The following is a 121,485-nucleotide window of genomic DNA, read 5'->3' on the forward strand; positions in this document are numbered from 1 at the left end:
TGACTTGCTAAGTGTCTGAGGTGATTCCACTGAAGCGCTGTGTGCTTGGTGGGAATATACGACTTATCCACTGGAATGAAGTCTCTTGTGTATGCTTGCTGTAGTGGTATAGAACTTGCAGATTGTAGTCCTCTTACTTTAAGTCCGCAGACTCTCTTACTGGCAGTGATCGTGTCAGCAGCTGTCATGGTGCTGAGCCTCAATTGCACAGGTTGTGAGACAACATTCAAACTTTCAAGAAGATCTTCCAAGATGAAACTTGAGTCGCTCTGGGTGTCAAGTAGAGCATAAGTTAGTACTTCTCTTTGGGGTTCGTCCACTGTAGAGATGAAAACTGGCACAATGCTGGAAGTAGCAGGAGAACATTGAGTGAGTGCGTGGGTCATGACTTTATGAACTTCCTCATTTGCTTGAACATTTGTAGATGCCCCTTTAGAGTCCTTTGAAGGAGCTTTATCCCTTTCTTCATGTAAGCAGGTAGGATGACTTCGACCACACGTACCACATGTATGTCTTCTTCTACAGTCTTTACTCATGTGTCCCTTTCTGAGACATCCGAAACAGAGGTGGGTTTCATGAATGAAGGCTTTCTTTTCTTCAATAGTCTTTCCAGCAAATGTAGAGCATTGAGCAATGTGATGTTTTTCATCCTTGCAGTAAAGGCACGATGTCTTTGGCTTAGAGATGTACGTCTCTGGTCTTTTTGAGCTTAAGTCGTTCACCTGAACCTTTGTACTGAGAGCCTTAGTACGTTTGGGGAACCTTTCATCTGTGTTCCTTTGATTCACAAATAGCGCAGAGGTTATAGGGTTACAAGCTATTTTTGCTTCCTTTTGCAGAAATTCTGTGAAGCATTTGAAACTTGGATAGTCACCTGATGTGTCTAGCTCTTCCACCACGATTCGGTTCCACTTTCTCACAATCCATTCGGGGAGTTTCTTTAACAGCTTGTGGTTTTCTTCAGAATCATTCAGGATGGCTAATCCTTTTACGTGAGGAATTGCCTCGACACAACCCTGTAGGAAATCTGTGAAATCTCGTAATGCCAGTGGGTCATTTGCTCCAATTTTGGGCCATCTCATCAGCTTGTCTCTAAACGCTCTTTGGATGACGAACGAGTTCCCGTACCTTTCCTGTAACACTTTCCAGGCACCTTGATACGCATCCTCAGAATTTCTGTAGAAATATCCCTCCACCGCTTTGCGAGCTTCCCCAGCAAGGTAATTCTTCAGATAGAACATTTTTTCACCAGAAGGAAGAGGTTTTCGATCGATGAGGGCCATGAATGACATCTTCCAATCTATGAATTTTAAAGGGTCACCAACAAAGACAGTGGGTTCTGGAACTGGCAGCCGATGTGTGCTTAGTGAGTTTGCTATTGCTTGAGCTAGATCTGCAGTTTCCCGAGGTGATGTAACTTCATATCCTTCACATGATGCTTGCTGAGGTAGGAACAACTGTGCTTCCGGGTTCAGTTGAGATGTAAGCTCAGTCTTTTGGCAGCCAGTGTGAATGCTAGGGCCTTCGTCATCTTCACAGCAATGAAGGTTGCCTTCCAAATCGTTATACACTTTGACACGAGCTGCTGCTACTTTAACGTCTTTGTCAACTTGTAGCTGTTGTAGCCGCTTCTTTTCCTCCACTAGCCATAACTGCATTTCAGCCTCCTTCTGCTTTATCTCCGCTAACATTCTCGATTCACAAAGCTTCCAGTCATGCTCCATCTTATCAAGCTTAGCTTGTTGATTGTGAATTTCTTGTAAAGCTTTAGCTTGTTCTAGTTTCGCTGCAAATTCTGCCTGTGCATCAGCACGCTTACTTGAGACTTTAGAAGTCTTTGATTGGTTATCGGATCCCAGTGATGACTCTGAAACGACTGTGTTTGTTACTGTACATCCAAAGACGGATCCATATTCATCCTTATTCAGCACCTGCCTTACTCTTTCCTTCACAAGTTCTTCGTTGTAACTTTCATTAAATGTTTCCAGTCGTTTACTGACAAGATCAGTGATCTCTGCAGTTAGTGCAGCGCAGGCATCCATACGTTTAACAATGTCTGGAGTAGTAGTGTGGTTACGCAGAATCGGTTCATAACGCTGATAGACTGAATCATGTCTGCCTTGAATGTCCTGCTGTATTTGCTCCAGGTCTTCACGTGTACAGAATGTTTTCAAATTTGATCTAGCCTCTCTTGCAGCCTGCTTCCAGGACTCATATGTCTTATGGAAGGACCTTTCCTGTTTCTTTGCTTCGAGCTCATGCATCTCTCGACCTTTCTCTGTTAAGCTTCTTTCACGTGAGCTTGCTCTGATCTGTTGCACTGGTGGGTTACTTATTTCTTCAGCTGGAAGTGGCATCTCCTCAACTGATTCAACTTCCTTTTCAGGTGGGTTTTCCATGGCCTCTTTAATGTTGATTGCTTCTTTAAACTGGGCAACTTAAGCTATAAGTGATACCATTTCCATCAGACCTCTAAAATGTAAGCACTCAAAATATTAGAAACAAGAATCAACACAAATGCATAACTGTAAACACTTTTAACATTTAAATATTTCCCTTGTAATAGATCAGAAATTTCAGTGTTTACAAACAGTAATAAAGTTAACTATACTCTTTGTGTATGACTTTTTAAATGTCCAAGATAAAACTTCAACAATCAACGTTCAAATTTAACACACAAGTTTTTTATAGTCTTTAAATAATCAAGTAAACTTGAATATTTTCTTGTGATTTGACTTATTCAATTTAAATGTATTCTTGTAGTTTTATCCTTCAATTTAATAGTTCAAAAAAATTCTCCTTTCCATTTGAACATGTCAACTTACAGAGTTCCAATGAATGGATGCAGCTCACGTAGGAATACGATTTAACTCACAGTCTCAATCTCATCTGTAATGTTAAACGGTGCCTTGCTACCACCTTGCGATCTTTCTCTTTAAGCAGTTGTAATGACGTCACGATCCGCTGTGACTGCGCAGACGTCCGCAGCGCCGTGCTGATCCTCGTGCGGCGTTGTGATGAACTCTCTCGAACAGGCCGGCAGCGAAGCGATGCAGAGTCCCGATAAGCGTCGAGTTTCACTGTAGCAGCCCCTCGGCGTCGACAAACGAGACAGAGAGTTTCGACGGGTGCTTAATCTTCTTTATTCCGCTCGCTTTGAGCGCCATTAACCGTGACTTCGATAAACGTTGTGTTGTAGCACCGTGAAACTACATAAAGAAACAATACACTCATAAATAAAAACGTATGTACAAATGACAGATTACTTAAACAAATACACATTTACAGATACCCAGAAGGCAAATAAATTATTACATACATGAGAAATTAACCAAAAGAGCTCGATAAATAACACGTGCCATACGAAATTATATATTACTTTAAAATACAACATGCAAACACACAATAAAGACACATACCTCGCTCCGCTTGCCAAAGGGGTACTAAAAGAACCAAAACGTAAAGTGCATCCACCTTTTACAATATATATTTCAAAACTTTTGTAAACACCACGTGAGAACCACAATGTGCTCCTCGTCCGCACCTCTTTCTTCTCCCTGAATTACAGCTTACGTTACGTAGAGAGCGTGCGTGCGCGCACAACACGTTTAAAGGGGCACACACACATACATATTTTTGCGGTCATTTACAGCGTGAGAAACCTTGGGGTAATAATTGACTCATCTCTAAGCTTTGATAAACAGATAAACTCTGTTGTAAAGAACAGTTTTTATCAGCTTAGATTGATTTCTAAGATAAAACCCCTTCTCAGTTATAAAGATTTGGAGATTGTTATTCATGCTTTTATTACTTCCAGACTGGACTACTGCAATTCTCTTTATGCAGGGATCCCCCAACGTCAACTATGTCGTCTGCAGTTGGTACAAAATGCCGCAGCCAGATTTCTGACTGGCACTAAAAAAAGGGACCACATTACTCCAGTACTATCTTATCTTCACTGGCTGCCGGTTCAGTACAGGATTGAATATAAGATTTTATTAATGGTTTTTAAAGCATTGCACAACAGGTCCCCAAAATACATTGTGGATCTTTTAGACTCTTACACAACAGGCAGGACATTAAGATCCACGAACCAATCTTTGCTGGCGGTCCCCTATTCGAAATAGAAGTCAAAGGGTGACCGAGCTTTTTCAGTTGTGGCTCCTAAGTTGTGGAACAGCCTCCCCCTTCATATCCGGCTAGCTCAATCAATAGAAATGTTTAAGTCGCAGCTAAAAACTTACCTTTTTAATTTAGCCTTTAGTTAAGGGTGGTGTACACTGTAGGTATACACTTTTACTTAGTTTTATTTCTTCCTACACACTGATCTTATTATGCTGGTGGGTGAGGGAGATGTTTAAGAGTGTGAAATATGCCTTCATCCGCTAGGCTTGATATGTTCTGTTTTTATATATGTATGTCTTTTTACTGTAACTGTGAAGCACTTTGGGCAACATTGTTGCGGGTAAATGTGCTATATAAATAAATAAAAGTTGAAGTTGAAAGTAGTCTTGCATATTAGTTCACCCCAAAATGGGCAAATAGTATTTGCACATTATCACTTAACTTTTGCTGCTTGACTTCACGGAGAAAGGATCATTATGAAATTAATATTAGCCAAGGAAAAGGTGTAGTTTTTGAAATTAATACTGGCTTTTAATTATTTATTAATACTAAATAATTGTGAATTTTGAGTGACTATTCCTTAGTCCATCATCCACATGTGAAAATTGGACAACTATTTAAGGGATCACTGCATCACTGTCTTTACTGGGTGGGTGTTTTCACACGCACATCAGAGGGGATTTAGAAGTGGGTGTACCTGCGTATACCCTGCACTACACCAGTGGCTACTGTACATGAACTAAACCAGATGATCAAGTTCTCCAGTAGGATTTCAGATGTTCCAAAGAGCTTCATCTGACTGTCTGAACAAAGGAGTTGAATAGTGACCTAAAAATCTGACATATTTCTTCATTTTTATGTTATAAGTTATGTCATTTTTGTATTTTATTTTGAGGATTAATTGGAAAATGAAAACTAAAATTGCAGTGTTATCTAGACTTCTGGATCTCACTGTACATCACTGAACAGTCGATTGAAGACAAAGAAAGTGCTTACTTCAACTGTGTTTCCCTGAGCGTTTGGTTGTTCATCCAAACCCAGTGTCCCTCAACCTCCAGATCATTAAGACCAATCCAGTGTGTCTCGTTAATTTTAGACACCAGAAAATCCTAGTGGAGAACATTTACTTTTGTCTTATTGCAGTTGTTCAAACAGGATCAAGGTTGTTTAATCTTCTATTATATGTATTATTTCTATCTCACCTGAACTTCTGTGTTGTTTATGGTGACCAGATGAGCTTCTGATGCTACACATGAATCACGACTCTCAAACCACGTCTGCTTTACAGAGGAGAAGAAATAACACTTTCCACGACGTGGTGTCCAACCCTCCTCGCAGGGCTTACAAGATGGAGTTAGGAATTCTGAAGCAGTGAATTCTGAAAATCATGTTTAAACGAAGCAATCTCTGCCTTTAACAGTACAGGAAATAAATACAGAACACAGACCACTGACCAAAGAAAGCAGCAACCCCATGTAGAGAAAGAGTGAAACAGCTTGAAAGTAGGTTAACCCACTCACCAGTGCAAGAAGAGAGGCAGTTTTTAACTCTCTGGTACTTGTCTAAGAGCTCTCTCTCAGAGTCTGATGCAGAAGACACTAATAAACAAATGAGAGGTTGTTTTAGTCTATAAAAGCCCGCTGGTGCCTCTGGGTATTTTTTATTTTTTTTTAGCAGCTTTATATCTGTCGTGTTAACAATTGCAACCCACAGGAAATCAATCATTTAGCTGTACCATAACTCTTGTATAAGTGTATAACTGCCTTAAATGTGTCTGTTTTCATCAGAGCAAAGATCAAATAGAGCAAGAATTATACTCACACATGATCCCCAGAACACTCAGACCTCCAAGAGCCAAAACAAGAGAGACACCGAGGACGATCAGAAGAACTTTAGTCCGCTTTGAGGAAGTAACTTGATTCCCTGTGATTAGAAATCAAATGTGATGACTGAATTCCAGCGTGATTCAATTGTTCAACGTTGATTATTTAATTTAATTGGCAGAATAGTTTGGCTTGAAAACATTCACAGATCATTTTAATATACAGTTTGAAAACTTGAGGCTCACTCAGTGAAACCATTCACTCGTGTACTGAATCTTCAGTCCAAGTCTGCAAAACTACAAGCACATTATACGCTTTAAACTCAGTCTGCAATTGATTTGATCGAATCCATGATGCAATGTATCTGAACAAGATGTCCAGGACCTCGGCAGAAAATGAGGCCCACAGCATTTAAGATACAGCAGAGTCTTTAATTTTACACATGGGTACTTTTTTATCCCTGTATGAACCAACGGGACGGGTTCTATGGTCAGATGGGAATCTGCAGGATCTGGAGAGATTCTGTATGGAGGAATGGTTTCTGATCTCTTGTCAGGTGTTCTCCAAACTCATCAGGCATTATAGGAGAAGACTCAGAGCTGTTATCTTGGAAAAAGGAGGTTGCAAAAAGTATTTAATAAAAGGGGGCAAATAATTGTTCCCAATGTGTTTTGGAGAAAAACATTTATTTCATTTTTTATATCATTTATTTTCCTATCATGTGCGGAGCTCCATATGAATTTTTGAAGTAATTACAAAGATTTAAACACCAAAACGACATAATACTAGATGAGAGAGCGCGGTGTAAACAACCTTGTTGAACTGCATTATGCCAATAGAGCATGAATATATCTAGTAAAACAAATATCTGCAACTAAAAACACAGGTGTTTTATACTGATAATGAGAAAGCAGTGTGTGATAGGAACCAAACACAAATAGAAATTTGCAGGAAGTTACAAAAACCTCAGACTCAGTGATCTCAATCACAGTTTTTTTTCCCAAATTGCTTAGACACTAAAAGTGAAACTTGAGGCTCACTCAGTGAAAACATTCACTCATGTACCAAATCTTCAGTTCAAGTCTGCAAAACTACAAGTACATTATATGCTTTAAACTCAGTTTGCAATTGAAAAACAAACTTTTTGCAAAACTCTAAACAGCCCAGCTCGCCCTCCCCCTCCTCCTGTGAGAGCTCTTCGGCCTCTGCCACAACGCCGGGGCCCACACCTTCCTCCATCTGCTTGAGGTGAACCAAAAACAACTGATACCAGCTCTCAGTGATATGTGTCGGGTCCCCGTTCTGATAACAGTAACTTTCTCAAATGTTTACAGAACAAACGGGAACCCAGTGTGCCTGTATCTTCCTCTATTGCTGTTCTATTACAAGATAGAAAGTCTAAGGCCTTCAATAGCCGTACAGCAAACCCAACTAATCTGGTGCCTATTACACGTCAAACTAAGATTGATGTGGGGACAAAAAGTAAGACTGTTAAGTTAGCACTTTTAAACATTCGCTCACTTAAAAATAAATCACTTCTAGTCAACGACTTAATAACCACAAGAACTTGGATTTTATGTTTTTAAATGAAACCTAGCTAGAAGGTTTCCGCTGCAGTGCAACAATCCTCAATGAAACATCCCCTCCTAACTTTACTTGTATGAGTGTCTGCAGAGCTGTTAAGAGAGGTGGGGGTCTAGCTGATCTTTTTAAAGATATCTATCAATGTAAGCAAATATCATTTGGGAATTACTTGTCTTTTGAATATCTGGGTATTGTGTTAAAAGGTGCTCCACGCATTTTACTTTTCATTATTTACAGGCCTCCAAAATACTCTCCATCCTTTGCTGAGGAATTTACAGAACTGTTATCAACAATTACCTCAGAGTTTGACTGTTTTGTCATTGCTGGAGATTTTAACATCCACATAGATAGTGCAGGAAACAATATGGCAAAAGAAATCAAAACTGTTTTAAAAACTTTTGATCTGACTCAGCAAGTACATGGACCCACACACAATCGTGGACACTCTAGATTTACTAATCAGTAAGGGTCTAAACATTTCATCGATTGTTATTAAGGATGTAGCACTGTCTGATCATTTCTGTATTTTCTTTGATATATTGATCTCTCCTGCCACTGAAGCTAGATCTGTGTCTGTCAAGAAGAGATGCTTAAATGAGAACACTAGTGTACTATTTATGAAGGCTATATCCTTAACACCAAGCATATCTGCAGACTCTGTTGATTTTCTCCTTGATTCTTTTAACTCAAAAGTTAAAAGTGTAATTGATGATATTGCTCCTGTTAAAATCAGGAAGAAGAATGGCAGACAAAAAGCACCTTGGAGAAACTCAACAACAGTGCAAATATGAAAAGACAATGCAGAAAAGCAGAGCGCATGTGGCAGAAGACAAAACTTGTAGTCCATTATAACATCTACAAAGACTGCATCCATGCTTTCAATATGGGACTAGGCAAAGCTAGACAGACTTTCTTCTCAAATATTATAAACAGTCATTTAAACAACACACGCACTCTTTTTGCTACTGTAGAGAGACTGACAAACCCCCCAAGCCAGATTCCCAGTGAAATAATATCATATCAGAATAATATCAGAAAGGTGATCAGCACATCCTTGAGTTGCGCTGGGGTCAGACAGATCAGACCACCTGAGAAAGTAGTTACTATGTCTGATTTCAAAGAAATTGATGGCAAAATTTTGGAAGAAACCGTACAGCACCTTAAAACATCAACCTGCGCTCTTGACACACTTCCCACATCTTTTTTCAAAAGTGTGTTAAACAGTTTAGAGGCAGATCTTCTAGAAGTGGTAAATGCCTCACTTCTCTCTGGGAGTTTTCCAAACTCCCTGAAAACTGCAGTTGTCAAGCCCCTCCTGAAAAAGAGCAGTCTGGATAAGACCATAATAAGCAACTATAGACCGTTCTTAAATCTTCCTTTCATAGGCAAGATCATTGAAAAAGTTGTCTTCAATCAGCTGAACAAATTCTTATGCTCGAATGGATACTTTGACAATTTTCAATCTGGTTTCTGACCGCACCACAGCACAGAGACAGCGCTCATAAAGATAATAAACGATATTATAAACGAGCGCGGGATTTGAGTTTACGGTCGCTGCTGAGAATGGAGATGAAGATCGCTGGATAAAGGGCTGAATTTGGATCTCTTTCTTGCAAACTTATGGATTATAAAGATTTGGATTACATCAAGCTAATAAAATTGATGTCTTTTGTGAATTTATGTTGTGTTTTGGACCGGTGTATTATGGTTTATTAGGAGAAAACGCATTTTGTGTCTCATGGTAAATAAACTAAATATTACAAAATGGTTTAACGATTAAAGATGGCATTTTTAAGGTTTTATAGTGTAGTCTTGTTTAACATCATGTAGGCTAATCCGACGAAACGAGTTTGCAGCAGAAAGCAGGAACAGAGCGAAATGTTATTATTTCTTAAAGGGATAGTTCACTTTGAAATTAAATTTTGGTATGTTTTAGCTTACCTGAAGGGCATCCAAGATGTAGGTGTCTTTTTTTCCTCAGTAGTTTCAATTTTGATATTTTAGGTCAAACCGTTCTTGTCTGTCAGTCATATAATGCAGGTCTGCGGTCACTGTCGCAAAACAGCATGCACAAGTCCAAATTAAAACAATTCCCCACCATCCAAATTAAACAATTCCCCATCGTAAGTACACTTTGATGGCCTAAGACACGAAACGAGCGGTTTGTTTGAGAAAACGAACCGTATTTATATAGTTTTTGCCTCTTGAACAAAGCCGCGTCCAACTGATCTGACGGCGCGGGCGGGTATAGATATATACACTGATGTCGCCTTGGCTAATGAACTGCAATAGCGAAGGCGACATCTAGTGTTTCTATATCTATATCCGCCCGCGTGCGGGTATAGAAACACTAGCACTAGATGTCGCCTTCGCTATTGCAGTTCATTAGCCAAGGCGACATCAGTGTATATATCTATACCCGCCCGCGCCGTCAGATCAGTTGGACGCGGCTTTGTTCAAGAGGCAAAAACTATATAAATACGGTTCGTTTTCTCACACAAACCGCTCGTTTCGTGTCTTAGGCCATCAAAGTGTACTTACGATGGGGAATTGTTTAATTTGGATGGTGGGGAATTGTTTTAATTTGGACTTGTGCATGCTCTTTGAGACAATGACCATAGACCTGCATTATATGACTGACAGACAAGAACGGTTTGACCTAAAAATATCAAAATTGAAACTACTGCGGAAAAAAAGACACCTACATCTTGGATGCCCTTGAGGTAAGCTAAAACATAGCAAAATTTAATTTCAAAGTGAACTATCCCTTTAAATGAGTAAACTGCATTTAATAAATGCAACTGAAAACGTAGGCCTACACAATTGAATGCAATAGAGTCGAAACATTAATGCCACGATTTTAATATTCATAAATAGGAATACATACAAATTTGTATGTCGGTAGAGTTGGTCATTCGTAAATAATTTACGTTTTTGTGCTGTCAATACGTCAGTATTATACGTTTCTGTGTGTATAAAACGTAAGTAAATGTACATGTGATAGAACTACACTTTACGTAAAAATACACACGTATTCTCATGAGATCACGTTGCAGCAAGCAAAAGTTTTACAGTTTTCACATCTGTGTGTAGTCTGGTGTGTATGTGGCTAATCATTTGTAAAACACAATTTTTGAAAGAGTTAAAATAGTTTTGAATTATTTGTTTGCTTTTGCAAGAGATGTCTGATGTTTTTCATGTTGTGTGCATGTTTTGTGGTTTTGTGTGTAGAGTTTCAAGAAATGGAGCCATAGTTTCAGAAACTGTGTAAGCAATCTGAAAAAAACAAACAAAAAAAAAACTGCAATGCTTTTTTGAATATTCAACTTGCTGAATGCTTAAACCCTAACCGTGATTCTTATAACACAATTTCTAAAACTTTTAATACTTATAGTAAAACCACTCACTGAGTTTGCACTCAGTTTGCAATTTTGTAACACACACTTTGCAAAACTGTAGGTACAATCCACTGCACAGCACTTCTTTTGCGGAACTGTAAACACAACTCGCTGCTTTACACTCAATTTCCAAATGATCAACACATTCCTAGCAAAACTATACACATGTATGGCTATTATTTATTATTTTGCCAACTGTCTGGCACACTATCACAGGTGAAAACTGTTTTAGATAATTAGTTCACTTTGCAATCAGCCTAAGCACTATAAATAAGCCACAGGTAAGCTGTCCGTGTGGAGTACAATGGAGGAAGCAAGATAAGTGAGAATTAGAGGAGGCCGAGGAAGAGGGCGTGGAGGTGAAGAAGCAAGAGGGAGAGGACGACAAGGACAAGGACAAGGACAAGGACAAGGAGGTGAAGCTAGAGGAAGAGGACAAGGAAGAGCAAGAGGAGGACGAGGAGAGGGAAGAGGAAGGGTAAGAAGAGTAAGAAATAGAATTACTGATGACATCAGAGCTACAATAGTGGACCATGTAATCAACCAATGACCCTGAGGGAAGCTGGACAACGGGTTCAGCGCTTGAGCCGCTACACTGTAACAAGCATCATAAGGACAATTTCGAAATGAGAATCGTTAGTACAGTCACTTTGCAAGTGTTGCAAGTTTTGTAGCACTGCCATACTCTAATGAGAAACACAACAATACCATACATGTAAAAATACTAAAATTGTTACTTTACAGAATTAGACGTCCAGATGCTGGGGGCAGAGGAAGAATGTTCACTGCAGAACAAGAGACCCATATAGTCAATATGGTTATTGCAAATAATTCCATAAGGCTACGAGAAATACAGCAGCGCATAATTAAGGATGACACCACCTTCCAAAACATTGTAAGCATCTCTGTATTATGTCGTGTACTTGCCCACAACAGAATCCAAATGAAACAAATCTACAGAGTCCCTTTTGAAAGAAACGGTGAACGTGTAAAACAACTGCGATATGACTATGTGCATGTAAGCTGTAGTATCATTGGTACTGAATCTGGAAGTGCATACTGTAGTGCTGTGCATGGGCCTGCTGTGCTGCATTTGTTTAGTCTTGTCCAGAGAGTGATGGAGCTAGAGGCAGATGCCATGGGTCATGAGCTGCTTTTTGTGGATGAGGCAGGTTTTAACCTCACTAAAACAAGGAGACGTGGCAGGAACATTATTGGACACCGTGCCATAATCAATGTCCCAGGACAACGTGGTGGTAACATAACTATGTGTGCTGCTTTTAGTCAAAATGGAGTTGTTCACCATCATGCAACCCTAGGCCCATATAACACTGCACATATTATTACATTCCTTACATGACATGCTCACTAATGTTCAGAGATCAGAGCAGACCAGAAACGTCATCATATGGGACAATGTTAGTTTCCATAGGGCTGCTTTGGTGCGCAACTTACAGATCACTCACTCTTCACTGTACTCAACCTCCCCCCATACTCTCCATTCTTGCATCCAATTGAAGAGTTCTTCTCTGCCTGGCGCTGGAAGGTCTATGACCATCATCCCCATCAACACATAGCCCTTTTACAGACAATGGAGGAGGTATGTGGGGATATTGACCAGGCATCATGTCAGGCCTGGATACGGCATTCCAGAAGATATTTTCCCCAGTGCCTTGGACTAGAGAACATTGCATGTGATGTAGAGGACATTTTGTGGCCGGACCCAGAGAGACGACACGATGTAGACTGAATTTTTTTTTTTTTTTTTTTTCAGTGAAATTACTATTTTGTGTTTTGACTTGGAAAAAAAAAACACTTTTGTTTGTTTTGATGTGTGTAAATAAACACCAATACTTGAAGTATGGATCCCTGTACGTTTACAGAACTATGACAAAAGTATGACCTCAAACTGACATAGCCTACCTTGTGCACAGAGAAAGCAAAAGCCAGATGTGTTTTTTATTCATACCATCAGTGTGTAGTTGGCGCATTGTGTGCTTATTAATGTGATGGCTTGTGTTTTCTTATTTGTGTGTAGAGATTTTTGCAAAAAGCCAATAGTTACAAAAAAAATGTGGTTAAGCCATCAGAAAAAACTGTGACATCTATATTTAGTTACATTAAATCAAAATACATTATTTTACAATGTGGCATTCGTTGAACAACCCCGTACTCAGGAACTATATCATTCTAATTATAAATTATTTAAAAGTGAACTGAATGAAAACAATAGCTGTTGATTATTCAAAATTATACATGCAAACGTTTAGAAAAAGACACCCATCTCATGTCTCTTTTAATGTGTTCTCTTTTGGTATATTATAGTGGAGAAAACTTTAAAATTATATATATATATATATATATATATATATATTTCAAATATTTTATTTAAATTTAACAGGCTTGAAGGAATCATATTATTCTAATTATTCACCAGTTAGGTACGAACAGAATGAAAACAATAGCTGATGTTCAGAAAAATCATAAATGCATTCTTACCCATGTAATGAGAACTTTTGTTGTTTGGATAATTAACATAAATCATTTCCATTTTACTAACCCGGCACGACAGCAAACTCTGAGCCCTGTGTGTTATATTCAGGAAGGAAGAACCAATTTGGCATCAACCTAAGTTATAATAAACAGGAAGTAATGACTGTGAAAAGTTATTCATCTAAATATGGCATTGCAAAAGGCTAATTGTGTTGTTTGATATTAATTACTTTGACATGAATCATGCAAATACATGGTGTTTCTGATGTGGCTTAAAACCTCATTCCAAAATGGATTAAATTCATTATTTTCCTCAAAATTCTACAAACAATACCCCATAATGACAATGTGAAAGAAATTTGTTTGAAATCTCTGCAAATTTATTAAAAAATAATGTACATAAATATTCACAGCCTTTGCCATGACACTCAAAATTGAGCTCAGGTGCATCCTGTTTCACTGATCATCCTTGAGATGTTTCTACAACTTGATTGGAGTCCACCTATGGTAAATTCAGTTGATTGGACATGATTTGGAAAGTCACACACCTGTCTATATAAGGTCCCACAGTTAACAGTGCATGTCACCCATTGCTGTGTCTCAATTCACCTCACAAGTATGTACTCTTTTTGTGAAGAAAAAGTAGATACTTTTGAGTGTGTAGCAAAAGAGTACACAAGCTTTGGGACATACTTTCACGTCATACAATTGCGTCTTTAACTGTTGCTCTCTGTCGCATCCTGTCACAGTAAACTGACCTGTCAATCATCTTGTCACAGTTAAAATCCTCCACATTTCATTTAATTTCATTTCCTACCATATCGGAGAGATGCAGTAGCACATTGATCTGCTGTCGTGGGTCTTTCATGCAGAGAACTCTCATATTAATGCATAATGATGCATTTAAAAGTTAATGGCCAAATGGATCTTTATAAAAAAGTCCACATTGTTATTGCAGATGAAATATAAATAACACGGATAACATGAACAACATTTTTTTTATCAGGTTAAACTTTGATTAGTCACTCAAACCTTTATCTAATCCTCTCACAGTCGGTCGCGCATATCCGCCATGTTTTGTAGTTAACACTTTTTACTCGTGTTTGTAGTTCCTCCTCCAAAGCACAATGGGTTGTGGGCAATATTAGCTTTTAGAGTGTGCACGGATCCACACTTCGAAAATCGACAGCAAATAGTAGACCATCTGAGGACTTCTGGCATGCTCTTTTCAACATACTATGCTTTGGGACACACTTATTTGATGGATAATGGACATTGAGACGCAGGGCAAGCCATGAAGACCAAGAAATTTTCTGTAGACCTTCGAGACAGGATTGTAAAAAATGTCTGCAGCATTGAAGGTCCCAATGAGCACAGTGGCCTCCATTATCCGTAAATGGAAGAAGTTTGGAACCACCAGGACTCTTCCTAGAGCTGAGCGAGGGGGGGAGAAGGGCCTTAGTCAGGAAGGAGGCCAAGAACCCGATGGTCACTCTGACAAAGCTCCAGTGTTTCTCTGTGGAGAGAGGAGAACCTTCCTGAAGAACAACCATCTCTGCAGCACTCCACCAATCAGGCCTGTGTGGTAGAGTGGCCAGACGGAAGCCACTCCTCAGTAAAAGGCACATGACAGCCCGCCTGGAGTTTGCCAAAAGGCACCTGAAGGACTCTCAGTCCATAAGTAACAAAGTCTCTCTGGTCTGATGAAACAAAGATTGAACTCTTTGGCCTGAATTTGCCATTCATCATGCGTCATGTCTGGAGGAAACAAGGCACCGCTCACCACCTGGCCAATACCATCTCTACAGTGAAGCATGGTGGCGGCAGGATCATGCTGTGGGGATGTTTTTTTGTTTTTTTTTTTCAAAGATTTTAAACAAACTTCTTTCACATTGTCATTATGGGGTATGGTTTGTAGATTTTTAAGGAAAATAATGAATTTAATAAATTTTTGTATAAGGCTGTAACATAACAAAATTGGAAAAAGTGAAGTGCTGTGAATACTTTCCGGATGCACTAAGACCATGTTTATTTTATTATTATACTACAGGGCCGTTGAATGCTTGAATCTGATTGGTTGACGAACGTTCTAAGGTGTGCATTATTTTCAGGGAAACGCACAGCTAAAGTAGTTCCAGGCAGGTCTTGACCGCATTACAGTTCCATATCACTTCGCGTAGTCAACTGTAATAACGGAAGATAGGATACAATTCATAACAAGAAAAAACATTTAGCCCCATGCGCTTGATCTGCAATTTTCAATGTCTAGCTTCACAATCAATGGAAACATGCAGTTTAATTTTAATAAATTAAGTATATAGTCCTATATAATCAATAGAAAATTAAACTGAATATAGGCTAAATAAATGGATAGTCCTGCAGCACGGATTTTTATTGCAGATAATTTAACAAATAAATAATTATTGATTGGCCTACTTGTTAAAAGGGCTTTGTGTTTCATTTATTTGGCTAGTCTAGGCTACTGTCATCTGTCAATAATAGAAACAAAAGAATAAATAAACGAATTAATTAAAACGAATTGAATTAATAAATAAATAATAATATTGACGCACATGCTTTTCTGTCTCATTATTGCAACATCTCTCTCTAATAACTGCATTAATAACTGCATAAAGCCGGGGACACACTTTAAGGCCGGTTATGAATGTTATTTGTTTCTTATGACTTATCATGTCCAAACGCGTGTTCAGCGCATTCAGTCTGTGTTTAAAGTCGGTTTTTAAAATATGCTGCGATGAAAACAGTCAGAGAATGTGTCAGCTAGTCGTGTGTCCCCAGCATTAGTCTGCTATCAGTGGCTCAAACCTCCGTTACTAACTCTAAAATGACGTTTTGGAATTAGCAACGGAGGCAGGGGATTAGATGCGTAAGAAATTAGTCCTACATACAAGAGCGTTTTAATGACAAAAAACTTTACAAACGTCTTGAAATACATAATCTGAACAATGTTTCGAGGTGTGGTAACTGTAGTATAAGCGGAATAATTGACTTCAGGCCGTTGAATTATTAGAAAAATAATGCACACCCGAGGTGAACGGCCACTCCGCTTCGCGTCGTGACCGCATTACCACCTCGGGTGTGCATTATTTTTCTAATAATTCAACGGCCTGTCGTCAATTATTCCTTACTTATTTTGTCATATCACCATTGTAAAACAATTTATAAAATCCAGGGCATTAAAACAGAATAAACGCAAGTATGGATGTGCAAAACACAGTTTTATTAAAACAGTTGAAAAGCTGAGAAGTGAGGAAAACGAATAGAAAGAGACACCTGTCTAGTGCCTCTAAATGTGCAGCATTAGAGCTCTCTTTCAGTGCATTCCAATGGAGAAGCACTACATTTTAAAGGGGGGGGTACAATGGTGTTTCATGTATTCAGAGTTGTTTACAGTGTTAAAGAGATGGATTCTCATGCTAAACATGGGCAAAGTTTAAAAAAAATATTTTGGACGAATAACGGAGAATTTCTGTGCCGAAAATCTTACTTCCGGGTTGGTACAAGTTTCGGCTGTTTTTTTTCGATCGTGGATCTAATGACGTAGATGAGAGTGGAACTCCTTATATGAGCATTTCTCCCGGAAAAGCTCGCCCGCGCACACGTCGACCAGAGGAGAGAGACCGCACACATCAACGCGCTTCAACAGGAAATCATCGGCAGCGCTGCATAAGATTTGTTCAAGAATGTCTCCAAAAAAGTGTGTTTTTGGATGTGAGGGAAAGCTTACCGTGTTCAGCTTTCCAAAGAACCCAGTGTTACAGGAACAGTGGATGCAGTTTGTTTTTCCGGGGCAGCAACGGAGTGTACCAAGTGCGGTTGTGTGTTCTGGTCATTTCAGTGACGAATGTTTTATTAACAAGGCCCAGGTCGACGCTGGATTTGCAAATCGTTTGCTATTAAAACGTGGAGCGGTCCCAGTGATAAAAGACCCCATTCATGTAAGTACAACTGGATCAGATTTCTGTCTTTTGCTGGAAATCAAGCACTACCGCTTGACTCTATAGCTCCGCCTCCAGGACCTCGGCTTTTTCCGGAGAGAATCGGAAAGCTGTATTTTTCTTTTATAAATATAATAAAACTAAACATTTTTTGGAGATATTAAAGATGCACTACTAGTAAAGTTTCACCTAATCTCATGTTAATCTTGAGTACCAGCAAACAGGGGACGTCCCCCGGACGTTTCGAACGTCCCCTTAGGTCCGCATTAGGTCCGCTTTGTAACGTTCCCGAGCGGACGTTCGGAGGACGTCCGCATTTGGTCCGCTTTGTAACGTTCCCGTGCGGACCTTCGGGGGACGTCCGCAATTGGTCCGCTTTATAACGTTCCCGAGCGGACCTTCGGGGGACGTCCGCATTTGGTCAGCTTTGTAACGTTCCCAAGCGGACCTTCGGGGGACGTCCGCATTTGGTCAGCTTTGTAACGTTCCCAAGCGGACCTTCGGGGGACGTCCGCATTTGGTCCGCTTTATAACGTTCCCGAGAAGACCTTCGGAGGACGTCCGCATCTGGACCGCTTTGTAACGTTCCCGAGCGGACCTTCGGAGGACGTCCGCATCTGGTCCGCTTTGTAACGTTCCCGAGCGGACCTTCGGAGGACGTCCGCATCTGGTCCGCTTTGTAACGTTCGCTGATGGACGTTCTGAGGACATTTGTCCGGGCCAGTTTGTGAACATCTCCCTCACCTGCCATTTCCATGACAACACAATCCAGTCGCCCATACCTTTGATTTATCATTAGACCGGACATCTTGCAACTCAGACAAACGAATGATTAAACTAAAATATAAACCCATATTGGATTTAAAAAGGGATTTCTTTATCCATTAAATTAACTGTGATAATGGATTTTATCTAAAAAACATGTTTTTTTTTTTGTTTTGCAGATTGACGTTGTGTAGTTTTATAACTGCAAATAAACTATAGTAAAAATATTATTTAAATTAATTCTGAAATTAAGTTAATTTAAAAAAAAAATTAGGGCTGTCAAAAGATTAATCACGATTAATCGCATCCAAAATAAAAGTTTGTGTTTGCATAATATATGTGTGTGTACTGTGTATAATTATTTTGTATATATAAATACACACACATGCATGTATATATTTAAGAAATATTTGCATACATATACTGTATATATTTATATATAATTTATATTATATATAAATATATTTTTTTTATATATAAATTACACATTTTTCTTAAATATATACAAGCATGTGTGTGTATTTATATATACAAATTTAATTATACACAGTACACACATATATTATGTAAACACAAACTTTTATTTTGGATGTGATTAATCACAATTAATCTTTTGACAGCCCTATAAAAAATGTTAGTGTTTTAAATGTAATGTTAAGATAATAACTTTCATGTTACTTATAACTTCTATCACTTATTAAAGATGTAATCAAATCACAAGTCTGTTTTCAGCCAATATAATTTAAACATCAAAAACATGAGAGGTTGAATCTCAGGAGCTCTAAAATAATGCATCGACTTCACATGATGAATGCAGCCAAGGAAAATGTGAAGAATGGAATAGCACATGCTGGAAAGAAAGTGGAAAATAACACAGGTAAGACAAATGTATCCTAATTTAGGCTACCTGTGAAAATGTTGGTCAGGAGATCGAAGGACTGGTTTTATTCAAAATAAGTTATTTTAGGAAAAATATTATTCTAATTATTGCACTTAAGACTGATAGCACATTACATTTCAAATAACAAAAAAAGTGTCATATAGCTACACACTATAATTTTGGCAGAATGCCTTCCATAACACACTAGCAAGTTATGATCAAATGCGCCTAAGCGAGTGACGTCATTCATTATGGCACGCAGCATGTATCCATGTATCCATGGCAACGCTCAGCTGCGTAGTGACAGTTAATGGTCCTCTTCAGACGCGGCCTTGTGTTTTCCCTTTCTTCTGTCTAAAAGGTATTTTTAATTTTTATATTAGTATAAATTAGTTATCGTAACCTCTATACATCATTACATATTATGAAAATTTGACCTTTTAAAACGTTTGCTGAAGTTGTCCCCCGTGTACCACTGCTAACCGTTATGCTAACACTACGAAACTAACGTTAAATGTAGCTGAAATGAGACGACGTTATATTTCACATATTCATATATAGACATATAAAATCATAACACTACTGAATGTGTTAATTTTGTTGTTTTAGATGCCAGGGGGAAGAATTGCCAACGGACTAACCACAGCTGACCGACCGAGACACACACACAGCTGCCAGCGCGTTTGAAGACACACACACACACACACACACATGGAAAGAGCACAACACCTTTACAATTGTTCAAATAAATACTTTGTTCCTTACAACGTGTCTGTTTTCTTTGGTTAGCCAGAAGTAAAATAAAATAAAATGATAAAAGGATGTTAAAAGGAGTTCTAATGAACGTTCTGTAAAGGTCCCCGAATGTTTTCCATACGTCCCACGAAGGTCCCTCGGGACGTCGCACGACGGTCCTGCAAACGTCCTGCGAACGTCCCCCGCGACGTCCTGCTAACGTTTAAAGAACCCTACACGAAGACGTCCAGAGGACGTTCGCAGAGAACGTTCAGGGACGTTCTAGGGACGTCTTTTTGTTAGCTGGGGAGTAGTAGACTACTACTCTATAGGTACTCAAGATTAACATGAGATTAGGTGAAACTGTGCATGTTATGTACCCTTTAAACTTGATGCATGCAAATTAAAAATGAAAGGGTTTCTTTTAAAAGGCTGATTTTCACGCTTCGGGGCAGGTAGAATGACCGCATTATATTATTTTAATATCTAAAAAACCGAAGCAGCACAAACGAAACTTTTTACAGCACAAACGGAGCACAAACGATTGAGCATAGTTTGGGTGAATTTGAAGCATGTGGGGGAGCTGGTGATGTCATCAACAATAATTTAATGTCTAATATTTTAAAACCCAACGCTGCACAAACGAAAATTTTACCGGCACAAACCAGCACAAACGAACAAGACCATTTTGGGTGAATTTGGAGCATGTGGGGGGCTGAGTGACCTCAGAATGACCTAATAATATTCTTTTAATATCTAAAAAACCGAAGCAGCACAAACGAAAATTTTTACAGCACAAACGGAGCACAAACGATTGCGTCTATTTTGGGTGAATTTGGAGCATTGGGGGGGCTGGTGACGTCATCGTCTATAATTAAATTTCTAATATTTTAAAACCCGACGCTGCACAAACGAAAATCTTACCGGCACAAACCAGCACAAACGAAGCACAAACGAACAAGACTATTTTGGGTGAATTTGGAGCATGTGGGGGGGCTGAGTGACCTCAGAATGACCTAAAAATATTATTTTAATATCTGAAAAACCGAAACGGCACAAACGAAATTTTTTACAGCACAAACCAGCACAAACGGAGCACAAACGATTGCGTCTATTTTGGGTGAATTTGGAGCATTGGGGGGGCTGGTGACGTCATCGTCTATAATTCAATTTCTAATATTTTAAAACCCGACGCTGCACAAACGAAAATTTTACCGGCACAAACCAGCACAAACGAAGCACAAACGAACAAGACTATTTTGGGTGAATTTGGAGCATGTGGGGGGGCTGAGTGACCTCAGAATGACCTAAAAATATTATTTTAATATCTGAAAAACCGAAACAGCACAAACGAAAATTTTTACAGCACAAACCAGCACAAACGGAGCACAAACGATTGAACATAGTTTGACGACCTTTTGCGTTGGGTGGGGGGCCAACTTCACGCAGGTAGTGATGTGTACATATGTCGTCCAAAGGTTGTCAGGCACCCTAAGCACAAACTTAAGCAATGGCCCTGAACCGTTTATAGCAACCTTTTGGTCATGTTGTCAAAACGTTGTTGGAAGGTTGGGTACGTTGTGCAAACGTTCTGTGTTTGCTGGGAGAACGCTTCTCCAGAGAGGAAACGGATCTGCTCGTGCGTGAGTTGCCCCTATTATGCTATTTTAAAGGAACACTGCACCGTTTTTTCATATTAAACTATGTTATTCCCTTAACTAAGATGAGTTGAAACATACCTCTCTCGTCTCAGTGCGTGCACTCAATCGCTCTGGCGCGCGGCGACACTTTGATAGCACTTAGCTTAGCCCAGTTCATTCATTAGGATCCAAACAGAAGTTAGAAGCGACCAAACACCTCCATGACCGAATGATAGGGAACTCCACAATACCAAGTATTGGAAGAATATTGAAATCTAACAGGACAAATATTAACTGTTGGTTTTGTATCTGTAGGAAATAAAGATGACCAAATAAATTGTGTATAAGTCATCAAAGAGGAGTTTCACGCAATTTCCAATTTGGTGGATGCATTGATGACAATAGTGATGATGGAATGTACATGTCATCAATGCATCCACCAAATTGGAAATTCTAAAGGAAATTCTAAATATTAGGTTATAAAGAGTTCACAGCAAGATGTTATTAACCTTATCAGATTAGCTTCATTTAAACTGATTTCTAACCACTGACCTGCAATCGTGTGAAACTCCTCTTTGATGACTCTCACGGGTTTGTACCCAGGAAACAACACAAAACTTATCAGAAAGAGCGAGAGAGCGAGGCACACTTTACTTGCCTCTCTGCATACAGCGGCCTACTAATGTGCTCTGCATCCCTGATGTTATATAGAAAATAGGCTATGCACAATGAATGAATGAACCTGCACTGCAAAAAAAATGCCTTGCTTACTTAGCATTTTTGTCTTCTTGTTTCCAGTCAAATTATTTTAAATATATTCTTAAATCAAGATGCATTTATCTACATATGAAAAATGACAAAAGGTTATTTAGTCTTGTTCCCTGGGTTAACACACAAGAATGAACCTCATTGGTTCTTGCTGAAGCTCAAACGTGCTGCAAAATGAACAATTCGCTACAAGTGTTTTTTGTTCTTTTTTTATTTTATTTTAGAGATCTTGTCCATATCTACCATATCTAATGCGCATACACTGTCCTAAGTGCAATTAATAATTGAAAATTAATACAATTTAATTAATAGTAAAATTACATCAAATTGAATAAAATAATCCTTATGTATTTTAATTGAATAATTGATTAAGGATTGTTTAATTATTCAATTAAAATAATCAAAAATTATTCATATATAAATATTACATTTTATCTTTTGATATTTCAAAAATAATCTCATTATTTAGATCCTTTAGACATTAGATCCTATTATTTCTGATGTCACTCATTATTTTGGTCCCTTGCCATCGTCAACAGCTTATTGACTGGTATCATGTACATTGATCATGTTTATTGTATTTGGCAGGATTGTGTGTCACAAACACACACACACACACAGGTACACTTGTGAGGGCCACAAGTCCTCACTTATGGTGAAATATTACGACAGCTAAGGAGTTATGAGTGAAGACCATAACACACACACGCACACACGCACACACACACACACACACACACACACACACACACACACAAACAAACAAACAAAAAAAGCTGTAAAGACAAGTATCACTTTGCATGAAACATTTATTTGTTTGGTTTTACTCTACATAGCAGTCAAAGAAATAACACAGACAAAGTTTATAACATAAATTTGTAGACATAAGCATTTACTCCATAAAAGCAGGTTCAAACTAAGGCTGGAAACAATTTAATTAAAGACTGCCATGATTTTTGTCACCTTATTCAGGATATGCGCATGGATTTCACTTTATTTAATACACTGTAAAAAATAATTCTGTGGCTTAGTAAATATTACAGAAATTTTTAACTTTATTAACTTAATAAAATCTCTGAATATCGTTTACTTGATTGTTTGAGTTAAACATACCAAAATAATTGAGTAAAAATCCAACAGTTCATTTTATCTAAAATTTACAGATATATTTAAGTTTTTTTAAATAAAATTATTTAGTAGGCTATTTGACTAACCAATTATTTATGTATAATATACTTAATATATTTGTGAAATTTCTATCAAAATATTTGAGAATGTTGAATTAAACTGATCTGTTTCAAGAAACAAAAATATTACTTAATTCAAATCAATATTATTAATATATTTAACACACTCTTAAAATTGAGTAAGTTTACTCAATTAAAACAATGCACCCCTCCCCCACCCTCTGACGTGACGACAACTCGACGTTGGTGTGAGCGCGGGCTGTTTGAACTCTCCAGTCTCCAGAACAACAGTTATCTTCTCAGCGTCGCAGAGTTGGTGCATTTCCACTGTGAAATTCAGGTTTGTATGTTTTATTTTATCTATAAAATCTTTACTGTGCTTTAAATCATATTTAATGTAAAACAACATACAGAGGCGTAATTCGACACCTAAACGAGACTCGTGCCTGTCTTTTTGCGTGATTGAAACGCTTTGCATAAACACATGACTTCATTCCTAATGATAATGAATATAATTATTATCATTTGGATGATAAAATGTCCTCAGAACTGTCACTGTTTGTTTATTGGCAGGTTATGTCAGTCGCTCGCAGTATCTATCACTATCAGCTGTGAGTGAAACGCAGGACAGCGGTATGAAGTTCGAAGTTCACCCGCAGAGGCGAGTCTGTCTCCGGCACGAGGACCAGTGCTGATCCGGTGGATATTGGATAACAGACTGGTTGATTACACTTGAATTAGGCTACCTGAATTTTTAAATATTTAATTTTTACTTATAAAATGTTTGTTAAATGAGTTTAAATGTAGGCAATATTGTATACAGTGTAAAATGTGCTGTATTGCTGTACTCATTGACAATAAAGGTCATGTATACTGGTGGTTGTGTGGAGTACTATTTTACAAAGGTTTAGAGAAAATAAAAAGTTAATATTACTCATTAATAAAAACAGTTAATATTACTCATAAATATTGTTTTTTAAATGTTTAAATGTTAAATTGTTTCTACTCAATTTTATTTTTTAATGTACCAGATGCAGTTACGGCGCTGATCCACTTGTCCGACACGACTGTCGCGTGGTGTCGCGACGCCTCCCCACATTGGTACGTTGATGGGCGTTAACCGCTATGGGCGTGGTTTTGACCGAGCGGGAAATGTAGCGTATTAGAACAGAGGACCTGCGAGAGACTTCCCTCCGTCTCCATATGCTCTACTTCTATTGGATAGACGCGTCGCGTTTAACGGACTTCATTTGCATAAAGATGGGCATCGGCCAGCTTTTTGACGCGCAGCATTTTTTCAAATGAAGCGCCGCCTTCCCGGAATGCTTTGCGGGTGCGACAAAGTCGCTTGACGTCACCCATAGGAATATAGTGGAGCGCGGCGCGACAGAAGTGTCGCACGGACAAGTGGATCAGCGCCGTTACTCAGATTTACTTAATTTTTTTACTTGCATTTACTCAATTCATACAGTATATTTCATTGATTTCACAGCTTTAAAATTTACTCAATTTTTTTGAGTGTAAAAATGTTTCACCAATAAAATTGAGTAAATAATAGTTAAACTTTTTACAGTGTACACTGTAAAAAATAATTCTGTGGCTTAGTAAATATTACAGAATTTTTTAACTTTATTAACTTAATAAAATCTCTGCATATCCTTTACTTGATTGTTTGAGTTAAACATACCAAAATAATTAAGTAAAAATCCAACAGTTAATTTTATCTAAAATTTACAGATATATTTAAGTTTTTTTCAATAAAATGATTTAGTATTTGACTACCCAATTATTTCTTTGTAATATACTTAATATATTTGTGAAATTTCTATCAAAATATTTGAGAATGTTGAATTAAACTGATCTGTTTCAAGAAACAAAAAAAATACTTAATTCAAATCAATATTATTAATATATTTAACACACTCTTAAAATTGAGTAAGTTTACTCAATTAAAACAATGCACCCCTCCCCCACCCTCTGACGTGAGGACAACTCGACGGTTGGTTGAGTGAGCGGGGGCTGTTTGAACTCTCCAGTCTCCAGACAACAGCTCTCTTCTCAGCGTCGCAGATTTGTTGCATTTTCTCTGTGAAATTCAGGTTGGTGTATGTTTTATTTTATCTATAAAATCATTACTGTGCTTTAAATCATATTTAATGCAAAACAACATACAGAGGCGTAATTCGACACCTAAACGAGAGTCGCGCCTGTCTTTTTGCGTGATTGAAACGCTTTGCATAAACACACGACTTCATTCCTAATGATGATGAATATTATTATTATCATTTGGATGATAAAATGTCCTCAGAACTGTCACTTTTTGTTTATTGGCAGGTTATGTCAGTCGCTCGCAGTATCTTTCGGCTGTGAGTGAAAAGCAGGACGGCGGTATGAAGTTCGAAGTTCACCCGCAGAGGCGAGTCCGTCTCCGGCACGAGGACCAGCGCAGATTCGGTGGATATTGGCTAACAGACTGGTTGATTACACTTGAATTAGGCTACCTGAATGTTTAAATATTTCATTTTTACTTGTTAAATAAGTTTAAATGCAGGCAATATTGTATACATGTTAAAAACAGTCTAAAATGTGCTGTATTGCTGTACTCATTGAAAATAAAGGCCAATGTCATGTATACTGGTGGTTGTCTGGAGTACTATTTTACAAAGGTTTAGAGAAAATAAAAAAGTTAATATTACTCATTAATAAAAACAGTTAATATTACTCATAAATATTGTTTTTTAAATGTTTAAATGTTAAATTATTTCTACTCAATTTTATTTGTTAATGTACCAGATGCAGTTACTCAGATTTACTTATTTTTTTTACTTGCATTTACTGAATTCATACAGTATATTTCATTGATTTCACAGCTTTAAAATTTACTCAATTTTTTTGAGTGTAAAAATGTTTCACCAATAAAATTGAGTAAATAATAGTTAAACTTTTTACAGTGTACAAATAAAATTTTAATTTAATGAACCCTAGTGAAAAAAGTATACTTTATTGTATTTGTAATATATTCCCTGTTTTAATAGTACATTGCAGATATACTAATAAAAAAATTACTATTTTTAAATATACAAAAAGTATATTAGCAGCATACTTTTGACTATTATCACAATACAATTTTTAACACACTTTAAAATAATTGTTATTTAGTATATTTTCTAAAAAATATATTTTACAAAAATATACTTGAAGTGAAAGTTCTGTTTATTTTTTATAAGTATATTTATTTGCACTTTTCTTAAATATATTTTATGAATATTTTTTAACTATGTGCTGAAAATGATTATTGTAACAATGCATTGAAAGTATACACTGTAAAAACTAAAGGAGCCTCAAATATCCTGTCAGATACTCAAGGAACTTCAAAATGTAATTTAGGTGCCTCAAAGATCTTTCTAGGGTTACTGGAGGAGCATTGATAATCTTTGAGGTTCTTGCTGGAACTTATGGGATCCTTTAAGCACTTTGTATTCAGAGGTTCTGGAGTCACCTTTTCATTACCACGAGACCTCGAAGTGCTTTGGGGGAAAATAGAGGAACTTGAATGCGATAAAAGGGTTATTGGAAGATCTTTTAACATTTAAGTGGTTCCTGGAAGATTTCTTATGTTAAAACCAGCATCTTCAGGAACCCAATGGTTCAGTGAGGCCAGAATAAGATTATTATTATCCTATTATTATTATTATAGGCTACTTAAGTTTGATTCAGTGTCATACCCAGGTGAAAAGTGTTTAAATGTATTAAAAATGTACTTGAGTGTGTTTTTAGTAGGCCTACAATACAAATATACTTTAATGCATTTTTAATACATTTAACAGTATTAGGCTATACACTGAAAAAAACAATAAGTAAAATTTACTTAATTTTTCTTTGGCAAGTTTTTGCACGAATATTTTTTAAGTAAATTTCACATGTGGAATTAAGTAAACTCTACTTAACTAAGTTAAGTGAAAGTAACAAAGAAAATAAGTAATTTTAACTTGGCTAGTAAAAGGTTGAGTAATATTTATTTAGTTGTAGTTTCCTTTGCAATACATTTCACTCAAACAATATAATATTGAATTAAGCCACACTTTTAAAGTATATGCTTTACTTAAAACTACCTAAGTAAATAATACAATTGATATTGTGTAAGACAGCATATCTACATATCAGATGTTAAGTGACATGTGAACGCAGAGACCTCAATACTTGGTAGACAATACACAATGACGGTAACATTTGATGGATCGTTTTTGTGTTTGAATGTGTCATTTTGAGTAGAAAATGTACTCCAAATGTCACAAAATGGCACGTTACTAATCCTAACAACAAAAGCAATGATGAAACAGTGTAAATACAGCTGGAAAACAGTGAAAAATCAACCTCATTAATTATTCAAGGCCCAGTGCATGATGGGAACACCAGTATCAGAAAAGTTGAGTAATTTTACTTAATTTTATAACGTTGATATTTACGCTTTCATTTCTACACGCTTGAATTGAGTACTAATATAGAATTTACTTAATTTTTTTTAACTCTTGCCTGAACTAACTTTTTCATGTAAATTACATTGTTTTTTTCTGTAGTATTTACTTTACCACAAAATAATTTTTATCAGTGTACGTCCTTTTCACCTGGGTAGCTTACATTTATTTAGTATAGGCCTATTTTATTGATTAATTTAAACCTTAAACAACAACACTAAATAATAATAATAATATGAAGAAGAAAAACCAGGAGGAAAAAGGTTTTATTATGTCACGAAACTGCTGCTATTCCTCTGCTGTCGTCACTTCAGTGATGCTCGCGCTGCTCGCCGCAACAAAGCTCAGCTGAGCAAAATAGAGTCAATGTCCAACTTACCTTCAGACTAAACCCTGAAGCTAACATTCCACTTGGACACATGTCCTTAAACCCCCAAATTCCCCACGTCCCTCCATTTGACACCGTCAGCTGACATGCGTAAGCTTGGCTTTTGCTGCATTCAGGATTTTCTGCAGACATAACGCTCACATCACATGCCCAATAATGACTAGCAGGGAAAACATCATGGAAAAGAAGTGATGCATTGCTACAGCACTGGCCTGAATACTGATAGTTAGATAAATTTTAGATAGAAAATCTGCAGAGAATGACAAAGCAGAGATAATACCATCACATCATCAAGTTTATTCTTCTTCTTCTTCTTCTTTCGTTTTATTGGCAACCGCACTTAACAGTGCATTACTGCCATCACCCGGTAGCTTGGATCAGAAACATTCCTATCTCTTAACATTTCTAAGCAACTCTAGGCTTATTGTCTTTCACTTGGGGTTTCTTTTCCTTAACTCTAGGCATCAGAGATTTAAGGCTTGTTCGACTTAAACCGGCGCTGCACAGACCGATCGGTTAATGACATCGAAGTACCGCGAGAGCGATTCAATAGCATAAGGAGCCTAATTGCTCTCGCGTACTCTGATGCTAAAACCGGGCCTGTGCAGAGCCGGTTCAAGTCGAACAAGCCTCTAATGATGTATCAGCATGGGCGTTGGAAGCAAAAAATGTGGGTGGGTCATCCTCCAGATTTTTTTTTTATTGGAGTAGATTAGGGGTGTTCCTGAAGCCAATTACCATATCTAAAATCTCTATGCAATAATGAGTGAGAGTAAAAATTAAACGATCGCAAATCCATCTATGCGTGCATCTTTCAGAAATCCGAGCTTGGCAAGAGTAGCCTAATATCAACTAATATATATATATATATATATATATATATATATATATATATATATATATATATATATATATATATATATAAAATCATTTAGTAATTTCTCTTTACAAACTGTTAATGAAATGTTGTAGGCCTACTGGGTATACTACTAATATATTTTACTCACTTGTGCTGTTGGTTTCCTGGGCAGACAGTTGCATTAAAACATTGACATCTGATTAGAGAAAAACAATTGCAGATGTATTTAGATTTCAGAAACCCCTGTTTTTAGCAAAACTGTAGGCTGTTAAGTGAACTGCAGCCAGCAACTGCACGATTTTCTCTCAATAATCAGTGGTGAGAAGCAGCAGTTGAGAAAGCATCTGATTATAGCAATGTGGATATATTTGCAATAATATAAAGCCTTTTGTCCCTTGGTCGAACATTATTAATGTTAGAGCTTATTTAGAGATATCAGCCGGATGGCTTAGTGCAGGCGCTAATGGATCCTATGATGTATCTCATAAATTACCCCACTAATAATGCCCAGGGCCCGGTTTCCCAAAGAGTTCTTATCTCTAAGTAGTTCTCAACCTATTCCTTAACCTCTCTCTTAACCTTATGGGACGGTTCCCGAAACGTTCGTACGCTAAGTATATCTTTTGTAAGTCACACTTTCGTAAGGTTGGTCTGGACCACTCTTAGCTTTACCTTATCACTGTTGCAGGTCTATATGAATATAATTTTGAAGTTTTAATACACCCAGACAGTATTAAATTAGGCTAATTCAAGTGTTTTCATGCAAAGAATAAAATTGTCATTACACTGATTGTTGTTAGATTTTTAATTACATTATTATACAATATTATTAATTTAATTAAAACGCTCTTTTAAAGGCCAGTGAAAGCATAGGCTACTGTCAGTTAAGTCCTATTCGGACGCTAATATTGTTTCTCGGCTCGTCCGGTATTTTAAACATTTACAGGGGTAAGTCGGTGATTTTAGTGCCGTCCGAATCCATAATATCAGTGTTTTTCTCACCCAACCCGCGTAAAAATCCCTGGCCAAATTAGTACCTTCTGTTTTTTGACAAACAGGTCGTGTGGTAATTGAATTGCCGTCTGAATACACATTTCTGAGTTTACAAGAGATTTAAAATTCACGGTTTAAATCCTTTTTGATCACTGCCGAGCACCGTACGCAAGATGTAAACTTTTATTACTGAAATGCTGGAAAGTATTTACAAGAACAATATTTCATCGCAGCTCCACCTCAGTGAACAAATATGGGAAAGAGAAGAAGGCACGTAAATTTTTGAAAAGGTTATTGTGGCAGCAATATATGTTACAATTTTAAAATATGTAGGCTAGGCTATTATAGGCTATTATAGTTTGGATTATTTTTTATACTATCCAATAATCGTAATAAATTGCAATTTCAACTATTTCTGAAGTGCTTCTTTTATAAAGAACACCGCTTTCTCACATAAATAGCCCCTGCACGAGAGAATAATTGATTCTCGAGCCATCGATATCAAACAATTCAGCACCATCGCCACGGACAGCGCCGGGTAACGTCGCACGTAAGAAGGTATATCTTAAGCAGCTTCCTAAGGTATGGTTCGGGGAACACACTTAGGAACATAAACACCTTTGGTAAGATATATCTTTCGAGCTCTCTTAGCGCGCTAAGAGTGAGCGTTATCGGGAAACCGGGCCCAGAATGGTACCAAACTTCTACAGTAGTACAAATAGGTTCTGTTCTCATAAAAGGAGGCATTGGAAAGTTTGTAAGTGCATCAGGAGTTTATTTATATAACACTTGCCTGACGGCTTATGCTACTGCTAACCCGGACATCGAGGTGTTGTAAAGTTTTCTTTCATCGAAGCAGAGACCAGGAGACAGTTGGGATCGCGTTCAACAGAAGTTATTCTTTATTGAAAACTCCGCTGTACGTTGCTGTAGTACTTCCAACATGATCTAACTCTAATACAGTATGCATTGTAGTTATATACATTCCAAGGGTGAGGGATTACATAGAGGTGGAGACTCTGAACAAAGCATGCAAATGAAGTAGGAACACACCCTACTCTGAGTCCAATTGAATCAGCATAACTATTCACATGCTGATACTGGCCAGGAACTCCAATTCCAAGAGCCATCCCAGAGCCATTAAAGACAAAAGGTGAAAGTGTAATCAACCTAACGATTCAACGTCTGGGCTCCGAAAGGTGAGAATCAAGTGATCTGACTCATTTAAAACACAATAGAGAAAACAGGTCTGGCAGGAAAGGAGACTCTTGCTGGAGACTCAATAAATCAGTCTATAAACTTTATCAGTTTATATACTATTGCAGTGGAAAAACTAAATTAAACATTTAATAAATATGTAATACAACACTTCCCCCTTTGAGAGTTCTAATAACTCTCACAAAAATACAAATTTAGACACTTAAAAGTTATCTTGTAACTGGTGTAAGTTACAGGCACGTATAACTTATTCTGTGTTGTGTCCTTGATTTACATGAGTGTCATAGTTCTTCTCAAAACCATAACTGTTGACACCTGCGACGCAGGGTGTAAAATGTCACATGATTACACAGAAAACCATGGAGCATAAGAGTGGAAGTCTTGAAAGTCCATGGCGCCTGAATAGCTGTGAAGTCTGTTTCCTGTAGAGTCCATTTCCCACATAGAGTCGCTCTGATGACTCGTCCCTCATGAGGCTTGTTCATGGAAATCTGAGCTGATGCTTTATACCAGTATGCCGCTTGTGATGACATCCTGGCATACACACATACCTGTAACATAATAAAACAAAGAAACGGCAGACCAGCAGTATTCATGCATGGACTTCATTCTTCCATAAGTCGCACATGTTCTGTGCTGATTTTCTGTAATTGCATGTTGACACAGAAACAAACATGCAATTAGGGTCCGTGAATTCTCTGCGTTGTGTATTTTTTTTCTTTTTTTCTTTTATGGTTGGAACTCATTTTCTCGTGAACAAGTTTCTGAACCATGAAGAATTATCTTCAGCCATCTGGTGTAATTTTGTTGAAAGATCAAGAATGTCTGTTGGTTAACCCGACATTAACCCGGTGGAGCACTCAGGTAATGGTGCAGGCTTGTAGTCTTGATCATGTCGATGGGTGACTGAAGGTTTCGTATATCAGTCTCTGCGTTGTGTATTTTTCTTCTGTGTTGGTTGGCTCGGCAGTGGGTCTAGTTGTTTTCTTGAGGTTGTGGCTTCATATGCAGGTGAGACATCGTTGCATATGGATTTTTATTTGGAACAGCCATCAAGTGTTTATCTGCACAGAGTAAGAAAGAAAACAGAAAACAGAGCAGTATTTCTTCAAACACTAGAGTTGTATGTTTTTTTAGAGTCTGCTGTTGTTGTTTCATTCTTTCCCTATTTCTTAATTGATTTGACACCTATAGACCAGTGAGGTAAGGATGGACTAAATCGGGAAAGGCCTATGAGGTAGTGTCTTCACCCTGGATTCACCCCCGAAGCCTGTTGCATTCAGTTCTTCCCAGGGCACCTCACTTGTCCGTGTGTCCTATTCTGTCCCTGTGTTGTGTACACACTGTACAGTGTGTGAGAAAATTGGCACATTTCCATTCCCCAGTGAAACATCAGTCCTAATAAACATCATCAACAGAGGATGGTGTCTGATTGTAATGTTCTGCAGTATAACATTTAAGGCTGCGAGTATACTGAATGTCCCCCAAACAAAGGCTGTGACAGTCAATAAGTTTTTCATCTTTGTTGTAAGTTACTGGGGAGATTAAGCAATCACAGCCCAAATGGTTAACACCTCAAAAAGCTCACCCACGAGTCCAATGATGAGGGGACGGGTTGCTTCAAAGTAAAAAAAAAAAAGGTAGTAAAAACTGCACAACATTGTTAACTTGTCTTAAGTTATTTTTGTTTTTTCTACATTCTTTTCCAAAATGTCCGTGCTTGCCACAGTAAGAACAACTGGCTTCTCTAGGACTTTTGCATTTCTTTTTCTTCTCTGAGTTGACCATAACAGAAACTGCTGCAATTCTTACTCTCTCTTTGACATCAGAGTCTCTTTCCCAAGTAACTAAACTGTCCAAGTTGTCTTGCAGGGTTCTCGTACACCATGTGATGTTTAAGTAAGGCAACACCTTTCTGTGTTCTGGCAAAAGACAATGAAACCATGCACGAACTAGGGGACCATTATCACCTAGCACCTTCTCTGAAGTGTCAGCAATTCCACTGTACTCTGAAGCGGTCTGGCAAAATCTTTCTGTGTACTCACAAACAGTTTCACCCTTCTTCTGTTCCAAACTAGTGATCTTTGACCAGTCCACGTTCGGTCCAACAATGTCCGTTAACACTCTCAAAACTCCATCTCTCAATTCATCTTTTCTGGCATTTTGAAACTCAGAATTGTTTACAGCACTTTCAAAATCATTGAATTCTGACTCAGTCAAGATCTGTGTTATTAGCTGAGTGACTTCAGCTAGAGACATATCGTAGAGCCGCATCTTTTTGGACAACTCTCTCCTAAACTCAGAAAAATTTATTTGCACTGATGGCAAACTTCCAGCAATTCTCTCAATATCTTTAGGACCTAAAGATGTTTTGACTGCTTGTGACGGCAATATGGGGGTTGCAAATTAAACTGTATCAACACCTTTTCCCTGAGGCTTTTGTCTAGCTACGCACACTTCAACTGCATTTACATCTGCATTGACATTGTCCTCTATTCTATCAAAAGACTGAAAATCAGGATAGCTTTCATCTGACTGTTGGTCTTCTAAATCACATTTGGGTGAGGCTTTGTTATGGCCCACCTTTGTCTTGAGACAGGACATGTGAGTCTGCAATTGTTTGTTCTGATCGTTTAACTTAGCAATACACTGAGCTTGTTCTTGTGCAATGGATAAGCTAAATTCTCGGTGACAACAGATAATGCCTTTCACATTTTTCTTCCTGATACATGCACCCAACACTTTCTTGCAATCTTCAATTGACCATACTTTGTCTGCATCAATGTCAAATTTCCTTGTTAAATTCAATCTGACTTTCTCAGTCACGATGGAGTCCATGTGCTCGGATAACAAAGACTTGAATTCATTATCTGTCCATAGAGGTGTAATCAATTTAGTACTTTTCCTAAAAATTTTGTGAATTTCTATGTTACCACACAAACAAACACTAAACTTCTCTCTTCAGAGGGTACACTTCAAATTACAAACACTTAACACTTAACTTCCCTGCCGACAAAAACAGAGAATAAACAAAATAACTAGCACATAAAGCTAATCCTTCTCTGCCTAAAGCAAAGGATACAAAATATTAGCATGTCTTTATGCTAATCTTCCCTGCCTGAAAAACAGAGGATAAATTTTATCTCTAAAAGAAAAACTTTTTTAGAGGCTTATCTTTAGTTAACCAAACATTACAGCTGTTTGTTAACTTCTTCTCTGAACGGCGCAGATGAAAAACACATTTGTACTGGTCTGCATTGGTTCTTTGAATGGAGTGAAACTCACAGAATCGTTGGTTGTACAGAAAAAATTCGTCTGGAACTCAGTCAGCTTTGTTGAGATCTTTGAGCTTGAAGTTTCAAGATTCAGTCTGGAACTCAGTCAGCTTTGTTGAGATCTTTGAGCTTGAAGTTTCAAGATTCAGTCTGGAACTCAGTCAGGCATTGAGATCTTTTTGGAGCTTGAAGTTTTCAATCTGGAGGAAGCTGGAAAGATTCAGTCTGGCAATCTTTGTCAAATCTTTTGTTGAGCTTGAAGTTTCAAGATTCAGTTCTTTGAACTTAAAATTCTTTGAGTTTCCTTTTTCTCCATCCGGGTCACAGGGCACCATCTGTTGTAAAGTTTTATTTCATCGAAGCAGAGACCAGGAGACAGTTGGGATTGCGTTCAACGGAAGTTATTCTTTATTGAAAACTCCGCTGTACGTTGCTGTAGTACTTCCAACATGATCTAACTCTAATACAGTATGCATTGTAGTTATATACATTCCAAGGGGGAGGGATTACATAGAGATGGAGACTCTGAACAAAGCATGCAAATGAAGTAGGAACACACCCTGCTCTGAGTCCAATTGAATCAGCATAACTATTCACATGCTGATACTGGCCAGGAACTCCAATTCCAAGAGCCATCCCAGAGCCATTAAAGACAAAAGGTGAAAGTCAGTCAACCTAACGATTCAACGTCTGGGCTCCGAAAGGTGAGAATCAAGTGATCTGACTCATTTAAAACACAATAGAGAAAACAGGTCTGGCAGGAAAGGAGACTCTTGCTGGAGACTCAATAAATCAGTCTATAAACTTTATCAGTTTATATACTATTGCAGTGGAAAACTAAATTAAACATTTAATAAATATGTAATACAACAGAGGTCACTTCAGTTATTTGGGAAAACAAAAGTCCTGGCAGAAAGCGATGCATAAGGATGTAGTGTAACAACGAATTATTATTTTTTCCATAGTGTTGACAACTAAGTGTTTACTAATAATTGTTGCAAACTGATACTACCCACAAAAGTGCATTCCTGGAACTGGGCGTCATTACACTACATCCTTATGCATCGCTTTCTGCTAGGACTTTTACATGCTTTTCCCAAATAACGGAAGTGCAGGTGCATTTTCCTTATCTAGGGCTGTCACTTACGATTAACATAATATTTTTTTGTGATAATAAAACTGAATACCTTTTAAAATGACTTTAAATACATATATAATAACAACAATGAAGCAATAATAATTGGTTTACATAAAGTATCAAAAACAGGCATTTTATGGTTTTATTGAACAACACTGATAAAAAAAACAACAAATTTAATACAAGCAAACGACTTTTAAATGTACTGTCATAAACAGAAGAGGACAGATGAGGCAATTAGTAAATATAAAGCTTTATTGCAGGAGTGAATGAAGAAGAGCGGGGAGGCGACACAGGTGAGTCAACAGGCAAATGATGATCTGGTGTAAACAGCTGATGTTTCTCTGTGCAGGTGAAGAATTGTGATGGTGGCGGACATACAGGAGAACACAACAGGATACCCATAACAGATGATGGCAGACAGTTCAGGTATCAGGTAGGCTAGTCCAGGTGAGTACAAGTAGGGTCTGTAGAGCTTGTCATAGACAAGACCAGTCAGTGAGGTGAAGGGAATGACGGTTTATACATGGTGTGTTGATAAGGGCGTGCAGGTGATCAGAACTCGGGTGATTGAGAACGAGTCGGCGGACTGTGGTAATATGGTGCTAATGGCTAGAGTGATGTGCTGCATCTCAATTCGACTACTTGTGCTACGCCCTTTAAAATATTTACTCTTTTTGTGAAGAAAAAGTACTATAGCAGAAAGTAGACAAGCTTTGGGACATACTACCACGTCATACAATTGCGTCTTTAACGGTTGCTCCTGACACAGTAAACTGGCCTGTCAATCATCTTGTCAAAGATAAAATCCTCCCCATTTAATTTAATTTAATTTCCTACCGTACCGGAGAGAAATGCAGTCTGCTGTTGGAGGTATTTCATGCGAGACTATCATCATATTAACCCTCTGGGGTCTGGGGTGTTTTTGGGGTCCTCGAGATGTTCTGACATGCCCTGACATTTGTGCTTTTTTCAGTTGCTTATAAACATATTAATGGCAAAGGTGTAAATTCACTCTATATAGCACAAACAGGACTACCATAATATGTGAGCCACATGTATGTACATGTTTTCATTTTTGAGAGAATAATGTTTATGCATGGTTATTGAAAAAACTAAAAATGAAAGTTTCTGAAATAAGGCCACAAAACACATACTAAATATGTGTCAATAAGACTTTTGACTAATGGATGTCGTCGCCTAGAGTTTTTTCTTCAAAATTATGTGAAAATCATCCTGCCTAATCATTCACATAAAACGATACATTGATTTAAGTTTTGTGAAACACTTTTAGTTTGGAAAGCCAATATGCGGATGGGGCGTAAACGCTCCAACAGCATCATGCATATTTAGTAGTTCACACCTGATGAGACAATGTTCCTGCATATTTAATGAGCCATTCATTCAGGTGTGTCACCTATAGCTAACTTAAATATACAAGCTTCATAAAAACGATCATTCTAGAAGAAAATTTCAGATGGCATTTAGAGGCTTTTTATATATATACACACACATATATATATGCATACACATACATATATATATATATTAGGGCTGTCACGATGTTAGATTTTTCACACCACGGTTATTGTGGCCAAAAGAATTCACGATATCGATATATCGCGATATCTATAGAATCTATGGGGGGGGGGGGGTTATATAGTTTTTCTTTTTTACCCAACAAACATAAGGATACTGATAAACACAAGGCACATGCATTTTTACTTCTTGCGTACTCAATCTATGGCAAATTTTTGTGAAGGAAGACAATCATGTGAAGTTTATCTGGTTTCAAACTGAAGCCAAACACTGTCTGAAGGTTTCCTGAAGAACTGAAAAGCTCTTAAACCTATTGTTGCACCAGCGCCAATAAAGTCATGCAGATAGCAGATTTGAATAAAAAAAATCAAGTGCAAATACAAATACAAAAATAAGATGAGTAAAGAAAACGGGGTTCTTAATTTTAATAATCACCCTTTATTAAATATATGAACACAGAAACCCCCTGTTAACAGTTAATGTCACGTTTCCCATTCCATGATGACTAGTAAAATAATAGCCGCGTCGCGTCTATGACAACTCGAGGTATTGCACACCGGACACGCACTTTCTCAGTTTATGGCCAGCAATATAATTATGTTTAAGGACATTATGGAATTGAGATAATGTCTGTACTATGTTATGATTATACTGTACAATTAAATACAATAGTTGCTGAGTCTGTGATCTGAACACTTTTTTCTGCGCTCTGTGTCGCGGCAGGATTTTGAACAAGGTCCTGAGCCGTTGCTGGGCGCCGCGGACAGACGCCGAATAGAACCGCGCTGTGCTTTTCGTCCGGTGTGTGTACACTCATACAGAATGTGTTCGAATTTTAAAGACGTGGCGCTGCGCTTCTCGTCCGGTGTGCGACCACCTCTAAGGTGCTGTTTTCTTTGAAGCCGAAGAATTCTGTTGTTAATACTGGCGAGCTCAGCTTACTTTTTTCGGGTGTGGACAGAGTGTTTCACTCTAGCTGCGCGGGCGCGGACGAGCGCTGCGTCTAGAAAATGCCAATATCGCCAATACCGGTATATTGTATTGCTCTAAATTAACACGATGTCGATATTTCATGCTTTGAATATCACGATTATCGTCAATACCGGTATATTGCGACACCCCTAATATATATATATATATATATATATACACCGTATATACCCGAATATAAGACGAGGTTTTTGTCCTAAAAATAGGCTGAAAAATGTGGGGTCGTCTTATATTCGCGATATAAACAAAATCACGGGGTGAAAGGGAGAAAGAACAACGGAATTAATATGAAATAGTGACTGAAACGCGACCCATTAAGACAAAACCAGCTTTCCCTTCCAATATGTTAATCTGCATAAAAAATAATGCACAAAAGTTAATCCGCGCGAGACGCAGAGCAAGCGAGCGAGCGCGCGCGAGAGAGAGGTGTGTGCGCGAGACGCAGAGCGAGAGCGAGAGACGCAGAGCGAGAGGGAGAGAGAGAGAGAGAAAGGTGCGCGCGCATGCTGGAAGAGAGAGAATGAATTATCACTGCAATTTTCAAATTAAATTATTTTCTGTTGAAAACCAGATTTTTTCTACAAAAATCTCTTTTTGTCCCAAAAATAAGTCTGGAAAATGGGGGGGTCGTCTTATATTCAGGGTCGTCTTATAGTCGGGTATATACGGTATATATATATATATATATATATATATATATATATATATATATATACACACTACCAAATTGGTTCACAGTTGGAAGCATCGCAATTTTTTTTATTTTTCCACAAATTGTGCTTGCAAATTGTATAATATCCAAGGTAAACATGTCTAGTAATTGTGCAGTTAATTCTCTATTGTACAGTAAAAACTTTATAATCTATTCAAAACTAGTCAACGTCTTTCAAAACTAAAGTATACATTTTATCATACGTATTTCAAAGTAAAGGATTCATTAGTTAGTTGATGACTTTATTTTTGACAAAACACATAGGCTACAGTATATATTCCTCATCTCAGTATAGCAATAGAGTTTGCTAAAAGCTGTTCATTCAATACAGCAGTATTTGAAAATCGATAATATTTTGTAAAATTACATTTATATTTGCATTTATGTCAAAACCTAGACACTTTTAAACATCAAAATGACATTTATTAATATGTATTCGTGTCAAAATGACATATAAACAGATTTTCCTATTCAATTTTGCATGGAAGACCAAGACGCTTGCGTGTCACGTGAAAAATAGGCGTCGGTTCTTTTTCTAGCATGCACGCGTTTTCGAGACGCGCGTCTCACGCAGGCAGTGTGCAAGCTCTAAACTGTTAACATGGGAGCCGAAATAAAAACGGACACTCCACGCAGCTGAGACGCTTTACACTGCACACGTTTGCGGTGCATTACGTCTGCGACAAGGTTTTATTCCGTCCTCCACGCGGTGCCAACTCACACCAGGACCATTTCAGAAGTGGAGTGACTGGATGCGCGAGACCATGTGATTTGCCTGTCCGACGTAGTTTTTCTTGATTTTTGTATTTCCGGTGCGACTTGGACGCGCGTCCATCAGAAATAGACTAGGCGCCTATATTTAGCGAAGCGGCGCGGAGAGCCGCTTCTGGGAAGCTTCTGAAACGCGCCGCGTCGCGGCCGGTGTAAACACAAGCATTGAGAATGGGCGCGATCAGCTCCGGTAGCCGTGTCGCAGCCGTAATGCGCCGCAGACGTGTGCGGTGTAAATGAAGGGTTACGCCACGCATCCAGTGTGTCACCGGCCTTATCCAGCTGATGTGGGCGTTTCACAGGTTTGTATGGATCGCCTCACATTTGCGTTTGAATAGCGCGCGGTCTCCGTGGGCGGAGTCACATTAAAACTTAATTAGCTGAGATGAGAACGACGAACAACGATTTATAAAAATTACTTCATTTAAAAGAAGAGAATTCAAGCTTCATGCCTGTGTGTCTGTATGCCTGTTTGACTGAGTATTCGCTGAGTTACAGTTAATTTTCGGATACGTTTCAGAATTGACTTCACTGACGGAGAGTAGGCAGAACTCGCATCATGTTTATTTTTCTTTATTTGGTGAAAAGCACAACACTTTGTTTTTATTATGAGTATTCACAAAAAAAATACACACTAAACAGGATCGATTGATGTATAACACAAGCATATAAATGAGCTTTCAGGAAGATTTAGTTTGGGCGCAGTACCAAACATTTTCACTAGGTGACAACCAGACTACATTACTCCCCATATAAGGGCGCAATTTTCATACAATTTATGAAGTAGACATCCTATTCAGAAGTAGTATGGGAAGTTTGGCAGATTTTAATATTAATTCAACCTCTAAAAAACATATAAAAAGAAAACATGTGCGTAATAGCTCGCTGCCACATCACAAATGGTGAACTTATATATTTTTTTCTTTATAATTAAAACATTTTCAGATCTTTTTTTCTAAAAAAAAATTAAATGCATGTTATCTTTTGAACGCTTGCCATGAAAACAAACTGAGGTTTCTACCATTCTTTCATGGTTTTTCATGTTCATTGCTATTTCAAAATAAAGGTCTGAACACACCTTATAGGAGTATGAACATATTCTTGTTGCAAATTGATAAATTACCGCTTGAAGGGGGTGGATTGGAATCCACTGCTGCTTCATTGTATATGTAATGAGTGATTAATAATAAAGGATAAGCATTTCTACATAAATCATTTCTATATTCAATGATTGATTCAAATATACTTTTAATCATATGTTTGCTGTGAGTGTTAACCAGCTGCTTTTAGCATTCTGACATGTAACCCTCAACATGTGTCGTCTATATATCTGTTTCTAGCTGACGACCCATATGGAAAAGGTTTGCTAAAAACATCTGTGATTCTTATATGTTCCAACAGAATATTGTAAGGGACATATATGCTGCAAAAACCACATATATAAATTGCATAATATTAATGTATTTTTAATCATATATGTCATATATGTCCTACATACAACTAAAGCCATATAGATTTTCATGATGTAAAAACATAGGAAAATAATGCTAATTAAATATGAATGTCCAGCATGGATGTGTATAAAACACAGTGCACTTTACCAATCAGTGTAAGGCTGTACTTCACTCATGCTTGCTCTTATCTTGTCCTAAGTCGAGCCCTATGCCTGTAGTCAATCATACTGTATAATCAGCCTTAGATGAAACACATTTAAACTACACAAGCACACATTTTAATTACAAAATTATTTATTAGAGTATATTCTAAAAGATACATTTGCATATTTCACATATCAATAGTTTTCATTTTAAATCCTGCATCACCAGATTTCATTTTCATTTGTGACAATTTCTCTAAACTTTATCACAGAACAACTATGGTATACAACAGTTCTATTCTTAACCTACAAACATAAAACTTTCCTAAATGTCGAAGTGATTCTTATGCGTATCACTCTAAAAAATAATTCAGTGGCTTAGTAAATATCACAGTAATAATTAACTTTATTAACTTAATAAAATCTCCGAATATCATTTACTTTTGAGTTGAACATACCGAAATAATTGACTAAAACTCCAACAATTAATTTTGTCTGAAATTTACAGTTTGAAGTTTTTCACTAAAATAATTTAGTATTTGACTAAGCAATTATTTATTTAAAATACACTTAGAGCTAAGAAATGATGGAAATTTCACAAATATATTAGCTCTAATATATTTGTGAAATTTCCATCACATTATTTGGGAATGGATAATTAAACTGATCTGTTTCAAGAACCACAGCCTATTACTTAAAATCAATATTATTAATTTTTAACACGCATAAAATTAAATAAATTAAAACAATGCACCCCTCCCCCACCCTCTGACGACACTCAGCGGTTGAGTGAGCGCGCGCTGTTTGAGCTCTCTCCAGTCTTCAGAGAGTTCTCCTCCTCTCTTCTCTTCTCAGCGTCGTTGAACTGGTGCATTTCCTCTGTGAAATTCAGGTGTGTGTATGTTTTTATTTATCTGTATAATCATTAATGTGCTTTAAATCATTTTATTTAATACGAAAGAACATACAGAGACGCAATGTTACTCACGAGTTAAACGAGTGTCGACTCGCGCCTGCCTTTTCCCGTGATTGTAATGCCTTGCATAAAAAACACACGACTATATTCCTCCCCCCCCCCCCCCCCCCACTCAATTTTATTTGTTAATGTACCAAATGCAGTTACTCGGATCTATTTAATTTGTTTTACTTATATTTACTCAGTTAATACAGTTTATGTAATGGATTTCACTGCTTAATCTAGGCTAATCAGTATTCTAAGTGTAAAAATGTTTCACCAAAAAAATTAGTACGTTAAATCATATTAAAAGTTTTTAGAGTGCATCACCACCAGAGTTCATGTCACATATACAAAAACATATTCCAGCCAATTTTCAACATTGTTCACTGTTCTAGAAACATGTTTGACTCAACTTTGTTCATTTGCAATAATATGTTATGATTTGTTTTGTTCACAAACAACAGGCCCAGACAGTTCACAATTAATGTAAATACACAGTGTTACAATGTCATTGCTTTTCAACTGCTCTTTCAAATCCTTTAGGAAAATTAACAGTCTTCAGTGATACTCTGACAGTAATCCTCGAACCGGCTTCTGCACTGTACAATTTAAAAATTTTGCCAACTGCATATAAGTGAATCAGATGTTGGTCATCAAAACTTGAAATCTGTATGAAACAAATGACACAAAATGTGTATAAATTTTATGTGACTTTAATTTGACTAGCATATGATTCAATATAAGAACTTTAAATGATTTATATATGAATTTTATATGAGTTTTATATATTTCTACTAATACCATACACATTTGCATACTTTTGTCATGTAAAACTCATATAAGTCTTTTAACAGTAGTCATATATAACGCAAAAATCCCCTACAAGTTGTATGTGTGCTATTTAGTATGAAAGTGGCCATAATCGGTCTGATTTTGTATAAGACATGTATGGGCCTTACATGAAACACAGAAGGTAATTCTGGTCGATTTATGTAAGGAAGATATATGGTTGCTGTATATGAACCATGCAGGTTTTTTTCATATGGGGAGTTAAGGTTACAGGGAACACTACATCCTTATGCATCGCTTTCTGCCAGGATTTTACGTGCTTTTCCCAACTCACTGAAGTGACCTCGACGTCCGGGTTAGCATGTAGCATGAGCCTTCAGACAAGTGTTATTTAACGCCTGATATACTTACATGCCTCGTTTTATGAGAACCTATTTATACGTTTGGTACCATTCTGGGCATTATTAGTGGGGTAATTTACGAGATACAACCTTGGATCCATTAGTGCCTGCACTAAGACATTCGGCTGATATCTCTAAATAAGCTCTAACTTTAATAATGTTCGACCAAGGGAAAAAAGGCTTCTGGGGGTTGTTTGGCTCGAGGTCATGGTGCAAAGGACCCTAGGTTGATTTTACTCCGAACCATCCCTTTAAGAGAAAATGAGTCTAAAATAATAAATAATTGATTTGTCTCTAATTTTTTTCCCAAAAGAAAACACAGATTGTGCACTTTGTGCCGTCCACTGGACTTTTGAGGATTTTTTTTTTTTAAGTTTCATTACAATCTTTAATAAATGAAAGAAAATATTTAGCCTACTGAAGATAGTTTGCAGTTTCATCAGCAGAAGTTCGGGAGTTCGTAGGCCGCCCCGCTTACACTTACAAAGATCACAGCAATTATACCCTTAACCAAGGTCAAAGATATGTCCTTGCTTCAGGTTGCAGTTTCTGATTGGCTAAGAGTCCATAAAATCAAAAACACATCTTAATTTTAGTAATTGTGCTTATACAGTATGTGTGTAGTGGATCATGTTTTTTAACTTTGAACAAGGCTCAGATCTTAAGATGTACAATTTAATCTGTTCAGTTTTCTAAGTGTTTCCTCATGCTGGCTGTGAAGTGCATCAAACTGGTATTTTGTAATTTGCATCCATAACAAAGAAGCACAGTGAAGATCAGATACTGGTGCAGCCTAGACTTTTATGCCATTTCCATTCTCTACACAAATCAGAAGTGAAATTTTCTGGTTGCTGTATTTACCTAACCTGAGGCATTGTGGTCCTGATCAGACACAGACACATTGAAATCTGAATTTAAAAAGGAACAGATGCAACACAAATAAACATATCAAAAACTCACATTTAGGAATGAAAGAAGAGTTTAGAAGTAAAATAGTGACGTGCATCATGTGTTAGAAGCACCACCAGCGTACAGACGCCTCTGAGAGCAAAGACAAGACAGACACTGAACTATCAGAAGAACTTTAGCCCATTTATTCAGAGCAACTTCTTTATTGAGGGTCTTCTGATCTGTCATGTTTATTATAATTATCAATATAGACAGCCGTGCTCAAAAGTTTACACAATACAAGATATTTCAAATAAAAGATGTTTACATATAGTCCAAAAGACAAAAAAAGAATTTATGAATTTATAAAAATGACCCCGTTCAGAAGTTTATGTATTGTGTCGTTTCCTGGATGATCCACAATGGTTGTGATGTTTTATGATGGTTGTTAATGAGACCTTTGCAGTTCTTCAGAAATCCTCTTGCAAATTCTTTGGTTTTCCAGCATCTTTTGCATATTTGAACCCTTTCCAGCAGTGACTGACTGTGTGGTTTTGAGATCCATCTTTTCACACTGAGGAAAATTGAGGGACTCATACGCAAGTATTACAAGTATTATAAAAGGTTCATACATACACTATTGCTCCAGACGGAAACACAATGCATTATTTTTATATAATATAAAAGTATTTGTTGAGAGGAGAACAGGGAGAGAATAGACAGACTGTTTTCTCTTCTTATAAGATTGGTAGATAAATATAATTTTGGTTATGTAAATTAAAACTTGTTAATGAAACAAACTCGCTTTATATGAAGATTATTTATTTTTGTTATGCAAGTTTATAAGTTTCATAATTTAAGTTTCATAATTTGTTTATGAAACAAAAAAGTCATCTCTGTGCATTGTTTATTTAATTCGTAAATAAAACAGAAAAAAAAATTATACATTATTTTGTTTTGCAAGTTATAATTTGTAAACAAAATATATTATTTTGTATATTTATTTTTGTCATGTCAATTAATTTGTAAATTAAACAAAATAAATTGTTCTATACATTTTTACTTCCAGTACTTTTTACAACTATTTACAAGAGTAATTAGTTATTTCAGTTTCACTATCAGAGACGCTGCTGCCGAACACTGTTGAGAAATGCACAGACGGGTAATTCATACACACTTGATAACGCCTCGGTTATATATGTAACCCTCGTTCCCTTTCAGTCGGTCATGTTCGACGTCACACCGATGCACCGAAGAATTGGGATCTCAATTTGTCAGTATGTCGACGTGACGTCGAACGTGACCGACTGAAAGGGACCTTTCTCTCTCTCTCTCTCTCTCTCTCTCTCTCTCTCTCTCTCTCTCTCTCTATAAATGCATTGAAACTGCATTAGTCTGCTATCAGTGGCTCAAGCCTCCATTACAAGCTCTAAAATTACGTTTTGGAATTAGCAACAGAGCGTTTTAAGGACAAAAAGCTGACAAATGTCTTCAAATAGCCTACATCAGCTGAACAGTGTTTGAAGGCGTGGTAACCACAGTTTTAGCCGTATAATTGACTCAGGGCCGTTGACATTATTGACATATAATGTAAAAATAATTATTGAAAAATAATGTAAAAATAATGAAGGACTTTTGTCCCTATTAATTTAATGGCATTCGTCAATTATTCCTTACTTATACCCGTAATGAGTTATGAGTAATAAAGAACTCTGTCTAGACTAGTCTCTATAGTGTGCTTCACAGGAGCGCTCAGGCGTCATGCGGATGTGGCGATGAACTGACATATAATTCTGATGGTGTTCACATTAAAAAATTCAATGTTTTATAACATTAAAATTATACACCCTTTACATCTTTAAAGAATGATCAAGTTTTACGTACGCCAGGTGACCTGTGAATGACCTGTTTCCATTGCAGTTTTGCAAACTAATCCTTTTTCGAATTGCCTGAAAAACCACCTCATGCATCAGTATCCTACTGTTGAACACTTTCAAAATCAGATCTGAACGATTTCAGTCCTCAAAGGCTTTTTCAGTAAAAACCTCACTGAACCAAGAAACATCTCTTTCGATCGCAATGATCCTGGTTAACAGCTCTTTAGACTTTGAACTGCTTCATTACATTCACAGTAAAACATTTACATCATTATTTGCATAGTGCATAAACATTATATTGAACACTTAAGGCCTATTTATACTTCTGCTTCGAACTGCCGCCGTAGCTACGTCGTAGGCTGTGTGTAGCGCGCGTACCCTACGGCGTACCCTGACGCGCACCTCTCCAAAAATGTAACAACGCGTCAATTCTACGCGGACGCAAGCGCTGTGATTGGTCTGCCAGAACCCCTCCCTCGGGGTTTCACATGCTCCCTAGGTGCGCGTCAACGCAGACAACGACACAGAAGTATAAATTAAATCCAACACGTTGCCTACGGCATATAGGCTCCGGCGTAGGTCCGACGCAGAAGTATAATGAGACCTTTATCGAACTTTTGTCATAATTTTATCGAGGAAAATTATATTGCAGTAATATTGTTATCGTTCTATCGCCCAGCCCTATATAAGAGTGCTTTGTGAAGAGATTCAGGTGTTCACTTTTGTTTGAAACTATTCAACAAATGGCATCCCCTTCCTTAAGTGCCCTGCAAGGGTTGCAAAACACAGAATTTTCCCTTACAAGTCTCCCATGTGAGCATTAATTGTTCTGTTCTGATTAATTCGGTTCGGGAAGTATAAAAGCCCGCCCGCACTGACAATTGATTGGTTGGGTCCTTAATGCGCTTCGTGAGGCACAAACGCACACTAGCACACACACGCAAGGTCTCTCTGCCGTGCGCGCGCTACGCATGCGCGCTCTTGCTCGCTCGCTCTAGATTCCGGGAGATTTTAACTAATTTGCGGGCATCAGGGAGCCGCTATCAACATGCGGGAGACTCCCGGAACTTTCGGGAGACTTGGGATGTCTGGTTTAACATTACTCATATAATAACGTTAGGCTACTCATAAATTAACATTTCGCTCTGTTCGTGCCTTCTGCTGCAAACTCGTTTCGGAGGATTAGCCTACATGGTGTTAAACAAGAATACACTTTAAAACCTTAAAAATACCTTCTTTAATCGTTTAACCATTTTGTTATAGGCTATTTGATTTATTTACAGTGAGACACAAAAGGCGTTAGACCCATAATAAACACAACATATAAATTCACAAAAGACATACATTTTATTATCTTGATGTAATCAAAATCTTTAGAATCCACACTGTTTGCAAGAAACAGATCCAAATTCAGCCCTTCTTTATCTCCATTCCCCATGCTCCATTCTCAGCAGAGACCGTAAACGTCAAATCCCGCGCTCGTAGTGAATTCAAATTCAAAAATTGCACCCGAAGCGTTACAACATGTTTTACGGCAGTGATATCAAACGCTCATTGGCTCTCGCATGCTATGCTCGCATGCTTCGTCACAGATTGCGACATGCCTGTTTAAGTTGGTGTGCTACATTTGAAATGGAGAAGGGCGCGCGCCTTCACAGAGCCAAGCGAACAGCGAACCGAAACCGGATTAACATTTTCATGGGTTAATAACTTAAATTCTGCTCTGTAACGTTGCCTCATACAAAACTATTATATACTGCCAGAGAGGACTGCGACACATCGTCATGTGAACGACTTTTGGTACCGGTTTTGACATGTTCTCAATAAATAAATTATTGTGATTATACGTGTCTGTCTGTTGTTTTTCTTTATAATTGTAGCCTACGTAGTTTTAAGAAATTGTTAGGTTTAGGGGTAGGGGTAGGATTAGTGGCTATTTTTGACTATTTTTAAATGCTATATTGTTAATAAAACTGCCATTTCCCTACACATATCTGTCCATTAGGCTACGGTTTATCCTTTTAATATTGTCAATAAAATGGGTATGTTTAGGTGTGGGAGTAGGGTTAAGGGATCTTACATTTATAATCTATAAAATGGTAAAAAGGAAATTATACAGATCTTTATGATATGAAATGTTCGTAAATAGTTTAGGTTTTTTAGCTGTAAAAAGTAATAATATTACGTTCAAACGTTGCAGATACGTCCATATTATACGTTTCAGCATACATCCAAACGTACAAAAAAGTACGTTTTCTACCTTTGAAAATTACGTAGCCTATTAATTCCTACGTATTAACAATGAGACCAGGCTGTTTAAACATAATAAAATGTTTTTGTTCTAACTTTAAAGGTTTATTTCTTACAGTTATTATAGAGGCATACTCAAAAACAGATCTTGTCAATATATATATATTTTTATTTATTTATAGGCTACTTATAGCTAGCACATACAGTAGGAACGTCTCAGAAGTACAATGCCATCTGCTGACCACAGCACAGTTTCACACAGAATATTAAATAACTTTATAAGAACAGCTCATCCTTATAATGCTGTTATGCAAAAGCATCATCCCCATTTGAAAAAAAAATAATAATAATAAATTCTGAAAAGATAACTTATTATTTCTAGCTTTGAAAATGTTTTGAAATGTTGTTTAGGTAAAAAAGTATTTGTCTTAAATGTGACAGAAATCAAATGCTTCGGTCCTGCTCTTAAAGGATTAGTTCACCTCAAAATAAAAATTTCCTGATAATTTACTCACCCCAATGCCATCCAAGATGTTCAAGTCTTTCTTTCTTCAGTGGAAAATAGTTTTTTTTTTTTTTTAGGAAAACATTTCAGGATTTTTCTCCACGCAATGGACTTCAACGGTAACCAAATTGTTGAAGTCCAAATCAATGCCGTTTCAAAGGGCTTTGAAGTGCTTCAAAGGGCTCTGCACGATCCTAGCTAAGGAATAGGGACTTATCTGGCGAAACGATCAGTCATTTTCTTAAAAAAAATTAAAATGTATATACATTTTTACCATAATTGTTCTTCTTGTGCTGGTCTGCGACGCGCCAGGCATTACTTAATCACGTTGGAAAGGTCACGTCATCTATCTAAGTTATTTGTCTGTGGACTCCGGTTCAAAAGGTAGGGAAGGACGAAAAATTCCATCTCATTTTCTCCTCCAACTTCAAAATCGTCCGACATCTTTGTTTTAATTTATTATTATTATTTTTTCCGTGACCTACGTGAGGATGTAATACGTGTCGCATCTCAGAAATGGTATAAGACGGGCATTTGTGGTTAAAAAGAATATATATATATATTAGTGGTGGGCCGTTATCGGCGTTAACGTGCTGCGTTAACGTGAGACTCTCATCGGGCGATAAAAAAAATTTCGCCGTTAATCTATTCTCAAAGTTGGGTTGGGAGCTGGGTCTATACTACGCAAGCTATGATGACTTTCACCTTGATATTTTAGCGCGGATGTAGGCCTATACCAGTGTTTCCCAGACATAGACTAATTCGTGGTGGTGCGCCACAGAATCAACACCGGCCGCCACATATTGCGTTTCGTTATAAAAAAATTTTTTACGCAATTTAAAACAAGCAGCGTATTCATTTAGCTGCATTTCCTTTCCCTGCTCTCCCTCCGTCTCTCTGTCACTCACACGTCTCTCTCACAAGCAATTTTTTGTTTCGCCAAAGCCTTATTTGATCGGTGAGTGATGTACATGACTGCTGCGCTTGCGATAGGGCGCATATTACTGAAAGAACGAGCAGAGAGAGAGGCCAGGTATGGTGAAGGCTATGTGATGATGTGGGGCTATTTTAATTCCAAAGGCCAAGGGAACTTTATCAGGATGCATAGTATCCTAAAAATTAATAAAAAAAAAAAATACTTAAAAATAAAAATCTGCCTGCCTCTATGGGAATTTAACATAGGGGTGTACACACTTATGCACCATGTATTTTAAGGAAGAACATTTATTTATTTACGATACATTATTCATTCACAAAGAAAATTGGTGTCCTAAAAGGTTGGATTTTTCCTAATTTTTTAAATTAAGGCATTAAGTTAAATTTCCAAAATATGATTTTTTATTCCTCTTTTTAGTCAACTTTAGCATGGGTGTATTAACTCCCTGAGGTCGGCGGTATCGCCGGCGATACCAGCTCGCTTTTTTTTAGCAGTGTAAAAGAAACTCATAAATACTCGGTTGACTTTGATTTTCCATTGGAGTTTCATACATCAATCGATTCTGTTAAATGTGTATTATTTTTGTGTATACTCACAATAAAAACAAAGTGTTGTGCTTTTTGCCAAATAAAGAAAAATAAACACGAAGCGAGTTCTGCCTCCTCTCTGTCTGTGTAGTCCATTCTGAAACGCGTCCGAAAATGAACCATAACTCAGCGAATACTCAGTCAAACAGGCATACAGACATACAGGCATGAAGCTTGAATTCTCTTCTTTTAAACGAAGTAATTTTTATAAAAAACAAATATTCAGTTTATGTAATATGTATGCAAAGAGAGAGATGTCAGTCGTTCTCATCTCAGCTAATTAATTTTTAATGTGCTCCGCCCACGGAGAGCGCGCGCTATTCAAACGCAAATGTGAGCCGATCCAAACAAACCTGTAAAACGCCCACATCAGCTGGATAACACACACCGCGAGTTCACTTTCAGACTTATGTACTTTACGATGCTGTGAGGAATAATACTATCTTGATAATAATCCAGCAAAAATTTACCTCAGAAGTTCTGGAAGTATCATTTCGAGGAGCAAACGGATCCCGCTGAGGAATTAGGTCAGTTCTGTTTGCTTTGTTCTAATCTGAATGAATGAACGCAAAGATGCGTGCTGTTGTGGAGCTACTACAGCTGGCAAAAATATTGTTTTAATATGAATCGCGAATACAAAGAAAGATTACACTGGAAATATTGTTACAATTTTAAATGTTGTTGTAATTGTATAACCCTAAAAAAAATACACACACATATATATATATATATATATAAGGATAGATGTAAACAAAATCTTAAAAGGTCATTATAAGCCTTCTCTTTAAATAATTTTATTATGCTTTATTAGTGACACATTTGGGAAGAGAATATATTCCAAATCTGAAAATACAGTATGAGAACAATTAACTGCACAATTACTAGAAATGTTTACCTTGGATATTGTACAATTTGCAAGCAAAATTTGTGGAAAAAACAACAAACCAGTTATATATTGTCCTTGCATTCTTGTGGCTCAGTCACACACCTGAATGAAAGGCTCATTACGTATGCAGCCTCATTATGCGGGCCCCATTGACTCCTCAGGTGTGAATCACGCCCACCCGCATATGGCCTTTCCAAACAAAAAGTGTTTTACAAGATTTAAATCAATGTATTGTGTTATGTGAATGATTAGGCAGGATGATTTTCACATAATTTTGAAGAAAAAAGTCTAGGCAATGACATCCATTAGTCAAAAGTCTTATTTACATATATTTAGAATGTGTTTTATGGCCTTATTTCAGAAACTTTAGTTTTTTGTTTTTAAAAAAACCATGCATAAACATTATTCTATCAAAAATACAAACATGTACATGCAAGTTGTTCACATATTATGGTAGCCCTGTTTGTGCTAAATAGAGTGAATTTACACCTTTGCCATTAATATGTTTATAAGCAACTGAAAAAAGCACAAATGTCAGGGCATGTCAGAACATCTCAAGGACCCCAAAAACCCCTCAGACCCCAGAGGGTTAACTTATGCATTGCACTGTATATTAGAAAATGACCGATCGTTTAGCTAGATAAGACCCTATTCCTCAGCAGGGATCGTGCAGAGCCCTTTGAAGCACTTCAAAGCCCTTTGAAACTGCATTGATTTGGACTTCAACAATTTGGTTACCGTTGAAGTCCAGTGTGTGGAGAAAAATCCTGAAATGTTTTCCTCAAAAAACTTAATATCTTTTCCACTGAAGAAAGAAAGACATGAACATCTTGGAAGGCATTGGGGTGAGTAAATGATCAGGAAATTTTCATTTTGAGGTGAACTAATCCTTTAAGATAATAAAAATGACTTCAAGATGCACTGCAAAAAATGCTGTTCTTACTTAGTATTTTTGTGTTGTTTCCAGTCAAAAAATCAAAAAATTCTTAAATCAAGAAGCATTTACTAGAGAAGTAAAACTACATAAGAAATTCTTTTTTGTTTTCAGATAAACAGTAAGTAACTTAAGTAATTTTTGCTTAAAACAATCTAAATTATCTGCCAGTGCAGTAAGAAAAAAAAACTTAATTCAAAAAAACTTAATAAAAACATAATCTTAAAACAAGATTATTTTCCTTACTGCACTGGCAGATAATTTAGCTTGTTTTAAGCAAAAATCACTTAAGATACTTTCTGTTTATCTGAAAACAAAATAGAATTTCTTATGTAGTTTTACTTCTCTAGTAAATGCTTCTTGATTTAAGAATTTTTAGATTTTTGGACTGGAAACAACACAAAAATACTAAGTAAGAAAAGCATTTTTTTACAGTGTGGGATATAAAAATCCGCTTGTGCATTTATCCAAAGCAACGTACATTGCATTTAAGGTAATATATTTTATCAGTTCATGCATTTGCTGGGAATCAAACCCATGACCTTTGTGTTGCTAGCGCCTTGCTTTACTGTTTGAGCTACAGTAATGCATTTGCTGTGACAGTTTAGAGATTCTAGGTTTTAAAAATCCAGAAGAAAAAACAAATGTATACATTTTACAGCATTTGAACTGAATAAGCAAGAAAATCCAAAAGAAGACATGATGTTTTCCTTTTTCTCTAAACTAGACCTCTTTCATTACATCACTGAAGACGGTAAATTAAAATTTCTTTTCACAGATAAACTTATACAGATTATTGCAATAAACATCAAACCAGTTGTTTAAATTGTTGGAAGAATTTTTCACAATAGCACAGTTCTCTCCATTGGGATTGTCTCCACTCCAGTTATCAAGTTCACTTTTCTGAAACTCCGTCTGGAACCAAAACCTTCAATAGCAGAAACAGGTGGTCAGGGTTAAAACCATATTCTTCCTTTCGAGAATATTTTAAAGAAAACCTAGTTTATGTAAAACAGGGGTGTAAGAATTGATAAATTAGGAAATTCCAGACAGTCTGTTTTGGGGGTGGCCAGGCCCTGAGAGGACAAAAGGACCTCTCTGGAGATTACCATTTGAATTGGCCCTCGTGCACCATTGAGACGAAAGTCTCACCTCCGAGTCATCCTAATCTACATCTCCTTCCCTCTCCCCTCACCCACCTCTCTCATACTCAGATGATCACCTGGTTTCTCCCAAGAAAATGTATAGCTTAATGTAAATGATTATCACAGAGTATTTTCATGTTTGGTATCATTTAAAATGTCACAGTGCGACTGGTACAAATGTCCTATTTCCAGAATAAGTAAAACACAAGGTAATAAGGTTTTTGAAGGTTTATGGATAACTAGCATACAAGGAGGGGTTGGTCTCTCAAGCAAATGGTCACGCACCCCCAAGAGGTGTTACAGTGTACCTCTGAATGCAAATTTCTATTGTTAGCACATGGTTCCAGGTGAAAAGGTTTGTCTATTTAAGGAAGTGCAGCAGGGAGATCAGGGCCTTTTTCTGTATTTCAAATGGGTCCGTTAGGCTGGGAGATGTAGATCTCTCAGCCTAACGTATTTCTTAAATGTTGGGTTTGCATCTTATCTCTATTCCAGAGCATTTGATGTTTTGTATCGATTATCTTTGAATTGATTATGGAATTGGCATGATACATTTACCTGACATAATAAATTGTTACATTGTTGATTATTCTAACTGACTTTGATATTATTTTCATTGAAGAGTTAAACGGAATAGTCAAACATTCACTCACTTTTAGTGAGGCAGAGATATTATTAAAACCTTTCATTTATGGAGTCAGATGAATTAACGAGAGAATACATAACTAAATGTATTGTAAATTTAACCAACCAATACTTTGCACGAGTAAGGACAGAACACGTGAGACCTTTCCCGTGTATTGGCGAACCGGCAGATTGGACCAATTTCACGGGCCTTACAAAATGGTGACCTCGACGTGATCTCAAAACAGATCAAAACAGTTTCACGAGAAATGTCCTTTCCAGCAAGTATTGGGATTTTAAAATCAACAAGAGATTGAGAACATCTTCTCTTTCTTCTGCGGTTGTGGTAAGTCAATTTTCTTTGCATTTTTAGAAGTGTTGAAGGAATGTTTGATGCGGCAGCCAGATGAAGAATGATTCGATTTTAAAGATCTCCTTGTTTTACCTAAGCAACAGGAAGCAAAACCTAAAATAAGAATAACATCTTCCAAATAATTAATAACTCGATGAAGAGCTGAAAAAAGTAAAGCCTAAAAAGTTTTAAAATCAGCCGCATGTTTTCCGGCCATTGATGTATCTGGGCTTGTTAAACAAACCAGCAACACGTGAAGAGAATGAGCAAACTAACAAGAAACAGAGAAAGAAAAATCTACGTTTGTAAACAATCGGAAAACACCTGAGTATAAATAAAAAGGCAGATCGATGCATTGTTTATGGAAAGAAAATTTTGGGAAAACAGGATGATATGATGTACAGACTAAAACTCAAATATCAAGGATAATGGTAAATGCTATTGTCCATGTTGTTTTAAAAACGCTCAAGGCTATGCTAAATGCTAAAGCCATGCTGCGCTCAAGGCTAATGCTAAATGCTAAAGCAATGCTGTGCTCAAGGCTAATGCTAAATGCTATTGTCCATGTTGCTTTCAAAACGCTCAAGGCTACGCTAAATGCTAAAGCCATGCTGCATTCAAGGCTAATGCTAAATGCTAAAACTTTAACATTGATGGAATTAAATTAAGATATTCAATTTAATTTGACTTATTTCAGTTCCTTTGAAAAGTAAACCTCTAAAGTATTTTATATGCTATCTAGTCAAAAATTCACGAAAATTAGAAAATTTTGCTTGGTTATCACTGTTAGGTGGTTGGGGATATGGCGAGACTGTAAAAACAATGGCAGAGTAATCTCTAAAATATATCCAACACAACTGACAGGAGCTGTTAGATGTGGCGAGTCTGTAAAAACGATGGCAGAATAAACTCTAAAACATTGCAACACGCTGGGGTAATACAAGTATAAAAAGGTGCCGTTATAACTAGCTATGATCGCGCGCATCCTGATTTTGACCGTCAAGCTGTTCAAATATTTGAGGATACTATTCTGAGCAATGAATAATTCTGTTAATTTTCAAAATTCGTTTGTGCTACAACATGCACATAGGCTAATTTAAAGTTTATTCTTGAGACACAGGATTGCTTTTCTGTAAGTGTATTTGAAACACTTAAGCAAAGGTGATATAGATGTTGTATTCTATTGCTTTGCTGTGAGTGTATTTGGAACACTTAAGTAAAGGTGATATAGATGTTGTATTCTAGGCCATGTATCCCGTGTAAACTGAATTAAACGTGTGTCTATGCTGAATTCGGTGGCTATAGTGTGACTCACGATGAATTTGAACGATCAGAAAACATGTAATTGGATAAACAAAAAGACAAGTCGATGCATTTGTTTATATAAAGCAAGGTTGAGAAAAACAGGATGATGTGATGCATATTCTGTTTGGATTTTCAAATTTGTAGTTGTGCTTGACACATTGTGCTAGAACACACTTTATAGTTGTTTGTGCTACGAAAATGTGCACATAAGCTAGTTGAGTTTATTCTTTAAAAACACAAGATTGCTTTACTGTAAGTGTTGTAGAAAACACTTAGGTAAAAGGTTGTAGATGCTATGCATGCTAGGCCACGTGTCTTGTGTACACTGGATTAAATATCAAGTGTGTTTGTTTAATTTGTTTGTCTCCTAACAGGAGCATAGGATTGCCATGTGGCTACAATGTAAATCATAAGACAAACAAATCGTAAAATCAGAAACGAATGCATCTCATTAATCCTGAAACAAAAACCTTTTTATATTTAAGGCTTCAGAGAACTAAATATTGTTATGTTTTAATGTATTCTGAATTACTCTGAGATTTGTTTTTTCCAAAATAGATTAACGGATTCGTATATTTCCACAAGTTTGCGCCAGACATTAGTGACGACTAATACTGGATATCAGATTCAAGTGTACTTGAATGAGGGGGACGAGTTAATTTCCGTCCAGAATCAGCTAATGCTGTTTGATCAACCTGGATTCGGGTGCGTTCCATAACCTCTGTTCTCATTTAATGTTCTTTTAGATAAGTGTACGTGGATATCCCACGGGCTTGACTAAACCAAAGCCATTTTAAGAAAAGTAAGTTGATCGGCTAACGTCTTTTAATGGTGGTCTTGACCTCTACTAGTTGAAACGATTGAATTAAGTTCCTGAGGTGGCATTCAAGGGGGCTATTTAAGTGTCTGTTATTTTGTACGTGTGAATACGGCAGATTCCAGATATTTAGCCAATTACCTCTGTTTTGGTAAGTCAGACTGGCGAGATTGTGTCGTGCATCCTTAGGAGAAGGACTGCAAAGCGATATAGTTTCCTAAATCTATAAACGGAAAAATATAAAGTAAGAGCAAATAGAATAATCAAACATTAAAATGGCCATTTAAAAAGACTAAATGAGAAGAAAAGGTATTTGAAACCTAGCAAAGAAAAAAGAGAAATAGCGAATGTACATCTTATCAGCCCAGAGCCAAAAAACCCTTTTCATATTCAAATGTATTGACATGAGAACAAGCTGAGATTTGACCATGCGTTGTTGTTCCAGAGACTCTTCAGAGACCGAAAACAATATAATTTGACTTGTATTGTTAAAGAATATAATTATATTATAACTTGAATTATAATAAACATTATATTACACTCGCAGAGCATAATAATAATTGGAGAAGTGTGACTTTCGTCATTAAAATGGAATTTCTGAAACAGAATTTTATTTGTGTGCTACCCAGTGCCAAAAAAAGGGGAGGGGTATGCCTTAATTTTTCACCGTTAGAAAACACAGCTTCAGGTGTCACAACACACTGAGTAGTAAGTAAGTAAGTAAAGTAAAATTTATTTATATAGCACTTTTCACAGATAGACATCACAAAGTGCTTCACAGTAAAATGGAATACAAAAACAATTTAAATACATTCCACGAAATACAAACAGCAAACACAACAAACAACCATAAAAACCCCTCGACTAACCAAAAGCCTGCTTGAAGAGCAAAGTCTTCAGTTGTTTTTTAAAAGAATCAACTGAGTTCGCGCAACGTAGAACAAGAGGCAAAGCATTTCATAGCCTGGGAGCGACAGCCTGGAATGACTGGTCCCCTCTGGTTTTAAAATGAGTGCGGGGAACAACTAATAGCATCTGATCTAAAGACCTGAGACTCCGGGGAGGAGTGTGAAGCTGTATCAGGTCAGTGATGTAGGTAGGGACTTGGCCATGCAAGGCTCTAAAGGTAAGAACCAGGATTTTAAAATGAATTCTATACTGGACTGGTAACCAGTGGAGTGATGCTAAAACAGGTGTGATGTGTTCTCTTTTCTTAACGTGGGTTAAAAGCCTTGCAGCAGAGTTCTGAACAGCCTGGAGACGATGAAGTTCCTTCTTACTCAAACACGTAAAAAGACTGTTACAGTAGTCTAAACGGGAGGAGATGAACGCATGAATAATCATCTCTAACTCACCTTTAGTCACAAATGATCTTAATTTGGAAATGTTCCTCAGTTGAAAGAAGCAGTTCCTAACTAATTGTTTAGAATGAAGCTCCAAGGACATAGCTGACTCGAAGACAACACCTAAGCTCCTGAGGTTTGGTTGGACAGATGAGCCTAAGTCACCAATATATTGTATTATTTTGGGGATTTTAATTTCAGGGGCGATGATTAGTGTTTCTGTTTTGTCAGAATTCAGAAGCAAAAAGTTGTCACATAACCACTGTTTAATACTAGTCAGACAGTTAATTAGAGAAGACAATTTAAACAACTCAGTTTCCTTAAAGGAGCAATACAGTTGGATATCATCCGCATATAGGTGGTAAGATATATCGCTAAACTGACTAATAACCTGACCGAGAGGAAATATATACAAGAGGAACAAGATAGGACCCAAGACAGAACCCTGAGGTACCCCACACGACAACTCAGCAGTTTCAGACATGATCTGATTCACATTAACACTAAAACTTCTACCAGACAGGTAGGATGAAAACCATTTTAAAACTGATCCCGACATACCAACCAGATCACGAAGTCTATTAATCATAATATTATGATCAATTGTGTCAAAAGCTGATGAAAGGTCCAATAAGACCAGCACTGTAAATTTTTTAGAGTCAGCTGACATCATAATATCGTTTGAAACATTAAGTAACGCCGTTTCTGTGGAATGTTTTTTGCGAAAACCAGACTGGAATTTGTCAAATAACTCATGTTTCTCTAGAAAAAGGGTGAGTTTTTCTGCTACAACTTTTTCTAGAATTTTAGACATGAAAGGAAGCTTCGAAATTGGTCTATAGTTTTTCGGTTGTAGCGGATCCAAATTTGTTTTTTTAAGTACTGGCTTAACAACAGCATGTTTAAAAAAGACAGGAACGACACCATTTAAGAGTGAAGAATTAAGCATCTCAACAATAAAGGGGCCAATGGAGTCAAAAACTTGTAAAAATAGCACAGTCGGGACAACATCCATAGGACAAAATGATGATTTCATAGAATGTAACACAGAGGTGATGTCATGTAACGTCACAGGTGTAAAGGTGGACCAACAATTGGCAGGAGACAAGTCACAGGCAAAGTTCTGAGCCAATGATGGGGCAATGTTAGCCCTAACATCTCTGATCTTATTAACAAAAAAGTAGAGGAATTCATTACAGTCAGATCTAGATAACACAGTTGTTTGAGAGCTAGTTGGAGAAACTATTGTATTAATGGTGTCAAATAAGATTTTGGGATTGTGCTTATTCGAGGAAATAAGTTGAGAAAAAAAGCACATTCTCGCCTTTTTCAACGTCTCATTCAAGGTGACCATTAGATCTTTAAGGTGGAGCCTATGAACCTCGAGTTTAGAAGATTTCCAAAGATGCTCCACTTTCCTACAATTTCTCCTGATACTTAAGATAGCTTCATTAATCCATGGACAGGCTTTTTTGTGGGAGACTGTGCTCAATTTAATTGGTGCTACTTTATCTAAAATTGATAAGCACTGACCATTAAAAGATCGGATAAATTCATCAACATCAGTGCATTCCATCAGAGAACATGGGTCAAACAAGGCAGAGAACCTCTCTGCAGTGTCTTGATTAATAATCCGCCTTTGTGTCATAATTATCTGGGGCGGAGGATCTTGAGGAAAGTTAATATTAAAAAACACACAGCTATGGTCACTCACATGTACATCTTCCACATGAGTATTTACTATGTCTAGACCAAGAGAAAAAACAAGGTCCAGGGTGTGACCCTTAATGTGCGTGGGTCCAGTAACATGCTGAATGAAATTAAAAGAGTCTGTAATAGAAAGGAGATTAGCAGCTGTGTTGCATGTAAAATCATCAATATGCAAGTTAAAGTCCCCAATAATTAAAACCTTCTCAAGTTTGATGATAGATGATAAAAAGTCAGTAAAGTCAGTAAGAAAGACACCTGCCGGGCCAGGAGGGCGGTAAATTAACACACTGTAAAAAGCATTAGAAGAGCCTACTTTAAGCATTTGAGATTCAAAAGAGGAAAAATTTTCTGAGTTAATCACTCTACATATGAAACTGTCACGCTGCACAACAGCAAGCCCACCACCACGACGTGCCAATCGGGGTATCCCAGTAACAGAACAGCCAGCAGGACAGAGCTCGTTTAGGTGAATAAACTCATTTTCCCTTTGCCACGTTTCCGTAAGAAACATAAAATCAATATTCTTGCTCATAAAAAGCTCGTTAAGAATAAACGTTTTATTAGAGATGGAACGGGCATTAAGCAAGGCAAAGTGGAGTAATGTAACGTTCGGCAGGCCGGCATCAAAAACAGCTGATTGAGACGGAACTGACCGTAAACAGCTGACACAGTCACGAGATCTCCAGTTGCGGCGAATTGTCAGTCGCTGGTCAGACAGCACAGTAAACATCGGTAACGGCAAGTCCACCACGATCCCATCAACAAATTGCTGGTGCACGCGAGGTTCACATCCAACCGGTAAAGGTATCGCGGGGTGTTGGTGCTGAGGAGCATTTTCACCCGTATTTAGAGGGAAAACTGGTCGCAGCCACCGGAATCGTTCACCGCGATATGGTGAGACAACACCGCGAGACAACAGCAACAATTCAGACATGGTCAATGAAACTCGGTTTCATGTGACATCTGGAATTAAAATTGCAACTGACATGATAATGGAACAAGTAAAAGAGTTCCACACGTCTGAATTTAATGTTTTTGAAATATTGGAATTATCTGTCTGTGGTTCTCTCTCCTCTGTTTTATGTCTCAGGTTTACTTCTGCAAATTCCTCGAAGGACCGACGCCAGGATGGGCCGGACCCCACCTGGTTCAAGGCCAGGACAGCGGAATTGTTAGAACATAACCTCGGGAGATGGGTGAAAAGACACTTCAAGAGGCCATTCACACTCACAATAGTACATCACTGAATAAATATGGCCTCCCAGTTTAGAACTGGAACTAAATTTGCAACACAATTGTTATAGATTAGATTACACCCATCTCCTAGAAGTGAACACTGAACACACACCTCCATCACTATACCCTCACAAATGAACACTACACATAATAAGAAGATGTGTCATCTTCACACAAACAGATCCAGATAGCTTCACACACATAGGTTGGTCATGACAGTCTAAAAGAGACAAACATAGCATACGCTATTCACAACACACTGCCAACTCATTGGAAAACACTGAAATATACATATGAATGACTACAGTCACAAGTCAATGATGCAAAGTATAAAGCAGAGACAGACCTGCTATAAAATTTCAAAATGTTCAAACTTTCTGATTGTTATTAAGGTGGTTGGAAAATCAGAGGGCCCCTGATTTCTCAACTTACCACTAATAACAGAAATATCATAAAAACGGATAGATCTGAAGTGTGAGCACTTCAATCAATTACAAAATTTATAATTTAACCGTCATTGACTGTGACTTAGCCAGCTCTCTCTCTCTCTCACTCTCACACACACACACACACACACACACACACACACACACACACACACACACACACACTCTCTCTCTCTCGCACCAACACAAACACACATACACACACACACACAACACTGTTGCAATGAATGAACAATCTCCATTCTTATATGCTTAAACATGTTCCAAGTCACTTCTTAGATCTGCATAGGTGGCTTGCATCGGAAGATTCATGAACAAAGTGATTATTATATACATGCATTTCTTCCTAATTGTGATTGAATATTATTAATGCTGTTATTACAAGATTTATTGATGCATACCATTGATTTTATTATTTAGGTTACACCGACCTCTTGCTGCATTTCCTTTGAATAATTCAGACCAAGAATATTTAAATTCCACTACCATTTAACATCACAGTGGTAGTGAAGAATTGGACATTTAAAATGAGACCATCCTACATGACCCTGAGAAACATTTGAGACCAGATGTACCATTCCCACTTGCTGACATGAACATGATATTTTATATTAGGCATGACATGATTTTGTTTTGTTGCATTATGTGTTCCCATGAATTTACATACGACTTCAAGTGCATAAGTACTCAATCGTGAAGTGGACATTTAAGATGCTTTTCAGGTGTCTCAGGCTTTTCACACAAAGCAGTGTGAACCAAGGAGAAGCCCTTCATCCACTGAGGTCTGCCCAGACAACCGCACCGCTGGAGGTGACAGGATTGGTCAAGAAGGGTCAGATCATCATCGTGGAGAAGGTGCCAGAGAAGCAGAAGTTTCTCCATGGAAGAATGACACGCCAACTGAACAAGTAACAAAGGTCCAGATTGACTCTACGAACTTTGCTCACATCTCAAGATCACAGGAAGAAAACCTGAAAGCTTTCATCCACCTGCTGGACTCAAGCAACATACACCTGGTGAGACCAGGTGTTCTACAGGTGAACACAGTCCTCTGAGCTTCTACAGATGCTAACATTGAAAAGACAATTTTCTCAAGGATTACAACAGACGTTGACCAGTGACTCCATAGGAGCTCATTTGAATTTGACCCGCGGAGTCAAGGAGGGAAAACTGTAAGAATTGATAAATTAGGAAATTCCAGACAGTCTGTTTTGGGGGTGGCCAGGCCCTGAGAGGACAAAAGGACCTCTCTGGAGATTACCATTTGAATTGGCCCTCGTGCACCATTGAGACGAAAGTCTCACCTCCGAGTCATCTAATCTACATCTCCTTCCCTCTCCCCTCACCCACCTCTCTCATACTCAGATGATCACCTGGTTTCTCCCAAGAAAATGTATAGCTTAATGTAAATGATTATCACAGAGTATTTTCATGTTTGGTATCATTTAAAATGTCACAGTGCGACTGCTACAAATGTCCTATTTCCAGAATAAGTAAAACACGAGGTAATAAGGTTTTTGAAGGTTTATGGATAACTAGCATACAAGGAGGGGTTGGTCTCTCAAGCAAATGGTCACGCACCCCCAAGAGGTGTTACAGTGTACCTCTGAATGCAAATTTCTATTGTTAGCACATGGTTCCAGGTAAAAAGGTTTGTCTATTTAAGGAAGTGCAGCAGGGAGATCAGGGCCTTTTTCTGTATTTCAGATGGGTCCGTTAGGCTGGGAGATGTAGATCTCTCAGCCTAACGTATTTCTTAAATGTTGGGTTTGCATCTTATCTCTATTCCAGAGCATTTGATGTTTTGTATCGATTATCTTTGAATTGATTATGGAATTGGCATGATACATTTACCTGACATAATAAATTGTTACATTGTTGATTATTCTAACTGACTTTGATATTATTTTCATTGAAGAGTTAAACGGAATAGTCAAACATTCACTCACTTTTAGTGAGGCAGAGATATTATTAAAACCTTTCATTTATGGAGTCAGATGAATTAACGAGAGAATACATAACTAAATGTATTGTAAATTTAACCAACCAATACTTTGCACGAGTAAGGACAGAACACGTGAGACCTTCCCTGTGTATTGGCGAACCGGCAGATTGGACCAATTTCACGGGCCTTACAGGGGTTCTCAAACTTTTTGGGGCCATGGACCCTTTATAGGGTAGAAAATGTTCCAAGGACCCCAGTTAAAGGAGAACTCCGGTCAATTTTAACATTGAGCTAATTTTTTTGTACATTTGGAGTGCTGTCAATACAGAGAACAACGACATAAATCGGTGTTGCCTACATCATGTTATCCTCTTTTTAAAATTTGCACCCACGCGTCGCGAGCTCGACAATCGATTACTATGGACTTCGACCGAAAACAGGATGTAAATACAGGTATGAGCGCTGGCTGAATAAACATAATTTTTATACATATCTTTCACATCTACTGCAGTCAGATTCACCGTGTTCACTCTGAAGGAATCGCTCACAATGGCTGTGCACTTGTAATGACACATCAAGGATGTTAAGAGGCTAAAAGCAGGTTTAAGACTTGCCCTATTGAAGTCAACAGGGTGCAAATTTTAAAAAGAGGATAACATGATGTAGGCAACACCGATTTATGTCGTTGTTCTCTGTATTGACAGCACTCCAAATGTACAAAAAAATGAGCTCAATGTTAAAATTGACCGGAGTTCTCCTTTAATGTGGGTGGCAGTAGTGTTAGGTAAGTTATTCTAAAAAAGTAATTACTAGTTACTAATTACATCTTCAACAGTGTAATTAGATTATTGTACTAATTGCTCTCTCTAAAAAGTATTGAATTACTTATTACTAATTACTTTCTAAATCCCATATTTAGTGTTTAGTTTATATGTTAATTAGTTCAGTTCTGTCTTCCTCAGCCTCTGCCTGTGTTTGTCTCTATTGTTTGATTGATTGTTAGTTTAGTTCAGGTGTGTCTTGATAATTTACTAATCAGTTTTGTCTATTTAAACCCTGTGTTCTATCTTGTTCTTTGTCAGTTCTTATTGTTGCTTTAGGTTGGTCGTTCTGTCCTTGTTTCAGGTTTTTTTGTATGATTTAATAACATACTTTTTTAACATCAGACAATACATTTTGATGTTAATCCAACTACTGTTTTATATAGAACTGTTCTAGTTTATACTACTCCAGTCCTCGGGACCCACTGCTCTGCACATTTTGTATGTCTCCCTTATTTAACACACCTGAATCAGATCATCAGCTAGTTAGAAGAGACTCCATGAACTGAGTGTGTCAGATTAGAGAGACATACAAAATGTGCAGAGCAGTGGGTCCCGAGGACTGGAGTTGAGAACCACTGGTTTATACCAGTCCGATCTTGTGGCATTTCGTTCGTATTTTACAAAGTGGCTAATACGTACAAATTTGTACGAGTGAGGTTGTACGATTTAGCCACCTCATAAAATGCATATGAATTGCCGTGAGATCGAATTGGTCTACACACAGTATTTGGCTTAATTACATCACACTTAGGCAAAGCCTACATATTGTCACATTCACCGCCTGTCATCGTCCTGTCTTCGTTCTCACTACAGTTCCCAGAATCCTCGTTTCCACACCTGAACTCACTCCCTTCGTTACCCACCTGTTCATCATCATCATCTGCATCACCTGTCTTGTGTTCATCTGTCTGTGTATTTAAGTTCCTGGTTTTCACTCATCATGGTCGGTTATTGTTTGTGCACCAGCACACTGTTCAGTTTGTTTGCCCATTGAGAATTAAACCTTTGCTGTTTTTGTACTTTTGACTACGCATCCTTCATTCATCATCTTCATCATCTACCCATGAGCGTGACAGAATAACCGACCAAAACCAAACATGGAGCAAGGGAGTTTGTCTCTGGAAGAATATGTTGAAGTATACCTTGACTACTTCCAAGATGTGAGTAAAGATCCTCATATTCTGAAGATGACGTTTTGGAGTGGATTGAGTAATCCACTAGATCAGATGCTCTTGTGGGGCGATTTTCACCTCCCCTTCACGGAGTTCATCGACCGCACTCTTTGGGTGTGTGGTTCCTCCTTCATGGTGGAAGTTAATCCAGAACCAGCTATCTCCGCTGAGCCACCCCTCTTCATCCAGAGCACCAGTCCAGCCGAGCCTGCACTTCACGCCAGTCCAGCCGAGCCTGCACTTCACGTCAAATCTGCCGAGACCAAGGCAGTATGCGTCGTGCCCGCTGCCCTTGTGACTGAGAGCGTCTCGCCCGCCGCGCCTGTGACTGACAGCGTCGTGCCCGCCAAGCCTATGAATGGGGTAGATGTCTTCAGCGACCTTCCTCCTCTCATCGGCCCTGACGAGCCAAAGTCCTCTTCACCGCTGGTCCCGTTCAGCACCGAGCCTTCACCGCTGGTCCCGTCCAGCACCGAGCCTTCACCGCTGGTCCCGTCCAGCACCGAGCCTTCACCGCTGGTCCCGCCCAGCATCGAGCCTTCACCACTGGTCCCGTCCAGCACAGAGCCTTCTTCACAGCTGGTCCCGTCCAGCACTGAGCCTTCTTCACCGCTGGTCCCGTCCAGCACAGAGCCTTCTTCACCGCTGGTCCCGTCCAGCACAGAGCCTTCTTCACCGCTGGTCCCGTCCAGCACAGAGCCTTCTTCACCGCTGGTCCCGTCCAGCACAGAGCCCTCTTCACCGCTGGTCCCGTCCAGCCCAGAGCCTTCTTCATCGCTGGTCCTGTCCAGTTCAGAGCCCTCTTCGCCGCTGGTTCCGCCCAGCTCAGAGCCCTCTTTGCCGCTGGTCCTGCCCAGCTCAAAGCCCTCTTCGCCGCTGGTCCTGCCCAGCTCAGAGCCCTCTTCGCCGCTGGTCCCGCCCAGCTCAGAGCCCTCTTCGCCGCTGGTCCCGCCCAGCTCAGAGCCCTCTTCGCCGCTGGTCCCGCCCAGCTCAGAGCCCTCTTCGCCGCTGGTCCCGCCCAGCTCAGAGCCCTCTTCGCCGCTGGTTCCGCCCAGCTCAGAGCCCTCTTCGCCGCTGGTTCCGCCCAGCTCAGAGCCCTCTTCGCCGCTGGTTCCGCCCAGCTCAGAGCCCTCTTCGCCGCTGGTCCTGCCCAGCTCAGAGCCCTCTTCGCCGCTGGTCCTGCCCAGCTCAGAGCCCTCTTCGCCGCTGGTCCTGCCCAGCTCAGAGCTCTCTTCGTCGCTGGATCTGCCCAGCACAAAGCCCTCATCGCTGGATCTGCCCAGCACAAAGCCCTCACCGCTGGATCTGCCCAGCACCGAGCCCTCACCGCTGGATCTGCCCAGCACAAAGCCCTCACCGCTGGATCTGCCCAGCACAAAGCCCTCACCGCTGGATCTGCCCAGCACCGAGCCCTCGTCGCTGGATCTGCCCAGCACCGAGCCCTCGTCGCTGGATCTGCCCAGCACCGAGCCCTCATCGCTGCCCTGCACCGAGCCCTCTCTGGTACCCGGGACTTTTCCCAAGTATTTTTTGGGGGGGGGCCATAGGGCTCCGTCCTGGCCACTCAAGGGGCCATGGCCACCTGAGGGGTCCTCACCACCATGGCCACCTGAAGGGTCTTCACCACCATGGCCACCTGAAGGGTCTTCTCCGCCGTGGCCACCTGAAGGGTCTTCACCACCATGGCCACCCGAAGGGTCTTCTCCGCCATGGCCACCCGAAGGGTCTTCTCCGCCATGGCCACCCGAAGGGTCTTCTCCGCCGTGGCCACCCGAAGGGTCTTCTCCGCCGTGGCCACCCGAAGGGTCTTCACCGCCGTGGCCACCCGAAGGGTCGTCTCCGCCATGGCCACCTGAGGGGTCGTCTCCGCCATGGCCGCCCGAAGGGTCCGCACCGCCATGGCCACCCAAGGGGTCGTCTCCGCCATGGCCACCCAAGGGGTCGTCTCCGCCATGGCCGCCTGAGGGGTCTTCTCCGCCACGGCCACCTGAAGGGTCTTCACCGCCGTGGCCTCCCGAAGGACCCGCACCGCCGCGGCCACCCGACGGGTCCGCACCGCCATGCTCCCCTTATCTGCCTGCACCTCCTCGGTCCCCTGGTCTGTCTGCACTGTCTTGATCACCTCCTCTGTCTGTCCTGCCACCATCCTGGAGTCCGTACTCCTGAACCTGTGCCACCTTCCCGTCACGGACTCCAGGATGCCCACCCCCCCTCCCGTATGCTGCCTTCTTCAGCGCGGGACGCGCCTTGCGGGAGGGGGGAGTAATGTAACATTCACCGCCTGTCATCGTCCTGTCTTCGTTCTCACTACAGTTCCCAGAATCCTCGTTTCCACACCTGAACTCACTCCCTTCGTTACCCACCTGTTCATCATCATCATCTGCATCACCTGTCTTGTGTTCATCTGTCTGTGTATTTAAGTTCCTGGTTTTCACTCATCATGGTCGGTTATTGTTTGTGCACCAGCACACTGTTCAGTTTGTTTGCCCATTGAGAATTAAACCTTTGCTGTTTTTGTACTTTTGACTACGCATCCTTCATTCATCATCTTCATCATCTACCCATGAGCGTGACACATATTGTACGACAGACTAAATTGAGCCAAATAAGTTTTTCTATGTTTGGATGGCCTCATTTTAGTTTGAGGATGGATGTGATATACAGTTAGAAATGCTAGAACTGATATGTTGTTTGTGTGAGGAGCTGGCGTGATCACTTGGATTTTTTTCTTATAGTAGGCTAGCTGAAACAACTCCATCATTTATGGTCATACAGATAAGAGTGAGACATCATTCAAAACTGTGTTCTATTTTAGTGTACATTCAATATTTACAACAAAACGTTTGCTTCCATAAAATTAAGAAAACATCCACGTTCTGCCGTCTCGGTCTCTGTGAACTTCTTTCTGGAGCATGTCACAAAATTGAACTAAAACACATCAAATACTTGTTGCACAGACATGAGAAATATGTCTATAAAAACCTTTATGTACCAAGTATGTACTTTTTTTTTGTTTATTTGTTGTTAAATGCATTATATAAGTCCCTTAAGAACAGTGGTTCTCAACCTGCTGCCCTTCAAGAATGCAAATACAGCCCACAATATACAGACCACATTTAAAAAATAAATTCCAGTTTTCAATTTATTTTTGTTTTTAAATTAAATTAAAATGGTTTAAACAAATATATGTTTTAACTATAATGTTTTTTGTCACATCAATTAATTTTGGTTATCTGATGGTTATTTAATTAGCAATGCAAATAACGAACACTTACAAGAGCATGCTTTGGCAGAATTCCAATAGTATAAATAGCGATTTTTTGTTTTTAATTTATGGATCAAAATGGAAAAATGTGTTGTCAGAGGAGTAAAGCGAAATGAGGAACATGCCAGTGAAGAAACACATTGCAAACAGTAAGAGTCGTAGCATTAGCAGCAAAGGCAATGCTACGTAATTACTGCAGCAAAGTTAATTACTGCTTCCTGCTTAGCTACGGTTCAGACGCTCTTGCTTACTGCTCCGCACTTTGCTCTATCCCTCTTATATTTTATCTCCTAATTTTAACTTCAGCAAATCAGCACAGTGCTAAATCGCTTGGCATCAACGTTAAAACTAGAAACTTTTGTGACTGGAAGATTACTACAAAAAAGTGGTTCCCTTTCGTAAGGGAACTCCCGCTGCATCGATACTCGACACTCTGAAGTCAACTATGGAATTATTCCAATCTCGATTGGTGTAGCATCATTACGTCACTCGTAACGTTGCATGTCACTGTGATCCGGAAGCTATAAAGGGTCACAGGAACCAGGAAATGTTAGCTTCTGGTCTTCAGCAACCGCTCCCGCTGGGCCATGTTTGATGAGACTGGACATGCTCACTCTCCCTGTGGATCAGGTCCCGCGTCTGCCAAGGCAGCACGGCGTCTGCATTCATGGGGATCGCAAAGGGAGCTAGCAGATGATGTTGAGACGGCTTCAGCCCTTTCTCAACATTCTGAAGCTAGCTTCATGAGTTCCATTCAGGGTGAGGAGGGTCTTCCACCCTTGAAACGGAACTGATGCTTGAATTATCCGGTTCCGAGGAGCTGGATATTTTGGGCATCGAGGCAGGGGAATGTGAAAATTCGCCACCCCATTCCCCTGCCTTTGAGGAGCTGCTAGAGGTAGTGACTAGAGCCATGGCCAAATTGAAAATCGATTGGCCACCAGAAATGCAGGAAGCGAAAAAAAAAAGCAAGCTTGATGAGCGCTTCCTGCAGACTCGGTCACAGCCTCTACGCCGGAATCTGCCATTTTCTCCCGATCTCCACACCGAGGTGTCGAGATCGTGGAATAAGCCCTTCTCCTTGAGAATATCTGGCCCCAATGTACATTTATATTCTAATATAATGGGTACCAGGGAGGAGGGCTATGGGATGATGCCCAAGGTCATTCGCTTCACATCTCTCCCCTGACTCTGCATCATCCCTGCGGGCTCCGGCGCTTCCCACCAAGCCCTGCCATACAACATCGGCCTTGGTTGGGAAGGCATATATAGCACTGGTAGCCATGGAGAGACACCTGTGGCTGAACCTGTCGGGCATCTGGGACAAGGACAGGGCTTGTCTCCTCGATGCCCCAGTTTCGCCTTCTAGCCTTTTCGGCGACGGAGTCAATAACGTCGTCGATAGGTTTCAGGAGGCGAAATGACAGTCAGCTGCATTTAAAGAGCTTATCCCCCGCTGTCGTTCCAGGTCTTGTGGGTCTGCTGCCAGGGGGCAGTCCCATGAGGCCGCCGCCAGCTCCTCACACCTGCTGAGGCAGAAGGAGAGTGTTGCCTGTGTACTCCCCCACAAAGAGCCTGGAGCTAGAGGCAACACCCTCAGTCGAAGCCTTCTAAGCCGAAAACAGATCTGAGGACTGTTATTCAGTCAAGGAAGGTTTCGGCTAAGAGGCCTTGACATGATGCGCAGGCCTCTGAGGGCGTCCCCCTCCGCGTGGGCATTCTAAAACTTCGCTCTGGAAATTGATGTTGCTTCCCGCCGTCAAGTGCACCTTGGGACGCATCGACTTCCAGCGAATGTATTGCACACAGTGTTCCTCTACCATCTATGGCCCTGACACATTCGCTACCTCTCACAAGGCCTGTAGAAAAAAAAATATTCGGTTAGTTCCTGCCAGAAAATTGCTTCAGGTCACCGAAGAAATAAATACAACACCTGAGGTCAGCCCTGAGAGACTGATCCCCCTAGTAGATTATTTAGACACCTGGAAGGGTCTTCAAGATATATCTCAGTGGGTCCTGAATACAGTTGAGAAAGGATATAGAGTCCAGTTCCAGTATAGACCACCTAGATTTAGTGGTGTTACTCACACGCTAGTATCTCCTGACCAGGATCAGGTCATGGAACATGAAGTCCAGACCCTCTTAGCTAAGGGGGCCATAGAGTATGTGCCCCCACACCAGAGGGAGTCCGGGAGTTCTACAGCCGTTACTTCATAGTTCCAAAAAAGGATGATGGGCTGCGTCTCATTATAGATCTTAGGGTATTGAACAAATCTTTGAGGAGATTCAAGTTCAAAATGCTAACTATACCTATGATCGTTCAACAAATCAGATCAGAGGACTGGTTTGTAATGATAGATCTTAAGGATGCATATTTTCATGTTTCCATCATCCCACATCATAGGAGGTTCCTTAGATTCGCTTTTGGGGGAAAAGCTTATCAATATAGGGTTCTTCCTTTCGGCCTAGCCTTATCCCTTCGCACCTTCACTAAATGTATGGACGCGGCCCTTGCTCCACTGAGACTTCAGGGGATCCGTATCTTAAATTATATAGATGGCTGGCTCATTCTGGCTCAGTCGGAATAACTGGCAATTCAACATCGAGATGTTGTTTTGCGACATCTGAGGTGTTTGGGGTTGAGGCTCAATGTGAAGAAAAGTTCCTTAACTCCTCTTCAGAGAACTACGTTCCTGGGAGTAGAGTGGGACTCAGTCACGATGCGGGCACAATTGTCTCCTGCTCGTATAAATACTATCTTAAACACAATGAAGAGTTTTAGGTTAGGCCAGGCCATCACTGTCAAACACTTTCAAAGAGTTTTGGGCCTTATGGCTGCAGCTTCCACCATAGCCCCATTTGGTCTGCTCCATATGAGGGCCTTGCAGTGGTGGCTCAGGACCAAGGGGTTTTCTCCACTGGGGAACCCCTTTCGCATGATCAGAGTTACGCGCAGATGCCTTCGTTCTCTCGTCATGTGGAAGAAACCATGGGAATCTGGAATTTCACAGGCCGGTGGTACAATATTTCATCCACGGCCGGAGTTATGGAGACTATGGGTCTGGCCCCTGAGGGGGACCAACCCATAAATAGGTTGCCCTTTCCACCGAGGTGGTTAGGTCACTCATTCTAGAACCCCACTCTACTAGGAACTAAACATTTGTTAGGGATGGCATGACAGTTAATTACTGCCCACTGGCTTCAGTACTGGCGTTCCATCGTGTTCTCTAACGGGATCTCCCGTTCATGCTTAGGGCCTCTGTGGCGGCCCCGGCGCCCTCCACAAGCCTATAAGGGTGAGCATGTAGGGACATTCCCACAAAAACTCCATGTTCCTGTAGATTGGAGGATGAATCCTGTCATCCAGCCTATTGGCATCAGGCTGACGGTTTATCCCTGGCACCCATCATGTCCTGTGGATGAGATATATGAGATATATGAGAAATCAGTATATATAAAAATCTATTGAGTCTGCTTCCTGCTCGTCTTACTCCCTGGAAGAGTGATGGTGCTGCCCCCTCTTACTTGTTAGTGTGGGAGCCACTCTACCTTATTTTTGCCCCGGCACTGAGGTGCCTGTAGGCAATATCATGATTCTTTAGGTATTCCATCCTCCATCGCATGTGTCGGATGGTCAAGGTCATAGCCTTGGAGGTCCCTATGTTAGGCCTCGGGCTGGGAGGAGTCAATCCATCTAGTTATGTATCAAGGGCTAGGAGCTATTCCCCTTTATCAATTAGACAGTTGGTTATTTACAGAAACCTCTCATATCTGAAGTACGAGGTGCGCTTTTGCCTTTACCCCTCATCTAATACTTTCTACTGTCTGGGGTTCTCATCCATGGGGTCAGTTGAGCCTCCGGCTCCAGACCTCCCCTTCTTACACCAAATCTTTTGACAAGCTAGGTTGCATCTGCCCTCTACTCATTCCTATTGTCCGTGAGTGTGCCAGATGCTTCACACCAGGACGTATTTCTCTCAGTGTGGCGGCGTGGGTATTCATTCCCCAAAGTGTAGAGTATCGATGCAGCATGAGTTCCCTTACAAAAGGGAACGTCTCAGGTTACTATTGTAACCCTCATTCCCTGAGTGGGGAACGAGACGCTGCATCCCTTGGCCACACTTTTCGCGCTCCTGAGAACGATTTGCTTTGACCAATCAGAAGCTAACATTTCCTGGTTCCTGTGACCCTTTATAGCTTCCGGATCACCGTCACATGCGACGTTACGAGTGACGTAATGACGCTACACCAATCGAGATTGGAATAATTCCATAGTTGACTTCAGACGCTTCATGCCGAAGGCATTCACCAAAGTGTAGCATATCGATGCAGCGTCTCGTTCCCCACTCAGGGAACGAGGGTTACAATAGTAACCCGAGACGATTTCCTATCCGACCAGCCTCCCACTGCAATCAGCTTACATTCCGGAGAATGGAAAAAACAGCTGCCTACATTCAAAAGGATAAGAAAGAAAATGACTCTTCTAGTTCAAGAATCTACTTGCTGCACAAACTGCCACAGACTCAGAGCGCAGCCGAGCACAGGACTCTGATAGTGGGTGAATCCATAATCAGAAACATTAGCAGCAGGGACACAACTACGTGCTGCCTTCCACAAGAAACAATTTCTGATGTAAAGAGGGAACTTCAGAACATTCTGATGAAACATAAGACTGCAAATCGACTTATCATTCATTTGAGGAAGAATAATACTCAGAAAGAGCAATCAGAACTGCTCAAGAGGGGCTTCAATTAACTTTTTGAAACAATTAGAAGACATTCATCAGTGGACCAATTCCAGCAAGAGGACCAAATCGGTTTTCAAGTTTGCTTGGGCTTAATGCTTGGCTGCAAAAAACCTGCAACATAAAACAAGTAAACTTCATTGACAACTTCAATCTTTTCTGAAGTCAGAGACAACTGTTTCATCAGGATGGCCTCCGCCCAACAAACTTGGTGCAAGAGTGCTAAAGGACAACATTTACTCCTCCCTCCATCATCCTTCAGCAGTGCATGCCAATCCACTCAACCTGAATGTCACACGCACACCTGGAAAGAGTATAAATGAACACAGGACTTCACTTCAGCACCTGAATGGACATGCGGTTGACATATCACACAAGGACAATGATAACACCACGCAGCCACAACAACCTCTGCTCACAGACGCAATCTCAGCTGAGCCCTGCCCACAGAGCTCACCACAGACATACTGTGACGGATTAGAAGTGCTTGAAGTTTCAGCACCCAAGGATGACTCTCTTGAAAACAGCCAGGAAAACCAGTACAACATATCACAGCCTCTGGTAACACCAGAGCAACAGCCCCTCTTCACCAGACACGTTATTCCTTTCTCCAGCTTCCCCACTTCTGAGCTTCTCCGAGAAATTGGAGGAACTGGTGTATGCTGGAACTAAACTATCCCACTCTTTTGCTGCGAGCCCCCAGATATCAACCAAAAAGGGGCGACCACCAAAGCCCAGCTCATCCTGCGAGATCTGCCTCTGCCACAACGCCAGGTTCCACACCCTCCTCCATCTGCTCTAGGTGAACCAAAAACAACTGATACCAGCACTCAGTGATGTGTGTCGGGTCCCCGCTATGATAACAGTTACTTTCTCAAATGTTTACAGAACAAGCGGGAACCCAGTGTTCCTGTATCTTTGTCTATTTCTGTTATATTACATGCTAGAAAGTCTTCTCGAGCCATACAGCAAACCAATATAATCTGCTGCCTATTCCATGTCAAACTAAGATTGCTGTGGGGGAAAAAATTAATACTGTCAAGTTAGCATGTTGAAAATCCGATCACTTAAAAATAAATCACTTCTAGTCAACAACTTAACCACAAACAACCTGGATTTTATGCTTCTAAATTAAACTTGGCTAGAAGACAGCTGCAGTACAACAGTCTTCGATGAAACAGCCCCTCCTAACTTTACTTTTATGAGTGTCTGCAGAGCGGGTAGGAGAGGTGGGGGTGTAGCTGTATACTCTAGATGTACTTATCAGTAAGGTTCTAAACATTTCATCGATTGTTATTAAGGACGTAGCACTGTCTGATAATTTCTGTATTTTCTTTGATAAATTGATCTCTCCTACTATTCAAGCTATATCTGTGTGTGTCAAGAAGAGATGCTTAAATGAGAACACTAGTGGGCTATTTATGAGTGCCATATCTTTAACACCAAGCATATCTGTGGACTCTGTTGTCTAAGTGGACATCATTGACCTGCAGAGTCCCTCAAGGCTCAATTCTTGCACCACTCTTGTTCAACCTGTACATGCTCCCACTAAGCCAAATAATCAAAAAGAACCAAATCGCTTACCATAGCTATGCAGATGACACAAAGATCTACTTAGCCCTATCACTTAATGATTACAGCCCCATTGACTCCCTTTGCCAATGCATTGATGAAGTCAACAGTTGGATGTGCCACAACTTTCTTCAGTTAAACAAAGACAAAACTAAAGTCATTGCATTTGGAAACAAACATGAAGTTCTCAAGGTGAACACATACCTTGACGGTAGGGGTCAAACAACTAAAAATCAAGTCAAATCTCGTTGTGATTCTGGAGTCAGGCCTTAGTTTCAGTAGTCATGTCAAAGCAATAACTAAATCAGCATACTATCATCTCAAAAATATTGCAAGAGTTAGATGCTTTGTTTTCAGACAAGACTTAGAAAAACTTGTTCATGCTTTCATCACCAGCAGGGTGGATTATTGTAATGGACTCCTCACTGGCCTTCCCAAAAAGACCATAAGACAGTTGCAGCTCATACAGAACACTGATGAAAGAATTCTGAGCAGAACCAGAAAATATGAACATATCACACTAGTCATCAGGTATTTACATTGGCTCCCAGTTACATTTAGGATTGATTTTAAAGTATTGTTACTGGTATATAAATCAATCAATGGCCAAGGACCTAAATACATTGCAGCTATGCTCACTAAATATAAACCTAACATATCACTCAGATCATTAGGATCACATCAGCTAGAAATACCAAGGGTTCACTCGAAGCATGGCGAGTCCACTTTTAGCTACTATGCCAGCCACAGCTGGAACCCCTTTCAGAAGAGATCAGATGTGCTCCTACAGTAGTCACATTCAAATTCAGACTCAAAACACATCTGTTTAGCAGTGCATTTACTGAATGAGTACTGTGCCACTGTATGTCCGACTGATTACACTATTTTATTTGGCATCCTCCTTTTTATTCTAAATTGAACTAAAATGGCACTGAGAATTGGGTAAGAGAGATGAAACCATGACCTGGGTCTGGGTCTGGGAATGTGTAATTAAACTCAAGGTTCTGTGGGGTGCGGACTGGATCGATTCCATTCCTAGAGCTTCCAAACAAATGGGTTTTTGGGGTGCGGACTGATGAGGCAGTGAACCCGAGGTTACCCCGTGAGTCAGTCTTAGAGCTCCTCCTGTCCAAATTTAGGGAAAAAATCGGGTCCATCGGAGATGTCCAATAGGTAACTTAGGCGCACCGAAAGAACACCACCGACACAGTGTAATCACCAGGGGAAGACGAAGGAGACATTGGTTTGCATTGGTGATGTCAAATGTACTGTAAATGATATGCGGCCCATGAGACTTGCACTTGGACCATAGTGCAGCCCAGTGGAAAAAAGGTTGAGAACTGGTTGAGACACCTGTTACGGTGGTGTACTTAACTCCCTAATAATTCCATCTAAATAATTTCCTCTAAATGTATTCAATACGACGTAAGCACCTTCTTTAATATAAGAAATGAACTGAATGTCAAACAATCTGATAAACATGGCGGTCATAAAAAGAAAATGGTTTCACGCAGAAATGGAGAAGGGTTTCATGAGAATCTAGGAGTTAATTTAGTGAATTTCACAACGTAATTTCTGGAGGAGTGAACCCATCTAATCTTTCAATTAACTGCCGGAGAACATAAGCAGCCGCTCACCTTAATCTGGCATCAGCTGTTTTGGCATCCCTCCACCTCCCCAACTCCACCAACATAATTAAGGCATCTTGCTACCATACTCCTCATCCAAGCATTAGTAGTCCCAGTGGAGGGCATATCTAATCTCGAGTTGAAGCTGGGTTGACAGCAGGCCAAATACGCTTAAAGATTATATGGGCAAAGGAACTCGTGAATGGACATCTGAATCGCAGAATCCATATAGAAAATTAGAAAGCAACAGCAATCAATGAAACTGAAAATGGTGTAGGCGTAATCAAAACAGACGGAGATTGAAGAAGCAGTAACAAGCCTTCATAAAGATGTCGTGGATGTCAAGTTGGCTAATGACGATGAGATTAAACAACTGAAAGACAAAATTTATGAGCTGGAAAATAATTCCCACTGCCAGAATTTACATCTTGTCGGATTTCCAGAGGGAGTGGAATGTAGAAAGGGAGTCTCTGCAGCGGCGACTGGCAGAACATGGCAAACCGCTGGCTTTTCTGAGTTAGTCTACTCTGGTATCTGGAGACAGTCAAAATCTTCAATGCAGCTAGAGAAAAGGGCAAGCTCACCTATGGCAACTCCACCATAATGATATTCCGTGACATGTCATCAACTTTGTTCAGAAAACGGCAAGAATTTTGCGCACTCAAAAGACAACTTTGCAATAACAATATCATTTGGGTAATGTTTTTAATCCTGTGACACTGAACATCCAGCTACCAGAGAGACATTTCTAGAGATCTTGGGAGCTTGCCCTCAGGGAGGCCTGGTGAGGCCTGCTACCTGATAACAAAAGGTTGGCTACCTAAAGTCCATACTAGGGATGCCTGGTGAGGCCTGCTACCTAATAACCAGAAAGTTGGCTACCTAGCCCTCAGGGAGCCCTGGTAAGGCCTACTACCTGATAGCCAGTCAGGTTAGCTGTTCAGTTGCCCATCCTTGGGAACTCACCCTAAGGGAGGCCGGGTGAGGCCCACTACCTGATAGCCAGTCTGGCTAGCTGTCCAGTTGCTTAAAGACTGTCCAGTTGCTTAAAGAGTTCAGTCTATAGATATGCGCGTTTGAATATATGTGCACAGGCATGTAGTCCTTCCCTACAAATCAACCATCAACATACTACTTGTCTGGCCTTAACATTTATAATACAGAATTTTTATCGCTTCCACGTAGCCACGCGAACCGGAATTATCCCGGGTTAATTCCTGTTGGGGATAAACAGAGAGACTAATATTAGCGTAGACGCCATTCTTCTTATAATGTAACGAGTACATCAGGATTCATGGGAAGTGTTCCCGGTTCCGGCTGACCTAATCTATGCACCCCAACATTGAATTAGTCTATAATGTGTTATGTGTATGCTAGGTCAAAGAGATGTGTTTTTAGTCTAGCTTTGAACTGACAGAGTGTGTCTGCTTCCCGGACAATGTTTTTCACGGTTCATGAATTCGCTGTCTCATCCTTGTCTCGTGTGATTGTGTATAGTGCGTGTGATTAGTGTGGGTGTGTCCTGCGATCACCGCTGATCATCAGCCTCAGCTGATTCCACTCCGGTGTTGGTTCCTGTCCTGTTTGGCGTCCTCTCGTGATCATCGTTCCAGTTTGGATTTGTCTCTTCGTGTCTTCGGTTCCTGTCGTCATCATTGCAATTCTGGATTACGGACTTCTCACTCATCTGCCATCCACCACCAGCCCGGTTGCCCATCGAGGTCACTCACCTGCCCTGTGTGTCGTGTTTGTGTAGACCTGACCTTCACTGTTTATTTATGATAAAGGTATTTTACCTGCATCTTGCTTCCTCTCGTGTTCATGACAATGTTAGGAAGACTGTTCCAAAGTTTTGGTGCTAAATGGGAAAAGGATCTACCGCCAGCAGTTGATTTTGATATTCTAGGTATTATCAACTGGCCGGAATTTTGAGATCGCCATAGACGTGAAGGACTATAGACTTTAGTGCTTTGTAAGTAATCAGCAATATTAAAAAATGTATACGATGTTTAATAGGGAGCCAAAGCAGTGTTGACAGAACTGGGCTAATATGGTCATACTTCCTGGTTCTGGTAAGAACTCTAGCTGCTGCGTTTTGGACCAGCTGTAATTTGTTTATTAAGCGTGCAGGGCAACCACCTATAATAGCATTACAATAATCTAGCCTTGATATCATGAACGCATGGACTAATTGTTTCGCATTTGTCAATGAGAGCATATGACGTAATTTGAAAAGATTGATAAAAAGTGCACATGATCATCTTTTGCCTGAAATAATATGAACAGCAGCTATGCTAATCTTTCTCCTGTTGCTTCCCTGTTTCTATCTCAGGATGCTCAGCAAGTTCACTAGAGATTACAGCACCTCCAGTGTGGATCCAGCCTCACTCATGAAGACTTCTAATGACACCAACACTCACGAAGACTTCAGATGATGGCAACTACAGATGGACATACAGAACTGCCAGATATTATCCTTATATTGCATTGGCCCGGTTTCACACACAGGTCTTAGATTAAGCCAGGATTAGGCCTTAGTTAAATTAGGATATTTAAGTAGCTTTTTAAAATGTACTTTAGAAAAAAAAAGAAGGAAAAAAACAAACATTACTGGTGTGCATCTTAAGACAAAACAATGGCACTGAAATATTTTAAGATATGTCAGTGATATGTCAAGTTGCTTCCAGTTAAGACAGTTCAAACATGCATTTTAGTCTGGGACTATCTTAAGCCTTTTCTGTGAAACCGGGGAAGGTAAAGGAAGATTTGCATGACAGTTTTGCTGACAAATAAACAGGAATATCTCAGTACACGTAACACAGAGAAAGAGTAAACATTGTTCTAACATATTACCAACATTGTAAGAATAGCGGGTTGAAAATCTGCAAACTTACCCTTTAAAAATGTTGAAGGATAGCAATTAGGACTTTAAACTAATGATTTGTATTATCTTATGGACATTACTTTGTTGCCAGAAGATGCTCTCCAGTGAGTAGCAGCCGCCTCTGGCTGATTAAAGGATATTTTGCGATTGTATAACCTTGAACATGCATTTTTTGTAAAGCTGCTATGAAACGATTTGTATTGTGAAAAGCACTATATGGTTTTACTATGGCTTTTTATTTTTTCAAACCAAGGTTCAACTAGTAGCCTAATATTGCTGTAATAATTGCAGTAAAATTATGGTAATCATGACAATAACCATGTTTTTAAACCTTGTTTGTTGTGAAACCATGGTTCATTTTGTTAGCAACTATGGTTCTCTTACGAGAGGTTCTCTCGTATTGCGTAAGTTGCTTACGCTACGGGAAAGTTCTCTTTCTTCGAGATCTGAAGCCAAAAAATTATCCTTAATTTTGCATTTATTGTCAACGCAGTGCGGCAGCCGGCAGACCATGGCAAGCTGTATAAGCGTGCTCATTGGCTGCCCGGCGGCAACTGCTTAAGCCTACCAGTGAGCCCTGCGTGACGTCACACGCGCCCTCCACACCCTTCTAACCGTCAAGATGGGTGTGGCCAGTGTGTATATAAGGAGGGCTCACAGGCTGAAAATCCGATTTTCTTGTTTTCAGCGAAGCTCTTCGCATCGCTGGATCTTGAGAAGCCGCCGCCGTTGAAACCAGCGACCAGCAAGCTTAGGACAGTGCCTGAGGAAGCCGGCCGCCTTCAGCCATCCGTGCCTGCTACGCAATCCGGCGACATATCCTTTTCTATTGCTATTACTGCTGTGTGTGTTCGCCCTGCGACACACACTTTCTCTCACTGTTCTAAAAGAGCACGAGGCGTTTTTGTCAAAATGCCTCATTTTTCCTGCGGCTCGTGCCACGCCCCGCTCAGCAACGGAGACCGCCACCTCATCTGCGCTCTCTGCCTGGGCGGCGAGCACGCCGCCACCGCACTCTCTACGGGCGGCTGCCCCAAGTGCGAAGAACTTTCAATGTCGACCCTGCTGGCTCGACTTGAAGTTTTCGACCAAGCTGTCGCTCTGCCTGTCCCTGCCGGGCCGCGCAAGAAGAAGCGCTGCTCGCAGAGACCACCGGAGACTGATGTGACTGAGGAGCTCACCGAAACCTCTCCCTCGAGTTTCTCTCTCGCCCTCTCCACCCCCCCTCCCGGCCGCTCAACCGCCGGCTCTCACCCGCGCCGCCGCCGCGTCAGGGGATGAAGCGAATGAGATAGACACCCTGTCTCTGTTCGAGCCGCGCTACTGCGCCGCTCACAAGGGATGGCAGAAGCGGGCGGTCTTGGAGCTCTCTTTGCATTACAAGAAAGCTACTCCGTCCTCGCGCGTTACTCACCGGCGAAAGGAGAACAGAGTGTTTTTGTCCCGCCGTGGCCGGACCTACCTCCCTCCATTTCTCACACATTTCTCAGTCCCCTCTTAAGTTCAGGCGACTGGAATTGTTCATATCGCAGTATACGAGCCTGTTATAAATACACGCACGCCTGCAAGCAAACGCCGTCACGAGACATGATGACGCTCTCTTATATGCTCGCTCTAACCGAAAGTTAATGTATTCTCCCCTGTGGCTCAGTGGCAGTGTTCGTTCCCGGCTCTCGCGGCGGATTAAAATTTATGCTGTTCGCTTCTCCAAGCTCGCGGCCAGCTTTTCTTACATACAGAAAGCGAACCCGCTCTCCCCCTTGTTGGGCCGCGCAGATTGCGCCGTTCACAAGGGATGACACAGCGGTCGGTCACGAGCAACGTTCAGCGTGCGCGCCTCACTCACCTGCGAAAAGAGGAGAGAGTGTTTTAGTCCCGCTGTGGCCGGACAAACAGCCAATTCTCACACATTTCTCAGTCCCCTCTTAAGTTCAGGCGGCTGGAAATATTACTATTGCAGTAAACGAGCCTGTTTTAATACATGCATACCTGCAAACAAACATGAGGTCGCTCCCTTATATGCTCGTGCTAACCGAAAGCTAATGTATTCTCCCCCGTGGTCCAGTGGTAGAATCATAGGCTTTCGTGCTAGAGACCCGTGTTCGATCCCGGCTCTCGTGGCAGATAAAAAATTATGCTGTTCGCTTCGCCGAGCTCGCGGCCAGTTTTTCTTACATACAGAAAGCGAACCCGCCTCTCACACCACTCCTACTCATGGTGCTCGAGTATTTATGAGCGTCTAAACACGAGGGAAGAAAAGACGGTTAAGGCGGCGTTCACATATCGCGCCTAAAAACGCACAGAAAACGCTAGGCGCGCCGCGTTCTCCTTTTTCCAAAGCGCTCGGGTGGTTGCGCTCCGGAGGCGTCTGTCGTTGCTAAGCTTGGTTTTTGTCACGTGACCTGCGGTGCGCTTGCGGCATTCTGAAAAGTTGAGATGTTTTTATCTCGATGCGGCGCGGACGCGCTTGGAAAAAACGAGCGCGTCGCACCGCGACCACGTCGCTTCCATTATGAGCGCGCATACCGCACGTCTACATTTGAAATAAAGAACTTGCGCGCGCAAAAGACGCGATATGTGAACAGGCCCTAAGTCCCGCTGCGGCTGGACCACAGTCAAAGCTTCACACTCTGTCAGTCCCCGTTGCCACGGCTACTGCAGATGTTTACCTCGCGCAACCACTGTTCTCACGGCGACCCAGAGAAATCTCAAATGAGCATAATGTCTGGCTGCACGGCTCACGCCGTATGTGTTTCAAATGCAGTGAATGTGCCCACGTTTCCGTGTTCACCCCTGCGCACAAGCACTATAAATCCCGTGTCTCTCACAGAGCCCTCTCTCATAAAGCAGGCAGAAGCCGCTCGAGTGTTAAAAGTAGGTCATGTGTCCACCTCACCGTGCCCACACCTACTCACTTCCCGCTCTGTCACACGGCCTCTCATGACCAGTCATGTTTTAAATGTAAGTCCTGTGCCCGCCCTCAAGCGCTCACATATACTAATGAACATTTCGCCCCCGACGCCGCCCTCGCGCGTCGCGCCTCACACTATGTTCCCCGTCCAAAGCCACCGGGACACTGTGTGTAAAACGGCCAGCTATCGCTGTGTGCGATCCGCCGTATCTAAGCACAGAGAGCGCGCGCTGCGCCCGCCCCTCCCTTTGCGCGGCGATCAGAGCCCGGAGGCCATTCTGCCCCTGGCTGCACATGCAAAAGCATGGGAAGCTATTCTAGGCGCATCAGAATGGGTGCTAAGCACAGTAAAAAAGGGCTATACTCTGCAGTTCGCTCGCCGCCGATCCCCCCCCCCCCACCCCCGTGCGCTTTCAGGCGCGTACCGAGACGAGAGTGAATGGAGAAGTAGCACATCTACTTCGAGCAGAAATAGCGACACTTCTGTGCAAAGGGGCTATAGAACCGGTTCCCACTTCTATGAGCGAGTCAGGCTTTTACAGCCGTTATTTCCTCGTTCCCAAGAAGGACGGAGCTCTCAGACCGATTTTGGATCTGAGATATTTGAACAAAGCTCTTATGAGAAGACCATTCAAAATGCTCACAACCAGTCAGATCCTCACGCAAATTCGCCCGAGGGACTGGTTTATCTCTCTTGATCTAAAAGACGCATACTTTCAGATCCAGATAATACCCCGTCACAGGCCATTCTTGAGATTCGCCTTCGACGGTCAGGTATATCAATACACCGTCCTGCCGTTCGGCCTGTCTTTAGCACCCCGTACATTCACAAAGTGCATGGACACGGCTCTCGCTCCCCTGAGAGGTCGGGGAATGCGAATTTTGAACTATTTGGACGATTGGCTGATCCTAGCACAGTCAGAGGACGAGCTCATCGCTCACAGAACAGTGCTTCTCAGCCACCTGGAAAGCCTGGGGCTTACGGTAAACTGGACCAAGAGCTCATTATTGCCCAGTCGATCAACCTCCTTTCTGGGTTTGGATCTGGACTCTGTGGCAATGACGGCCCGCCTGTCGACACAGCGCGCACATTGCATTCGACGCCTGGCCGCGTCCTTCCAGCCGGGCAGCACCGCACCTCTCAAGACATTTCAGAGGATGCTGGGTTGCATGGCTTCAGCTGCAGCAGTGCTTCAGCTGGGTCTATTGCGTATGCGCCCGCTACAACGCTGGTTGAACGCCCAAGTGCCTCACAGAGCCTGGGCTTCCGGCGGCATTCGAATCAGAGTGACTCAGAGCTGCATTTCAGCACTGAAGCCCTGGTTAGCGGCCGACTGGTACCAGCGGGGAGTGACAATAGAAGCCGTCTCGTACCGCAAAGTTATCTCAACGGACGCTTCCACCTCAGGTTGGGGCACTCTTTTCGAGGGCAAGCCGGCGTTTGGCCTGTGGTCAGACCAGGAGAAATGCCTCCACATAAATTGTTTGGAGATGATAGCGGTCGAGAACGCGCTCAAGCGCTTTCTCCCATTCATACGGGATCACCATGTGCTAGTCCGCTCGGACAACATGTCCGTGGTATCCTATGTGAACCGACAGGGCGGTGTCAGGTCCAGGAGCCTGTGCAAACTGACAGAACGCCTTCTCGTGTGGGCTCACCGCTCATTGCGCTCGCTGAGAGCCGCGCACGTGCCAGGCCACCTGAATGTGGGCCCAGACAGACTGTCCAGAGACATCATTCCCCCGGGAGAATGGTCCCTGCACCCTCAGACAGTCCAGCTCCTCTGGCGCCTATTTGGCAGAGTGGAGGTCGACCTCTTTGCGTCGAAAGACAACGCTCACTGCCCAATATTTTTTTCGAAAAGCGAAAGTCCCAAACCTGGCCCAGCCTCCCGCTGTACGCTTTCCCCCCGATCTCCCTGTTAACACAGGTTTTAACGAGTATCAGGGAAATGCAACACCCAGTGCTCCTTATAGCCCCGCGTTAGGAGAACCAAATCTGGTGGCAAATCTGAGGCTGTCGCACTCACCCCCATGGCCGATCCCGGTGAGAAAGGATCTCCTCTCTCAAGCCGGTGGATCAATCTGGCATCCCCATCCGGAGCGATGGTCTCTGCATGCATGGGTAATCAACGGATACCCGTTGACCTGCCAGAAGGGGTCGTGAACACGATCACGCAGTCTAGAGCTCCCTCCACGAGACGGCTCTATGCGTCTAAATGGACTGTGTTCTCTAAATGGTGCGCTACTAAGAGCTTTGATCCACGCACATGTAGGGTTCCGCAAGTGCTCTCCTTCCTACAGGAGCTGTTGGAGAAGGGCAGGTCCCCTTCCATGCTCAAAGTGTATGTGGCGGCTATTGCAGCGTTCGCTGAGACGACGCGCAGCCGGGCAATCGGAAGGAATGAGCTTATTATCCGTTTCCTCAGAGGAGCCAGGCGGATGAATCCCCCGCGGCCCCCCTCGGTTCCTATTTGGGATCTGTCCTTGGTCCTGGAGGCCCTGAAGGCTTTTCCTTTTGAACCGCTTGAATCTGTGGATTCAAAGTACCTTTCGCTCAAAACCGTTTTTCTGATAGCTCTGTCTTCAGTAAAATGCGTGGGGGATCTGCACGCGCTATCTGTTAGCCCTGCATGTCTTGAGTTCGGACCGAATGACTCAAAAGTCATTCTCAGACCGAGACATGGGTATATCCCCAAAGCGATTGGTACCCCCTTTAGGGCACAAATCATCTCCCTTTCGGCTCTGCCAGCATCCGATAACGGGGACAGTGATAACCTCCTGTGCCCTGTTAGGGCGCTGAGAGTTTACATCACGCGCTCCGCCGCTTTCAGGCGTTCCGAGCAGCTCTTCGTTTCTTTTGGTGGACGCACCAAAGGTCTCGCCGCCTCGAAACAGAGCCAATTCAGGTGGATAGTGGACGCGATTGCAGCAGCTTACGCCTCCAAACACCTGCAATGTCCTTTGGGTATCAGAGCCCACTCCACTAGAGGCATGGCCTCTTCGTGGGCCTGGTCCAGCGGAATTTCTATTCACGATATTTGTATGGCGGCGGGCTGGGCCTTATTTCTTAATGTGTGGGGTTTATTTTGAAGTGATTACACCTGTACATTGTTAAACCTGCTATTTGCTTTGCTGTGTAAATCTCATGTGATTATGTGCTGTTAGATCATATGCTATGTGACTTTATTGGTGTGAATCGGGTGATAGCTTCCCTTTTCATTCGCTGTCCAGCCAGGGGGCGCCAGACTGTGACATTTCCTCCTAGCCTTGAATTGAAGCAGTCAGTCTGTTTTCACTTCTTGATTATGCATATAATTACGTATAGTTTTTAAATTGCTGTATAAATAAATTTTGTATTTTTATACGATTTTTTGTGTTTGTCTGTTACTTGTGTATAACAAGGGTAAAACTCCTGCGTGTTTCTGAATAATAACTTTAGCCTACATAAATAGATTGATTAAAAAAATATATACATTATAATAATAAGGAAATTACGGTATAGCAATTTATTTTGCGGACCCTCTGGCTATTGGTAATGGACCTCATTTTGAGAACCGCTGTTGTAAAATATACCATTATTGCAAATATTTTAATGTTCTTTCCTGTAGTAGAACAGTGTTACATTGATTAACAAACAATTGCAGACAGTGTTCTTACTGTACTCCAGTTTCAGTGAGAGTTTGGCTGTTCACCCAAACCCAGCGTCCTTCAGTGTCCAGATCATTGAGACCAATCCAGTAATGGTCTTTAATTTCAGAATTCAGAAACATCTAATAGAGAAAATGTACATAATTCACAATTCAGTGAAAACTAAAAATTCAGTGGTAAGATGTGATTTTGTAATAAACATTTACAAAAACAGTTTTGTATATTGTACCTGTTTATTTGGTGCAAAAGAAAGTATAGTTGTCTTACCTGTTCTGATTGGCTGGCTATGGTCACCAGATCGGCTCCTTTTGAAACACAGAAAGCACGACTGCTTGACCAGGTTAGCTGATCAGAGCTGAAGAAATACAACTTTCCACCCCAATCTCTCAACTTCATGTCACTGTTCAAAAACTGTGCTGTGAATGCTGAAATATATTATAATTTAATATATATATATATATATATATATATATATATATATATATATATGTATGTATATATATATATATATATATATATATATAAACATATGAAAATGACACATTCCTCAGATCATAACAATCTTGAAGTTAATTAAAGTTTGGCTTAATGTGCAGACATTTTCAAACACTTTGTCTAAACCTGTGTCATGTGTCTAGAAGAGAAATATAGCTCACCTTTGTAAAATAACAGTTGCTCTCTAACTCTGGTGTAGTTGTCTGTGAGCTCTTTCACCATGACTGATACAGAAAGTTTTGAATAACATAATATAAAAAAATACAAAAAAATATATATATATTTTTTAAAAAAAGACAAAATCACTAGTGATTTCTCTTTACAAACTGTTAATGAAATGTTGTAGGCCTACTAGGTGCGCATTAAATATATTTTACTCACTTGTGCTGTTGGTCTTATGGGCAGACAGTTGCACTGAAACATTGCCATCTGATTAGAGAAAAACAATTGCAGATGTGTTTAGAATTCAGAAACCCCTGTTTTTAGCAAAACTGTAGGCTGTTGAGTGAACTGCAGCCAGCAACTGCACGATTTCCTCTCAATAATCAGTGGTGAGAAGCAGCAGTTAAGAAAGCATCTGATTATAGCAATGTGGATATATTTGCAATAAAAAAGTGTCTAATACATTAAAATTCTTACATATAGCCCCTTTAAGACTATAAACAAGAGCCCGTTAGAAACAATGATTACTGAGTGCTAGGGGATACACTTTGCTCATGAGCTGAGATGATACACTATATTGGGTTTACGAGAACAAGACGAAATTAAGGAACACTATAAAAAATCTTCAGTGACAAAATATGACTGGAACATTTTTATTTTTTTTTGGACAATCACAAAATGCAAAACAATGCAGGTGCATTTTCCTTATCTACAGCTGTCACTAACGATTAACGTGTAATCAGATAATATTTAGTGATAATAAAAGGGAAAACCTTTTAAAATGACTTAAAATAAATAACAACAATGAAGCAATAATTGGTTTAAATAAAGTATCAAAAACAGGCATTTTATGGTTTTATTGAGCAACACTGATTAAAAACCAATTTAATACAAACAACTTTTAAATATACTGTCATAAATAGAAGAGAACAGATGAGGCAATTAGTAAATATAAAGCTTTATTGCAGGAGAAAATGAAGAAGAGCTGGGAGGCGACACAGGTGAGTCAGGCAAATGATGATCTGGTGTAAACTTTGCTGGCTGGTGTTTCTCTGTGCAGGTGAAGACTTGTGATGGTGGCGAACACAACAGGATACACGTAACACAGATGATGGCAGGCTAGTTCAGGCAAGTACAAGTTGGGTCTGTAGAGCTTGTCATATACAAGACCAGTCAATGAGGTGAAGGAAATGATGGTTTATACATGGTGTGTTGATAAGTGCGTGCAGGTGATCAGAACTCGGGTGATTGAGGTCCTGTTTACACGTACATGGTTATTTTGAAAAACGGAGACATTTCCCTTCGTTTGCGCCCTTCGTTTACACGCAAACGGAGGATTCGCCAATGAAACCGATTCTTTCTAAAAACTCCGGCCAGAGTGGAGATTTTGAAAATCTCCGTCTGCACGTTTGCATGTAAACTGAGAAAAACAGAGTTTTAGGCAGCGACGTCACAGAATGTGACTATTTTCGGGATTCTGATTGGCTAAGGTGGGCTTGAGTTTCTCGTTACACTGCCACCTACAGGTTTGGCATGCTCTTGACAGCATATACACAGGTTCGTGTGCACGATGTTATTTTTGAAAACGAAGAGGGGTGAAATGTCCGTTTATGAAAATAGCCATCCACATTTAAACGTAGCCTGAGAACGAGTTGGTGGAGTGTGGTAATCTGGTGCTAATGGCTGGAGTGATGTGTTGCGTCTCAATTCGCCTACTTGTACTACGCCCTTTAAAGTATTTACTCTTTTTGTGAAGAAAAAGTAGATACTTTTGAGTGTGTAGCAGAAAGTAGACAAGCTTTGGGACACACTACCACATCATACAATTGCGTCTTTATCAGTTGTTCCTGACACAGTAAACTGGACTGTCAATCATCTTGTCAAAGATAAAATCCTCCACATTTTATTTAATTTAATTTCCTACCGTATCAGAGAGAAATGCAGTAGCACGTTGATCTGCTGCCGTGGGTATTTCATGCGGAGACCATCATCATATTAAAGGGCACCTATTATGACTATTTTCACAAGATTTAAAATAAGTCTCTGATGTCCCCAGAGTAGGTATGTGAAGTTTTAGCTCAAAGTACCCAACAGAAAATTTTTACAGCATGTTTAAATTGTAATTTTTTGGGGCTCAGAAAAATGCGCCGTTTTAGTGTGTATCCCTTTAAATGCAGATGAACTGCTGCTGTCCGCACAGGGGGCGGAGCCTCACAAGCTTGCGCTCAGAGCCAGACAATCTCATCTGATAATATCAGAAGAGAAACTCTCAGTTGCGGTGTTCATTTCATTCGGAGTCGGACAATAATGCCCACAGAGCCAGAGAATATATGCTGTATGGAGATAGAACAGGTATAGTTTAGTTTAATTACGGTTATAACTTATTTGTCATCTGCTTTTATCTACTAATAATACAAGCCTGCTGTGGCAAACCCTGTCCGAATGATGACCAAAATATACTGATGAGTTCAGTGAAGTTTATTGTACATCACACAAAAGATGAAGCGTTAGTTTTACTCCAGAGAATCACAGTAAGAGCTGAATAAACACAGTATAAGAAGTGAGCATTAAAGTCTAATCCATAAACTCTCTCTCTCTCCCTTTCATTATCATCAACATACACAGCGAAGTACACAAAACACTCGTTACAACTAACAGTAAACAAATATATACACACCTTTTCAGTGGGTGCTTAATAAACTGGTAAACCTTATATCCGTAAAACGACTCGATGAGCTGTCATAAAGTGCGCGCTCTCACTTTCATTTCTGCCGTGATCAGTAACGTTAGGCCTGTCGCTCCGGAAACCGTAAGCTGGATCACGAACAGTACAGATCCATCCTCGAGTAACAACAAGAGTAAATGAAGACTGCTATGTTCATTCTTACATCCAACAACAAAACACCTCAATCGCTTAGGAGACATTCTTGTCTACAGCGGCTCAAGCGTCGAAACAATGGAGGACTCTGTGTCCAGCTCACTCAGGGCGGGGCTATGCTCAAACTGCAGTGTCAAACAACAGTCATGGGAGGGGCCTGTGCAATTCTACGTCACATTGCATAGAATCTTAGAACAGCTCATTCTGAGACAGTGCTTATGATTTATTAAGATTGTAAAAAAAACACTGGGTGGATTTGTATCATTCTAGGGTGGTTTTGCTCACACACTGCCAACACACATTTATGTTCAAACACCATGTATAAGTGAATTTTGCACAATTGGTGCCCTTTAATACATTATGATGAATTTAAAAGTTAATGGCCAAACGGATCTTTATAAAAGTTTTTTTTTTATTTTTTTTTTTATCAGGTTAAACTTTGATTAGTCACTCAAACCTTTATCTACACCTCCCACCGTCGTCGTGCACATCAGCCATGTTTTGTAGTTTTTTAAAACTTTTTGTTGTAGTTCCTCCAAAGCACAATGGGTTGTGGGCAATATTTGCCTTCAGAGTGTGCACGGATATAAACTTCGAAAATCCACCGGAAATAGTAGACCATCCAGGGACTTCTGGCATACACTTTTCAACATACTATGCTTTGGGACACTTATTTTAATCTCACCTACTGTTTAGGATGGATAGTATGGACATTGAGACGCAGGGATGGTGTTGTTGATGGATTATAAAATCCGCCAGCGGCCTGGTGATTGTTGTTTCACTTTACAGCAAGATCAAATACTTGTTTCTTATTGGCCAATAATATTAAAATTAAACAATATTTAATTCAAGTTCATCTTTACTATTTGACTTCTTTATGATAGAAATGCTACAGCCACTGTAATTTCTTGAACAAGAACATGTGGACATCAAAACATGCAAACTCAGATTTAAACCAGGGTTTAAACCTTTATTTTGAAATCGCGATCACATGTTCACATATCACATATTTAGAAAAAATACAGATAAATATAGATACTGATGTTTTCTCATGTGTTAGTGTAGGTTTATAAATGATAGCACTATGATATGCTATATTATGATTGTTTTAATATACAGTATTGAGCAGCCTTAGAAAACGATCTAATAATGCGGATAATAATAATAATAATGCACCATTTCCGGTATTTAATTTAACTCGACTTTAAACGATTGTGACAGTCCCAGTTTTTAACTCTCTGGTACTTGTCTAAGAGCTCTCTCTCAGAGTCGGATACAGAAGACATTAATAAACAAAGCAACCAATTAAAAATGAGAGGTTGTTTTAGTACAGTCCACGAAAGTCTGTTTGTTCCTCAGGGTAGGCTAATTTTTTTAGCAGCTTTATATCTGTCAAGTGTTAACAATTGCAACCCACAGGAAATCAATCAGAAAGCTGTACCCTAACTCTTGTATAAGTGTATAACTGTCTTAAATGTGGCTGTTTTCATCAGAGCAAAAGATCAAATAGAGCAAGAATTATACTCACACATGAACCCCAGAACACACAGACCTCCAAGAGCCAAAACAAGAGAGACACAGAGGACGATCAGAAGAACTTTAGTCCGCTTTGAGGAAGTAACTTGATTCCCTGTGATTAGAAATCAAATGTGATGACTGAATTCCAGCGTGATTCAATAGTACAACGTTGACAATTTTATTAAATATTTAATTGGCAGAATAGTTTGGCTTGAAAACATTCACAGATCCTTTTAACATTAAAACAAACATTGTTATTTTTCTGTATTTAAAAAAGACTGAATAAGCAATCTTTATTAGGCCTGGGGGGCACCTAAAACAAATTATTATAATTTTGGCCACAATATATATATATATATATACACACACACACATCACACACACATATACAGTATATATATTGTGACGATCCAAGGGTCTGTGGTACTTTATTTTGTCCAGCAGGTGTCTATGGGTAACACTTTTTGTGTCTTCAGGTTAAATGCTGTGACGCAGGTGTGGGGAATTGATGGTGATTAACCATGCTGCTTATAAGATGCTGGCTTTGTCAACCTCTGGATTCAAAAGCTTGGGGTTTGGTCGCTGCAGTTCTTGCTGTTCGGTTGCCATGCTGACTCACCCTCTCCAGTCCAAGGCTTGATGTTGTTGGTTTTTGCATCTTTATATTTTACTTTTTGTTTGATGTAGTTATGTCTGTTTTCTTGATTAAATACTTGTTGTTTCAAATTTGATTACGTGTTTGGCCTCCCCATTCATGTTGCTACTCCTTGAGCCAAGAGTTCGTAACAATATATATACGTATACGTATACATGTCAGTGCTTGTCATTTTCTGGGCTCCATTCAAGTTTTTGACAGAGGGCGGAGCTTCAAGAGCTTGTGTGTGTTAGCAGCTCTGATTACCTCACACAGACAAGCTCTAAAATGTCAGAAACTGTTCTGCCTTTTATGTTTAAACTGGAGTCGGACAATGATGGAGAGACGATGTGACAACATGTAGAATGCAACAGGACGTTTCTGAATGGTTAGTTGATGAATTTATGTTGCTGATGTGGAGTTAACTATCTTCAATTAGCATATTCTGTCATGATAATCTATAAAATCGCTTGTGTGGGAACTGTTGTAAGATGCCTACAGAGTGACATGCTATTGCATTTGTGTTCCATACTGTATTGCATGTGAAAAGATGGATGCGACAGCTTGAGCAGACTCACAAATGTTCTCAAGTTTAACAACTCTTCATCTTCTCAACATAGACTGCATGTTCCCGGGGGTGGGGTTTATGTAAATGTTAGGGTTAGTGATGTCACTAACCTGGGAGGAATGTCGTGTAGTCCCTACCAGCCGTTTGTTGTAGTCCTTAAAAAACAATTTCTTAAAGAGCAAATATCTTCCTTTGCTTTGAACTTTGAGTGTTGTAACTTTGCAGATGTTATAAACTGGACTCATGACTTTTCTGTAAAGCTGCTTAATAACTATGTGTATTGTGAAAAGCGCTATACAAATAAATGTGAATTGAAATTAATTGAACGTCAAAGATGCCAAAATGTGCTTAAAAAGTTTTCCTCTCTCGCTACCCTTGATGGTGGGGTGGTCAGTAGGTTCGTGGGGATTCCCCAGTAGGAGTGTGTAGTTGCAGTGCATGCCTGCAATGTGCTGCCACCTGGTGTGGTCATCCATAGTTCCCATCCAGCACTTGTGAGACAACAGCAGTTCGCTGCTAGGGCTTATAGTGCTGCTGGTTAGGCCACCTCCGCCCTGCACGCAATGATGCCCTGCAAGTCTAAGGACCCAAATACACGAGGCGGGTTGATGCAGGAACTGCGCATGATGTCTGACCTTGATCAAATCACAGCACAGGCATCTGGTTGGAGGATGTCCACCTTGGTGGCCCAGAAATACCCCTGGCTAAACATTGTAGGGGTGTGAGATTTCGACAAAACACACTTTCTCGATGCTCACATCTCACAAGGTGGCCTTTTTGGCAACGCTGCTGAGGAGTGTGCCCAGCAGTTCTTGGCAGTCCAGAAGCAGGCTGAGGCAATCAAGAGCCCGCACCGAACTGCTACCAGGCCATTGTGAGCTGCCCCTCAAGGGGGTCGCACACCGAACGAGAAGCGCAGCGCCACGTCTTTAAAATTCAAACACATTATTCCATTTGGTGTCTGTCCGCGGTGGTCAGATATGGCTCAGGACCGTGTTCAAAATCCTGCCACGCCATTGAGCGCCATTTACATAGTTGTATATTTGTACATTTATAATACAGATGTACATACAAATGTACATTTATTTGTCTCAAATCGTCGTTAATGTACAGTGGGGAGAACAAGTATTTGATGCACTGCCAATTTTGCAGGTTTTCCCACTTACAAAGCATATAGAAGTTTGTAATTTTTATCATAGGTTAGGGCTTGCATAGACTAGTCGAGTAGTCGATAGATCGACTACTTCAACCACTAGTCGACGCTGTCGGAAACAATCGACTACTCGAGCGTCCATTAAACATAAATGAATTAAAAATGGCTAACGTCACCAACAGACACCACGCGTCAGATGTGTGGAAGTATTTCATCAAGGATGACAAAAATATTGTAATTTGGCCAACTCTGCAAGAGGCCGTTCACATATTGCTTCTAAAAACGTGTGGAAAGCGCGCGCGGCCGTGCCGCTGTCTCCTACAAGCGCTTGCGCTCCCGTGGCGTCTGTCGTTGCTATGCAACCAAACTGCGCTCTACATGATGACGACCAAGAAGTATAATTCAGCAAAGGATTAATTTATTTCTAGCCCTTGCATTAGCTTTACTAGATATATTTCTGGAGATGAAAAGGAAAAACCCGCCTGGAAAAACTAGCGCACCACGTCCGTTGCTTTCATTATGAGCGCGCTCGCCGCCTACATTTGAAATAACGACCTTGAGCGCGAAAAAGACGCGATAACGGCCCCTAGAAGCAGACGTCTGAAATGAAAGGCAAGAACGGCTATTTATTTGGCTTTAGACTGTTACATGAAAATTTAAAAATGAAATGTCATAATTATAATGTTTTGAGAGTTTACTTATGTAATTGTTGCATTAGGCTATGAATTAATAAATGTTTATTGATAAGATCTAGCCATTTCATGTCTTTTCATTTACAGTAGCATAAACAACGAGTAGTCGAGTAACTCGAGTATTGTTTTAATAAGAAATCGACTAGCAGAAATCAGTAGTCGTGCAACCCCTATCATAGGTACTCTTCAACTGTGAGTGACGGAATCTAAAACAAAAAATCCAGAAAATCACATTGTATGATTTTTAAGTAATTAATTTGCATTTTATTGCATGACATAAGTATTTGATACATCAGAAAAGCAGAACTTAATATCTGGTACAGAAACCTTTGTTTGCAATTACAGAGATCATATGTTTCCTGTAGTTCTTGACCAGGTTTGCACACACTGCAGCAGGGATTTTGGCCCACTCCTCCATACAGACCTTCTCCAGATCCTTCAGGTTTCGGGGCTGTTGCTGGGCAATACAGACTTTCAGCTCCCTCCAAAGATTTTCTATTGGGTTCAGGTCTGGAGACTGGCTAGGCCACTCCAGGACCTTGAGATGCTTCTTACAGAGTCACTCCTTAGTTGCCCTGGCCGTGTGTTTTGGGTCATTGTCATGCTGGAAGACCCAGCCACAACCCATCTTCAGTGTTCTTACTGAGGGAAGGAGGATGTTGGCCAAGATACATGGCCCCATCCATCCTCCCCTCAATACGGTGCAGTCGTCCTGTCCCCTTTGCAGAAAAGCATCCCCAAAGAATGATGTTTCCACCTCCATGCTTCACGGTTGGGATGGTGATCTTGGGGTTGTACTCATCCTTCTTCTTCCTCCAAACACGGCGAGTGGAGTTTAGACCAAAAAGCTCTATTTTTGTCTCATCAGACCACATGACCTTCTCCCATTCCTCCTCTGGATCATCCAGATGGTCATTGGCAAACTTCAGAGGGGCCTGGACATGCGCTGGCTTGAGCAGGGGGACCTTGCGTGTGCTGCAGGATTTTAATCCATGACGGCGTAGTGTGTTACTAATGGTTTTCTTTGAGACTGTGGTCCCAGCTCTCTTCAGGTCATTGACCGGGTCCTGCCGTGTAGTTCTGGGCTGATCCCTCACCTTCCTCATGATCATCTTGCATGGTGCCCCAGACCGAGGGAGTTTGACCTTCATCTTGAACTTCTTCCATTTTCTAATAATTGCGCCAACAGTTGTTGCCTTCTCACCAAGCTGCTTGCCTATTCTGCCGCACTAAGGCAAAAGGTCGTAACTTAAATTTTTGGCGAAAATGAGTTATTGTAATTTTTAGGACAATAAACATAAGTTTTATCATATATACAAACATCAAGTTTAAATTCGATTGTTTTTTGGGTGGAATAAGATTATGTTTTTGCCGTAACTTCAAAAAGCCAAGGGGAAACTATGGTAGAAGCCTGTAACGTCAGTTACGGCTTTATGCCTTCATTTCTCGCTGCTCCTGAACACTCGAATGAAGTTACGGGTGCGCTGCCGTGAAGTTACGGCACTCTGCCTTGTTCTAACCGACCATCAAAGTATTGCCGTGCTGGAGTTACGGGGTTATGATGTAGCAATTAAATCACCTCAGACACACACGTACATTTTTCACAGTGATTGCTTTTGTTAGGTTTGAAGAATGGCATACTCTCGGGGGAAAATGTTGGTGGAGATGGCTTTGAATCTTTAACATCCAATAATAGCTAGCGGTAGCCTTAAGCTAGCGATACTACTTCACAAACTAGACACAAACACTTTTCGAGCCATAATCAACAATTTATCCAGTAACAAGCGCTGAATAGAGCAGGCTTGTATGATATCTTAATTCACAGCCCGTAATACAAAGCTACATGTACAACTGAAATAAAATATGCTTCTCAGTCTAGCTCTCGCCTGCCAATGACAGTCCACTCCACTGACTGAAAACTACGCGAGTTGGTTGGTTGGAGCCGCAACGACACACCCATTATACACCAGCAACAGGAATAATTTAGAGCCTACCTTTTGTTGAACCTTGGTTAAAATCCATGTCAAACAACCGACGAGAAAGCAAATCCATTACATCCACCACGAGTTTTTAAAACTTGCTACCGGCTCTAAAACTGAAGTGTGTGTGTGTGTGTGTGTGTGTGTGTGTGTTCGTGCGCGCGTGAGAGAGAGAGAGGCGCGGACGCGATCCCACTGTTCGTTCGATCGCGCCCGCACCTCTCTCTCTCTCTCTCTCTCTCTCTCTCTCTCTCTCTCTCTCTCTCTCTCTCTCTCTCACACACACACACACACACACACACACACACACACACACACACACACACACACACACACACACACACACACACTCTTCAGTTTTAGAGTCAGTTTTTCAAAAAAAAAACTTTAAATGTTCCACATCTTTTATACTTTAGTGATGTTAATCAACTTTGTTTTATGAAATTCATGTTAATTAAAACCATTCATGCTTTTCCAACTATTCTCACTACTTTAACTTTAACTACTTTACTCTTGTTGATACATGTAAAGCCATTTTTATCATAGTGAGTCCAATTTTAATATTGCTTACATTTTAAGCATAACATTGGCTATAAACTAGAAGTTAAGGTATTTTGCCTTGGTATGACCAATTGTCATTTTGTGGGCAATGCTAAGGCAGAATACAGTAACTTCCGAAAAAGGGTCAAAGGTCAAATTTGATTTCAACATTTTTTTGTAGATGGGTTAATAAAGGTATACACTACAACATGTGAAAATTACAATATTATACCGATAACTCAATTGCCAGGACATTAAGATAACTTTAAAGTCATTTTTCTCAGTTTCACACTCTGGTGAGTTAAGGTCTTTTGCCTTAGTAGGGCAGTATTGTGCTGTAGCCCATCCCAGCCTTGTGCAGGTCTACAGTTTTATCCCTGATGTCCTTACACAGCTCTCTGGTCTTGGCCATTGTGGAGAGGTTGGAGTCTGTTTGATTGAGTGTGTGGACAGGTGTCTTTTATACAGGTAACGAGTTCAAACAGGTGCAGTTAATACAGGTAATGAGTGGAGAGCAGGAGGGCTTCTTACTGGTTGGTAGGTGATCAAATACTTATGTCATGCAATAAAATGCAAATTAATTATTTAAAAATCATACAATGTGATTTTCTGGATTTTTGTTTTAGATTCCGTCTCTCACAGTTGCAGTGTACCTATGATACAAATTACAGACCTCTACAAGTTTTGTAAGTAGGAAAACCTGCAAAATCGGCAGTGTATCAAATACTTGTTCTCCCCACTGTATATACTGACTTCACCCTGTGCTGCAATATACATTTAGTTTTACATTAATTTACAGATATCAGCAGCGTGGATGAAAACTGCTGATGTTATCGGATTTTCAGGTGATATTCTCAATTCATTCAGTTAACGGACGCTCTGAGGTAAAGTGTTCAGACTGCAGACTTAGCAACAATTCTATTTAATTGTACAGTACAATCATAACATAGTACAGACATTATGTTAATTCCATAATGTCCTTAAACATAACAATATTGCTGGCCATAAACTGAGAAAGTGCGCATCCGGTGTGCAATATCTCGAGTTCTCCTAGACGCGATGCGGCGCTGCGCTTCTCGTCCGGTGTGCAACCCCCTTCAGTCTGCAGTCCTTCCTTTCAGGGTGCGCGATGCACGACACTATACCTTGCCACCCTTAGCCCCCCTTTTGTCGCCAGTCCATATGTGTAATTTCCACATGATAGTAGAACCTCGGATTCAGGAGGAACAGTGCGGTTTTCGTCCCGTTTGTGGAACACTGGACCAGTTCTATACCCTCTCCAGGGTGCTGGAGGGTTCATGGGAGTTTGCCCAACCAATCTACATGTGCTTTGTGGATTTGGAGAAGGCATTCGACTATGTCCCTCGCGGCATCCTGTGGAGGGTGCTCTGGGAGTATGGGGTTGCGGGTCCTTTGCTAAGGGCTGTCCGGTCCCTGTATGACCGGAGCAGGAGTTTGGTTCACATTGCCGGCAGTAAGTCAGACTTGTACCCGGTGCGTGCAGGGCTGCCCTTTGTCACCAGTTCTGTTCATAATTTTTATGTAAAGAATTTCTAGGCGCAGCCTAGACAAATATAGTCTCAGGCTGTGCATAGAGATCGATTTAAGATTCAAACTCTCCGACACAAAAACATACTGTGAATTCTGTTAAATGTTGAGCACAGCATACAAATATCCACACTATTGCAAATGTGACATTGAATGTATACAACAGTTTTAACAAACGAAAGGTTTTAATATTAAGATATGTTAATTTTAAACAGTATTGTCAGTATTTTTTGCAACAAAATAATAGCTCCAACGAAAACTTCACATAGACTCTCTGGGGACATCAGAGACTTTTTTTTTTACATCTTGTGAAAAGGGCATTATACCATCCCTTTAAAAGCATCACTTTGTTTTTACCATCATTGCATATTTCTCTATTGAATTTTTTTTTATTTAAAGCATTATTTATGTTATAAAGGTATTTGTAAAGGTAAAAAATGCACTGGAAAATCGATTTAAGGGGGCAAATATTGTCAAAGGTGAGACTGAGGAGTGGGGGTATGCAGAAGGATGTTAAAAGTGATCTATATGATATCCATTTAAACAACATAGACTAAAAAATATATAGACTGAAATCGCAAAATGGCCTTAAACTACAGGGTGGGCCATTTATATGGATACACCGTAATAACATGGGAATGGTTGGTGATATTAAAGTCCTGTTTGTGGCACATTAGTATATGTGATGGTCACCACCCATCTTGAGGAGTTTGCCCCCTCACATATACTAATGTGCCACAAACAGGACTTTAATATCAACAACCCTTCCCATGTTATTACGGTGTATCCATATAAATGGCCCACCCTGTATATTTAATTTTGAGCGAGACTTATCAGCAATGAACAGGGTAAGTGATTTTAAACCGTAATGCAAGAAAGCACAATTTGAAAATTGTCAGTTAATTTTCTCTTGTGCTATCTTACAATATTGTTATGCAAGTTTGTTTCTATATTTCATATCAAAACTGACATGCGAAATTAAAGGGATAGTTCACTTTGAAATAAAATGTTGGTATGTTTTAGCTTACCTGAAGGGCATCCAAGATGTAGGTGTCTTTTTTTCCGCAGTAGTTTCAATTTTGATATTTTTAGGTCAAACCGTTCTTGTCTGACTCTGTGCATGCTATTTGAGACCGTGACCATAGACCTGCATGATATGACTGTCAGACATGAACGGTTTGACCTAAAAATATCAAAATTGAAACTACTGCGGAAAAAAAGACACCTACATCTTGGATGCCCTTCAGGTAAGCTAAAACATACCAAAATTTAATTTCAAAGTGAACTATCCCTTTAACTTCAAGGAGAGCACCTTGCTGCATGTTTAAGGATTAGTATAAACTGACCTACCCCTGAAGCTATCAGACAGGCCTTAGAAAGTTTTTCTTTCAAAGCAGAGAAAAATTCATTGCTCAGAAACGGTCAACTTTGTAAATAGTTTTGGAAATCTGAAGATTTCATTATGAAAATATTTGTCCATGGCATGCTTGTAGTAAAATTTTATGAATATGAAATGATGCATAATATGAATTCCTACAGTATTTCTAAATTATTTGTTAATGATAATGAGTATTTTCTGTAATAAACAGAGTTCATAAACCTTTGTTTGACTAGTTTATTCTGAACCCACTCAATAAGCTTTGTGTCGCTCCACACCGTCCTGCCCACCACCACAAGTAAATTCTCAACCTATGGGAAACACTGGTTTGATATGTCATTTTTCATAAAGGTTGACAGGCTGAAAGGTTCTGTTATTATCTTTGTTTTTACAAAACATTTACTGCTAATAATATTATGATCCATGTGGAGACATTACCCCACAATAGGGAATACCAGGACAACACACACACACACACACACACACACACACACACACACACACACACACACACACACACACAGAAACTGCATAGATACTTCATTATTTAATCACACTGTCTTCACGGCAGGTTGTGTTGGCTGTAGTCAGATGAATTGAACTGTTTTTTTTTTTGTTTGTTTTTTTTTGTTTTTTTTTATGTACCAGTGGTCACACTGCTGTAGCTGAAAAAAGTAAGGCATGTTTAACAAGATTTCATCTTTAATATGAATTAGTCTGTCTGAACGTTTCATAGTTTTTACTTTTAAGTATACTTTTAAGTTGTATTTATTTGGTGCTTTATCTCAAACAATTATTTCATTTGTATTATTAAGATGTCTGCACCGAAGTTAACTGTAATCTGTGCAAACATTACATTTAGCTTAAATTAAACGTCTTGCTTTGGTCTACACTGGAAATGTTCTGTTAGCTCTGCTAAACTATAATTACTAAAACTAAAACTGAAGCTAAATAAATAAAAACTAAATGGAAATGTGTTTACAAAATAAAAACTAAACTAAAACTAACAAAACCATTAATGAAAAACTAAACAAAAATTTAAAGCAAAATATAAAATGATATTAAAATAAAAACTAATTTAAAAATGAAAAACCATAACCTTGTTGTGTATAGATAGATAGTGTAGATAATGTAAAAAAAAGTCACAAAATCTTGCTGAGATGAAGGGAACCATGTTATTTTAACTAAGGAATCGATCGGGATCATATTGACTCCACACACAATAGGGTTTGATAGAGTTGATTCCCAGGGAACACATGAATAGATAAAATGTATACCTTGAATGTAATGTAAGCCGCTTTGGACAAAAACATCTGACAAATGTGTAATTGTTGAATGAACATAAAAAAAAACTTTACACGGTAACTGCAGTGCTAAATCTTAGAAATAGACATTCTAATGCATACTGATGACATTCCCAGTCTTACCTTTGTATTGAGATCGGTTTTCATCTGAAGAAACTGTTGAAAGTTTGAAATCAGTATTTTCATAGATTGAATCCATTTCATGAGCCTGACAGAAGATGTGTCCGCTGAGACTTCAGTGCTGATTGAGTTTGTTCAGAATAAGGAAGTCACATAAAATGTCATTCACATTTATACAGACAGGAAATAATGAAGTAATGAGTCTGAAGTACAAATCTAGCTTCTAATTTAGACAGCCAAAACATTTGTAGTAGTTTTTATCTCCTGCTTTAACTTAATAAATAATTTTAGAGTGCAGAACACTTACAACTTTTGATTATAGATATATAGGACTTGACACCTAATTAGCTGGAAGAGAAGTGAGTGCATTGATCTGAATAATTAAACGATTAAAAGGGATTCAATAGAATAAAGAAGTAAGATTGGTAAAAAGTTCTCGGTTGTAGTTAAGAAGCTTGCATGACCCCTCCTGTTTGTTCAGAGACTCTTTATTTAATTTATAAATATATAAATTTGATGGGGGAAAAAAAGCATTTGAAAGTGAGGGGACATTTCTTGTTCCATTTCTTGACATTCCAAAGTTTCTTTTTTGCTGAGACTATATTATACTAACTTATTCCCAAGGTTGTATTTAAGAAGGTTCTGGAGTAACATTTAAGGTTTTTATTTTTATTTTTGAAAACTGACTTAATGTGTGAATATGTTATTTTAGCCTTCAAAAAATAATTTAAAAATATATATTTTTTAAATAGATTTTAGAATATATTTAATAATCCTGAAAAATGATAATAATACCGAAGTGCACAAATATTACAACAAACTCTCACTGAAGATAACATAAAAAGTAAACAAATCATATCTTTGATTCAGTGAATCTGAACAGATGAGAATGTGCCAGCTTGCAGTTTAAAACATTATTGCTTGTTTTATTCATACCACATCTCTAAATAAGTGTCTTTATAGGAATCTTAAAAGAGACTAATACAATTGTATCTTCATTTTAAATAGACAGGAATATATTTCATCATGTCTGGCACCTTGACATATATGTTTTCAGTATTAATGGTATATCAGTGTATAATACACTGATATACCATTAATACTGAAAACATACAGTATATGTCATTTAACTCCATTCAAATAGAAATAAATGCATAGAACCAGTTCATTTGAACATTCAAAGTGATAAAAACACTTTCCACTGCAGCTTCACACACAAATCTTTTCTTAGAGAGAAAATAATATTTTCTTTCTTTGAATTAGAGAATTTTGTCCAGATATCAGGCTCTCTGACATTCTCTCGCTAAAAAAAACTAAATACAACTAGTATTGGATGTTTTTCCATGCAAAGGTTGTATTTTAAACATGAATGAAGCTCTTACTCTGCTGAATCATTTAGTGGCTGGTTGTTCACCCAGAATCATTAAGACCAATCCAGTGAGTCACTTTAACTTTAGAGGAAAGAAAATACAGATGGAGTAAAAATTAACAATAATAGTGAGATCAGATGTAAGTTGCTTATGATTCAGAGCAGATAATTATACTATTTAAGGTCAACATAAAAACAGCTCTCAAGAAATAGCTGAAGTCACACTTCTTCTAAGAGAAAACTAAACCACAACCATAATCAAATGGACTTCCTATTATTCTCTTCTCTGCATTTAACTTCTGCTTTATCTTATAATCTATCGTATACTTGAGACTTGGAATTATGTACTGCAAATACTGTTAATTCTTATAATAAAATGTTTGTTAGGTCACTCATTTGTAAGTAACTTTGGATAAAAGTGTTTTCTAAACATGTAAATCATTTGCAGATGCAAAACTTCTTGCCTTTCATTCAGTTTCACTTAGAAATATGCTGCGTTATGGAAGTAAAAATGTTAAATTTTTCATGTAGAATATTTACAGTAATGTTTAGCATATTTTGTTTAGCAACATTTTGATTTAACTGTACTACTTTAACTGTAGAATATGAAATCAAGTGTAATAACGATGCATTATGCGTAGTATAAATATATACATTCTTAAAATGAAATGTTCCAAAAGAGGGTTTTGACAGTGATGTCATAGAAGAAGCATTTTTATTTGTTCTCTAAAGAACCTTACAGTGATCCCTTTTTTTCTTAGTTTGAAAAACATTTGACCCTTTTCTCACCAGCGTTAAAAAAAAAAGTTGCCAGCCACTGCAAGCATTTTTGATCATTTCATGGCCCCCAGAATATTTTGTTGTATGAATATCTGAACATGCAATATATCACAAGAAACAGACCCTCTGCTTTAAAAAAAAAAATGGAACAAACAAAACCCCATAAAACGTTTTATTCTAGCTTCATGTTTTTTTTTTTTTTTTTAATTAACAATTGAATGTGGGTTTCATAAGTTTCATAAAAAGCAACATTTTGAGCGAAAGGCTGATAAAAACGTGTTTTGGGAGTGGAATAGAGTCCATCAACTCAAAGCTTCACTGTCTTAAAGCTCATCCTGGTTCAACATTTCAGTCAGCAACATTAGGCAGTTTTGATTTATATGCTGTTTATTGTTTTTGATTGCATTATATTACATATGCATCTGATTACATATGCACTTGTTTCTGCATCATCTTCACTTGTCTTTTTATCAGCAGATTCAGAACTCTTTCAGAAGATGTGTCATAGCACCCCAACCATAAAACAGTGCAAACACAGAAAGCACGAAATTTCCATCAATGTCGAGGAAAGAGTTAATAATCTTAATAACCTCCACTATAAACAACCTTTTGCACAGTGTAATGGTTTCATGGATGTTTTATGTAAGAATTTTGACGTATTATTCACTTTGTAATTTGCATCCAAAACAAAGCAGCACAGTGAAGATCAGATACTGGTGCAGCCTAGACTTTTATGCTATTTTCATTTTCTACACAAATCAGAATGAAAATTTTCTGGTTGCGGTATTACCTAACCTGAGGCATTGTGGTCCTTATCAGACACCGACACATTGAAATCTGAATTTAAAAAAGCAACAGATGCAACACAAATAAACAGATATCAAAAGCTCACATTTAGGAATGAAAGGAGAGTTTAGAAGTAAAATAGTGACGTGCATCATGTGTTAGAAGCACCACCAGGGTACAGACGATCTGAGAGCAAAGACAAGACAGACACTGAACTATCAGAAGAACCTTAGCCCATTTATTCAGAGCAACTTCTTTATTGAGGGTCTTCTGATCTGTCATGTTTATTATAATTATCAATATAGACAGCCGTGCTCAAAAGTTTACACAATACAAGATATTTTAAATAAAAGATGTTTACATAGTCCAAAAGACAAAAAATGGCTGAATTTATAAAAATGACCCCGTTCAGAAGTTTATGTATTGTGTCGTTTCCTGGATGATCCACAATGGTTGTGATGTTTTATGATGGTTGTTAATGATATCTTTGCAGTTCTTCAGAAATCCTCTTGCAAATTTTTTGGTTTTCGATCCAGCATCTTTTGCATATTTGAACCCTTTCCAGCAGTGACTGACTGTGTGGTTTTGAGATCCATCTTTTCACACTGAAGACAATTGAGGGACTCATACGCAAGTATTATACAAGGTTCATACATACACTATTGCTCCAGAAGGAAACACGATGCATTATTTGTATATAATATAAAATATTTGTTGAGAGGAGAACAGGGAGAGAATAGACGGACTGTTTTCTCTTCTTAAGGGATTGGTAGAAATACAGTTTTGGTTATTTAAATACAAATTTGTAAATGAAACAAAATCGTTCTATAAACATTATTTATTTTTATGCAAGTTATAATTTGTAAATGAAATAAAAATAAATTATTCTGTATATTTATTTTTGTCATGTCAATGAATTTGTTAATGATTTTTTTTTTTTTATCAATTGATCTATACATTTTTACTTACTGTACTTTTAACAACTATTTATAAGAGTTATTATTTATTTCAGTTTCGCTATCAGAGACGCTGCTGCCGAACACTTTTGAGAGATGCACAGACGGGTAATTCACATACACTTCATAACACCTCGGTTATGTACACTGTAAAAAAAATGTATGTGCTTAAAAAAAGGGTAACAATATTACACATGATATGTTTGATTAGTTTTGGCTTGATCTTTTTTCATGGAATCTACCTGAATAAATCATGTAAAATCCCCTAATTTTTTTAGTCTGTGATACAATGAGTTTCATATTTTCAGTGAAGTAGGGCCTATGCTTTATAATTTTAAGTTTCTCACAATTCTATAAATCAGAGATGACTTATTTACATTTGACTTCGAGTTATATTGTATAAATACGAGACTGCATGCTACTAGCACAGCCACAATCTGTACTGCACAATATAGTAAGTTATTGCTGAACGCAACATGCTTCAAAGTATTAACACATGCTGTGATTCACAACCTAAGTTTATACAATACAAGATATTTTAAATAAAAGATGTTTACATATAGTCCAAAAGACAAAAAAAGGCTGAATTTATAAAAATGACCCTGTTCAGAAGTTTATGTATTGTGTCGTTACCTGGATGATCCACAATGGTTGTGATGTTTTATGATGGTTGTTAATGAGACCTTTGACTGATAAAGCTATTATATGTAGCTAGTATGAGTAACACATTTTTTTTTGTCCATATTCGACTAATAATAATGCAAAACATTGCACTTCAAATGAACATTTCTGAGAAAAATGTTTAATCTTTAATAGTCTTTAATAATAAATATATGCCCAAATTAATACATGCAAGTAATTATGACTGAAAACATCCAACAACTATTTGTTTATACTACTGTTTATATATAGGGCTATACAGCCATCTAGTGTTTACTTAACAGTATTACAGATGATAAATGGTGCATGACTCCGAGGTAAATATTTAGTACTGTGAAATCCCTTAAAACATTTATATAATTTGTTTGAAATAAATATTTTAAGTCTGCAACTTGTTACTGTATGTGGGAGTTCAAAGCAGTTTGTATTGTTAGATTATAATACATTTCCTTTCTCATTTTCCAGGGAGTGGAGCAACCTTTCCATAAACAAAATTCTGATGCTGACACAGGATGGAGTGATAGTACCAGAGATCCACTGTCCCTATCAGACAAGAATCTTACTTTGTTCAGACACATCACATTTGAATGACTGGGACCTTGATCTTCAGATACCTGATTTATTTTAATATAATAAAATAGCAAATATTTTAATTTCCTCTAGATTAAAACAAACACAGTTCACAAGTACACAAGAGGTTGCACTTTATTCTTATTAGTCTATACTGATCATGGATTAGCATACCAACAGCATTTGAATGTTGAGGGGATAGTTCACCCAAAAACAAAATTATCACTTATTTTACTCACCCTCATGCTGTCCCAGATGCATTTTACTTTCTTTCTACAGATAAACACGAATTAAGATTGTAAGGAAAGTAATCCATCTCTGCGAGTCCTAAAGATGCTTTAAAAACCACACACAGTGAGCGTGACGGTAATCCATGCGACCTCAGTGAATGAATCAATGCCTTCTGAAGTGAAACAATTCAACAGTTCAACAGTTTTAACTATTAAAAATCACTTCCGACCAACTGTCTTACGTACATTGGTTACAATTCACTTGTATTATATGGACCCACAGAGATGGATTATTTCCTTAAAAATCTTTGTTTATGTTTATGTGAAGAAGAAAGTCATATACATCTGGGATGGCATGAAGGTGAGTAAATGATGAGAGAATCCTCATTTTTTGTGTGGACTATCCTTGTACTGCTTGTACCCTGTCACTGCTTTGTTACTTGTACTGCAAAAGTAACTGTTCATAGAATCATTTCATCATTTAAAATGCATATGAATTTTAAATATGTATTCTGTATTTGTAATTGTGCATTTTGTATAGTAATCTATATCATGAGAATACTGTGCATTACATGTATATTATGCAGTTAATGTTTTGTGGATTCTGGTCTTTCCTTTCACAACATAATTGCATCCAATACTTTCACTCTGATACTTGTATATATGCTTTAGTGACAATAAAAAATGTAAATTAATTTGAATTCATATTTTCAATTACATTAATTTAACTGGTTGTATAAGTCACAATTGAAAATGTTGATGATTGTTAAAATATATTTACAATTTTAAATGTTAGAAGATAGTATTAACTAAATGAAATAACTACAAATTATCAGCATGAAAAAAAAAAAAAAAATGGCAACAAGAACATTATTTGTGTGACATATGTAATGAAATGCCTTTTGAGATCTGTATCTGACAGCAGGCCACGATTGTAATTTTCATATTGTTTAAATTCCTCTTATTTAAGTGATCGTTAATTTTGTGTAAATGAATATGCTAACAATGTGTAGAGTGATGGCCATGGTTGCCAACCTTGATTACTTGGTTGAAGTGAAACTTTCTTGACGGCTGAATATATCACGTTTACTAGTATTCTCTTGAAATTTTAACAGCTCAACCTAATCAGAGCCTAACATGCAAAAAAATAATCAGGAAAAAACAAATAATCAACAAAAACATTGGACACTATACAATATTTTAAGTATTATATACAGTAATGTACAATTACACCTGAATAGACTGAATAACTTTAGATCTATTGTGTTCATAAAAGCTTCTGTCGACAAAGTAGTTGCAGCAGGTAAATACAGATAAAAAAACTAAAAAAAACTTAATATCACTAAAATGAAATAGAAAGCTGCGCTTACAGACGCTCACATCCACCCATGTGAGTAGTATAAAGACTCAGAGCCTGCAGCTACAGTCCCGCACCCAGAGTCCCGCATTCTCAGACCCCTCGTTAGCCTTTAACTTTGGACTTTTTGTAGATAAGCCATTGTAAAAATTTGCTTAAAATTAGTTGACATTAAAGTAGACCAATTAAATACATTAAGTGTGTTAATATCAAAGAATGTCATCATTAATTATTTAATCAGATTTACCGTTTGACCTTTTTTTAATTACCGGACCTTTTCTCCTAAAACCATCCATCCATCCATCCATCTTCTACCGCTTATCCGGGGCTGGGTCGCGGGGGCAGCAGTCTAAGCAGGGATGCCCAGACTTCCCTCTCCCTAGACACTTCCTCCAGCTCTTCTGGGGGGACACCGAGGCGTTCCCAGGCCAGCCAGGAGACATAGTCTCTCCAGCATGTCCTAGGTCTTCCCCGGGGTCTCCTCCCGGTGGGACATGCCCGGAACACCTTCCCGGGAAGGCGTCCAGGAGGCATCCGGAAAAGATGCCCGAGCCACCTCAACTGACCCCTCTCGATGTGGAGGAGCAGCGGCTCTACTCTGAGCTCCTCCCGAGTGACCGAGCTTCTCACCCTATCTCTAAGGGATCGCCCAGCCACCCTGCGGAGAAAGCTCATTTCGGCCGCTTGTATCCGGGATCTTGTCCTTTCGGTCATGACCCACAGCTCATGACCATAGGTGAGAGTAGGAATGTAGATTGACTGGTAAATCGAGAGCTTCGCCTTGCGGCTCAGCTCCTTCTTCACCACGACAGACCGGTACAGGGACCGCATTACTGCAGAAGCTGCACCGATCCGCCTGTCAATCTCCCGTTCCATCCTTCCCTCACTCGTGAACAAGACCCCAAGATACTTGAACTCCTCCACTTGAGGCAGGAGCTCTCCACCAACCTGAAGCGGGCAAACCACCCTTTTCCGACTGAGAACCATGACCTCGGATTTGGAGGTGCTGATTTTCATCCCAGCCGCTTCACACTCGACTGCAAACCGTCCCAGTGCATGCTGAAGGTCCTGGTTTGATGAGGCCAACACGACAACATCATCCGCAAAGAGCAGAGATGAAATCGCGTGGTCCCCAAACCTGACCCCCTCCGGCCCCTGGCTGCGCCTAGAAATTCTGTCCATAAAAATTATGAACAGAACCGGCGACAAAGGGCAGCCCTGCCGGAGTCCAACACGCACCGGGAACAAGTCTGACTTACTGCTGGCAATACGAACCAAGCTCCTGCTCCGGTCGTACAGGGACCGGATAGCCCTTAGCAAAGGGCCCTGGACCCCATACTCCCAGAGCACCCTCCACAGGCCGCCGCGAGGGACACAGTTGAATGCCTTCTCCAAATCCACAAAGCACATGTGGATTGGTTGGGCAAACTCCCATGAGCCCTCCAGCACCCTGTAGAGGGTATAGAGCTGGTCCAGTGTTCCACGACCGGGACGAAAACCACACTGTTTCTCCTGAATCCAAGGTTCTACTATCGACCGGATTCTCCTCTCCAGTACCCTGGCATAGACTTTCCCAGGGAGGCTGAGAAGTGTGATCCCCCTATAGTTGGAGCACACCCTCTGATCCCCCTTCTTGAAAAGAGGGACCACCACCCCAGTCTGCCAGTCCAAAAGCACTGTCCCCGACCGCCACGCGATGTTGCAGAGGCGTGTCAGTCAAGACAGCCCCACAACATTCAGAGACTTGAGGTACTCAGGGCGGATCTCATCCACCCCCGGTGCCTTGCCACCGAGGAGTTTCTTGACTACCTCGGTGACTTCAGCTTGGGTGATGGACGAGTCCGCCTCCGAGCCCTCAGCCTCTGCTTCCTCAATGGAAGACGTGATGGCGGGATTGAGGAGATCCTCGAAGTATTCCTTCCACCGTCCGGTGATATCCCCAGTCGAGGTCAACAGCTGCCCACCTCCACTGTAAACAGCGTTGGTAGGGCACTGCTTCCCCCTCCTGAGGCGCCGGACGGTTTGCCAGAATCTCTTCGAGGCCGACCGATAGTCCTTCTCCATGGCCTCACCGAACTCCTCCCAGGCCCGAGTTTTTGCCTCCACAACCACCCGAGCTGCAGTCCGCTTGGCCCGTCGGTACCCATCAGCTGCCTCAGGAGTCCCACAAGCCAGCCAGGCCCGATAGGACTCCTTCTTCAGCTTGACGGCCTCCCTTACTTCCGGTGTCCACCACCGAGTTCGGGGATTGCCGCCTCGACAGGCACCAGAGACCTTACGGCCACAGCTCCGAGTGGCCGCGTTGACAATGGAGGTGGAGAACATGGTCCACTCGGACTCAATATCTCCAGACTCCCTTGGGATCTGGTCGAAGCTCTGCCGGAGGTGGGAGTTGAAGATCTCTCTGACAGGAGATTCGGCCAAACGTTCCCAACAGACCCTCACAGTACGTTTGGGTCTGCCGAGTCTGTCCAGCTTCCTCCCCCACCATCGGATCCAACTCACCACCAGGTGGTGATCAGTTGACAGCTCCGCCCCTCTCTTCACCCGAGTGTCCAAGACATACGGCCGGAGGTTGGATGAAACGATCACAAAGTCGATCATCGACCTCCGGCCTAGGGTGTCCTGGTGCCATGTGCACTGATGGACACCCTTATGCTTGAATATGGTGTTCGTTATGGACAAGCTGTAACTAGCACAGAAGTCCAATAACAGAACACCACTCGGGTTCAGATCAGGGGGGCCGTTCCTCCCAATCACGCCCCTCCAGGTGTCACTGTCGATGCCCACGTGGGCGTTGAAGTCCCCCAGTAGAACGACGGAGTCCCCAGTCGGAGCACTTTCCAGCACCCCTCCCAGAGACTCCAAGAAGGCCGGGTACTCTGCACTGCCGTTCGGCCCGTAAGCACAAACGACAGTGAGAGACCTATCCCCGACCCGAAGGCGTAGGGAAGCGACCCTCTCATTCACCGGGGTGAACTCCAACACATGGCGGCTGAGCTGGGGGGCTATAAGCAAACCCACACCAGCCCGCCGCCTCTCACCATGGGCAACTCCAGAGTGGTGAAGAGTCCATCCTCTCTCGAGGAGTGTGGTTCCAGAGCCCAAGCCGTGCATAGAGGTGATCCCAACTATCTCTAGTCGGAATCTCTGAACCTCACGCACAACCTCAGGCTTCTTCCCCGCCAGAGAGGGGACATTCCATGTCCCTAGAGCTAGATTCCGCGTCCAGGGATCGGGTTGTCTAGGCCCCCGCCTTCGACTGCCGCCCGATCCACTTAGCACCGGCCCCTTACGGTCCCTCCTGCAGGTGGTGGGTCCACGGGAGGGTGGCCCCATGTCGCTCCTTCGGGCTGAGCCCGGCCGGACCCCATGGGGGGAGGCCCGACCACCAGGCGCTCGCATACGAGCCCCAACCCCGGGCCTGGCTCCAGGGTGGGGCCCCGGCTGCGCCATACCGGGCGACGTCACGGTCCTCGTTTTTTTTTTGCATCATAAGGGTTTTTGAACCACTCTTAGTCTGACCCGTCGCCTAGGACCTGTTTGCCTTGGGAGACCCTACCAGGGGCATATAGCCCCAGACAACATAGCTCCTAGGTTCATTCGGGTACTCAAACCCCTCCACCACGGTAAGGTGGCAGTTCAAGGAGGGGCTTTTCTCCTAAAACTATAAATTAAATTAAATAATGCCGGAGTAATTATTTTACTTTATATAATTTATGTAGACTACTTAAATTAGTTCTTATAAAACTTAATTTAACTGTGATATGAAGTTGTTGCCAGCCATTTACATCTCATACAATTGCCTAATAATCAAATTTACTATGCCTTCACTATGTATCAGTGTTGTAGTCGAGACCAGCTCACTCGAGTCCGAGTCGAGACCGAGACCAGAGAGGGTCGAGTCCGAGTCGAGACCGAGACCAAAGAGAGTCGAGTCCAAGTCGAGACCGAGACCAGAGAGAGTCGAGTCCGAGTCGAGTCGAGACCAGAGAGGTTGGATAACCTAAGGCTGGGCCTAAAAAAACAGACCTAAAGATATCTTCAAGAATATGTAAAATATTTGGTGGTAACAATTAAATTGGCACCATACTCAAACAGTAAATCACATATACCATGGAATCATGTACACTGTAATGGTAAAAAGGCCACATAGTAGGTGGTGTAAAGGTCATTTTATTACAATTATTACTTACAATTATTACAATCAGTAAGTGCTCTTGTCCACATTACAATACAAATAATAGAGAGAAATATGTAAGGGATAATGTATAGCGAGGCGGTTGCTATAGTGAATACAACCCCGACAGGCTGATCGGGACTTGAATCAGCCTGAAGGGGTTGTATTCACTATAACAACCGCCTCGCTATACATTATCCCGCTTATTACATGGCTACCTACCAAAGAAATCAATAATTTGACACAAAATATTAACTTAAAAAGGAGCTTATTGATTTAAAAACTATTATATTGCTTCCAACTGCGTCCATAGCAACGCTCTGTTTTTCATGGCAACGGTGTGTTATTATACTTTGCAGCGGACTATTATCAAGAAATGTCAAGAAATAACAGAAAGCATTCTACATTGGAATTCAATCAAGCCATGTAATAAGTAGGCGAAGTAGGCTATATTAGTATGGTCCTGCCTATTGTTAATGTTTAGTGTTAAGAGTTCTGTGTTCAGCCACTCAGTGTTTTAGCGCCACCATCCCATAACATTGTGTAACAGCAGCGGATCATTTAATGCTTGTTTCATCTCACTGCATGTTGCATTTTGATGCAGGGTAAAAATAAAATCTACACACTAGTCGAAAACCTTTTTACTGTAGTAAACAAGTGTATAAGATAATAAGACTATGATCCAGTAGAACTGTGGAAAATCCATAAACAACATTATAACTCAATCTGATTAACGCTTTAGTTATGGAGGGCACATGCACATGAGTAATCATCGTATCTGTATTAATTTTATTAATTAAACAAGATTTGTTTTTCTCTGTGACACTTTTGTCCTACGTTGTAAATATTAAAATAACACAGTTGAGACGAATATAGCATGTGACTTTCTGGAAAGCGGGATCACCACAGGCGGATGGCAGTTGGACAAAAAAAGTAGTCCCTTTCAATGATGGTGCGTTCACACCGGACGCGAATAGCGATTTTCAATGTTAAGTCAATGTAAAGACGCATTTACGCGCGTCTGGGGCGTTTAGCGCGGCGGACGCAAATTCGACTCATTCGCGCGTCCTACTGCACACGAATTCTGTGTGGCTCTTATATGCAAACTGAATTATGGATGATAAGGCAGACATTTTCAATACATAGTTGAGCTAGAGGCTCCACATCACATCTGACCAGGCTCCTGCTGCATTTGCGTGGCGCGAACGTTAGTCTCAAGTCATGCGCAGTTGCACACAAGAAAGTCAGCAATCATTGGACGTTTCAATCAAACAACAATTTAAAGAACATACAGTAACAATCATGAAATATTTTGAATGGGACTCGAGTGGACTTGGGAATAAGTCCGAGTCCTAATATGTTCGAGTACGAGTCAATTCCGAGTCAAAATGCGCACGAGTCCATGACAAGACCGAGACCATTCAAATATGGTCTCGAGACCGAGTCCGAGACCGAGTCCGAGTCTCGAGTACACAACACTGCTATGTATTAACCAGTCTATGGTATTAACATGTGAGCTAGAATGTGTCATTTGGCCTTTTGTTTGGGTTCCTTGTTGTAATTTGTATTGACTGAAATTTGACTGTATGGGCTCTGTGGGGTGGTCTTAAAATTTGAATTTGAGTTTGACTCTCTCTTTTTTTTAAAGATGGATATAACAATTCAAAGGGGGAATTCACTTCCAGAAATCCAGAAATGTCATAAATGCTGCAGTGATTTTCACTGCCCATTCTGTGCCCCCATATATTTCAAACCCACAAAGTTGTCCAAAGTTCAAAAAACAACATGAAGTGGAGTTCATTTTTCTTTTTCCTGAGGTAGGCCCGAACATGTTTGTCAATTGGGATTGTTTCTATTGTTGCCATATATGCAATGTTTTATATATTAATTAAGTAATTTATTAATTTATTTATTTATTTATATGGACAGACCATCATTCATGGCCTATGTGAGATGCAGGCATTATCCTGGCAGGAGGCTGAGGAGGTGTTCCTCCGTGGCCCTACTTATCACCCTAGGTATGCTTGTAATTTGCATTTGCAAAAAAAAAAAAAAAATTATTATTACACAATATTTTTGACAGCTTTTATTTGAGTGAAGTCGAGGAATTTGACAGAGCGATTGCAAAAAGAATGAAAAAAGAAGGAACATTCACCTACCCGAAAGTAATTATTTTACCTTATGCACTTACATTACATTTTACATTTATTTATTTAGCAGACGCTTTTATAATAACTTTGACTTTTATAGCGCCTTTCAAGAAACCCAAGGCCGCTTTACAAGGGGTGGGAACTGGTTGGGGGGGGGGGGGGGAATTAGAGACCAAAGGCCTCTGTGAACAAGTATGCCTTGAGGTGCTTTTTGAAGGACAACAATGTGGGGGCATGACGTATGTGGAGAGGTAGTTTGTTCCAGAGGGTGGGGGCAGAAACACAGAATGCTCTATCACCAAAGGTCCGTAGCCTGGTGCGAGGAGTGGCAAGCTGGTCCTTGTCAGAGGATCGCAGGGACCTTGGCTGTGAGCAACGGTGGAGGAGATCTGCGAGGTACTGGGGTGCAAGTCCATGGAGTGATTTGTAGGTTAGGAGCAGGATTTTGTATGAAATGCGGGATTTGACAGGGAGCCAGTGAAGCTTCTTGAGTGTGGGGGTGATGTGCTGCCATGGCTTCGATCGTGTCAGGACCCTGGCAGCTGAGTTTTGGACATACTGCAGTCTATCCAGGGTCTTACTGGGCAGACCATACAGCACAGCATTGCAGTAGTCCAAGCGGGATGTGATGAAAGCATGGATGAGTGTTTCAGTCACAGAGTCAGAGAGTGATGGCCGGAGTCTGGAGATGTTTTTGAGGTGAAAGAACGCCGACTTGGTGGTGGTTTTGATATGGGCCTGGAGTGAGAGTATGGGGTCCAGGATGACACCAAGGTTGCGTACCTCTGGGGATGGCCTGATGGTATAGCCATCCACAACCAGGAAAAGATCACTAACCTTCTTAGCCAGTGATGGGGGGGCCACCACCAGGAGCTCCGTCTTCTTATTATTAAGTTTGAGTAGGTTAGCAGTCATCCAAGTTTTTATTTTATGCAGGCAGTCGACAAGGGATATGGGAGGAAGCTGAGCCGAGGGTTTGGTACTTATGTAGAGCTGTGTATCGTCAGCATAGCAGTGAAAACTGAGTCCATGGTGACGAATGATTTGACCAAGGGGGAGCATGTAAATGGTGAACAGAAGGGGGCCAAGTACCGATCCCTGGGGCACACCATGATTGACTGGAGCAGGGGTTGAATTTGAGTCTTTGATGGTGATGTATTGTTTCCTACCGGAGAGGTAAGACTGAAACCAGGAAAGAGCAGAGTCAGTGAGTCCTAAGTATTCATGAAGGCGGTTGAGGAGGATGGCGTGGGAGACCGTATCAAAAGCCGCAGAGAGGTCCAGGAGGATGAGGAGACTGATGAGGCCATTATCGGCAGCTGTGAGGAGGTCATTCATGATTTTGATGAGGGCGGTCTCGGTGCTATGGTGGGGTCTGAAGCCAGATTGAAAGGGTTCACAGAGCTCATGGTGGGACATGTGTTGCTGTAGCTGAACAGCCACAGCTCTTTCCAGAATTTTGCTGAGGAAGGGAAGGTTGGATATAGGGCGGTGGTTGCTGGGATCATCCGGGTCCAAGCCAGGCTTTTTGAGTGTGGGGATCACCACAGCAGTTTTGAAGCTGGTGGGGACCACCCCTAGTGCCAGCGAGATGTTGATGATACTAGCCATGGCAGGGCACAGGGTAGGCAAACATGCCTTTACCAAGGTAGTAGGCATGGGGTCCAGCTTGCAGAAGGTGGACTTAGCTTTAGACACCAGGTCCATGACTTGGTTACATTCCAGGGCGGCAAAGGAGGAGAGAGAGCACTGTGGTGGGTGGACTGAGGCAGTTGAGTTGAAGTCCAGCAGTTGATGGGCAGGAATGGACGGAATTCCTGTCTGGTGAAGCTGCTGATAAATGGTGTCCACCTTTTCCTGAAAAAACCTGCTGAATTCTGAGCAGAGTTCAGCAGCATCAGAGGGTTGGGGGGCATCTGGGGGGCGGAGAAGACGGTTGATCGTTGAGAAGAGACGCTTGGGATGGTTCTGTTGATTATTGATGAGAGTGGAGTAGTATGATGTTTTTGCCTGAGAGAGAGCTTTTTTGTAGTCCCTGACATGGTCTTTGAAGATCTCGTGATGGACAACAAGGCCAGATTTTTTGTGCAGTCTTTCAAGCCGCCGCCCAGCCGCTTTCATGAGGCGGAGCTCAGGGGTGAACCAAGGAGCTGGCTGGGTGAAGGAGATGGACCGGGTCTTCAAAGGGGCTACTGCATCCAGGCTCAGAGAGAGGGCGGTATTGTAGTGCTCCACAAGGCCATCTGCAGTATGGCAGGTAGGATGCAAGGCAAGGTGTGTTGCAAGCATGTTTGACAGCGTGGGTATGGACACGCGCCTGATGTTCCTGAATGTGATTGTTCGTTTAGCACGGTGCTTAGGTTGTGGCATCAGTACAGAGAACTGGACGGCATGGTGGTCCGACACAGCGAGGTCAAGGCACTCGAGGTGAACAGGGGTTAAGCCAAAGGTACACACCAGGTCCAAGGTATGCCCTTTGACATGTGTGGGACCCTGCACATGCTGTGACACATTGAAACAGTCCAGGAGAGACAGGAACTCAGCAGCAAAAGGGCAACTGCTAGAGTCCACATGGATGTTAAAATCTCCCATAATGATGGTGGACGGGGACATGGGGCAGACAGCTGTGAGTAACTCAGAAAACTCAGAGAGAAAAGTGTTGGAAGCTTTTGGAGGGCGGTAGACAAGAACTACCTGGAGCTGTGCAGCCCCAGCCAACACAAAATGAATATATTCAAAAGTTGCTGAGTTTGTGGGGAGCTCCTTAACAAGGATGTCAGAGCGGTGAATAACAGCCAACCCACCACCACGGCCCTGACAGCGAGGCTTTTGGATGTAAACATAGCCTGGGGGTGTGGCATGGTTGAGTGATAGGAAATCCTGCTGAGCTTGCCATGTCTCTGTCAGGCACATGAACTCCAATTTCTTATCAATGATAATGTCGTGTATTAATCCAGCCTTATTATTCAGTGAACGGGTGTTCAGGAGCATGAAAGTTGCAATCTGGTTAGTGAAAGTAGCGACAGGGGGAGCAGTCGAGTCAACAGAGGCCAGAGGACGCAGGTTGATTAGCTCTGCGTGACGATTGCTCTGATGACGTCGCAACACGGAAGTGTGGCACCGAACACCTGACACAGCTGGAGTTGTACTCGAGTGGACAAACTTATGTCGGGTGGCCCTGTGCACATAACGAGGACGACGCAGAATATGGAGAGACTTTATGACATCCAGGCAGCTCGGGGAGATGAAGGAGTACAGTTTTTTTAGTTCCGTTGCGGAGTATTTAAAGAAAGCCATGCCAGGAGTGCGCCCAGCTTGGCTAAGTGACGTTAGCAGAGCCGCAAGCTGCGCTCCAGGTAGAGTCAGCAGTAACGACGGAGGTGGACTGGAGGTGAAGCCGGTGTAGCCTGTCCAAAGGTAAGACCACAGTTTGTCCGGTAGTAGTAGTCAGTTGAAATGGTCCAGGTAACGTTGATGGAGACTAGCTGCTAATCGCACAGTAAAGTTGAAGTTGATGGCTACTTGCGGAGCCAACAGATTAAATAGAGGCGACTTGTTAACAAGGTAACTGACGGTTGCAGAAACACAGAATTAAATCAGGGAATTTGTAAACGGGTAACATGGACGTGAGAAGCGGCGACATTCACGCCAGCGTCCTCTCGCAGCGTATAAACTCACAGCAAAAAACATTTTTTTTTTATCCAAAGCGACTTATAAATGGAGGTTTTTTTAATGCAATTGAAGACAAAAAGCAAAGTCACTAACTCAATTCTCCTTTTTTCTTTGCTTTGTCCTGTTTACAGCAAGATGATGTTTAGGTGATCATTAAATAAAGTACAGAATTGTTTATTATTGGTATTTCGTCTATTCTTATTTGAGTTTTGCTTCGCATTCAAAATATCAAAAAACAGGTTTTGTAGCATGGTATAATGTTAATTAGACCAAAAAAATTTGGAATTTGAATAAAAAATAAAAAAAATGAAGTAGATGAATGTTGTTTCAAACCTGTATGAATTTCTTTCTTCTGCTGAACAGAAAGGAAGATATTTAGAAGAATGTCACTAACCAGACAGTTTCTGGTCTCATTGACTTCCATAGTAGGAAAAACAATATACTATGGAAGTCAATGAGACCAGACGAGGAGTGAAGGGAGAGTGCTGAATATAAAGGGCTTGTTAACGAGGGAGTGCAGGTGATGATGATGATGGGTGATCGAGAGCAGGTGTGCAGGTGTGCCAAGGAGGATGATGGGAAGTGTAGTGCACACACAGATGAAGACAGATGGTGAATGTGACATTACTCCCCCCTCCCGCTAGGCGCGAACCGCGCTGTAGAAGGCAGAACACAGGAGGGGGAAATATACTGTGTCTAAAATGGAACTTACAATTTTAAGTTATTTAACTGTTTTATAAAATATGTTTGCAATCATGCTGTTTTTTTGGGAGAAGGCACTCTTGCTCGTGTGATATCATAATAGGCTATGTAAGGGATAATGTAGAGTGAGGCAGTTGTTATAGCGAATACAACACAGGCTGCAGGAAGCAAAACTTATTCTAAACTATGGGTAAATTGTTCACCATTAGACGTGTCTCCAAGCGCCACTATCTCAGCCTAACGTAGTTTTTTGACACTTAAGTTCAAAGTCATCTAACGTTACATTAACAGACAAAGTTAAAACATTAAGCATTTATATTCATTATCAACTGAATTCGGAAGTAATTTATTAACCTTGAAAAACGTATTAATGAATGACTGTTGCGTAGCTCGTTCGACAGAGTGAAAAAACAGCATCCTGTGTCAAGGTTGGATTCAATGTGGCTTTACTGCCCCCTGTGTCCTCTGGCTAGTACTATTTTTTTATTTAAAAACCAACCGACATCGCCCGATTGGCGCCAATGCAGCACTTTTTTTTTTTTTTTTTTTTTGCCAATGGAGCAATATTAGACATAAAAAATTGTGTATTTCGTCAGTCATAATTGCGTTAGCTAACCATAGTCAGTCCCTTAACATGTAGCTTATTCACATAAGTTAGTTGATCAGGTTAACGGTTTTAACGTTATTCTTATGGCTGACTCGAGATAACGTTCCGTTCAATGCTTAAACGTTCACGTTAAGTTACCATTGTAAAATCAAAATAAGCCATGGGTTTTCTTTAAACGTATGTTCCCTTTTGAAATCGGTCAGGAATTGATTAACGTCGACATATTGTGTAAACTTAGCTAGCTAACACCAAGTTAACATTTTCAAACTAACGTACTTATCTAACGTTACCAGAGAAAGTCAGTGGAGCGCCATGTCTGGCATATATTAACAGGCTACTAAATACAGCAGCACATTTAAATGGTTGTTTGTTTTACTTACCAGAGTTTTTCTGCGATGATTCTCTCTGGTTTGGTGCAGGAAAGTAAAGTATTGTGATCCCCGGAGCGACTTCACTTGAAGAGCGGTCTGGTGACTGCGTCACTGGTCGAGATTTGTGTTTAATGCCCATGCGCTGGCCTGTGTGTAACCTTGAAATTGTACATTCGTCGAAACTAATTTTTCTTATTTAAGATCTTAATGAAAAATATTTATATTTAACAATGTTTTGAATGAAAAAAATATAACTTGAAAAATAAAACAAATAATAGTAAAATGAATTAAAAGAAAAAATATTAATTGAATGAGGTACTGCTTGAAAACCTTTTTTCAGTGTATGATGACAGAATTTTCATTTTAAAGTGGAGTATCCCTTTAAGCAAGGAACGCAAATATTTATTTGGATAACTTTAAATAAAACAAGACCATAATATTGCATCCTACTGTTTTCAATGGCATTTGGATAAGGGTGTTATACGATCTTCCGAACAAATAATCCTCAAAAATGATCCTAAAAAAACGAGGGGTATGAGAATGCGGGACTCTGGGTGTGGGACGGTGCGGGACTGTAGCTGCAGGCTCCGAGTCTGCACCCATGTAAACACAACGCTGACGTCTTCACTTCCAGGTCAAGAAGCTGTCAATCAAAAACTCAGTAGCCAATGAAAACACACTGCTACTAGCCCCGCCCCCACAAGAGAAATGTGTCAGAACGAAAACTCAGGGAGCGTAAACTAAAACTTCAGAAGCGTAAATGAAAACTCTGGAAGCACATTTGTAAGTTCAGATCAGCGATAGAAAGATGAGAAAACAGTTTTCATAACATACAGTGTATTAAAAACGAAGTAAAAAAAAATTGCCTGCGATTTGCCTTTTTCAGTTTCAGAGACATTTTATTCAGTTTCAATTCATATTTTTAATAGTTTCTTGAAAAGTTACGTTCATTATTATTAGCCCAAAAGTAATTCCATATAATTCTACTTTTCCCCACCACTGACTGAATTTTCAGGCTATCCATGTTTTCACTGTTTTACGGTAGGGGGCGCTATGACCACTGATCTATATAATGACATGATCATCGGCTATGACTCATCTTCTAGTACAGAATCTCCGGATCAAAACACAGGAGAAGAAAAAGCTGAAACAAGTGATAGAAGATTGCTCACTCAAATGTAAAATAACGTGATCATCAAACATTAAACAGCGTGTAAATCAAAACTGCTTTAAGGATGATTCCGGTATTTAGCACATTGAGTCTCTTTTCTGGTTTGTTTTGGATGAACAAGAGTGGTGGACACAGAAATTTTGACGATGGGTCCTGTCTTGACTGTTTGACTAGTTTAGAATCGCCTTTGACTGCTTACGCGGCGAGTTAGCGTAAACAACAACAAACAAAGTTAAGTCTGACGCCCGTTTCACACATTCTCCATGTGCAGTGTGTATGCGGTGCAGGAGCAGCACGCGCTACAGTGCTTTCACATATGCTGCGTTTGCAGTGTGTAACTGATCCACGGCTGTACCACAAACACTCACTATTTTTATTTCAAATTCAGAAGTCATCAGTTACTTTTATTAAAAAAAAAGTTTTGTCAGCATTGCGATTATCTTTGTACACATATACACTCTTTAAAGGGGTCATATAATGGTACATTCACTTTTACAAGTTGATTGTACTGAAATGTGTGTTGGCAGTGCCTGTACACAACCATCATAAAATGATAAAAATCCATCCAGTGTTTTTTTTTTTTAATCTCTTTATATGTTTGACCCTCTCTGCAAGCCGTTTTTTTTGACGTCACAAAATCGACGCCCCTCCCACGATTGTGATTGACAGCAGCGTTTCAACACAGACCCGCCCTCGCTCGTGAGCGAGCTGTCTGTCATCATAGTGCATTGATATGCTGGAGAAGAATGGCGTCTAAGCGATTGTGGCATTTGTTCTTGGGTGTAATAAGGAACACAGCAGTCGTTTTGATGGAATATTCCCAAAGCATTGACGTGGGGAATCAACTTCCATGCTTTCATGTTTGCTGAATCATTTCACACACCAGACAGCTTTACAAACAAGGGTCAGTAAAGCTGGTTTTGCTGAGAAGCTGTTCCTGAAGATAGGATCGGTACCAACTATTCGTGTTCCTGCTGCACCTCCAGAAGAAGAAGTGAGTGTAACTTTTTATTAACCTTTATATTAATATTTATAACTATTTCATGATATTCTATTT

General features: G+C 40.2%; 2 long non-coding RNA genes across 2 annotated transcripts; both read right to left on the reverse strand.

Moving 5' to 3' along the window:
• Window positions 1–5,385: 5,385 nt before the first annotated feature.
• Window positions 5,386–6,049, reverse strand: LOC311093373. The gene is made up of 3 exons (XR_014608407.1): window positions 5,947–6,049; window positions 5,646–5,723; window positions 5,386–5,488 (listed from the first exon to the last, which is right to left on the reverse strand). It is a non-coding gene; the product is annotated as an uncharacterized lncRNA (long non-coding RNA).
• Window positions 6,050–29,156: 23,107 nt separating this feature from the next.
• LOC311093372 lies at window positions 29,157–101,003 on the reverse strand. The gene is made up of 3 exons (XR_014608406.1): window positions 100,871–101,003; window positions 90,962–91,063; window positions 29,157–29,275 (listed from the first exon to the last, which is right to left on the reverse strand). It is a non-coding gene; the product is annotated as an uncharacterized lncRNA (long non-coding RNA).
• Window positions 101,004–121,485: the final 20,482 nt, after the last annotated feature.

The sequence above is a fragment of the Abramis brama genome, assembly GCF_963993115.1.
Source record: "Abramis brama genome assembly, chromosome: 12".
In the NCBI taxonomy this organism is placed as follows: domain Eukaryota; kingdom Metazoa; phylum Chordata; class Actinopteri; order Cypriniformes; family Leuciscidae; genus Abramis; species Abramis brama.